Genomic DNA, 143635 nt, shown 5'->3' with positions numbered 1-143635 from the left:
GGTCTTCTGCTGCCATGCTTCAGAAAAGCCCCTTGGAGGTGGAAGGGAGAGAAATGATCCACTGGCTCCTTCCTGACTCTTGTCTCTCATTGGTGTGTCCCTCGACAGATGAATGGATAAAGAAGATGTGGCACATATACACAGTGGAATATTACTCCACCATAAAAAGAAACGAAATTGCATTATTTGTAGTGAGGTGGATGGACCTAGAAATCTGTCATACAGAGTGAAGTAAGTCAGAAAGAGAAAAACAAATACCGTATGCTAACACATATATATGGAATCTAAAAAAAAAAAAAAAAAAAGGTTCTGAAGAACCCAGGGGCAGGACAGGAATAAAGACACAGACGTAGAGAATGGACTTGAGGACACGCGGAGGGGGAAAGGTAAGCTGGGATGACGTGAGAGAGTGGCATGGACATATATACACTACCAAATGTAAAATAGATAGCTAGTGGGAAGCAGCTGCATAGCACAGGGAGATCAGCTCGGTGCTTTGTGACCACCTATAGGGGTGGGATAGGGAGGGTGGGAAGGAGATGCAAGAGGGAGGAGATATGGGGATATATGTATACATATAGCTGATTCACTTTGTTATACAGCAGAAACTAACACAACAATGTAAAGCAATTATACTCAAATAAAGATGTTAAAAAAAAAAGTGGTGGTATTGATTGCTCTGGACTTCTGGGTTGTGGCCTTTCTGGGCAGTCAAGTCTCACACCTCACAGCACCAAGCTCCATATAAATCTGAAAGTGGTGGGAGGAGTCAGAGGCTTTGTGAGTTTGACTGAGTTGGCCGTGTTCTCAGTGCTGTGTTGTCACTGTGGAGGCTATCCCAGAGCCAGACCCCTACTGAAAGCTAGTGGGTCCCCAGGGAAAGGGAACCAGTCATGGCCTTCTTGACATAAGAGAAGCCATTTTTGGCCTAAGCCATTTTGTGATCTAAGCCTGGCCACCATGCTTGCCCTCGAACAGGTCTCAGTAATTAATGGTCTAAGGGAAGTGAGGGAATACATGAACAAAGGAAAAGCGGTCAAGAAACAATAGTTCAGGGGAAAGAAAACAGAGTTCTACTTCCTCCTCAAGTGATTTACATAACAATCTGATGCATATCTTTGAGTTCTGCAGGAACTAAGGCGCCCCACCCAGGTGGAGAATGGAATGACCTTTTCTGATCCTCGTGACCTCAGTCAACTAAAGCTTAGACTCTGGCAACCTGTGCCCCAGTTCTATGCTGCATTCTCCTCTGCTCAGCCCCTTTGTGAATTTGCGTGTTCCCTTAGCTTAAAGCTTCCCCAGTTTTGCCGTTGGGGAGACACTGATTTGGGAAAGGTCCCTGGTGCTCCCCTTACTTGCTGCGAGTAGTAAGTCCTTCCATCTTCCCATCTTTGGCTTGGTTGTGTCCTTTGGCTTAACAGCCACCAAGAGGTGAACTCAATCTTTTGGGTAACATCCTGGAGACTGCGATAGTGATGGTGCCAGGGAACAAGGCTATGGCATCAGTGGCCAGTGTTCTCCACAGAGCCAGTAGCCCAAACCTGGGAGGTGAATGAACTGGGCTCAGTGTAATTTTATGGTTCCTTCTCTTCTTTTATTTAAACATTTAATCTATTTGGAATTTGTCCTGGTCTTATGCTGTTGTGTGGCATGACTCCTATTTAATTATTTTTTCCACATGACTACCTAGTTTTCCCTACTCCATTTATTGAATAGTTCATCTTCTCTCCCATCGACTGAGGGCCTTTTTGTTATATACAAAATTCCTATATTTGGGGACCCGTTAAAAATGTTCACTTCTGTTCCATTGGTCTGTCTGAGTTGTTTTAAGTACTGAAGTTTTACAATATGTTTTAATATCTGGGAGGCCTCATCACCCGTCACTGCTTTTTTCTCCTCAGTATTTTCCTAGATATTCCTGTTCCTTTTTTCATATAAACTTTACAATTAGCTTGTCTGGTTAAAAAAAATAGTATTTTTTGGTATTTTTAATGGATGGCCTCAAATTTGTAAATTAAATTTTGGAGAATTGATATTTTTTACTATGAGTCTTCTTATCCAAAAAATGGCATAATGTTCCATTGGTAATGAAACAGAGGGAAAGGGGCAGGGCACAACCCTGAAAAGAATGACATAGCTGTTGAAGATACAACATAAACTGATTAGAACCAACTAGGTCCAAGATGGCGGAAGAATAGACTTCCACTAGACCTTGAGCCTCATTATATGCTCATTGTAATATCAGTATATCAGCATGCTAAGTGACACACCCACAGGCACCATGAAAGTTCCTAGGCTGACCATTAAATGCAAAAAAGTGGGTGGTGGCCCAATTCCTGGAAATCTCCACCCCTTCCCCCAAATAGTTGGAGTAATCCTCCTACTTGTTAGCCTATGAAATTGCCCAGCCCGTAAAAACATAACCACGCCACATTTCAGGGCCTCTTGCCTTCTGAGATGGCCCAAACTCCGTCTGTGGAGTGTGTTTCTCCCAGGGCCATTCTCGCCTTTTGAGATGGACCACATTCTGTCTACGGAATGTATGTATGTATGTATGTCTCTAAATAAATCCACTTCTTACCTATCACTTTGTTTCTCACTGAATTCTTTCTGTGATGAGCTTCATTAAGTCCTGAGACCAGGTGTGTGATCTCAATTAAAAGACAGTGGGTTCAAGTCCCAATCTGAGTTGTGCAGTTTCAGTTTCAGCCTTCCTTTGTGTCCTTCCATTTGTTTTAAGGTCTTGCCCAATTCTATTCATTTCTAGTTGTTAGCAGGTAGTAGGACTTTTTCCTACATTTTTTTTTGCCTGAATTTGAAAAAAAAAAAGTTGAACATGCTAATTTCTAATTAAAAGAAGAAATCATTAACCTGTAAAAAGAAAAGGAAAGGAGGGAAAAAGAAGAATACATTTTAAAAACCAAAAACCAAAACTGGAGTCTCAGGCAGGCTAAGTTCTGGTGACTAAAAGTGCTGATGAGATCGCCCCTCACTCCCCTCACAGTGGGCTTGGCCCCAGGGCTATGGGGCCCTGGTGAGTGCTCAGCCTGGAAGGGAAGGGTGGCAAGAGGGTTGCAGCTTCCTTCCACTCAGCTACTTTGGAGTCTATACTTGCCTGAGGCTATTCCCAGGGCAGAGAATCCACTTCAGCCAAACTCCTAATCTAAACAGCCTCTCCTCCCAGTTGAATAAACACACTTGCTTTCTCTCTCACTTGTTGAGAACCTCCTCCTTGCTCAGCCAGACTCCTCTCCCTTGATGGTGGGAAGGCTCAGGCAGGGGCTCACATAAGACTTTGCCCTGGAATCCATTTTTACTATCCATCAGAGTGTGAACCAATAGCTTTGCCTGCTCTGTACCAATCACAAAGAAGCTGTTTTTGCCAGCCAGCGTGTTAGGGTTGGTGATCTGCGGGGAGATGGCAGGAAGCAGGGAGAAGAAAGCTTGGGAGGTAGCCTATCCTGGGGTTAGTCCTGCCCTCTGGGACCACACAGCAAGTCAGCGCTCACTCTACAAGACCACTGTTGCCGTGTCCTCTCTCAGTGTCTTCTCTTCTCCAGGCCAAACGTCATGGGTAGAATCAGGGGAAGCTCTCTGACTGCATGTCATGTAAAGTCTCTCAATGTTTTTATGAAATGGAAGTTTCTTCCCATAATTGGCTTACATACATTGTCGAGTCAGCTTTGTTTTACCTTGTACATTTTTTTTTTTTTTTCCGGCTGTGCCACGAGGCTTGTGGGATCTTAGTTCCCCGACCAGCCATCGAATCCACGCCCCCTGCAGTGGAAGCAAAGAATCCTAACCACTGGACCTCCAGGGAAGTCCTACCTTGTCTGTCCTTCATTACAATATTTTGATTTATAAAAATATTTATATATTAAATTTTATTTAAAGGTAATTTGGTGAATATTCATATCCAATGATTTTGTTGCAGGAAGGAAGACCTCTTCCAGGGCTCGAGAGTGGGCTCTTGTGTAACATTCAGAAATGAATTGTCCGAGGAGACACATGGCTGATAAAGCAAAAGACTTTACTGGGGAGGGGCGCCAGGGCGGAGATCAGCAGGCTAAGGGACCGCAGGAGAACTGCTCTGCCACGTGGCTCTCAATCTCTGGTTTTATGGTGACGAGGTTAGTTTCCGGGTTGTCTCTGGCCAATCATCTTGCTCGGTCCATATTTGGTCTGACTCAGGGTCCTTCCTGGTGGCACACGCATCTCTCAGCCAAAATGGATTCCAGCAAAAAGGATTCCGAGGGACTTCTCTGGTGGCACAGTGGTTAAGAATCAGCCTGCCAATGCAGGGAACATGGGTTCGAGCCCTGGTCTGGGAAGATCCCACGTGCTGCAGAGCAACTAAGCCCGTGCGCCACAACTATTGAGCCTGTGCTCTAGAGCCCGCGAGCCACAACTACTGAGCCCACATGCCACAACTACTGAAGCCCGCGCACCTAGAGCCCGTGCTTGGCAACAAGAGAAGCCACCAGCCCCTGCTCACTGCAACTAGAGAAAGCCTGTGTGCAACGAAGACCCAACGCAGCCAAAAATAAAAAGATAAATAAATAAATACATTAAAAAAAAAAAAAAAGAAGGATTCTGATTCTGAGAGGTTGGTAGGACATATTATGGGCTGGCGTCTTCTGCCTCCTTTTGGACCCTCCCGAATTCTCCCGATTCCTTCACCATGTTCCTTAGAGGGACCTCCCGTTGTGAGGCAAGTCAGGCAAGCGGTTATCATCATTCCTGGCCAAGATGGTGGTTTTGGTCAAAGGTTCCCTAACAACTTCGTGCTTTAAAGAAAGGTTGAAGCAGTCTTATCTGGCAAGGGTGAGGCAGGAATCGGGAGATGGAGAGGTGAGGCTCTGGGGGCCTTGGGGCTGTCTTTGGACAGCTTTTTAGAATAATGTTACTCTTACTTCCTCCCTCCCCTGTGCTCATCCCATCTCCCAGTGGGCAGCAGAATCCCAGCCCAGGCCTGGAGAAGACCTACCCACGCCACAGGCTCCCTGAACCTTTCATTTGATAAACTGTTCTTTGTAAAACTCTCAGACCCTCCTCTGCCCCAGTCATATTACCTCACCTTTTCCTCCTTTCTCTTTCTCTTGGGTTTGGACAAGCTTTAAGAGTAGGAGTAAATAAAGCATGTGAGTTAACTAATTAGGGATCTGGTGGGGGTCGGGGGGTGGGGTCATTGATCCACCTACACTGGTTCAGAGTCTAATCAAATAACTTTTAAAGGAAATGAGTTTACGGTGCTCTGCCCCAGGATACCAAACAAACATGCCTGTCTTTCCAGATAATCCTCAAACGAGAGAATGTTTCAGCTAGGTTGCCTATGGCCACAGGTAATAAAAGACATAGCTCAACTCACTTCAACAATAAGGACGGCTATTGTCTTGCATACTCAAGCCCTAGTGCGGGGTGGGGGTGGGGTGGGGTGGGGTGGGGTGGCAATGTCAGGGTGGACACCTTCCAGAGCCTCTGGCTCTGTTTCTCTGTGAGCCTCTCACTCAGCCCTCCTCTGGGTGACGGATTCTTCTTCAGGCTGGTGCAAGATGGCAGCCCAAATTCAGCCTCGCGGTCAAATAGGAGAATTTTCACAGGAGGAACGTGAGGCTAACTTCCCAGAAGCCGTCACCTCATTGGCTTAAATTAGGTCACGTGCCCTTGCTGGACCCACTCACTTCAAGGGAGATGTGAGTACCCGGAGACTCATCAGACCAGCTCCTAAAGCTGGCGATAGTTTAACTTCCCCTGAAGCTCGTGGGCTGCAAGGGATGAGCATGATACTGGAACTCAGGACTCAGAACTTGGAGTTCTTTTAGGAGGGAGGGGTGGGCAACCAGAGATGGTTCTAGATCCTTCCCATTCTTGGTTACCTTCTTCTGAGTCTTTTGTTGAAATTGACCTTGAATGAGGAGAACAGCTTGAATACACAGAGAGGAAGGGGGAGAAGGGAACTGTTATGTGAACATGGAAGGATTTCTTAGGAAGTCAGTAGCTCTGTCCATTGGAGGGGGTGGGCTGATCTGTGGAAATGACCCTCTGACAACTGGACAAGAATGAGTCATCTGGTTGTTCCACCCTGCGAAACATAAACAACGTGACTATCCAAGACCATTAGTCTCATTTCGTATTTACCCAATGGCCTCCTTAATTCAGTTTCTCAAGTAGATTTTCTTACCAAGAAGACAATGTTCAGAGCGGACAGCGTAGGTTCTCCGATCTTGTCAATTAAATGTTAAATGTCATGTTTCTCATTCTAAATTAATAAATAGTCATTCTGGGTCCTCAAGTCATTTCTTTGGAACTTCAGTTAAATCAATTTGCTAAGGCCTGATCACCCCTGGTGAATTGAGGACATTTGAGCCTCCTGAACTGAATAACCAGACCATATGTTAAAATACCTAGAAAAGTGTAGGTGTGGAATATATCATGATCGCGATGGTGTCTGCTGGTATTAGGTTCTGGGTGATCATAAAAGAGAGACAACGAGATGAGCGGACCCATCCTAATAATAATTTCTTGTTTTTAATCTGATTACACAGACCTGGTTGGCCAAGATGGCAAATGATAAGTTTATAGGTAATAAGACTGTCCAGGAGACATTTGGACATTTTCTGTACACGTTTCAAAAGAGCAGGATGGAAGCTTTGGTAACCTAGAGTCCATGGAACTCTGTCCTGTGTCCTGGCCCCATAGAGATTAGCTTAGCTGCCTTGGAGGGCAACCATGGTTGTAGAAAAACTTTAGCTATTGTATACACCCTTAATTAGTAAGTCAGTGAACACTTATAAATGTTATGTGGACACCATGAGGAGGTATGAAAATAATAGCATGAATATATAACCGTTACATTATCAGAAATACTGGGTTTGACAGAAAAAACAAACTTTCTTGAAAATAGAAATTCTATTTGCTGATATAACAGGGTTGCTGTCACTTTAGGCACAAGTAGATCCAGTTGCTCAAACAAAGTTCTCGGGGACACTCTCTCTTTCCATCTGGCCTAGCTTACCCCTGCTTGTGCTACTTCATTGCAGGCACCATGACTGCTGGTTCCCCTGGACTCATGTCCTCCTGGCTTGGCGACTCCAGATGAAGGAGAGTCTCTCCCAGTGTTCATAAATTCATCTCAGGGAAGCCTATGTTTCGCTCTAATTGGGTCAGATGTCCCTTTCCAAACCAATTGCTATGGCAGGAGGATAAGGTACAATGATTGGCCCATTCTGGGTCAGCTCTACCAGTCCATATGGGCTTCTGGTAGGGGACAAGTTTTGCCATTACCATCCAAAATCCTTTTGCATCCCTGTGCAGTTGTTTGCAGGGGATATCATGCTAGGGATGTAGGAAGCCTGACAGTGTAGGAGACTGCATTCCAGATGTTTACAAGCTCTGTCCTTGGCTGCGGGGAGGGGAGAACTGACTAGCATCCGGATTCATTTCCCACTCATTGAGGAGCTTGCTGGGAAGGGGCAGCTTGAGAAGAACTAATGGGACTGACCTTAGAATTTTGGTTCTGTGCTAAGGGAGACTAAAGCCCATTTGTGTAGAGTGTATGAATTATGACTCAGTACCAGCTCATGAGGGCTGCAGGCCATCTTATCCTATCTACATTAATATATTTGGTTGCCTAATTCGCAGGTACATAAAACCTACAACCAGCTTGGGGTAGGGGATGACCCGCCGTCCCAGACACCCACCTAGAAGTTAAGGTACGTGTGGCCTTTTACCCCAACTCCAAAGAAAGGTGTGTGTTTTACATAAAAAGAGTTTAGATAATTTTATACTGGGTAATCTTTGTTGAGTTGAATAATCCTGTAACAAATATAAGTAATTTGAAAAGCTGCCTCTGGTTGGTTTCCACTAATGACATCAAAGCTGGTGACTGTAACGGGGTTCCTGTAGGTTGGCCTACGCCAGGCTCACCCCATTTTGCCTCAGGTTGGGGCCCACATTACAACCACTTGGCCCCTTGAGGGAGTGCAGAGGAGGAGAAAGGTCCCCTCGGCAGGGCTGGAGTTCATCCCCAGCACTGCTGGTGCCCACGCTCCCCTCCCAGGAGGGCCAGCTGCACAAAGGCCAGGATTGTCTCTCTGGTTTTCCTGGAGGCTGAGGGCAAAGCTCCTCCCACACCTGCTTCCATACAACTGGCTGAGGACAGTCTGTAATTCCAACAGTTTTTTATTACTCTGCAATTGTTGCTCAGAAGAGTGGGAGGCATTTAGAACACCTGCCCCGTTTGGCTTCAAGGCAGTCCTTAAAGGAGGGTGGAAGGGCTGTCATTTCAGATCTGAGACACTGAGGGCGGGGACAGAGCCACCGTCCCACAGGCAAGTCTGGGCTGTGGCTGCACTGGATCCCTGAGCCATCCCAGGCTCATTACCGCCCAACCACCAGGGCGGGAGAAGTCCCACCTGCAGCAGACAGCCTTTTGCAGAAGGATCTTAGCTGAGAGAAGTTTTTGAAAAGTAGAAAGTAGCCTCCGGGCCTTGGCTTTGGCTGCGCACCGCTCAGCATAGGGGCCCAGGCAGGGGGTCTCCTTGAGATTACTAGGATCACTTCTGGCGCTGGACCCCATTAGCTCGTCCTAAAGAGTGCGAATAGCAGCTGGTGAATTGCAGAGGGCCAGAGACATTTCAGCTCCGAGAATCCCTTTTTCTGTTTTCAGTACTGTTAGGACTTCCAGAAGAGGGCAGCACACTTTAGGGCTTATTGCATCAACTATTTTTGCTTCTCCCTTGCTAGCTTTTAGGGCTGCAGAGCATTTACCTTAATAATAGTCATAATAATCCTAATACCGGCAGTTTGCCTGTGCGAGGGGCCTGTGTTTTTCGAGCAGGCTCACATCCATCATCTTGTTTGAACAATCCTGGTAATCCTCTCTGAAGAGTCTCCAGGGCATCTGGAGCCAGCACTTCTGAGGCCCTTTGAGGCCCAGAAACCTGGGGGTGAGGTGGGGAGCGGGTGTGTAATTTGATGAGGGTAGAATCTTCCCTGGAACTCTCAACCCCAGCCCCCAGTGCAGGGCCTTCTGGCTGACTGATGGCAGCTTAACAGGCCAAGATGTAACTTTCTTCTTAGGCCCTGCAATCCTTCAGAGCAAGGGTTGTGCGGTTTCTGCTCCACATTTTGTTAGATGATGTATCTGCTCTGGGGGCTGGGTGCTATCAGCATGGAAGGCTGGCTGTGCAGCGCCTACTGGGACAGTGTTGGTAAGGACTCCGGGCTGGTGGGGAAGAGAAGGCGAGGGGTCAGGGCTGCCCACCCACCTGCCTACTGTCACTCTGCACTGCAGACTGGGCAACACTGGAGATGGGTGGAATACTCTTTTTTGGGGGCTGTGCCACGTGGCTTGTAGGATCTCAGTTCCCCAACCAGAGATTGAACCCAAGGCCAGGGCAGTGAAAGTGCGGAATCCTAACCACTAGGCCGCCAGGGAGCTCCCAAATTGGAATACTGTTGAGCCAGGCCTGGGCCAGGCCCTGACTCTGGGGCCACCAGGCTCTTAAAGATAAGTCAAATAAACAAGTTCAATTAGAAGGAGTAGAGGAAATTGGTGGAGAAATTCTTTAAGTGCATTTTTAAAAAGCAGGTGAGTGTAGGTGGTTAGGCGGGCGAGTGAGCAGGAAACAGTGACAGGTTCCAATAAGGTGGCACTCCCCCCAGTGACAGTTGGAATTCGTGCTTAGCAATCACAAAAGGAGGCTGTCAGGCAGTGGGGACAAAGGCATGCTTTCCCTGGGAGGGGAAGGGCAAGATTCCACGGTGGGTGGGGATGAAATACAAGTGATTCTCAAAGCCTGTGCAGAGATGCCCCCGTTGTATGTATCCGGTGCAAATGAACTTGAGACCTTGTTTCCCACCTGTCCTGGACCCTATGGAAAGTCCTGGAGGTAATCAGGAGCTTCTTTGGAGCAGAGCCTGGCTGGGAGGGGGAATAACTTTTAAGGAGTGTGTGTCGGGGTAACCCTGTGTCTGTCCAGGGGCCGGTAGCAGCTCATGCAACCTGTCAGTGCAAACTGAGCAGCCAGCTGGGCTGAGAAGTTTCCCCACAGAATTCCTCTGCTGGGTCAGCCAGGGCCCCATCCAGGTTCTGTTCTGGTTTCCCATTTGACAGAACAGCCCCCGCAGGTAGAGAGGCAGATGACCATAGGCTTGGTTTACTAACAGTTACACCCCTGTATCTCCCTGCAGCTCTGGTGCCCCCCTCATCAGCTCATCAGGTGCAGCTGAATGGCGCCAGGAGCGCTCACTTAGGAGTCCAACTAGGTGGGCTGAAGCCTCAGCCCCACCACTCCCGAGGCTGGTCCCTCCTCTCTGGACCTTGGCGGTCCAGGCAGAGCTAGAGAGCAGTGAGTCATCCCTCCCTCTCTCTGCAGCACCTTTAAGGGAGACGGACTAAAAATGTCTCCCTGTCCAACTCCCTTTCCCGGCATTAGAGCTTTGGGAAAGGTGTAAAATACCTGAAGTTTCTTGGACAAGCTGTTATTACATTTCCTTCATCAAGTTCAGGCCTGTAAAGCATGTGAAATTAAAGACAGCAGTAACAACGTGCACTGAGAGAGGTTTTTTGCTTTCAGGGCACCCCTATTATTTCATTTGAAACAGTCACGTGATTCCACAGGTATTTATGGGGGAGGGAGTAGGCGGCTCTGGAGCTTTACTTGGTCCCAGGCAATTGTGCTGGTGCCTCACCTGTGTTCTCGTTGCATCTTTGCAGCCTCACACCTGGTCACCTGGACACCTGGACCCTTGGCATCAGGAGCCCAATCTGTTAGATGAAGAAAATGAGATTCAGGGAGATTAAATGTACTTGCTTACTTCACCTCTGGTCCTTTTTTCTGGTGCTCTTGTTGCAAAGAGGCAGATAGAAATGAATCAATGCTAAATTAAGGCCATCTGCCCATGGCAACCCTGTAGACTCCTTGACCTCTGCGATTCTGACCTGAAGCTGCGGCACGTGCGAAGAATCACAACAGGCTGTAAATAATTTAAGAGGATTGCACCCTGTACTCAAATCTCCTGAAGGGCATTGAGGAGGGGCCAATTTGTAATTCCCAGCTGTACCTCTAGTGATTCCTTTCTTGGTTCCCTAATTCCATCCCGGGTTCTCCTGGGCTCCACCTTCAACACCCGCTCCCGGCCCTCTACTCTCACCCAGCCCAGTGAGAGTAGCCCAGTGGCTTTTTCTCCCCTCTTCTCTTCTCTGTTTTGTACTCTTCTTATCACTTAGACTTTTAAATTTTATACTCGCTGAAAGAGGTCTTTCGGATTTAAATTTATGGCCTGTGTAACTGTGCATATATAAAAAGGAAAATATAAGTGAAAAAAATGTATTAAGGTATGTTCCAGGCATTGGGACTCCCCTGGCGGTCCAGTGGTTAAGACTCTGTGCTTCCACTGCAAGGGGCACGGGTTCGATCCCTGGTCGGAGAACTGAGATCCCCATGCTGCACGGCACAGCTGAAAAATTAAAATTTGAAAAAGAATAAAGGTATGTTCCAGGCAACGACAGCTATGTCATCATTGCCATCTGCTGACAGCAATTGTAAGACATTCTCATGTCAGAGTTACACCCCTGTGACCCACCACCTTGCTGAAGAAACAGAATCATTGCCAACACTATTGGAGGCCTCTGGGCCCACCTCCGTGACCACGCCTCAGTCCTTTCCACCCCAGAGGCAGCCATTCTCCTGGATTTTGTGTTTATCATCCCCTTGTTTTCCCTCCCTACAGTTTTACCAAATATGTAACCTACACAATACATTGTTTGGTCTTGTTTTTGATGTGCTTCATAAATGGAATCATATTATATATATTCTTCTGTGACTTGCTTTTTCATTTTATTTTATTTTTAAAATATTTGTTTGTTTTGGCTGTGCCGGGTCTTAGTTGCGGCACGCGGGATCTTCCTTGTGGCATGCAGGATCTTTAGTTGTGGCATGCGGAGGTCTTTTAGTTGCGGCATGTTGACTTCTTAGTTGCGGCATGCAGACTCTTAGTTGCAGCATGCGTGTGGGATCTAGTTCCCTGACCAGGGATTGAACCCAGGCCCCCTGCATTGGGAGCGTGGAGTCTTACCCACAGTACCACCAGGGAAGTCCCTTCATTTTATTTATGACAGCCATATTGAGATATAATTCACATACCATATACACAATTCACCCATTTAAAGTATACATTTTAATGGTTTTAGTATATTCACAGATATATGCATCCATCACCACAGTCAATTTTAGAGCATTTTCATCACCCCAAAAATAAACTCTAGTTATCACTCTCCTTTCTCCCCAGCCCCAGCCCCAGTCTCAGTTCTAAGCAACCACTAATCTACTTCCTGTCTCTAGGACAGAAAAAATAGGACTTGCCTATTCTGGCCTTTCATAATATGTGGTCTTTTGTGACTGGCTTCTTTCCCTTAGTGTGATGTTTTCAAGATTCAGCCATATCACAGCATGTATCAGTACTTCATTCCTTTTTATCACGAAATAATATTTCATGGTATCGATATGCCACATTTTGTTTATCTATTTGTCCGTTGATGGAGACTTGCTTTTTTTTTTTTAATAAATTTATTTATTTTTACTTTTGGCTGTGTTGGGTCTTCATTGCTGCACACAGGCTTTCTCTAGTTGCGGTGAGCGGAGGCTTCTCTTCATTGCAGTGCACGGGCTTTAGGTGCGTGGGCTCAGTAGTTGTGGCGCACGGGCTTTGTTGCTCCGTGGCATGTGGGATCATCCTGGACCAGGGCTCGAACCTGTGTCCCCTGCATTGGCAGGCGGATTCTTAATCACTGCGCCACCAGGGAAGGCTGACTTGCTCTTTTATTTTATTATTTATTTATTTATTTATTTTATAAGTTTATTTATTTTTGGCTGCGTCGTTGGGTCTTTGTTCCTGCGCACGGGCTTTCTCTAGTTGCGGCGAGCAGGGGCTACTCTTCGCTGCGGTGCGCGGGCTTCTCATCGCGGTGGCTTCTCTTTTTTTGCGGAGCACAGGCTCTAGGCACGCAGGCTTCAGGAGTTGTGGCACACGGGCTTAGTCGTTCCATGGCATGTGGAATCTTCCCGGCCCAGGGATCGAACCCGTGTCCCCTGCATCGGCAGGCGGACTCTCAACCACTGCGCCACCAGGGAAGCCCCCTGACTTGCTCTTTTAAATTGAACATTATGTGAGATTTATCCACACAGATGTGTAACGATGTTATTAATTTCCATTGTAGTCCATATAGTCTGTGCATAAGATGAACATTGAAGCTGTTTCTAATGTTTTGCTGTTATAGATTATTTTGCTATAAAGATTCTCGTGGTTTCTCCTGGAACACATATGTGAAGGTTTCTCTAGGGTATAACACTAGGAGTGGAACTGCTGGCTGATAGAACCTTCTATGATGATGGAAATGTTCAATTCTGTGTTCCACACTGTCCGGCTCAGTGACTAGTAGCCACATGTGGCTCCTTGAACACTTGAAATGTGGCTCATGTAGCTGAGGGGTTGAAATTTAAACTTTTTAAACTCATTTAAATTTAAATAGCCATTTATGGCTCGTGACTGCTGTATTGGAGGAGCAGCTGTCTAGATAGACTTTCTTATTCTATTGCCAGCAAAGGCTGCTGGTCTTTCCTTCCTACCCTGAATATACTGAGGGAATGAACATGAGTTTTGTTCTTGCTAATCTGTGGACTGGACTGAATATCTAGGTTCAGGGACATTCAAGGGGAAGGAAAGGAGGAGGAGGGAGAGGAGGGGTCGTGGTGGCAGTCCCTAACCTTCAGACTGCGACTTCAGCCCTAGCCCTGGGGAGCCAAAGCCAGAAAGCAGTTGAGGCCGGGGACACTCACGTGGTTCTGCCGAGCAGGGGTGTGAGGTGGGCTCCGCTTCACTGGACATTGGGGTCTCAGACACGGCTGACGTCACAGAATCCACTCCAAGGTCATACTAGGCTGTGGAGCATGGGATTTCAAACATCCCACTCTGAGACTGCAGGCTTCTCTTGTTATTTAGTTAAGCTGGGATGACAGAGCTGGAAAGTGTTCTTTAGGGACAAATGCTTGAGACCTGATACCCTTTGCAGCTTCCTGTTCTGGCACCAGAGGTCACTGTGTCCTTGGTCTCAGATGTCACAGTACCGAGATCTCCAGCCCTCGTCACTGTGTCTCCCTGACTGTATCTGGGTTGCTCTTTCCACCACCTTAGACATGATGTCACCTCTGTATCACGTGCTGGGGACACTGTTTGGCTTTGAAGTTCCTAAGAAAGAGCCAACCCTGATGGATCTCTCTTTTTATTTTATTTTTATTATTATTTTTTGGATCTCTCCTTTTAAAAAAAATTTTATTGGAGTGTAGTTGATTTACAATGTTGTGTTAGTTTCTTCTGTACAGCACAGTAAATCAGTTATACACATACATATATCCACTCTTCTTTAGATTCTTTTCCCATACAGGTCATTACAGAGTATTGAGTAGACTTCCCTGTTGGTGGGAGTGTAAATTGGTGCAGTCACTATGGAGAACAGTAAGGAAATTCCTTAAAAAACTAAAAATAGAGCTACAATATGGTCCAGCAATTCCACTCCTGGGCATATATCCTGAGAAAACCATAATTCGAAAGGGTACGTGCACCCCAATGTTCATTAAAGCACTATTTACAATAGCCAGGACGTGCAAGCAACCTGATGGATCTCTTTCTTGCAGAACTTGAGCGAACTGTAGACAGTCTCCTTGTGATTGTGTAACGTCCCAGATGCCTCTGTGGAAGGACCACGGTGGCTGCTTTCTTGAGGGGGTGGCTGTGTTCTCTGTCTCCTGTGCTGCTCCAGCCTTTTTTCTTTTTGTTACCTTGAGTGGGTCCACCCCACTGGCTAAGGGCTGGAGGGAAGATGATTTGGGGGTTGACTTGTCCCTCTCCTACTCCCTCTTTTTCTCTATCTATCTGTTTATTTATATTGAATTATAGTTGATTTACAATGTTGTGTTAGTTTCAGGTGTACAGAAAAGTGACTCAGTTACATATATATATATATTTTTTCCTTTTTCGTATTCTTTTCTATTATGGTTTATTACAGGATACCGAATATAGTTCCCTGTGCTGAACTCCCCTTCTCCCTTTCACATCATCTGCCCTGTCCTGGGGATGGCAGATGCGCCTCCTCCTGGGGGTTCTGTCCTTCCCGCTTCTTTCCCTTCTTTCCTTCCAAGCCTGTGGCTGTGAGGAGTGGCCTGTGGTCGCCATCCAGACACGGTTATCCACATGTCACATCAACTTAGAGTGGCCCTCAAACACAGGTGTCCTTGATAGTCGCCCTCTGACATTGTGGTCGCTGCATCTTCCTGGACATACTGGTCACGCCCACTGCACGACCGCGTTCATCCTCTGTGGCCCTCGGAGACCTGCTGTGATACACATCCCTTATCCCTCAGCCCCCAACAGCTGCTGTCCAGGGCAGGGTAAGGATCCCCCCCACAAGGCCTCCACTGCAGGGAACAGGCCAACCCTTGGAGGGCAAATGGGTATTTTTCCTTCTCTTTCTGCAGGTTGACTTGATCTCTCTCTTCCCATCTGCCCCATCTCCCAGGGCCTCTCTGGGCTGTCTTTCTGGTCCCTTCTCAGATTTCTTCTGCAGCACAGAAAGCCTAGGAGTCAGTCTCGAGTCAGACCCTTCATAGAGGATGATGATTTCAATTAGCAACCCCAAGGCTCTCTCTGGGGCTTGGGGAGAGTCTCTGTGAAGACTCCCATCAATTTCAGTGGAAATTTATTCACAACCAGGTGACTCTGACCTAAAACTGAAGGTCTCCCCATTGCTCTCACTGTCCCTGTACTTATGGAGCCCTGCAGTATGCTCAGGGCCAGGCTGAGAGGGAAGAAAGGGAGAGGGAGCTTGAGGGAAAAAAAGATCGTTTCTGATCTTGAGAACTTTCCATGCAGCTGGGGACCCTAGACTAACACACAGTAAAAGAATATGAATAAGAATAACCTCCTCTGTTTGCTAGCGCTTAGTGGTTTGCTGAGTGTATTCACACGATTCAGCTCGTCTCAGCCATTCCCCAGGACGTGCCCCTAACGGCCCAAGCGCAGGATGGCAGAAGGTGGTGGTTTGTTCTCAGGGGTCTGTGGTGTAGCCCCGTGTGGCTTGTGTGCAGCTTTAAAATCTGAAGTCTGGTGCCCTCTTAAATCATCATGAGGACTTCTCATTCTACTCCATACTAAGTCTGTGTTGACACAGATGTAAAAACAACACGCTAAATGATGTTCTCGGAGTAAAACAGAGGCACCTGTTGATCCTGCAGTCAGAGAGACAGGGACGCCTCCAACTAACCTCAGCCCAGCCCGGGGGGGATGCTTACTACTGTTGAGATGCCAGGGAGATAGTGCAAGTGATCCCTAGGGGCTCCCTGGGTGAAGTACGATCCCTCTCCTGTGAACAGTGAGGAGGGACCAGCCTAGTTCCCTGGCTCCGGAGTGGTAGGGCTGCCGCTTCATTCCAGCTCTTTGGACTCTCCTGATCCAAGGCTTGTGCAACTGGCCTGACCAGCAGCGAGCCATGGGTACGAAACAGGAACACTCTTCCTCTTTCTGCCCAGCCTTGGGAGTACAGCAGGGAGGTTTTTTTGCCGAGAGATGGGCAGTAAGTGGCTTTTTCTTCCATGGTTAGAGCAAGTTGCAAAGACAAAGAACAAACCCTCAGTAATTTAGTTTTGATCATCTTGGGAGTTGCCAGTGGACTTCTGGAGGCCTGAGTGACAGCTGCAGAAGGGCACCCTGCCCCACTTCCCTCCCACCAGCTCTGGTCTTCTGATTTTATCCATTTTAGTTAACCCCCAGCCTCCAAAACACCTTGGGAGAGCCTTCTGTGGGGCCTGCAGGCCCTGATGCCCCAGCTACACTGGCTTGGACCCAGGACTTCTTTGGGTATGCTCTCATGCCAAGGATCTGTAGAGGCCCTCTTACCATCCTCTGCTTAGCCCACTCACCTAACTCACCTTCACTCCCCATGCCCTCCATAAAACATTTTTGACCAGGGATCGAACCTGCACCCCCTGCAGTGGTCTTAACCACTGGCCCTCCAGGGAAGTCTCATGCCCTCTGTAAAGTGTAACCACCCAGAACCCACCAGAACCCTGCACACTTTTGCCTCCATACTTGACATGTTTTTTTAAAAATATTTATTTATTTATTTGGCTGCATCAGGTCTTAGCTGCGCACGCAGGACCTTCGTTGCGGCATGCGGGATCTTTCGTTGTGGTGCGTGGGCTTCTCTCCAGTTGTGGCATGTGGGCTCAGTAGTTGTGACACGTGGGCTCTAGATAGAGCGCGCAGGCTTAGCTGCCCCACGGCATGTGGGATCTTAGTTCCCCGACCAGGGATCAAACCCTTGTCCCCTGCATTGGAAGGAGGATTCTTAACCACTGGACCACCAGGGAAGTCCCGACCTGTATTTCTTACCCAGAATCAGTTGTTCCCAAACCTGATTGTGATTTGTTATTGCACTTAACGTAATTTAATTAATATCATGTAAACTGGTAAAATCTGAGTGCAAAAGGTTTTTTTGGAAAATTAACCTAAATGCTTTGGAAAGATTTAATAAAGGCAAATCATACAAAAAAATTTTTAGATGTAGATGAGAGGAAAAGATAGGGGGAAAGATACTGAAGAGCCAGGATTCTGAACTCAGATTGCCTCACAAGCGTCTTTACCACTTCCCCTCACTTTAAAGAAATGGAGACTGGAAATCCTCAGGGATAAATTACGGACATGCTTCCTGTGAGAAGAGGACTCATAACTCCCAATGGCAGATCTACAAGCACAGCCTTGACTCCACAGTAAAGGAATGGAGGAATATTTATGTGATTTACATAAAAATAAAATGTTTAAGGGACACTTCATTTTAAGTAATTTCGCTCTTTGTTTTGATTAACACAACGGCTTCCAGGTTTGAAAGTGTTGGATAAGAGGGCTCTGACACACTGCATTATGGGAGGATGGCAGAGTGCTGCCTTGCCAGACCGCTGGAATTCAGAGAATGAGGCCCATGGGAGCCTGTGGAGTCAGTGGTACTTGGACTAAGTCTTAAAGGAAGGTCAGCTCTGGGGGCCACCATTTTCATAGAGCCACGTTCCTTTTCTTACTGGTCCTCATTGTGCAGGGTCTACTCCTCCCATTCAGGCATGAGCAACATCAAAGCAGGGACTAGATGTGGTTTTGCCCCCCATTGTGTCTCCATAGCGCCTGGCACACAGGCTCTCAGCTAACATCGGCCCATGAATGAATAAATGAAAGGGTCTCATGAACACCAGAGAGGTTCCTAGGTCACCTGTGTGTGTTTTAAGAGGGACTTGATTTTTTTTTAGAGCAGTCTTAGGTTCACAGCAAAATTGAGAGGAAGATACGGAGAGTTCCCACATACACCTGCCACCACACAGGCTTGGCCTCCCCATTACCTACATCCCCAGCACAGTGATGCATGTGTCACAACTGATGAACCTCTATCGACACATCATCATCACCCAAAGTCCATAGTTTACATCAGGGTTCATTCCTGATGTTGTATATTCTATGGGTTTGGACAAATGTATAATGACATGTATCCATCTGTAGAGTACCATACAGAGTGTTTTCACTGCCTTAAAAATTCTCTGTGCTCTGCCTATTTATCCCTCCTTCCCCCAACTCCTGACCACCAGTGATCTTTTTACTGTCTCCATAGTTTTGCCTTTCCCAGCACGTCATAGAGTTCGAATCACACAGTATGCAGCCTCTTCAGATTGTCTCTTTAACTTAGTAATAGACAGTTAAGATTCCTCCCTGTCCTTTCATAGCTTGATAGCTCCTTTTTTTTAAGCATTGAATAATATTCCATTGTCTAGATGTACTACAGTTTAGTTATCCATTCACCTACTGAAGTTTTGTTGCTTCCAAGTTTTGACAATTATAAATAAACAGCTTTACAGTGCTATAAACAGTGTACAGGTTTTTGTGTGGACGTAAGTTTTCAACTCATTTGTGTAAATACCAAGGAGTGTGATTGGCAAGCTGTCTTCCAAAGTGGCTGTACCACTTTGCGTTCCCACCAGCAGTGAATGAGAGAGTTCCTGTTATTTTTACATTCTCGCCAGCATTTGATGTTGTCAGTGTTCCAGGTATTGGCCATTCTAACAGGTATGTAGTACTGTCTCATTATTGCTTTAATTTACACTTCCCTGATGGCATGTGATGTAGAGCATCTTTTCACATGCCCGTTTGCCATCTGAATATCTTCTTTGGTGAGGTGTGGTTACCTGTGTTTTAATGAGTCCAAATCTTAATCTTCTGATGGTAGAACAAGAAGGAATGTTCTGAGAACTCTCCCTTGGAGCTACCTGGAAACTGCCTGATGAAGTGGCATCGTCACTGATGTTTACTTTACCTGTCCTGTTTCACTTATCACATCGGGCACCCACACTGCCCCCGACTTAGCATGTAGAGCATAGGAGCTAATATAGACCAAAGTCTCTTTGTCAATATGAAGTGTTAAACAAAAAGGTAGAACAGATATTAGGTATTAGTATATTACAGTACCAGTGGAGTCCCTGATTTTAAAAAAACCTCATTAAAAAGTCAGCGTTAAGGTACAGCTAGACTAGGGAGCAGTTATTTGCATTATAAGAACGTCTTCTCTTTGCAAATAAAACCTAAAGAGGTGGATTAAAAAGTAGTCTTCTCTAGCAACTTTAAAAATGCAGTGTAATTTACAGTTAAAAAAATATTTTCTGAATTTAGGAGTAATTATTGTAAGGCCAAATCTGTCGGATCAATCTATGTTTGTGTGTGCTTGTATGTGTGTGGTGAGTGCGGGGTTGTTCCTGAACAGGCTTTTGGTTCCTCTGATAGGGGTCATAGACTTGACCATACACATCCAGAGCTCAGATCATGTCCCTCAGAGCTGGGTATATCTGTAAAATAGGCATAATAAAACTGTGAGCAGCGTTGGGAAGATATATGTGAAGTGGGCTGAATAATGGCCTCCAAAGATATTAGACCATAATCCCTGGAACCTGTAAATTTTAAATTATTTGGGAAAAGGATCTTTGCAGTTATGATTAAGTAAAAGATCTTGAGCTGGGGAGACTATTTTGAATTACCTGAGCGAGCTCTAACTATGATCACATATGTCCTTATTAGGGGGAGACAGAGGGAGATTTGATCACACACAAAGGAGAAGGTGATGTGAAGATGGAGGAAAGAGATTCGAAGATGCTGGCCTTGAAGATTGGAATGATGTGGCCACAAGCCAAGGAATGTTGACTTGTGGATTCTCTCCTAGAGCCTCTGGAAGGAGCGTGGCCCTGCTGACACCTTGATTTTGGCCCAGGGACACTGATTTCAGATGTCTGTTCTCCAGAACCCTGAGAGAATACATTTCTGTTGATTTAAGCCACCAAGTTTGTGTCGTTTTTGATAGTAGCCATAGGAAACTTTATACAATATATAAATCAAATAGCACAGTGCCTGGATGCAGAAAGTGTTTAGGAATCCAACAGATCTTGGTTTGAATTATCTCCTCATCCACTTGCTATGTAACTTTGGAGAAATTATTTAATCTCCGTCTAAACCTTAGTTTTTTCACCTGTAAAATGGGAATAACAGCAACTGTTTCACAGGATTATTATGATGATTAAAGCAAAAAATGTACAGTGTTTAGGATAGAGCAGAATTTCCCAGCCTTGGCACTATTTTGGGCTGGATAATTCTGTGTTGTGCTGGGCATTGTAGGATGTTTAGCAGCATCCCTGTCCTTGACACACTCAGTGCCACGGTACACCTCACCACAGTGGTGATACGCAAAAATGTTCCCAGACATCGCCACATATTCCCTGGGGGGAAAAATTGCCCTAGTTGAGAGCCACTGGTGTGGAGCCTGACTCATAGAAAGTGCTCAACAGACAGTAAATATTATTATTTGCTGAATGAGTGGGTCTTTTAGGAGGGAAGTGGAGCATGGTGCTTAAGAGCATGGGCTCTGGTCTCAGACTGTCCGGGTTCTGATCCCAGCTGTTCCACTTACCAGCTCTGTGACCTCAGGCACATTACTTAACATCTCTATGCCTCTGTTTCTCATCTGTAAAAAGGGAAAAGAATATCTACTTCATAGGGCTACTGTAAGGATTCGATGAGATGATCCAGATCCAGCATTTAGAATGGAGTCTGTCATGTTGTAAACGTCAATAATAATAATAATAACAATTGCTACCGTTATTTGCTATCTCTGAACAAGCAGTTGGGAATCAGAATGTGAGCACAGCTTGGGTTGGTCTTGCCCAAGAATGTGGCAGCCCTTCCTAACTTTACCCTCAATCCCAGCTCTGCAGTAAGTCTGTGCAGCTTGCCTCCTGTCCCAGCAGCTTCTTGGGGGCCTGGTCATAGCAATTAATTGATCACTGCATTTAGAAGGAGTCCGTGTCATGGGTAGAATTTGCCCATACTACTGTTTTCATACTGGCCTGGTCAGCCCTCTGCAGAGGTAGTGCATGGGCAGAGGGCAGTCCTGTCCTCCAGGCTTCTCATATAGAGGTGGCTCTGAGGATGCTTGAGGCCAGACATATGGCCAAGGGGGCCAGGATTCCATGTTTAATAGTAAAGATAGGGACACTAACGTTCCTTGCGGGGTACTGACCCAGGCACTATATGTGTGCTGGGAACTTAAATTCCTGCTGTCTTGTACCTCAGAGCCAAATAGGAATACAGACAAAAAAACATGTACAAGTGCTCGCAGGACCGTGATCTAAATATGCTGATGGCGGAGGCACAGGTGCCTGGCATGCATCTAGGGCAGTAGGTAACCCCATTCTGGGGTGCTGGATTAATCAGGGTCTGGTTCAGCTGCATAAAACAATAATATACAAAATAACAGAGGCTAAGAAAATTTATTTCTCTCTTACTACAAAAGCAGTCTTGAGTTAGGCAGCCCAGGGTGACAGGATGCACCGTCAGCTGTTAAGCCCTAGTCCACACCTTAATGTTCCTTAACCCCAGGCATTGTTTAAAAACTAAACATTGTTTTTAATTGGTAGCTATATTCTTTTTTTGTTGTTATTTTCTTTTTTTTTTGAATTTTATTTATTTTATACAGCAGGTTCTTATTAGTTATCAATTTTATACATATTGGTGTATATATGTCCATCCCAATCTCCCAATTCATCCTAAAAACTAAACTTAATTTTAACTGACTTGATCCCTATCCTAAACTTAACCCTAACTCTAACCCTAACTTCAACCCAACCCTAATCCTAACCCTACTCTAACCTGATTCCTAACCTTACCCTTCATGCTAACCCTACCCCTACCTCAAACTCAACCTGAATGCCAACTCTAGCCCCGATCTCCCTCTAATATTAATCCTAACTGTAACCCTGCCCTAATGTTAACCTTAACTTTAACCCTAAATCCAGTCACAACTCCAACCTTGTATTAGTCAGGTTCTCCAGAGAAACAGAACCAATTAGATGTATATATATAAAGAAAGATGTATTTTCAGGAATTGGCTTACATAATTATGGAGGATGGCAAGTCCAACATCTGCAGGAAGAGCTGGTGCTGCAGCTCAAGTCCAAAGGTTGTCTGCTGGCAGAATTCCCTCTTGCTCAGGAAAGGTCAGTCTTATTCTATTCAGACTGTCAACTGATTGGATGAGGCCCACCCACAGTATGGAGTGCAATCTGTTTCACTCAAAGTCACTGCTTTAAACATTAATCTCATGCAAAAACACCCTCACTGGGACTTCCCTGGTAGCACAGTGGTTAAGAATCTGCCTGCCAATGCAGGGGGCATGGGTTGCATTCCTGGTCCAGGAAGATCCCACATGCCACAGAGCAACTAAGCCTGTGCACCACAACTACTGAGTCTGTGCTCTAGAGCCCACGAGCCACAACAACTGAGCCCACATGCTGCAACTACTGAAGACCACATGCTCTAAGGCCCATGTGCTGCAACTGTTGAAGCCTGCACTCCTAGAGCCTGTGCTCCACAACAGGAGAAGCCACCACAATGAGAAGTCCATGCACCACAACGAAGAGTATCCCCTGCTCGATGCAACTAGAGAAAGCCTGCATGCAGCAACGAAGACCCAATGCAGCCAAAAATAAATAAATAAAACAAATAAAAAATTATATAAAAAAACAAAACCAGAAACACCCTTACAGACGCAGACACATTCAGAGTAATGTTTAATCACATATCTGGCCCACCATGGCCCAGCCAAGTTGACACATAAAATTAACCTTCACAAACCTCAACCCAAATCCCAGCCCTAATCCTAATCTTCTCCACAAAGAGTCCATTCTCCCTACCAAGCTGATACCTCTGCAGATAGGCTGGTTGACATGACGAAAGAGGTCCACTTGGTGGGTGAAGTGAGTGTGGATACAATGGGTCTCATGAAGCCAGCCTGCCTTGGCACAGGGGGTTAACAGCCAGCGGGGAGGGGAGTGCAGAACCACAGCAGGAATGTTATGTTCTCAGACCCAGGCCCACCAGGCAGCATGAACACTGGTGGTATTGCTGTATAAAGTGGTGTAACTTCAGAATGCTATGTTACCATTTGGCCTTCATGTTGAGTTTAAGTACAATCGTAGCAAACTCTGCTGATTTTTATTTCACAGGCTTAGATTTAATGGCTTTTGAATTCATCTTCTCAACCTATGTAAATTATCTACTGTGGCCTCAAATCCAGCAATTTTTATAAGAGGACTGTGGTGTTTTTTGTTTTTTTTTTTCTTTTGAGGACTGTAATTTTTGTAGGAGGATTTTATACCAGCTTCTGTTAGCACTGGCTCACTGGGCATGGACCCAATAGAAGATTCAAATGAAGAATGAAAGAGCATTAGTGAAATTCATAGGAACAAGGAACACTTTTTAGAGAGCAGAAGAAAAGCAATAGATGGCCCTGTTTTGGTACAATTCAACAAATGCTTTTTTGGATACATGCAAAGAACTGGGATTGGCACTGCTAGAAATCAAATACAAGAGAAATGGTTACCAGGCATGGGGATGGGGAAACTGGAGAGGAGGTGGCAGGATCAACACACGAATCACTTCCCACACCCTCATTCTGTGCTTCAGTGTTACAGTATCAGAAAGGCCTTCCTGTGCACTCTACGGAAAAAGACAACCCTCCTGTATGAGTCCGGGTCCCACGGGAAACAGAAGGTACATTCCACAAGGATTTTGAAGAACATTAATGAAGAGCTGGGAGTAGGGAAAAGAAACTAGGGATAGTGAGGCACCCAGGGACCAGCTTCACTGAGAAGCTGTTCCCAATCCCAGGCCTGAAGAGGTAGGAGGAGGGAATGGGAGTCTCAGCATCTCGTTGGAGCTGGAGTGGCCTGAGAGGCACTGTTGTCTAGAGCTGCAGTCCTGAAGGGATGCAGCCCCTACCAGGACCGAGGACAAGAGGAAGCTGAGAAGACATTCCCTCTCCTCTCACCAATGGTGTGTTGAAACTGGCTTATCCTGATTCATCAGGGCCCACGGTAAGCATCTCTTTCCAACTCCGACATCAAGATGGCTGTTTGAAATCTCTCAAGGTGGAGTATTTACACCACAGAAATGGGCAAATGCTACAAATCAGGTTGCTTTTCCTTGGACAGCTGGTTGATAAACATTTACTACCACACCACTGCCCCCCACTCTCACATCTCCTCTTTCTGCCTAAGCCAATAGGAAGGCAGAGGGCGAGGGAGCTTGGGTGAAAGAAGCCTTGTAGGCCAGTCCCTGGGGCATGACACAGGGCTGAGAGGGAGGACGATGGGTGAATTGTATGGGAGGGAGGGACAGTAAGCAGAGAATAACCGGCACAGCCCACTGTCACTTTTGATCCCTTTACCCTGCTCTAATTGTTTTAAGGAACTCATCACCGCCAGCCATATTGCAGGTTCATGGTTGACCACCTGGCTCTCTCCCTAGAAGGGAAGCTCTTGGAGAAAAGGGACTTTGTTTTCTTTTCTAACATGTCTTTAGTACTTCCAACAGCAGCAGATTCTCAGTAACTTTTTTTTTTTTAAGTTTCAGATTATTTATTAATCAGTGTAAACCCCAACACAATACACCAGCATGATCACGCATTGAGAGGGGAACTATTTCCTGGTCAAGTGCAAAACTGTGCAGATGGCTTCTGGAAGGCCTTCATTCTAAGCAGCTTTATAGTGAAACATTTCATTTAGAAGTCTGGACCTTCTTTCTTCACTTTGCTGTAATCTACATTCACTGGGTAGAACTTGTATTAATCATCGGGGCCCACTTTGTTCCAGGGTCCTGGGTTATTCTTTCTGTCCCAACTGACATCTGGGTTGAACAATGCCAGGCTCCAGACATACAGTGCTCCTCCAGTACCTCCTGCTCCAATAAATACGAAGAGGGGGATCAAGCTAGGCTGATTCTTGGCCTGACCAATGATCTGGCGGAGCACGGTTGTGACACAGGCCTCGAGTAAATAATTTTGTTGAATGAAAGAGTATAAGGCAGAATTTAAGTGGCTTAAGAGAAGTGCTGGGTTATGCAGAGGAGAGACTCCATCTAGCATGGAGTGTGAGGCACCCGTCCAACACCCAGGGAGAAAGGTCTAGCAGGCAGGTGGAGAAACAGAGGTTAGGGTTGAAGATACAACCTGATTGAGGGTTGTGTCAGATTGAGGGCCTGATCATGGAGGATACCAGTCTGCTGGATATCACTGGAAGAACGTCAAAGGAGGGGACAAAGGCCAAAGACAAGCCAAAGGAGAGGGGAAGGGAGAACCAAGGAAGCAGACAGAGAAGGTCCAGACAGAGAAACAGGCAAATAAGCATGAGGTGTGGAATTTAAGGAAGGAGCGTGTCAGAGAGAAGGAAGTGAGTGATGCCAGTAAAAATTGGCATTTAGTGAACACTCAACCCATATTTGTACTGAATGAGGTTGAAATGAAGCCTGAGATATGTCCACTGGACTGTATAATGAGGAAATTACTTGTGACCTACATGAGTCATTTTAATAAAGAGGTGGATTCAGAAGTCAGATTCCTCTGAGTTGAGAAGTGAATGGATCACTTTAAAAATTAAGTATAATGCTACAACACAGATGAAACTTGAAAACACGCTAAGTAAGAAAAGCCAGTCACAAAAGACCATGTATTGTGTGATTGTGCAACTCTGTGAATATACTAAAAACCATTGAATTGTATAATTTAAATGGGTGAATGTATCGTATGTGAATTACATGTCAATAGAACTGTTATTTTAAAATCTGTTATGCTCACACAACTCAATATCAAAACCCAAACAACCCAATCAAAAAATGGGCAGAAGACCTAAATAGACATTTCTCCAAAGAAGACATACAGATGGTCAGTAGGCATATGAAAAGATGCTCAACGTCACTATTAGAGAAATGCAAATCAAAACTACAATGAGGTATCACTCACACTGGTCGGAACGGCCATCATCAAAATGCCTACAAATAATAAATGCTGGAGAGGGTGTGGAGAAAAGGGGAAAACTAGAGAAAGCCTGCGCGCAGCAACGAAGACCCAGTGCACCCAAAAAAAAGAAAAAAGAAACAATGCCAAATGCAGCAACATGGACGGACCTAGAGATTATGATACTAAGTGAAGTCAGACAGAAAAACACAAATATCATCTGATATCACTTACACGTAGAATTTAAAATATGATATAAATGATGAATCTATTTACAAAACAGAAACATACTCACAGAGATTGGCTTATGGTTACCAGAGGGGAAAGGGGGCAGGGAGTGATAAATTAGGAGTTTGGGATTAGCAGATACAAACTACTATATATAAAATAAACAACAAGGTCCTACTGTATAGTATACGGAACTATACTCAGTATCTTGTAATAAACTATAATGGAAAAGAATATGAAAAAGAATCACTGAATCACTTTGTTGTACACCTGAAACTAACACAACATTGTAAATCAACTATACTTCAATAAAAATAAATAAAAATTTATTATGAAATATTTTTACTTACAAATACATACCCTGTATTTCATCTGCTCTTAGACACCATCGTCAGAAGCATCTTTTTTTTTTTTTTTGGCATGCTGCTTGGCATGCAGGATCTTAGTTCCCTGACCAGGGATCGAACCCACGGAGTCTTAACCACTGGACACTTCCCTTAACTACAGGGAAGTCCCAGAAGCAGCATTGTTTTATGTACCACAGAGAAAGATAATAGCCTACCACCTAAACTATGGCACAAGGCTATTCTTACCACATTGGTTGTGAGATGCATCCCAGTTTCAGAGAGATTACATTTTTAACACGTGAGCTTTAGAATCCATGAAATTAGGTACATAGCATACATGTGTGGTTGCAGAGGGGGCAGGTGTGGCTGGATGTAGGCAATGTACTAAACAAGTATAAGAGTCTGAGTACCCGAAGACTCACCCTCAGTACAGTTATAGCCCTTTCTTTTTCCCCCTCCCTCCCACTTCAGTGACCACCATCTTGATTTTTTGGTTTTGTTTTTTTAATGTGGTACAATATATGTAACAGAAAACTTGCCATTCTAATAATTTTTAAGTGTACAATTCAGTGGCATTAAGAACATTTACATTGCTGTGCAACTACTACCAGTGTCCACCTCCAGAACTTTTTCATCATCCCAGACTAAAGTTAAATAAACTGAGTTAAACAATACCTCCTCATTCCTCCCTTCCCCAGACCTCGTAACCACTGTTTTTACCTTCTTCCTCTATGAATTTGGCTGCTCTGGGTACTTCATGGAAGTAGATAAGGGCAATATTCGTCCTTTGGTGATTGGCTTATTTTACTCACCATAATGTTTTCCAGGTCCATTCATGTTGTAGCCTGTGTCCGAATTTTCTTCCTTTTAAAGGCTGAATAATATTCTACTGTAGGTATGTATATACCACATCTTACTGATCCATTCATCTGTTGATGGACATTTGGGTTGTTTCCACCTTTTGGCTACCGTGAATAGGGCTACTGCGAACACTGGTGCACAAATAGCTGTGTCCCAGCTTTCTTTTGTGTATATACCCAGAAGTGGGAATTGCTGGGTCAAATGTAATTCTATGTTGAATATTTTGAGGAATTGCCAGATTGTTTTCCACAGTGGCTGCACCATTTTACATTTTCACCAGCAATGTACAAGGGTCTCAATTTCTCCACAGCCAGCATTTGTTTTTCTCTCTCTGCGTGTGTGTGTGTGTGTGTGTGTGTGTGTGTGTGTGTGTGTTTAAATAGCCATCCTAATGGGTATGACTTCCATGCTTATCTTGAGTATGTAATTCTTTTGCTTTTCTTTATAGTGTTACTGAATATATGTACCTCTAAATAATACATTGTTCACTCTTGCAAGTATAAAAACCTTATTTCAAGAAATCACGTATTCACTGAGCATTTGTTGGGCGCAGGCACTGTGCTGGGTGCTGCAGAAACCACAGCGATGGACTGGGGAAGCCCTGCCACGTGGTGCTGGCAGCCTAATGGGCATGATGTTTTCCAACAGGGAATCACAGGTAGGATGCGCGCTCCCAAGGGCACTCATTGGAGAGGATTGTTAGGGAGGTCAACCTAGTTCCTTCTGAAGGCTGAATCATATTCTACTGTATGTATATACATACAGTTCCAGGGAGTGGGGAGGTCTTCGGAGGAGATAACTTAGGAAGTTTGGTAACGTGAAGGGGAAGCAGAATCAAGAGAAGGATTTTGATTTGGGTAAAGGAAGTCTGCCCCAAAGAAGGTGCAAGGAGAGAGGGGCAGATTGAAGATGCCAGGCCCGGACCATGCAAAGTCCCAGAAGAGGCAGGTGGGGTGAGATGTAAATCATTGAACACAGGCCCCAGCTACAGTGATTCCCGCCCTTCTGCAGGGCACTTGGAGACGTGGTGTCCGGAAACACGAGGGAGGAGCTTGCTCTCGGGATTCGCAGGTGCGGCCCTGAGGCCCTGGTGCTCATCCGCCCGTCGGCCTCGCTCCCAGAGGCCTTTGCAGGATCTCCGGGAACCCGGAAAAGGCGGATTGTGACGGAAGAAGCTCAGCTGCAGGGGGCTGAAGGGATGGAGGAGAAGGGAAGTGCCGGTGCCCGCAGTCGGGAATCTCTCACCACCACGGAACACGACAGAGGAGCCGCTCCACCCACCCGTGCCATCTGCCGCGTGGTCACCCTTCTGCCTCGTTCTATTGATAGGCTCGGGGAGCGTGTTCCACCTCAGCTCAAAACAAGTTGACTCCAGTAAAAATCTTCTTCTGCAAACAGGAGGGGGGGGGGTGCTGTGGGCAGAAGGGGTTCAGGCCTTCAGGTGCTCGGGCCCCTTTCTTTTGACCTCCTCCCCTCCACGGGCAATGTGCCCAGAGTGTCACGGTCGCGGGAGGAAGTGGGACCAAGGCGGCCGGGCCGGTCCGCTGTGCTCCCGGGCCCGTGGGGTGGAGCTAGGAGGGAAGGTCAAAGGCATCCCGCTGCTGAGCAGCCCGGGACACCTGGGATGGCCAGGTGCTCAGAGGGAAAACTGCACAGGCAGTATAGCTCAGTGCAGGGAGACAAATTCATATCCTGAATGTTACACTTCCCTGCTGTGTGACCTGTGGGAAGTTTTCTTAACTTCTCTGAGCCTTGCTTGCCTCAACTGTAAAGTGGAGATTACTGTTCTTATCTGCGGATCAGTTTGAGGACTGAAAACGATAATGTATGTGAACACACTAGTAGGGTTCCTGGCATATAGGAAGTACTTAATATAAAGTAATTATATATATATATATAAGTAATTATGCTCATATAATGGAATGCCACTCAGTAACAGAGAGGAATGAACTACTGATACAAGCAGCAACGCAGCAACGTGGATGGATCTCAGAACAGTTATGCCGAGTGAAAGAAGCCAGACAGAAAAAGAATACATACTGTAAGATTCCATTTATGTAAAACTCCAGAAAACGCAAACTAATCTCTGGTGACAGAAAGATCAGTGGTTGCCTGTGGATGAAGGGAGGGGAAGGGAGGGATGACAAAGGACACCAAGGAAACTTTGGGGTATGTTCACTATCTTGATTGTGTTGAACGTTTCATGGGTGTGTACATGTGTCAAAACTTACCAAACTGAATATTTTAACTATGGATTGTATGTCAGTAATACCTCAATAAAGTTGTTAAAAGCAACAAAAATGTAACTACGATGATGATGGTATTGAGTTGTTTCCCATCCCCACCCTTCCCATTCCTAGATGATCACCTTTCTCAAAAACAGGAGAAATTCTGCAAAGAGGGGCTGACGGGATATCCCCTTACATGAAAGCATCAATAGAACTCCTCCAGGGTCTTGCAGAGAAGAGCTTTGGAGGGAAAAGACCCCAGAGAAGGTTCTAGAGGCTGCTCTGATGCACCCCCTCTCGCTGAGAACTATGGACAAAGGGAGCTGAGGGAAAGGACAACCACAGCTCCTGGGAGACGGTCCCCCCCAGCCCACCCACAGTTCAGGGACAGGCTACCCGGCACCACAGGGCATCACTCCACCCTTTTGGTTTGGCGGTTACGGGCAGACCACAGCTTTGGGAGTCCTCTGGTCTTCTTTACAGCCGTGCTTCGCTTTCTTTGTTTATGCTCTGACATATCTGTTGTGACAGCGGGCACCCCACATTCATAGTGGCAGCCACTGCAGTCACAACTCTAAGGCAGGAGGGCATCAGAGAAGGTGGGCAGCAGAAGGGACCTAATCCAGCTCAAGCCCATTTTTGCTCAGGGGAGGTGTTCTCAGCGCCCAGGAAGCAGGGAGCCTCTCATGGTCCATGGCTGGTTCCTTCTGCTCCCTCAGCCAAGCAGAGGCTGAGCTGCCCAGTGCTGTGGGCTGTGCAGGGACCCTGGGCTTCTTCCTTGAAGAGGGCTGCGTGAGCCCTTCTCTTCCCGGCTGGCCACCGTTCTCCCTTCGCCGCTCTCCTTGCCAGGCTGGAAGTGCAGCTGGCTCCTTGTCAGGCTCAAGGGCTCAGCTGGGGATGCCACGTCCCTGGAGTGCTTCTGGTGTGTGTGTGTGTGTGTGTGTGTGTGTGTGTGTGTGTGTAGGGGTGTGGGACACAAGGAGGCTTGGAAGACTGTCACGGCCACGTCCCTAATCCCCAGAGATTGTGGGATCCTGGGCACAGAGCTTCTGCCGCAGGCTCCAGGACTGAGCATACAGGCCTGAGGGTGGCCCACAGGCTGATTTCGTCTGGTCCACACAGGCACTGTTTTTTGTTCTAATTGCATTAGTTGCCAAATGGAAAAATGGAGAGATTTTAAACAAAAATCCAGATTCCCAGCTTCTTTGACATATTGGGAAATCTGGCATCACTACATCCACCTTGCTGAAGGACAATAGTTGTGTCTGGGGTTGAGTCACAGCTGCTTCTCTAATCATAGTGATATAATGATGATGATGATGATAATAACAACTGATAATAACAATGAACACTTAGGGAGTTCTGACATGTGCCAGGCATACTTTACATGCAATTCATTTATCACTTCCCCCAGGACCAACTTCCCCTATTTAGGGTCTTGGCCTGGTGGCTGCAGGCTTCAGTTTGCAAGCCCTGCTCCAGAAAAGAAGGAAGAGCTTGTAGGGAGGACCTTGGCCCCAGTGCATCTTTCAGGCTGCTGCCCCAGACTGATGGAAGGCCACGTCTCCTCACCGCTGCGCCAGCCACTTTTCGAATCCATTTTAATCTCACTTCTGCCACTTGGCAGCCGCTGTCACACTTCACCCTCTACTTCCTCCCACTGCCCGCTATCACTTCCAAACACCACCAGTCTTTTTGATCTTGCTTTCAGGAGGTCAGAGGAGCGCCTTGATCAGGGCCAGGCCAGATATAACAGCACAGAAAGACTTGGGGAGGGTTGGGGGAGCTTGTTGGGTGCTGGGTTATTACTTCAGGGAGCCTTGGGAGGGAGGTAAAGTCTTGATGAAATTTCATGTTGGAATGTAGACTTGATTTCAGCAAATGGTTTGATGAAATGCCTCAAGTCCTTGCAGCCAAGCTGAAGAAATGTGGGCCCGTTGTTGGTGGATTAAGTGGATTTTTTTTTTTTTTTTTTTTTTTTTTTTTTTTTCCGTACGCGGGCCTCTCACTGTTGTGGCCTCTCCCGTTGCGGAGCACAGGCTCCGGATGCGCAGGCTCAGCGGCCATGGCTCACGGGTACAGCCGCTCCACGGCATGTGGGATCTTCCCGGACCGGGACACGAACCCGTGTCTCCTGCATCGGCAGGCGGACTCTCAGTCACTGCGCCACCAGAGAAGCCCTAAGTGGATTTTTAAAAAAATTTTATTGGAGTATAGTTGATTTACACATTGTGTTAGTTTCAGGTGTACAGCAAAGTGAATCAGTTATGCATATACATATATCCACTCTTTTTAGATTCTTTTCCCATACAGGTCATTACAGAGTATTGAGTTCCCTGTGCTATATGGTAGGTCCTTATTAGTTATCTATTTTATATATAGTGGTGTGTATATGTCAGTCCCAATCTCCCAATTTATCCCTTTCCCCCTGGTAACCATAGGTTTGTTTTCTGGATTAAGTGGATTTTTAACTAATGGAAAACTGCACCCACACAGTCATGATTATTGGGTTGATGTCCGTGTGGGTCGTTGATGAAGCCATTGCTCACTAGAAAGGAAACAGAAAATACGTTTGCCACATGTGTAGAGGATGAAGCCCACAACACTGAGATTAAGAGCCTTGGTTCTGGAAACAAGCAGATGCAGGTTTAGATACCGGCTCTGCCACTTTTAGCTGTGTGACCGCAGGCAGATTAGTTACATCTCCCAGAGATGTAACTAATTTTGTTCCCTCATTTACAAAGCAGGGATCATAGCAATACCGTCTTGTGCAGTTGCTGTGAGGATGAAATGGTCTGATGCCCAGGAGACTGCTCAGTAACTGTCACTCTGTTGGAGATCAAGTTCATCACAGTGCATTGCTATGGGAAATGAGGCATGAAGGCGTAATTTTCTCCCCCAGTTAAAACAGGTGTGTACCCACCTCACTGGGAAAATGCTAGACTCTGTTGTCCACTGGGTCAAAGGGAGATGGCAGGGGTAGGGTCACAGGGTCTCGGCCCCCCTTGGACACTGAGGGACACAGCTGAAGCCAAGGATAATCAGTAGGGGAGGAGAAGAAAAGGAGAAGCAATTGTAAGGAAGGAAAACAAATTGGAGTTACAAGAGGAAGGGGGCAGAGAAAGATGTGGGGGAGGGAAGGAGGGAGACACAGAGGGTCTCTCTAGTCCTGCCCTTTTATGGGGGAGAGTCTTACAATGTGACAAATGGGGACCTCAAGGGGGCTGGCAGTGTTCCAAAAGCTGCTGCTGGGGCTGCAGAGGAAGGAGTGGATGACTGCAATAAGGGAAGCTGCCCCTCAGATCCACTGGAGAGCAGAACTTTAACACCAAACAATTCCCAAGCTCCCCACCTTGGAGGTAGCCACTGCTTGTGCAATTCCTGCACCCTGGAGGGGGCTCTGGCTCCAGCTGAGGCCGCTGGAAGCCCATTTCTCTCCTGAGAGCCCAGGAGAGCTGTGTGCATGTTTGCTCTCATATATTACAAGGGATATTACAAAGTAGAATCTTTGGCCTGAAGTGAGAAGTATAATTTTTCTCTGAAGCTCCAGTCTCCAAGTTCCTGACACACAGCAGATGCCCAATAAATGCTGAGAAAGGAGAAGAATAAAGCCTGAGTGGGAGTGGGCGGCTAGCAGCTCAGAGGAGCTTGGAAGCCTGTTCTGATGGTGGCGAGGATGAGAGAGGTTCCCCATGTAGCCAGCCTCACCCCCTGAACAGATCACACAGCCCTCTTACAATTATCAAAGTAATATGTGTGCATGGTTAAAAAAAAAATCAAGTGGTGCACAAGGCTTATAATGAAAGCAGTAGATCCTGCCCTTTCCCGTCCCACTCCCCAGAGGCAACACTATTAGTAAAATAATCTCCCCTCAGAGATACTTATTGAAGCGTTAGAAATATCTAACTTCACAATAGAAAAGGGTTGGAAATGACCTAACTGTCCATCAAATGGTCAATGAATGCTAGACCACGGCAGAAAAACAGTGAAGAATCTCTTTATGTACCAATTTTAAATCATCTCAGGATATATGAAGTGCAAATAGTGAGATGCATATGTGTTTACATAACATGGTACCAGTTATGCACAAAAGGGGAAAAATATGTATGTATCATCATTGTTATAGAGGGCTCAGTTAAGGCCTGGCACATTTGAGCAGAGAGCTAAGGGAGTGAGGAGTAACATGTGTATGTCCACATGTATTATATACACAGAATCATTTGTTAAGTTACGAGAGAAACTGGTTATATTTGTTGCCTCCCAGGGAAGAGAACGTGTTGGCTAGGAAATGGGTGGGAGGGATCCATTAATACTCTTTTATGTATTTTGCATGATTTCTTTATGAAAAAACATTTAAGAACCTCTTTGTGGTGGATAGAATTTAGGGTGATCTCAGTGGTCCCAGCCTCTTGGCGTTCACATCTCCCATCTCCCCTCCCACGGCAAGGTGATGGGATATTACTGCCATGATTATGCTGTGTTATATAAGACTTCCTTTGTAGCAAACTGGAGCCAGAGGCTCTCCCTGTGGGCTTGATAAAGTCAGTGGCCATGTTGGAGAAGCTCCCATGGCAAGGAACCGTGAGTGGCTTCTAGGAACTTCAGGAGGCCTATAGGCCTGAGGGTGGCCGCCAGCTAACAGCCAGTAAAAAGCTGGGGCTTTCAGTCATACAACCACAAGGAAATTAATCCTGCCAGTGACCTGAATGCGTTTGGAAGATGATTTTTTTCTCAGTTAAGCTTTCAGATGAGAACACAGTCCCAGCTGATGCCTTGATTTCAACCCTCTGTAGAAGATCCATGCCCAGACTCCTGACCCAGGGAAACCATGAGAAAATAAATGTGTTGTTTTAAACTGTTAAGTTTATGGTGATGCAACAATAGAAAACAAGCACACTCTTTGAGCTGTTTCTTCTAGTATTTATCTCTATATTTCTAAGTAATGTGCTTATATTTCTTTCCTTGATTTACCAAATTTAGAATTTATCTCTTGAGGTCCTGATATGGCAGACAAGGATTTGTCCTCTTCCCATTCCCTTCCTTTCTCTTACCCTCCCAGGATAATGGCTCCGATACTTTTAGTTAATATAAGCAGTTGGTGTATAATTATTATACTTCTGTGAATATTATTTATGGTAGAGCAAGTAATATGCAGTGATTATATTTCCTACCTTCCTTTGTTTATACTGGGATTAATAATTATCTCATTTAAAAATTCACCTAGTGCTTTTTTTTGTTTTTTGTTTTTCTGCGGTATGTGGGCCTCTCACGGTTGTGACCTCTCCCGTTGCGGGGCACAGTCTCCAGACGCGCAGGCTCAGCGGCCATGGCTCACGGGCCCAGCCGCTCCGCGGCACGTGGGATCCTCCCCGACCGGGGCACGAACCCGTGTCCCCTGCATCGGCAGGCAGACTCTCAACTACTGCACCACCAGGGAAGACCACACCTAGTGCTGTTTTGATGGTGTGCCTGCTCTGAGCACTACAGCCAGAAGTGTCTTGGCTCGGCTGCCTTAGGTGCCCAGGGCTGTGGCCCTGACTGCTCTGTGGGCTGCTTGGAGGCAAGAAACTACTTTTAATCAATGCTCATTCATCATGGCTTAGAAAGATGGGATGTTTTCAGGCCATTCTTATTGGAAAATGGCAGTGAAACTTCAGAGTCAACAGGATAAGACAACAGTTTCAGGAGGTACTGCAGCTCTCTTTTTTTCCTAAATGTGATTTGACAAAGCAAGGTTGCTAAAGAAATTTAAAAGTATGTTTTAAAACAGAAGAACAGCAAAAATGTGTAACCCTAACTCAAGAAAACCCTGTCTCCTGTCACTGGCCTGCCCTGCTGCATTTGGCTATAGTTAGTCCCCGAATATAGCTGCATCCTGCCAGCCCAACTGCTGCCATTGGGATCAATTGAGATTTATCTCTGGGACGCTAGGATCGTTTAACATACATAAATTAACCAATGTGACACACCATGTTAACAAATTGAAGAATAAAAATCTTATGAACATATCAAGAGATGTATGATAAGCTTTTGATAAAATCAACGTCTATTTATGATAAAAATTCTCAACAAAATGCATTAGATGGAACATACTTCAACATAATAAAGCCCATATAAGACAAGCCCACATCAACCATCATACTCAATGGTGAACAGCTGAAAGCATTTTCTCTAAGATCAGGAACAAGAAAGGCACAGATGCCTGGGCTCACCACTTTTATTTAACATAGTATTGGAAGTCCTAGCCATAGCAATCAGACAAGAAAAAGAAATAAAAGGAATCCAAAGTGGAAGGGAAGAAGTAGAACTGTCACTGTTTGTAGGTGGCATGATACTATAAAAAGAAAATCCTAAAGACACCACCAAAAAACTACTAGGACTCCTCAATGAATTTGGTAAAGTTGCAGGATACAAAATTAATATACAGAAATGTGTCATAGTTTTATACACTAACAATGAACTATCAGAAAGAGAAATTAAGAAAACAATCCCATTTATAATCATAAAGTACCATACTTTTAAAATTACTTTATTTTTATAATATATTTTGAAATCAAGGAGTGTGATGCCTCCTGCTATCTTCTTCTTTCTGAATATCACATTGTCTATTCTGGGTCTTTTGTGGTCTCAAATGAATTTTAGCATTCATTTTTAAATTTCTGTAAAAAATGCCAGTGGGATTTTGATGGAGATAGCATTGAATCACTTTGAGGAGTATGGACATTTTAACAACATGGAGTTTTTCAATCCATGAACACAGAATGTCTTTCCATTTATTTCTGTCTCTTTACATTGCAGGGGAGGTTGAAGCTGTAATTCTAAGGAAAAAAATCTGGACTTTGAGGTGACATAAGTCTTACTTCAATCCCCACTCCACCAACTAGCATTTGTCAGAGCTTGGGCAATTACTTCTCCTCTTAGCCTCAATTCTCTATTTGTAAAATGAGGATAATGATAATAAGGATTTTGAGGAGTAAATTGAGATAATGCATGCAAAACAGTATAGTGCTTGGCATACAGTAGGCACTAGATAAATGGCAAATGTTATTATCATAGCTCAACAGATGTTTTCATTGCCATTTATCTCTGTATAAATACTTGCTACTCAAAGTATGACACACAGACCAGCAGCATCCACCTGGGGACTTGTTTGTAATGCAGTATCTTAGGTCCCACTCCAGAACTACTGAATCAGAGGCTACATCTTATGCTGTGTTTCATAGGCATATTAAACTTTGATAAGCGCTAGTCTAAACAATCTTAGATTACAAACGGGGTTCATGTTTGTACGTTTATCTTTTACTTAAAAAAAAGTGTCCATTTACATTACTTCTTCCTCCCATTCTGGAAATGTAAATGGTTAGGACAATATTATTGGGTAAAAATGTTCATTTTGGTGAAGAAGCATTTGCCATGGCTATGAAGAAACTTGAACCAGTGGAATGAAATTGGATGGAAAATGTATAAAATGTATAAATGAATAATTGAGTGCAAATTAGCTGCCTGCCCCTATTTTTGGCTTTATTGCCAAAAAGAAAAAAAAGAAAAAAGAAAAAAGAATTCACCTAGTTTTCTATGTAACTTGCTCCTTCGGTTCTGGCAAAGGCCTAACAGTATAATTTCTGAATGGTGAGACCTATCATTTGATGTATCAATCCCATTTTCCCCCAGTGGTCTCCCTCCTGGAGCAGCTCTCCCTCCTTCTCCTAACCATAAGCTTGCTCTCTAGGCCTGCTACACATCTGTCATCCAGGGACTTGCATTCACTGCTCTGTCCAATCCCAGCTCTGCTGTTTCCTCAGGCCCATATCTTCTTTCTTGATTTACAGCCTAGTTTTGGTGGAGCACATCCTTCAGCAGTTTTTTAAGACAGGGTACATGGTTGGTCAATTTGGTTGAGTCTGTTTACATGGAAAAACTGTCTTTTTTCTACCCTCACACTCACTGAGAGTGGCTGAATATAGAATCCAGTTTGAAAATAACATTTTCCCCCTGAGGATGCTGAAGGCATTGTTTCCTCATCTCCTGGCTTCCAGTGTTGCTGCTGAGAAATTGGTGCCATTTTGATTCCTGCTCCTCTTCTTGTGCCCTGTTTCAGCTTTCAGACCCAAGTTTTTTGGATCTTCTCTTTATCTTTGGTGTTCTGACATTTCAAAATTGGTGTAGGTATTTTTTTTTTCATCTCTAATGACAGACTCTCAATTGGCCCTTTCAATATGGAAATTCACACCCTTCTATTCCAGGAATATTTATATAAATATTTAAAAATTATTTCCTCCCACCTGTTTTCTCTTTGATTCTTGAAATTTTTAAAAAATTTCATCTGTCCTGTTTTCCCTCTTTGTGTTTTAATTTTCTTTTCTGGCAGGTTTCCCTTTATTGAATTTTAATTTCAACTGTTATGTATATTTTTTATCTCCAAGAGTTCTTTCTTGTTTTCTGATTATTTCCTTTCCCATAAAGGGCAATGTCTGCTCTTGATTCTCAGAATTTTCACTAGAATTCGTTTTGAAACTGTCCTCTGCTCCTTGCCCTGTCTCTGAGATGCTAGGTGCTCTGACACCTACTCCAGAGCTGCCTTTTTTTAGGTCTCTTTTTCACGTTGGAGTCTTTCCTCAAATATCTGTTAATCCTTGACTATCTGATCACATTTCCAAGAGGCTCTGTAAAGTGGATTGAAAGTTCTGAATGCTTGGGTGGAGCGTGAGGACAGGTGGGGCTTTTTACATTGGAAATTGTCAAATGCCAGTATTTAGAGATCTTTTTCTCTGGGGTAGTTCAGCTACTCAAGAGGAGAATCCCCTCTTGCTTGGGGGCAGGATGCCTGTAGCAGGACCAGAAAATGGGACTCAGAAACTCACTGTGCAGTTTTTTGTTTTATTTATTTATTTTTAATTTCCTTTTCTTTTTTTTTTTTGCGGTAAGCGGGCCTCTCACTGTTGTGGCCTCTCCCGTTGAGGAGCACAGGCTCCAGATGCACAGGCTCAGCGGCCATGGCTCACGGGCCCACCCGCTCCGTGTCATGTGGGATCCTCCCGGACCGGGGCACGAACCTGCGTCCCCTGCATCGGCAGGCGGACTCTCAACCACTGCGCCACCAGGGAAGCCCCACTGTGCAGTTTTTAGAATGCAGTCCTGAGCCTTACCCCTCACTTTGCCTGGTATCCCCAAATTTGGAGCTTTCTCTCTGCTTCACCAGAGAACAAGCCTTGGGCATCTTGCCCAGGTGGGGGTGGAGGAAGCATGTGAGCAACCCAGTTGTGCAGGGCAAAGGGGGGATCTGGGGGGTGGGGTGTCACTCAGTGTAGATGCCCGCACAAACCTCCTTTTCCCAGCCCCACTCCTGCCCACAACTTTCTGTACCTGTTGCTTCTACGTCCTGAGCATCCCATTTTTTCTGCCGGGCAAATGGGTTCGCTTCTCATCTGGAACCTCCTTTGCAGGCATTTCAGCTTATATCTTCCTCTGCTAATTTTCCTCCTCCATCTGCTTTTCCTCTTCTAAACTTTGTCAAAATCTCTTATCTATAATTGTCTCCTCTCCTAGAGGAGAAATTCTCCTAGTCTTTGGGCTTATACTTTCAAAAATGCCTTTGCTTTCATTTCAGTGGGGTTTTTGGAGAAAGACAGGATAAAAACCTGTAGTAATGTTTGGGAGGGGAAGCGCATTTCTTGTCCTTCAGCCTGGGTACCAGGGTCTCTTCCCCATTTCCTGATGGCTCTGAGCAGCTGTCACAGGGAGGCGGAGGTCCCAGATAGCAGGCATTTGGCACTCAGAGTCAGGTACGTATGGTGGCAGGCGGAGCCAGTAGGCTGGGCTGACAGCCAGTTGTCCCCGGGGAGGTCCAGTCTCTGGGAGCTGGGTTTAGCTGGAGTACTGAGGTTAGATTTGGGGGAAGGTGGGATGCCTGCTCCCAGGGGATGGCTCAAGGCATGGATATTGAGGCAGATAGTGGTAATACAGGGGACAGTTCTTCAGGCTGAAGTATAGGAGGGGGAGGGACAAGGGGACAAGGCAAGTGTCCTGGAATCTGAGCCGAAATAACAGCAAGTAAGTCAGGCCTCCCGTGACAGCCTTGGGACAGATCATTCCCAAGCACGGGTCAGCCATGACCCGGGACGGGGGTGGGGGTGGGCGGATGACGTCAGGTGGGTACAAGGCGTGGAAGCCGGTAATTACAGAGGAGTCTTATACACCAGCAGGACCTGGGCGCAAGCGAATTTGCTCCTTGCAGAGGACTTTCCCCAGGTGGGATCTGACTTTGACCTCTCACTAGCTCTGCAGCAGAGTGAACAGGAGGGAGATGCACCGTCCTCTGCTGGGATCTGATATATTTGCTGGCAACTCTCCCAGTCTTGATCTGGAATAAGGGGAGAGAATGAGCTTCTGTTGAATAGGCACTTTACAGGCCTATTTAATCTTCTTATGAGCCCTTGGACATGGTCTTGTCACCCCATTATGCAGACGAGGAACCAAGGGTCAGAGAGGTCGAGCTGGCTGACTAGGATCACACAGCTAGTGAGTGGCAGACCCAGGACTCAACTCGGGTCTGCATGAAGCCAAACACAACGTCCCCCGACTCCCTTTGCTGCCTCCGGAGAGGTGATTCCTATTCCTTCAAGGCATGTGTGGAGTCGCAAGCTTTGATTTTAGGACCTCCCGTGGAAAGCCCCAAAGCTGCTGTTGAAATTGATCGAGGCCTGGAATCAGCTGATGGGGTTACTTCTCTGGTAATGCAGCAACCCTGAAACCCTGGTGTGTCCGAGCAGCTAAGCAGAAGCCCTGAGTCTGCCTTTCCCCGGCACACAGAGGGGTGTGTATGTGAAGGGAGCAGCTCCCTTTGGAGCCAATAACAGGATTTAATTTGCAAGCCTGTTCTGATCTCTCCTAAGTTGGCCAAGATAATTAGGTTGGGGGCATCTGTGGGCTGTGATGAAGCATCTATGTAATCTAGGAAGGGCTGGTCCTGCCGGTCTCGTTAGTATTTGTCCAAATATTCACAAACCCAAACCTCCTCCAGCTGCTGCTGGAGTGTCAGAGCTCAGAGCTCAGGCTCTGAGGGAGATTTAGAGGGAGGGAAACAATATGGAGGTAGAGACATTGGGATCTAGAGGTAGAAATAGAAATGGATGTAGTTATATAGTTGTAGGTAAGATAGATGGATGGATACATATAGATACATAGATATCACCAAAGACAGTCCAGGCAAAGGCACACATTTGGAAGAAAAAAGCTACCACTTCTTGAGTTCATTTAATCCTCATAGCAACCTGTGAGGCAGGAATTTTTATCCCCATTTTACGAATGAGAAACAAGGGCTCCCCGAGGTTGAGTGACTGCCTGGGTCTCAGTGATGGAGAACCGGACCACGTCTTGTTCCTGGGGCCTGAGTCCCATCACTGTGAGTGGCCCAGGCTGGGGGTCCCTGGATTTGGTCCTTCCTTGCTCCTGGCAGACTCCACACCCCTGGGACTGGAGTCCTGCTGGCTCCTGGAAGCCCTCCCTGCCCTGGCCTCCATCCCCTTACCTGCTCTGCCTTGTCTTGGAACCTTCCTAACACCTACAGGTAAGGTCTGACTCAAGTCCTTTATTTTTTAATGTTGTTGAGCCATTTCTACAGGCCAGACACTTCAACGGGCACTGGGGAGAAAGTGGAGAATAAAACGAGATGGCCCAGGCCCAGGGGGAGCTCATAGGCGGCAAGACAGAAAGATACTAACATAACATGGTAATGGTGGTCAGCGCCATGGAGACCCTAAGGGCTGTGGAGTGTTTCATAGGGGAGGCTGAGCCGGTCTGAAGGGGTCAGGGAGGGCTTCCCTGAGGAAGCGACGTGTGAAGGTTCTGAGGCAGGAAGATGCCTGGGGGAACCTCTGAGTGTTGAGCAGTGGATGAGAGGGAGAAGGGGCACAGAGAGGCTGGCAATGCGGGTAGGGGCTTTCTAAACCGGCGGCTGCCTGTCAGTCCCCTGAGCAGGCTCAATCAGGTCTCCCCTGGGGTGGGCCTGAGCCCTGCCCCTGCCCATTGCACCTTCCAGGAAGGTCCCATCCAGGTCCTGCCACCCGCCAGCTGCCCCAGTTACAGGGCCACGCCCAGCTGGGTTCCAAGATCTCACGCTTTGTCTCCCCCTCCTCATATAACCTTTCCTGTTGCCACATGAGTCCTGGAAACAGCCAAGACTACAGGACCCCAACAGAATTTATGATCCCTTTCAGCAGGGTTTGCTGCCCGTAGAACCTCAGAGCAAGAGAAAAGTGAAAGGATAATCCCCTTCAGCAATACTTTGATGCTGTGATGGAGGCCCTGGGTTTGATCTTTCCTGAGCTTGTGGTGGCCCTGAGAGCCTGGCCCTGGTCCCACCCACTGAGTCTCCTACCTGTAGGGGGTGGGTGACCTCTGAAGCCCCCTCATGGGCACAAGCTGGGGGAGGAAGCCTCAAAGGGAAAGTCTGAGAGAGGGACATCGTCACCAGGCCCTGCTGGGTGCTTCAGGACATCCTGCATTTCTAGAACCAGGCCAACTCTGTTATTTCCTTTGATTAAACTTCTGTTTTCCCTAAGCCCACTGGATCCATCCTTCAGTTATTTAATTCCAGCTGTAATAAAAAAAACCTATTGGACTGCACACAAACACAATATGAAGCTGTGAAGCAAACAGCAGGCCTGGGAGGGGGGAACTGAGCAGAGAGGAATCCACAGGGCTTTGTTGTTTTTATGTGCTCTGGTACATAAAGTCTGATCACATTTGGACTCAGAACGTGGGGATGGGAGACGCACTAAGTACAAGCTGGGGGCTTGGGGCGGGGGGCAGGAGGAGGGACCTGTGCTGTCCTTGTTGATAGCAAAATGTTGTCCTCTTCCTCAGTCACAGCTCCCCTTCTTACAGCTTTTCATGCGTTCAGGTCCTGGGCCTCCACCCAACCAGTCTTAAGAGACTGCAGTCCACGTACCAGCACCACGTGAAACAGGCCTCAAGCCGCCTTATGGTATTTGCATCTTTAGGCTGAAATCACATGCTCTGACCCACCTCCAAAGCCTCTAACCAAATTGTCCTTGCTCTTCCAGCTTCTGTCTTTGAGGCTTGTTTCTTTCTCTGGCTTTGCCCCACCCCACAGATCCACACTCACAGCTGATTATCCAGCTTTGACTTCCTGAGAATTTAGTCTCTTCTGGGCCACCGCAGACCCCCTCCCTGGACCATTCTTCCAGCCCTCCTGGCTCACCAGGGTCCCGCAATTGGTTCAGGCGTGCTTTGGAGTTGCCCATTCTGGTTATGGGGGGCTCTGAAGGAGAGATGGCTGCCCTGGCCAATTCCCTGCCTTGGGGACCACTCCTCTGTGCTGGCGGAGCCTGACCCACCAGATGCAGCTTCCCTAGGGGGTCGGGTAAGGAGGACTATTTCATCCCTGGGGCCCAGCGGCTGCTGGAGATGCCCTTTCAGACCAGCAGTTCCCATGAGAGGGTGGGACCCGAAGGAGAATTTCAAAATTATGAAAAAGTGGTCTGCACAGGAATGGACCCAGCGTTGACTAAGCCCCAGCCCTCCCCTGGAGCAGGGGCCTGGAGGTTCCATGCAGGGCCAGGCATTAACCCTCGAGGTATGGGATCAGGGGAAGCTCCAGGGTTCCTATGGGAGCTCCTGAGCCATCAGGGTGATGGGGTCCAGGAGGAAGACATTAGGACAGCAGCTGTTTGTCAACGTGCATGAACGTATTTCAAAGTTTTACCAACAGGTACAACTGTACCGGTGCACACCAACTGGTTAGCAGTCCCAGTGGCTCCGCTGAATGACAGTCGGGTAGAAAAACAAGCCTCAATTATAGGGTTCCTTTGTGGAGGCAGCTGCTTTGTCTGAAGGCTCCATTGAAGCCACATTCCCTCAAGGCTTCCCCAGGGGGTGGTCGGGTTACTGACCTCAGATTCCTGGTCCTGCCCTCATTTGCTTTTTCTGAGAGGAGGGGAGGGGAGGGGAGGGAATGGGAGAAGTACATAGTGGTCAAAAACACAGGCTCTGGGGTCAGACTATCCCGGGTTTGACAGCTATGTCATAAGCTGTGTGACCTTGGGAAAGTTGCTTAACCTCTCTGAGCCTCAGTTTTCTTATCTGAAACATGAGGCTCATAACACCTTTCTCCCTGGGAGGCCGTAAATGTTCATTATGTTAAAAGTCAGTAAAGTACCTGGCATAGAGTAAGCTTAATAAATGGTAACTAATATTGTTGTAATTAATTTGACTCTGATGGCTCAAGCTGACCATCTTCCCTTTGCCAACCTGACTAAGCCTATATTCCGCCCCAGCAACACCTGGGAGCTTGCCACATGCCACACACTCTGCTAGACCCTGGGCTTCAGAGACGAACACCACAAACTACATACTAAGTGCTATGTAGAGCTTCAATAAATGAATGAGGTACTGGCCGTTCACCACCTCCCTCCCCTTACACCAACCCCTCCGCTATCTTGCGTGGAGACACCCCTACCTATAATAGTCTATGGCCCTGAGTTCCCACAGAGAGGCCAAGAGGGAGGAGGATCCATGTCACACAGGGCCAGTGCCTACACAAAGGCAAGGGGCTGTTGACACAGAGGGGCCTTTGACCCTCCTTGAAACTGATCAGTCCTCGGGGAAGAGAGTTCTTCATGGCTGATGCAGCGGGTGGTATAGCAGGGTCCTGAGCACAGGCCAAGGGCAGGCCTCTAGTGTTCAGGGCAGGGTGGGGACCAGCCTGGGGAAGGGGGTGGGACAGGTTCTCTCCACCCTGAGGACAAGATGCTTGTGGCTCTTTCCGGGGGAGAACCAGACATTCACTGCCTGGAACGAGGTCTGTTTCAAATGGGCACTTAACATTAGAGTTGATGTGTTTCTTTTAAGAGTTTTTCAAATGTGTGTACTTAAATAGGCCATCTAATCTGTCTTCTCATCTACCTACCTATCTGGGGTTCAATTAGGGATCACAACTCAGATCTGATCTCCCTGCTAAAACTGAAAGGGTAAAATCTGCCATGCCTGGAAGAATAGAAACCATATTCCTGGCAGCATTGCACTTATAAACTCGAGGCTGCTGGTAATAATAGCTATGAGAAGAGTTCTCATACCTTTGAAATGGAGATAATTGCTTGATTTTCTAATATTGATAATTTGAAAACAATATTTGTACCCATTGCCTGCGGCAGATGCCACCAGTCGACCGCATCCTTTTAAAGATACCCTCATCATGGCCTGCACATCCACCTGTGCCCTTGGCATGACGTACCTACAGGAAGGCAAGCAAGATGGCCCAGATGTACACGGAGCCCATGTGCTTCTCACACGAGGAACGCAGAGGTGAGGCTGCATTTCCTACTTGTCAAGCACTAAAGCTTAATTGGGCCAGAAATACTCCCTGGTTCCTGCTTCTGGAAGACAGATCTCAGCTGTCACTAAGCATCTGTGGTACCCAGAAGGGACGAGTGGAGTTCTGTGGGTTGGAGGCTTTGAGAAGATTTTTTTCCCTCTGTGCCAATTACGTGCATGGTATTTGGTTTTTTTTGTCTAAGCCATCACGTCGGAACCTCTGGCCCTGGGGCTGACATTCTGAGCACGGCTTAGTCCCCAGCACTGCTTACTGCCGTGACCCTCAGGGAAGCCTGGTACTGTAGGCATTAGAGCAAAGGGGGCCTCAGAGCTGGAGAGGCTTCCAGAGGCAGGTGAGGGGAGACATGAGGTGGTGATGATCTTGGATCTTGGAGGGAGGTGGCGGGGAACAGCGGAGCTGTGGGCGCAAAGGCACGGAGTTATTTGTTGAGGACTCACCGTGTTGCAGCGATCATGGCGGATCCTGTTCCTGCCGTCGAGGAGGGGAGAAAGGCGACGAGCAAACTCATAGATTTGATGGTATCTGGTGGTGAAGTGGGCTTTGAAGAAAAATGAAACAAGGTAAAGGGAGAGAGAAGGAGTAGGGGGCTGGTTGGGAGGGGGCAGAAGGAGCAGAAGTTATGAAGGGCGCTGCCAGACCAGCAAGGTGTTTGGAGGACTGGGGAGGGGCGTGGCTAGGGTGGGTGGCACGCCACTGGGCATGTGATGTAGCCTGGAGAGTTTTGTTGGGCCTGACGGGCAGTGTGGGGTCCTTAGTGACGTTACCCACAGGGCCAGGGAGGGGGACTGCCAGGTGTTTGGGCTGAGCCCTCTACTCTGTGAAGGAAGTGTCACCTTATTCCACCCGAGCCTTCCAAACCAGCCCAGAGGTGTGCGTACGTGAGAGTATCCAATGAGCCCACCACCATTAATGGAGGAGGGAACTGAGCCCAGAGGAGGGAAGTGACTCACCCAAGGCCACTGGCCCACACAGCTGCCTCAGAAAGGCTGTGTTGGTCCGGCTCATCTTCTGAGGAAGGTGGAGAGTGAGGGGAACAGCTGTCCCGGGGCCTCGGGGCAGTTTTGGGGAAGTATGGCTAGGCATTGCTGCGGTGAGCTTCCCCCATTTGACCAGAGGACCTTCCCTGGTTCCCTACCCCCTGCCCTTTGCCTTCCTCAATTATTGCCCTTTCCTCTTCTCTCTAAAGCTCCTTCCTCCATTTCCCACCCAGGGGCTGTGGTGTGGTGTGTCCAAGACCCGACTGGATTCCTTTAGCACCTCTGTGCAGAAACCCCCAGATGCTGTGACTTCCAAGGGAGAATCTGCCTGCAAACGCCAGCCCCACCCTGGGCCAAGGAGGAGCCTGTGCCTGGCCAGTCTGCAGACCCTGTGCGCGTGGTGCAGAGCTCCAGGGCTGTGTATATTCCAGGCGGGTGCGGGATCTGACCTTTTCTGTTTATTAACTCCCACGGGGGCCGCTGAGCAAAGGACCGGCTCTGGTAGAAATTACCCGTGTCTTGAAGGGCCTGTTAATGCTGTCACGGGCCAAAGGCAGGCCGTCACTGGCATTCTAGCTGCCACGGGAGTGATCCTTCAATCCACATGAAGGTCTCAAAGCCTCTCCTTCGAGACATTCATTAGCCCCCAGTTAATGTAAGACAGAAGCTCACCCTGGAGAGAGAGCTGGATTCACTTCAGCTCCGGAGTCTGCCCCTCATTTGTCCGCAAATGGCCCAGCAAATCATGATGATTTAGTCCTTTCTTATCAAAACAGCTAAGTGAGAAAAGTAAAGGGCCTTTGGAGGTTCATTTATTTCTTGGGCCTGTCATTGAAGAGTCCCCCAGTGCGGGCCCAGCCATGCCTCCAGCTTTTTTTTTTTTTTTTTTTTTTTTTTTTGCAGTAAGCGGGCCTCTCACTCTTGTGGCCTCTCCCATTGCGGAGCACAGGTTCCGGACGCGCAGACTCAGCGGCCATGGCTCACAAGCCCAGCTGCTCCGCGGCATGTGGGATCTTCCCGGACGGGGGCATGAACCCGTGTCCCCTGCATCGGCAGGTGGACTCTCAACCACTGCGCCACCAGGGAAGCCCCATGCCTCCAGCTTTATCTCCCGCTTCTCACTGTGGCCTCAGCCCAGCGCACAGAGAACCCTTGGACGCAGCAGCTTGGGCCTTTAATTAGCAACTCTGGAACGAATTAGTATCTCCGTGGAATGGAAATGCCAGGGTTTCTCTAAGAATTATCCTTAGCGGGTTGCATAGGGGTTTCTGAGGTGAGTGGCGCTGTCACGGTGACCCCTCTGTCTCCAAGAAGAGGACTTTGCTGTCCAGTGCAGGCAGCTGGGGTGTGAGTCAGGGAAGAGAAACCAGGATGTGGTTCCTAAGTGGGCTTTTGTTCACACTCCAGGCAGCTCTCGGGCACCCACACTACTGCCTGAGCGCTTAGGGGAAAAAGCAATTAATAAAGTCGCAGCTGAGGAGGGCAGTCAGCCCTGCTCACAAAAAAAAAAAAACCACATAAGGGAAGGCGGAGCCCAATGGCAGAGGCTCAGGCCACATCTGCTCTGGGAGGACAGTTTGAAGTCGGCCAGCTCACTCAGTCCGTCTTTATCTCCCAGGACACCAGTCTCCCAGAGCGCAGGGAAGAGGGAGCAGGAGGCTGAGAGGCCGTCTTCATCGTGGGCGGAGGTGCACCTGACATTCTCTTTCCCACCCACTCCTGCCCAAGCAACCCAGACCCGGAAGAGGCTTTGGTGCGGGGACAGGGGCAGTGCCTCTTAATATATTGAAAGGCATGGAAGTGGGGATGGGAAAAAAGAAAAGGTCAGGACGTTGAATAGACAGGGTATGCATGAGACCAACATCCTTCCTCCCCCGACTCTCACCAGCATTCCACCACGTGCACGCACCCACCTGTGCATACACACGTGTGCACACACATACTCAGATGCAGGGGGGGGAAGGGAGGAGTGTGAGAAAAGAGAGAGAGACAGGAGGAGGATGGAAGGCTATATGATGCGATAAACCCCCATTCCTTAACCATCACTCAGGCTCTAATAACAAAGCGAATTGTGGCCCCTTTATCAGTGCCTCTGAAATATGACTGTAGTTGGCAAACATCAAGAGTCTTCTAGGCTGGCTGTTCTGCTAAGTGCTGGGCAAGAGAGAGCTGCCCGGAGGCTATTTGCAGTCTCTTTCCATGGAGAACTATATACAAGCCAGCCCATGGTGAACGCTGAACAAGTGAGGAGTTATACAACTAAGAACATGACTTGCATTGGGAAGTAGCTTGTCTATTTGTATTTTAATATTTTGGCATTTATTTTTGAAATAGAAGTTTATTTTCCAACGGAATTCTGAAGAAAGGTTTAGGTAGTTTTCTTGGGCTGGGAGGGCCTTGGTCATTTCCCTCATTATCATGACTCTACAGGTGCCCCAAGGCAAGGACCTGAGGGGGCTGGGCTGGGCATTCCCTGTCACCACCTTTAGGGTTCAGGTCATTGGCGGCCTCGGGATTTGAACAGGGAAGCGGAGCCACCTCATTTAAAATTACCTACACTTACAGCCAGGCGATCTAATTCCCCCAATTATTTTCTCTCTCAGAATATTGTCAGCACGGGAGGCAAGTCCAAAATAGCTTCTCATCTTACAGATCCAGGTCCCCCAACACTTAGGCGACGAGCCTGATTGCTCAGATGAGGGGTGCTGAGCCTCTTTTCCTGGCTGGCTGGAGGGCATTTCTACTGTTAAAAAATCTGACAGTATATAGTGATGCTACATGTGTGAGAAGCTATGCGAACAAATCGTAAGAGACAGCAGACTACAAATGTAATAGAAACTGTGGAATTAATTAAAGAAATCTCAGCTAAAACTAGAGTCGAGACAGGCCTGTAGGGGAGGCTCTCACGCCCCACCACGCATCCTCAGTTACTCTAAACAGGAAGAGATGTACACTCACATCTGAGACAGGAAGGTGCTGCCTACTTTACTTTCTAGCCGAAAGAAGAAAGCTTCTCTTCACTGGAGGACAGCCCAGCCAATCAAAGCAGCTCAACCAATGAGAAGCCTCTATACTTTGGGCTCCTGGCTCTTCCAATGGATTATTTGATTATTACGAGCTCTTCTAACCTCCCCCCCCCCCCCCCCCCCCCCCCCCGGCCGCACTTTCCCTATAAAAGCAAGTTCCCCTTCCTTGTTCTGTGGATTTGTCTGTGGCTCGCCGTATTTTGTTTATGGCAGTTGCGGTTCCTCTGGCTATTCCTGAATAAACTCACTTTTCCTGGTAAAATAACTGGCGATTGCATTATTAAAGGGGACAAAAGCAATACAACAAAATTATTCTAATATGTATTCAATCATATAAAGCAATGTGTGTGTGTATAATAGAAAACTTAACGTGACTAGTTCAGTACTTGAACCCTCACCCTATGGGTCGGTTAGTCTCCTTCACAGGCTCCTGCCATGCCCTGTCCTCTGGGGTTGGTCCATCTTGCCCTGGGTTGGGGGATATCCAGAGCTTAGCCCACGCGCCACAACTACTGAAGCTTGTGCGCCTAGAGCCCGTGCTCTGCAACGAAAAGCCACGGCAAGGAAAAGCCCGTGCACCGCAATGCAGAGTAGGCCCTGCTCGCCACAACTAGAGAAAGCCCGTTCACAGCATTGAAGACTCAACGCGGCCAAAAATAAATAAATAAAATTTAAAAAAAAATTGATTATTAGCACCTGGAAGGCCGCTTTATGGCTCCTCCCAGGCACTACCACTTCACAAAGAAAACTACTCTCCTAATCTCTAACATCCTAAGTTTTGCTTGGTTTTGAAGTTTGCATAATTGTGCTGTTTGTACTCTCATATTTTTTAAAGAGGAAACAATCCTGAGTTCATACTAATACTTCCAATTCAAATGTAAGATTACAGAGTTTTCACTTAACTTGGTTGAATTTACACTTTCTCTTTGCTGAAAAACTTGGTTTTTAACGACTTTAATAACACAATTGCTTGTTTGCCTGTTCCACAATACAAGTATAATAATTTCAAAATAGCTATATGCATATCGCTGCTGACAATGAGATGACTTAATGCAGTATAAGATATCTTTGTTTTTGTCCTTAGAATATTTCCCACTAGGACTGTATAATCAATTCTATATTTTAAAATTATTTGAAGCAATTATTTTGTGTGTGTGTTGTTATGCCACCGTCTTGATAGGCAGTTAGGTGCATTTCTCTCCGTTTGTTTTCAATTTTTAAGACTTGCTTTTTGGATTTTTAAAAAAAAAAATGGATTCAAAGTCAAAACTATATAACAAAATATATTCAGAGAAATCTAGCTTTCACCCCTATCTCCCCCATTCTGTTCTCTCTCTGCATGGGTAACTTTTATTAACATAAGTAATATGTATTAGCATTTGGTTTAATCCACTCATCAATTAAAAAAAATATAAACAGATACGTACGTATTCACATTATCCCCTCCCATTTTGTGGTGGATTAGTGAGGTAACCTATTCTTTGTTACTCTCCCTGCTGAGGGATGAAGTTTCTCCCCCCTTCCCTTGAACCTGGGTTGGTCCTGGGACTGCCTTAACCAATAGAATGCGGAGGAAGTGACCCCTCTGCTACTTCTAGGCCTATGAGGATGGGCAGCTTTCATTTCCTCCTCGGTACATTCACCCTTGGGATTTAGGATTCAGCTGCCAAATATAAAAGCCCCAGCTAGCCATGGGGAGATAGAGACGTCCTAGCCTCTCATCCATCCCGCCAACACACAAGACACGTGAGTGAGTCATCCTGGACCATCAGCCCAGCAGCCATCTGATTGCAGCAGCATGAGAACCACCTCCCAAAAAAAACCTCCAGAAGAATCGCTCAGTGAACTTACAGATTCATGAGAGATAAGTTAATGTTTGTTGATGTGTTAAGCCATTAAGTTTTGGGATGTTTTTTTATGCAGTGGTAGATAACCAAAACATAGATATATATATTTTTTTATACAGAAGGAAGCATTCTAGCTATGCCACTCTTCACCTTGATTTAACCACTTAATGAATGCTGGAGAGCACTACGTATCGCATATGTTGATTCGTAACCTTTGTGATGACCCAGGTTATATATGGAGATCAGAGGTTCAGAAAGGTTGAGTGACTTGTCCAAGGCTGCACAGCTATTTTATTAGTTTGCTAGGGCTGCCATTACAAAATACCACAGACTGGGTAAGCTAAACAACAGCAATTTATTTTCTTACAGTTCCAGAGGCTGGAAGACCAAGACCGAGGTGTCAGCAAATTTGCTTTCTCCTGAGGACTCTCCCCTTGCCTTGCAGATGGCCACTTTCACCCATGGTCTTTCCTCTGTTTGGGTACATCCCTCGTGTCTCTGTGTGTGTCCAAATTTCCTCTCCTTATAAGGACGTGAGCCATATTGGATTAGGGCTCACCCTAATGACCTCATTTTACCTTAATCACCTCTTTAAAGCTCTGTCTTCAAAACAGTTACCTTCTAGGGAACTGGGGGTTAGGACTTCAACATGTGAATTTGGCGGGGGCGCGGGGACACAAAAATTTGCCCAAGAATTTGTGACCATCTTCAATCTGCCACATTGGGTTTAGACTTGTACATATGCATAAGATCTTCTGTTTCTGAGGCTGTTGGAGATATTGGAGAATAAATTTGTAATCTCTCAAAGTAACATGAATGTGATGGATAAGAATTCAAATAATAAATAAAGAACTGATTTGGAAAGCATGAGAAGAGAGAGTAAGAGACTCTCCCCACCACCACATTATAATACTTCAGGAGAATGATTTTTAGGGAAAACTTAGCTAGGAAGTTAAAGAGGACAGTTCTTTTACTAAGAATATCTCTGTTGTGAGATATCATTTTGTTTAATACCTATTTACCTCTATCTTCTTAAATTGGAAAAAAATTAAAAGGTGTTATGTGGGGCATAAGTGTTCCCCAAAATATTAATGTCGGTTGTCTCTGGGTAGTGGAACTATGGGTAAATTCTTTCTTTTTAAAACTTTCCTGTACTTTTCCATACTTCCTCTGGCTACTTCTTTTATAATGGAAAAAATAAACATCACAGAAGTGTTTTGAGACAGACAGGGCCATTCTCTTTCTCATTCTTTTGTCCTGATGAAAGCTGGTTAGTGACAAACAAACAGCGACTGGAAAGAAACAGAGGCCCGCAGGGTATCATAAAACTGGTGAGGGTAAGGGGTGGCTGGGGTGACGGGGAAAGTATCTGCCAGGGGCTGGGCAGGAAACCAGGGCCATGACAGATACTTCCATGGAGGGAGCTAGTCCAGCTCATCGAGCACAGAGCAGCCTCGGGGCTCCAGGTTTGGCCATCCCAGGGAGGGTGTACAGGGCTCATCTCTTCGTGGCAGCTCAGTGCAGCCCCCCGCCAGGGCATGGCGTTTCCACTGAGCTGCCAAAGGGTACTGGCATCAACCCTCACGGCCAGCTTGCCCTCCCACCCTCAGAGCTGCCTCGGTTACCTCCCACTACCCTGACTAATGAATCCACTTCCTGTGTTCATAGAAATTCAAGACGTGGGGTTTTATTTGCCTGAAGTTTTCTCCCACTTTCCCTCCCTTTCCTCCTTCTTTCCTTCCTCTCTCCCTCCCTCGCTCCTCCTTTCCTTCCTTCCTCCCTGTTCCTACTTTCCTTTCTCCCTTTCTTCTTTCCTTCTAGAGGGGAAGGAGGGAAAGGGTATAAGAGAATGGGCAAGGGGACAAAGCACAAACCCTTTGTCTTTAGGGAACTGGCCACCTTATCTTATGATCTCAGTGTTCAGAACCCCCTTAGGTCTTATGGAGAGGATGCCTTGTCTTTAATCCAGAGTAGAGCCTGGCTTGGCCTGTCCAGCAGAAGGGGCCTCCGTGACTTTCCACACAGGAGCCAGGAGGGGCCCCATGTGGTGATGATGTGGCCTGTCTGCAGCCAGAACACGAAAGGAGCAAAGGCAGGGATGCTGTGCTGGGAGACGCCAGGTGCAGGTGTTTCCTTCCTTTGGCACTTCACAGCTGGACCTCGCTCCGCCCTGAGGGGCTCCTGGAGCCCAGCTGCTTGCCGTGGGGTGTGGAGAGGATGAGCAAAGCATGCTGATGCAGGCGAGGCCCTGCCGGAGCCGAAAGCTGGCCCCGAGATGCTCCTGCTGGCGATGACAGTGATGCCTTGCTCCTGAGTGGCACTGCCTGGCCACGAAGTGCTCTCACATTGGGCTGCCTGCCCAGAAGCAGATCTAGAAAGTTCTGTTTGAAGGATAACATTAGTGTACTCGCCAAGAGTCCACAACCTAATGATGTCTTTGATGTAAAGTTACTTCTTTTCTGAGAAACTTGGGGGGCCTCCCGCGCTGTGCCCAAAGCACACGTCACGTACCAGCTGGCTCTTGGGTTTCTCGGGAGCCACGTCCAGGTGGTGAGGCGCTCTCGGGGTTGCACAGGTGTGCTGGAGGCACAGTGGCCGGTCGACTCCAAGGAATGACAGCAAGGGGGAGAGGTGCTGCGGAGTGGAGCCGGGAAAACCCATCCAGATATTTTTAGAGGGAACAAGACAGGTTTTAGCATCTACGCGTTGGTGAATATGATGTCAATCCACAAGAAATTGCTACAGAAAATTGTTAAGTTCGTTGGTTTTTTGAGTACTTAGGGGAAAAAACTAGTCCTCACTAGGTGCCATTGATTGCTAGTTGTTTTTTTAAAATAAATTAAAAAAAATATTTTTTTGGCCGCATTGGGTCTTCGTTGCTGCACGCGGGTTTTCTCTAGTTGCAGCGAGCAGGGACCACTCTTCGCTGCGGTGTGTGGGCCTCTCGTTGCGGTGGCTTCTCTTGTTGCAGAGTACGGGCTCTAGACGTGCAGGCTTCAGTAGTTGTGGCACGTGGGCTCAGTAGTTGTGGCTCGCAGGCTCTAGAGTGCAGGCTCAGCAGATATGGTGCACGGGCTTAGTTGCTCCACAGCATGTGAAATCTTCCTGGACCGGGGATCAAACCCGTGTCCCCTGCATTGGTAGGCGGACTCTAAACCACTGTGCCACCAGGGAAGTCCCTGATTGTTTATTAAAAATGAGCTTTCAAAGATTTCTGTGTAAAGATATTAAAGCCGGATTACAGCATCTTCCTCTCCCTGTACTGACACCAAAACCACAGATTTTATCAGAAAGGAAAATCATGGACCCATTTCACTCATGAATATAGATGCAAAAACACTAAACAAAATATTGGCAAATAAAATACCAACATGACATTAAAAAATATATATACCACATTTAATTGGGTATATCCCAGCTGTCTGGGATGCCCTAGTAATAGAAAACTGCAAATATAACATCATATTAACAGATTAAAAGAGAAAAACCATCTAACCATTTCAAGGGGGGCAGTAGATTTAACTTTGATAAATTTGAACACTTTCATGCTAAAAACTGTTTCTAAATTAAAGATTTTTTTTGAAAACGAGTATCCATAAAAAACCAAACAAATAAAATCCTAATAGGGGAAATATAAGAAGCATTTCCTTTAAAATCAAGGATGAGACAAGAATCCCTGCTGTCATATGTTCTATTGTATTGGAAGACCTGGGCAGTTCAGTAAGACAAGAAAAAGAAAAAGAGATTAGAGACATGAAACTGGAAAGGGGGTCATAAAACTCAGTACTTGCTGGTGACATGATTGCTACATAGGAAAGCCAAAAGAATTCATATGCTATTATTGACATGCATCATACCAGAGTTTAGCAAAATTGCTGGATATAAGATTCCGGTATATTTTTGTATACCAGCAGCAAATGATTAGGAATGTAATTACTATTGAAGACAGTGGAGAATATCAAGTGTCTAATAAAAGCATCAGAGAATATCAACAGTCTACAGGACCTCTATGGAGAATATTATAAAATTTTGTTAGCGATGCTAACAACCCAACTAAGTGGATACACCAAACTCCTGGACAGGAAGTTTCAAGATCGTGCAGATGCCAATTCTGCCCAATTTGATCTGTAGATTCAATGCAATTTCTATCAAAATCTGAACAATGTTTTTCATAGCACTTGATAAAATCATTTAAAAATTCATATGGAAGAAATAAAAGGCTAAGAATAGCAGAGTATTTCTGAAGAGGAATAGCAGGAAGGTGGGGAACGCCCCCCACACACCAGGACTTATGAACCTACGATAACTAAGGCAATGGGGGATTAGTGTAGGGACGGCAAATGGACCAATGCAGCAGAGCAGAGAGCCTCCTAAAAGACCTTACGCAGATGATGTAGTCAGCTCAGGCTGTCAACAAAATACCGTTGGTTGCGTGGCTTAGACAATATTTATTTCTCACAATCCTGAAGGCTGGGAAGTCCCAGGTCAAGGTGCAGAGTCAGTTCGTGACATGCAGAGAGCTACCTTCTTGCTGTGTTCTCACATAGCAGAGAGCGAGTGAGCTCTGGTCTCCCTGGCCGGCTGAGCTCGAGTTCTCTTCATTACACCATGCCACCTTCTGCAATCATCTGTCATGTTCTGCTGAGTCCAATTCTTTTATATATAATATATATATTTTATTGAAATATAGTTGATTTACAGCATTGTGTTAATTTCTGCTGTACAGCCAAGCCACTGAGTCTACTTCGTAAATATCTCTCAGGGCTGTCCTCCCCAGCTTCTTCTCATTGCCTCCTCCTTTTCAGGGCCTTATCATCTTTTACCTGGATTGTTGCATGATCCCTCACCAGGCTTCCTGGTTTCTAGTTTTTACCTTTACAATCTATTCCCTGCATTGCCATCTGAACTTTTTATTTTTTTATGTTTATTTATTTATTTGGCTGCGCCGGGTCTTAGTTGAGGCATGCGGGACCTTTAGCTGCAGCCTGCGGGATCTAGTTCCCTGACCAGGGATCGAACACAGGCCCCTTGCATTGGGAGTGCGGAGTCTTAACTGCTGGACCACCAGGGAAGTCCCACCATCTGAACTTTGTAAAAACGTGCATCTGGTTAAGGACCAGCTGCGTCTACAGAGTGAGGATGCATTGTCCTCAAAGGGGACAGGAAAACATGCTGGGAGAACACTTCGGTTCACAGCAGAAGGAAAGAGTCCTCAGTGTATGGGAGAGGACCCATACACATAAGTGTATAACACATATGACTGTAATATATAGAAGTATATTCAGGTAGCTGTTACTGGGATCACAGTTTAAGCGGTACGTACATTAATTTTTTTTTAAACGTACCATTTATTGATCACGTACTTTGCACCTGGTGTTTGGCCTATACTATTTTATTGCATTCTCCCAATAATTCTTTGAGGCAGGCGATTCTGATTCCATTTTACGGATGAGCACACCAAGGCTCAGAGAGGTTAGGGAGGTGCCTGAAGTCACACAGCTAGTGAACAGTGGAGTTAGGATTCCCTACTCCCACCCCACCATTGATCCAAAGCCTCCTACTCACAAATAAGTGTATCCAGAAGAACATGTTCATGGCACATAAGGACACGTCGGAGGAAATGGGTCTTCTGCACCTGGAAAACAAAGACATGACACTATAGAGAACAGACGACTGGCTTAAGAAGATACACACACACACACACACACAATGGAATATTACTCATCCGTAAAAAGAATGAAATAATACTATTTGCAGCAACATGGATGGACCTAGAGATTATCATACTAAGTGAAGTCAGACAGAGAAAGACAAATGTCATATGATGTCACTTATATGTGGAATCTAAAAAAATGATACAAATGAACTTATTTACAAAACAGAAACAGACTCACAGACATAGAAAACAAATTCATGGTAACCAAAGGGGAATGGTAGGGGGGAGGGATAAATTGGGAATATGGGGTTAGCGGACATACACTGTTATATATAAAGCAGATAAACTACAAGGACCTACTGTATAGCACATGGAACTACACTCAGTATCTTGTAATAACCTATAATAAAAAAAAAGACAGACAGAGACCAGCAATTGTGAGCTCCTGGACACTGGGAGACCCACGTGGAGGTGGCAAAGCCAAGGAGAAGGCTCCTGCCTTGCATGAGAAGTTTGGAGAATGACTTATGATTTCATAGCCCTTTCTTTTCCACCTCCCTCTTTGCTGTTTGCTTCTGAGTCAGTCAAATCTAGTTAGCCTTTCTGTTGAGTGGAGGGAGGGTAAGAAAAGGGTGGAAGAAAAAAATAGTTAACTTAATTAAGACCAGTTAACTAGGATAGCTGTCATCAGAGGGACAGAGTTGCTGAAGTGGCCATTGCTGGGCAAGGAGAGCTGGAGGGTTCCAGTCCCTGCTTTGCGGGGACTCTGTGGTCTTAGGAGGGTGCCCATCACTCCCATGTCACCTGTGGGACGTGGGGGTCCAGGTCAGAGACTCGGCACTTCCCTGCATCATCAGTGAGTCTGCGAGAAATGAGCATAAGAACATTCCTATGAGAATGTTCTTACAGGAAATGAACATTCTTCTCCTATAAAAATGTTTTCGAAGCTCTATTTTCAAAAGCAAAGCATTTGGAAAAAAAATTTGACTCATATTTTTTAGTAAAAATATGATAAAATGCCTGGGGCTGGGAATAGGATCAGAGAGCGACTGCAACTGCACATAGGGATCTTTTTGGGGTGACGAAAACGTCCTAAAATGCAACTGTGGTGATGGTTGCACAACTGTAAACTCACTCGAAACCACTGAATACTATGCAAATACCATGCAAATACTATGCAAATGACACTTCAATAAGGCAGTTAAAAATGATCACTGAACTCTGGGAAAATCGACAGCAGATAACCCCCAGTTGCCTTACAGATAGGTCACTCTGTGGCAGGCAGTGTGAGTAGGCTGTGCCCAGGTATTTGACAGAGCCCGTAAGTTATCCTGGGGAGGAAAGGCGCACAAATACAAATTGCTCTGGCCCATGAAAGCACGTGGTTAAATGGTACCAAAGAGGCAGAAAACAGAATCAGGAGGAGGGCCTTTAGGAGGTTCTGATGGGATCCAAGCCAGATAAGAATCCCAGGCAGGCTCTGTGAAGGGCGGAAAAAGGAAGACAGTGCAGGCCACGGAGAATCAGGAAAGGCAGGACTGGGGGACACGTGTGGGTAAGACAGTCCCTCTTCCTAGGCCCCTAGGGACCCAGCTGGACCAGACAGGCCCAGAGTGGCCGTGGGAGGGTCACACGGTCATTTGACTGTGCGGACTGCCTGCGAGGCTGGGCTTCAAAACTGGGGAGGATGAGGTCATCAGCTAGTAAATGGCAAAACTAGGATTTGGACTCCAGAAGTATGATTCTGACCCTTGGCCCTCAACGACAACCCCGTGTTGTTTGTCTCACTAGACAGGAAACCAAAGCTCAGAGAGGCTGATTGAGCTACCCAAGGTCACACAGCAGAAAGTGGTAGGGCTGGGATTCAAACGAAGGTCTTCTGGTGCCGAGGCTGAGGCCGATCCCACTAGTCTCCTCTTTCCGGTGCAAAGGAGGGCATGAGGACTCAGCTAGTCCTGCTTTTTTCCTTGTAGGACTCTAGCTGCCAGAAGGGGTTCGTGGCACTGAGGGGGGCGGCTTCTTCCAGATGCGGTCAGGGGGCTGGGGAGGGGATGAGTATACTCTTATCAACCTGGCTCTCGATAAAGAGGGGACTCGAATCTCCTTTAAACACTCCTTTTGGGGTGCTTGTTATTCACCCCAGCAGGAAATGGCTTGACAGGTGCCTGCTCAGCATCTGAAAAGGCTGCCAGCCCCCCATGGCCAAGGAGAGAACGCCAGGCTATTTTAACCTGGGAAAAGCCTTCAACTTACCTCCTTCAGGCTGTCCTTTTCTCTCTTATTTGCTTGAAGAATTCTCATTCCTTTATTTAATGTGATAACACGCATTGAATGCAGTCTAGAACCAAGGTTCAGTCGTGGCTCAATGTCCATACTTAGCCCGGAGCTGGCGAGGGTTCCGAGCCGGGTGTACCCGCGTGGCACAGAGCGCTCCACTCTCCCGAGTGATCTGGGGAAGTAAACGGGGCAGTGCGGGAAGAAGGAAGGGCACACTACGTGCCCAGCCTTGGACGCCCCAACAGGGATCCAGAGAGCAGTGTTATCACCCCTGCTTCACATGAGGGAACAGAGAGAGGGATCCAATTCCCTGAGTGGCTGGGCTGGGGCGTCCATCTTCTCCATCCCACGCCTGCCACCATCCCTTCCATCCCAGGAGATGGCAGTGTCTGTGGACACAGCCGGTCCTACAACAGGATGGAATGCCTGTACCTCTGCAACTCCCGTGGCTCTTCTCCACTCCTGGGTGCCATCCACTGGCAGGGCCCACCCTGGACCTGGCCTTTATGTCCACAGCTACTCCTCTGCTTAAATCTTTACTTCCAACCAATGTTTCACTCTCTGGCTGCAGCCTCTGCAACACACCTTCTTAGCTAAGCCCTGCTGGAGAAAAATCACATGGCCTGTACATTGGCCTGTGATCCAACCGTCCATCGCCACTTGACCTGGTCCCCTGATCTCCCTTAATGACTGTGCAAATCTTCACCACTTCCTTCCAGTCCTCCGTCTTCCCATTGCCCCTCTTTCACCTACTTTACTGAGCAAATCGCTCTGGGCTGCGTGCACGAGCCCCATGGGGTTGTAATGACTTATTTATGTATTTGTTTCCCCAACTCAGCTGTGCCCTTCCTTGGGTCAGGATTTGTCCCTTACTCATCTTCCTGTCCTCGGTACCTGACGCAGCACCTGGAACCTGTATGAGTAAAGCAGAGTGGCCAATGGCAGAGGCTGGCTCAAGGAGATGCCCTCGCTCCGTACACACGCCAGAGCAGCTCATCGGCTGCCTCCTGGGCTCCGTATGCTGCTCAGCTGGCATTGAAACAAGAGAAAACCCATCCCTGTCTCTGCCTTCTGCGTTCTACTGATAAACTCCTAGTTGATAAAATCCTATGTCGGGAGATGAAACTCAAAATGCAGGTCATTCAGTCCTTTACGGGGAGGTTTCCACGGTGACTGTGGTCCATGCCTGGTGGGGACAGCCTGCCTCGCTGGAGCAGGCCTGAGGCCCACCTGTGTGTGTATAACAAGGGCCACCTTGTCCTCTCTCCACCAGGCAGGTGTTCATATGTCTCCAAGTCTCTTGTCTCCTACTTCACACACTGAATAGCAGTTAAGCCCACGAACTTCCCTGCAGAGTTGAGAGCTTCGGGAAAGGGCGGCACTAACCCTGAAGGACGGGCCTGCACCCATGCACCCTAGACTCCTGGGCCCTCCCTCAAGCACCACCCTCCAGAGTCACCTGACCCGGGCAGAGCCAGGGATCTTTTGGCCTTTTTTTCTGCGATGGGGTCTCCGGGAGAGGTGTCGACCTAGTTTTCGCGTGTTTCTCACCTCTGTCCTTCCCCTTTGGGGTACAGATGAGCTTTGTGGTCAAGAACTGGCCCTTTGGGGTCTCAATTGTCTCACCTGAACAATGAAAGTGTCAGATGCAATGGTAGCCACTTCCAATTATACTGCATTTCCGTGTCTGCCAGCTCCCTCTCTACCTCCCTTCCCAGCCCACCCTCCTCTTCACTCTCCCCACACTCACCAACATCCCTTCCCGCGCCCCCCCTTCCCTGTCCCATTGGCTCCAGGTGGCCTAGACCTTCCAGCACTGTCCACTGACCTCCCGGTCTCTTGGGAACGAGGCCCTTGGAACCTCTTCGTATTTCTCTTGGGTGTTTGGACCCCTGTCCATCCTCGAATGAAGAAGAGGTTAAGGGAGGAAAGTGAACAGACCAGGCTGGTACACGGCAAGGTTGCTCACCGAAACTAGAAAGAGATCTCTCAAGGTGTCCGCCTCCCGGCCCCAACTCAACCATGTCTCTTTCTCTCGCCTTTCCCTGTCATTTCCTGTCACTACCTGCCCTTCATGCAGGCTTTCACGCTGGTCACTAACGCCACAGGAGTCGGCTCAGCACTGCTGTCTCAGAGATGTTTGTCCTGTGAGTCTGGTTGTTTTCAGTTCCCGCCTCTTGTGGGCTGAGAAGTTTAAATGAGATGATGCTTATCGCTGCCAGCTCAGGCCTAAGTGATTGAGCCCGGGGAAGACCAGGACAGTCACCAACCTGAAAATTCACGGTCTCCCTCTCATGTCATGACTGCTCCGCCGTCCTCTTGTCCGTGTCTTGTCCACTCTGTAATGCTTGGCTGCTCCAGCATCTCCCACTATTATATCCCATTTTACAGCTGAGGAAACTGAGGCACAGGGAAATGAAGTAACTTGCCCAAGGTTGCGTGGCTAGTAATTGGCAGAGCTGGGATTCAGCCGAGGCTGTCTGATTCTACAATTGATGATCTTAACCACTACGGTATTTTGCCTCTGCTTTAAAAAAAAAAAAAAGGATAAAAAGAAGTTCCCTTATCCCTGCTTCATCCTCAAGTCAACCTTCCATCTCTGACTTTCCTGCTGGGCTGGCTGACCCTTCCCACTGTAGTCTGGGGACAACTCGTGACTTTCCTGAGTCGATTCCCTTGAAGGATCTTCAGAGTCTGCAAACTGCCAGACTCGATGGTTTTGCTCGGTTCTCATCCTTCCCACAGAGGGGCCATCTTCTTTACATCACTCAGCATTGTGTAAAATAGCTTGTTTTGGACTCTGGGAAAATGCCCACAGGCTTTCTGGAATATTCTCGCTGCTCTCCCATCCCAAGAGCACCCCGCTGTCTTTGGCAGGACGTTTTCTCTGGGGGACCATATTCTAGGAAGCCCTGCCTGCTCCAGCCCACAGAGATCTCCCGCTGACCAGCGAGGTACAGAGAAATTGCGGTCCCCAGTTCCCCTGTGGAAAGCTGCTGCTTTTCCTGTTTCCATGACATCAGAGTCATTACAGGCTAAACTCCTTCCTCTTCTTCCTCCTCCTCCTTCTTCTTCTTTAGCATCTTGGGATATATTTACTCAGAACAGAGTGGTTTCTTTCTATCCTTGTCTCTTGCTTGAGTTTTTCCTTTTATTTGTCAGTTTGGAAGTAATGAAATAGTTTATTAGCGTCCTCAACTGATGATCAATTAGTTTCTGTTTTTCTTAAAACTATCATTACAGACTCACAGACTCAAATATATTTGACCTGTTTCAATCTCTTGAAGTTACTGTCCTCACTGATACATACTGTTGTCTCTCTTGCCAGGGAGAGCCTCTTCAGCCTGGCTTCTGAGTCCTTCGGCCCTGGCCCTAGCTGTCTTTTTTTTTTGCTTCTCACTTCCGTGGCCTCTCCCGCCGCGGAGCACAGGCTCCGGATGCGCAGGCCCAGCGGCCATGGCTCCCGGGCCCAGCCGCTCCGCGGCATGTGGGATCCTCCCGGACCGGGGCACGAACCCGCGTCCCCTGCATCGGCAGGCGGACTCCCAAACGCTGCGCCACCAGGGAAGCCCCCTAGCTGTCTTTGATTGCTTCCTCGCTGTCTGGTGTGACAAGTTGCTCTCGGCCCGCATCATTTTCAGGGGCCTCTTCTGTCAGTGTTGGTGGGAGACGTCTAATTGAGTTTTCAAAAGAGTTCCTTATAGCATCCTTTTCCCCATGGCAGGGAGAAAGGATAAAAAGGTGGGAGGTAAATCTCTTTTGTGTTTGAGGCCTCAGGAGACTCAAGCTGAATTCCTTTGGGTTGGAGGAGGGGCCAGGGCTGGTGCTGGGAGGGGCTGATCCAGAAGCAGGTGAAGAAGTTTCCCCAAGGAAGGTGAGGGGCTGCGTTTGGGGGTTTCTGAGGGTGGCAGGGAGCAAGCCCTGCTTCTCTTGGAGCCTGGGAGCTGTCAGACCTCTGCAGGGGTGGCCCATGGATGCAGGAGGCCATTTACAGTGAGCTGTGGACTTAGGCTCCTCCACGGGGATCCCTTTTCCCAGCCTTAGCTGGACAGAAACAAAGCTGCCCGTGGACCATGCCAGCCTGGCAATGGGCATCTCAGATACGATCCCGTGATGGAAGGCTAGAATCCTTTCCTGGTTTCTGCAAGTTCTGCTCTCTAATGTTGCGCAGCTCTCGGGAGGGGGAGGCTGAGTGGCACCACCTGGGAAAGGGGCTCAGAGACTCATTTAATTTAGTTTAGGAGAAGTCATGAGGGCAGTCATCTGTGACCAGGTGTCCAGTTTTGAGACACACTCTTCGACTTAGACACTTTGTTTCCTAGTCCTAAGTCTCTGGGGGAACAGGAAGTCATCCTTTCTCCAGATGTGGAGAAGAGGAAGAGGAGAACCACTTCTTAAAAACCCTTCCCCAGGGCCGGCAATTACGATTTCCCTCTGCACTGCATCATCCCAAGAACTCCAGTCTGCTTCCCTTTCCAGGCCCTGCCACCACGCCTTCTCCCATCACACACCATGATTGACTTCCAGCCACTTGGAACTACTTGCAGCGTGTGGAACACGCCATGTGCTCTCTTACCTCTGGACCTTGGCACGTGCAGTTGTATCTGTTAGGACCAGGCATGCTGCAACAACAACACAACTGATAAGTAGTTTGAATATGGTGTTTATTTCTCTTGTGTGGGAAAGTAGCTAGGTGGGAGGCTCTCCAGGGCTGGCCCAGCTGCTTCATTGTTGTCAGGGACCCAGGGTCCTTTTGACTTTCTGCTCTACCATTCTTAGCAGTTGGTTTTTATCCTCAAATTTGCTTCATGGTATAAAATGGCTGCTGGAATTCCAGCCATCAGGTACAGATTCTAGACATGTCCTAGGTGAGACAGAATTCCTTCCAAAGAATCTATATAAACTTTCATTTATATCTCATTATTCATTATTAGAAACAAGGGAGTGTTTTAGCTGGGTGTGTTGCACACCAGGCTAAGAAGATATTCTAATCGTAAGGAAGTGATGGATAGATATTGGGTAGGAACTAGTAATCTCTGCCATTCAACGTCCGTTCCCTTTGTTCAGCTGTTCTATTGACCCTTTGTTCTCAGCTTAGATACAGCTTCTTTAGGAGTCAGCCTTCTTCTGGGTGCTTCTCTAACCCCAAATTTACCCATTATCACACCACATTGCACCTGCTGGTTCACCTGTCAGTCTTTCCCCTTGAACGGTGAGCTCCGGGAAGGCAGGGATTGTAGGTGCTCAAATAACGCTTATGAAGTGAATGCGTGGAGTCTGGGGCAGCGTTCGTTCTAGAACATTTCACATTAATTCTCCCTATTCAGGATGTTGTTATAATCCCCAACAGATCTTGCTGTTTTTCCACTTGTAAGTCATTACCACACGTGTACCCAAATTGCTTTTTTTTTTTTTTTTTGGAAAGAAAAGGCATCTCTTCCCAAACCACTGGGGATGACACATGATTTGCGCCTTCACAGCTTTGGAAAGCAACTGGCATATCCAAACCAGCCTCCAAGTCTGTCTGGATGGCAGTTTGGAGGGTAATAAAATAAAAAGTAATTTATAAGTGGCAAAAAATTTGAACCAAAGCATAATTCCATTTTGTGCAGAAAGCCAAGCTGTTCTGCGTGATTTGTCATCCAGCCAGGGCTCTCCGACTCGCTCCAGCCAAAGGCTCCTACCTACCCCCCATCTCCTACTGGCTCCTTCTAATTTAATTCCAAGTGGCAGGGCTCCCAGTATCCCCAGTGAAGATGTTTGTTATCTCACAGCTGAGCCAGCTGGTCTATGCTCTTTGTAAATGTCTGACCTGGGATGAAAAGTCTTGGCTATACTAATCCCAGAAACTTGCTCCCAGGAAAATCCTATCAGTGGTTTTCGGTTATCTGTCACCGCATAACAACCACTGCAAGATGTAGTGGCTTAAAATAACCATTTATTATTTCTCACGATTCTGTGGGTTGGCTGAGCTCCCCGGGCAGTGCCGTTCCATGTGAATCTTTTAGGTCACTCATGTCAGGGCACGCGGCTGGGCGCCCACCTGTGGCTGGTACGTCTAAAATGGCCTGCCGTCCTCCAGAGCTTCTCTTCACACGGCCTTGTAGCATTCGATAGCCTAACTTGTGCTCCTTCAGTGTGGTAGCTGTCTCCTAAGAGGGGACTCTGTAAGAGGGCAAGCCCCAATTTGCAAGTGTTAATCCAGCCTCATGTGGCTAATATCTCAATTGGTCAAAGCAAGTCACATGGCCAATCCCAGAGTCAATGAGACAGGAGGATAGACAGATATATCTCCACGGATACTGGGAGGCGTGGTTCCTTGGGCCACCAATGTACCAGTCTACATAAGAGGCCTCTGAGGAGAGTGGCAAAGGGAAGGAGCAGACTGGCCTGGAGTGAGCCGTGTTCCTCTTAGTATAGGTTACATAACTTATTGTTTGAGCTCCAGAAGCAGGGCCAGTGGGGGAATGTTACAGGGAGACAGATTAGAGTTTTAATAGGGAGACACTACTTTGTGAGACAGTGAGTTCCCCGTCATGGACGGTGTCCAAAGAGAGCCTGGTGGGGATGTATAGGGAATGCTTCCCTGCCTTAGGAGATGGATTAAGTAACCATAAGCTTCCTTTCAACTCTGAGCCTATTTAAAGCTCTCCTAGGCAGGCCAGGAAGAACATTTGTCTCACAGGTGGCAAGTTCACGTCAGGGCATTTGAGAGGTGGGTCAGGGGACAGGGATCGTAGCCTTCCAGGTGGAAAATATCTTAGTGGCTGTATATTTAGGGACTCAGTATGGATTGGGAACATTCTTTTTTGCTCTCATTGATTGACAGCTGTGCTGGGGATGAGAGGGTGGGACTTCCTGTCCTGGCCAGCCCTGAGGGAGACAAACAGGAAGTCCTGACTGGGCCGTGGGCAGGAAGGTCTAAACATTCCAAGAAGCACTTCAGCTGAAGCCGGGGAGGGGGCAGGTAGGGGTCTGCTGGGTAGAGGCCACTCACCTCCCTCCACTCAGTCAGAGCAGCTCCACTTTTGTGTCCTTGCAGACTGAGTTTTCTTGTATGATTTTTGTGCGAAGAAAGGGTTCTAAGAAAATAAAAGTTAAGAAGTCACTCAGAGAGATTTTATCCATAAGAAACATGAAGTCAGCTCAAGGGCTGTGCTGCAGGTGGAGACACGGGATGGGGGATGTCACACACAGGGTCAGAGATGGGAAGCAGGCCCACAGGCCTTTGCCATGGAGGGAGGGAGGGAAGCAGCTGAGGTGCGCAGGGTCCAGCATCGGCTGCAGGACCAACGCTGAGGCTACAGTCTCGGCACGCTTGCCTACTTACCCAAGGGTGGCCCCGTGTCTAACTAAAGGTGGTGTGAGGTCTCAGGTGACAGAGTCAGGGCCAGGGATGCTCAGATGACCACTCCCTGGGAGCACAGAAAGAGAGGGAGGGCACTGGTCTTGGACCAGATCTGACTGGAGAACCTGGAGCTCCCCCTGAACTCCCAGCAGCCCCCTCCCTGGATGAGCCTGGGAGCCAGGGCCCTTTTGCTACAGAGCACTTGGCTTTCTCTCAGGGTAAGGGGTCTTGGCGGTGTGACTCAAGGGTGCCACTCTCCTCATAGCAGCTTCAGGCAAGGGTTCTTCGGGGAGCAGGACCCACAGACATGGCCCCTCTCCACCTCAGGACAAAAATAGAGTGGGACCAGCAAGGTGATCAGGGTTGAATATTTTGGCCCAAGCAGGTGCCTCCCGGAGACAGAAGCAGGCTAACGCGTTACAGTTGGAGGCTGTCTTCAGCTCCAGGACGTTTCCCTCCATAATATTAGTTTTCTGTCACCGTCACAGATCACACGTGTTTAGCAACATGAAGCAACACACTTCATTCTATCCCAGTGTTTGTGGCTCAGGAGTCTAGGCGTGGCCTAACCAGGTTCTCTGCTCTGGGGCTCACTGGGCTGCAACCCAGGTGTCGGCTGGCCTCCTTCTCCTGAGGAGGCTCGACTGGGGAAGAACCCACTTCCAAGTTCATTCGAGTTATTGGCAAGGTTTATTTCCTTGCACTGATATGACTGACGCTTCTGGCTTTTTGCTGTCTTTGGGCTGGATGGAAGCTGCCTTCAGGTATTAAGCTGTCAGCTCCCGCCTTGTGGGCTTCCTCAGTATGGCTGCTGACTTCACCCAGGCTGCAAGGAGAGCTGCTTACCGCAAGGGGGACCCAGTCCCATTTTAAGTGGTTTCACCTGATTAAGTCAGGTCCACCCAGAACAATTTCCTTTTAAATTAACTCAAAATCAACTGATTTGGGACCTTAGTTCCATCTGCAAAATCCCTTCACCTTTACGATATGCCATTGGCTAGAATAAGTCACAGTTCCCAGCCAGGCTCAAAGGGTGTGAACAGCAGGGGATAGGAATCATGGAGGCCACCCTGGGGTATGTCCCACACACCTCCTTTTAGAAACCCCAGGCTCCAGTGCCCTAATCTATGTGACCTTGCTTGCTGAGATCCATACTCTCCCCACCCTCACTCCCCCACAAACCTCATGCCCAACTCCAGACCGGCTCTTCTCAGCTGGTAATCAGAGACTCAGCCTTCCATCTTACCCCAACGCAACTTTTCTCTCTGTTGTCCAACAAGCCCGAAATGATCAGATCAAAGAAGTAAGTCTCCCAAAGAGGACTCAATGCATTTTTTTTGTCTGGGGCCTCTGCCTTATCCCAAATAAGTGACCAGAGGTGGACGTTTTAGGGATTCAGGACTCATTTGTGGTAAAGATGGTTAATTGAGATGCTGGGAAGGTCACTCTTAATTACTCTGCTTAGATAACCACGTAGTTTGCTACTTTATAGGGTCATCTCTTATAGGGTTCTAGGGTCAAGCCTCCCTCCTCTCACCACCCCAGAGGACAACTGGCCCAGTAAATCACCTGGACTTTGTGTGCTTGTGTCTGGCAAATGGGATGACTAGAGCTACCTGGTACCAAGGGAATTGTCTCGGTCTCCTCTAGGAAGTGTCAGTAATGATAATGGTAATGGAGCACTTGCCATGTGCCAGGCGTCGTGCTCAGCACTCTCTATGCAGCCCTCAGGGCAACGTTATGAGGTGGGCACTATTATTGGCCCCGTTTACAAGTGTGGGAACAGAGTCTCTGAGAGTCTGTCCCTTGCCCCAGCTTGCACAGTTGGTGAGTGACAGAAGTAGGATGGCACCCCCTGGAATGTCTGACTCCAGAGCCCATGCAACGGCCTCTCGAGAGCCTGAGTGTATACCCTTGTGTCCTGGGTACTGAGCACGCATGTGCACACCTCCCAGGGCGCGGCCCCCCTGGGGCTCTCTGAGGCTCCCCTGGGACCCTGGGCGAGTGGGGATGGGGACAGGGTGCAGGCCTGAGAGGCCTCCTTCAGCCCCTCTGAAGCCCCTCTGACATCTGTGCTGGGTGGTTACCAGAGAGACAAACCAACCTACGCCCAGGGACTAAGGGCCGACAGAACCCAGTGTGTGGTGCCTGCCAGAACGACAGAGCTTCGTGTCCGCATGCGTCATCACAGGAAGCAGGAGACCGGCACCTGTGCAAAAGCAGCCTGGGACCCAGGGCGGGCCCCCGGAAGGCGGAAGGAGGGGCCAGGAAGCAGGAGCCAGCCAGCCAGGCTGCTGGTGAGTGGCCGCAGGGCTAAGCCTCCCAGTTTAGGGCCAGAGGGAGTTCAGCTGACGGGCTAGGAACCAGGTCAGTAAGAAGACACTGGGTCTCAGCTCTGACCCACCTTCAGTGATTTGAGGGTGTCCAGGGCTGACAGCGCCTGCCTGCTAGGTTGGATGGGCTTTGTGGTTGCCTTTCTTTGTTTTGTTTTCTAGTCTGTTACTCTCTTAGTTAAATGCCAGGGTTGTGGGTGTATTGGCACACGATCCACCCTTGTGCCCTGGTTCAGATTACCTTTAAGGTGAAAGGCAAGCTCCCTCTGTCTCTGTCTCGCCTTTCCTCTCCCATACCCTCCTCTCTCTCTCCTTCTCTCTCATCTTCGCTATTTCTCTTTTGATTCCTCCTGGTTTCTCTCATCCTCTAGCGAGTCATCAGTTCTAGGACTCCCACTGTTTCCGAAAAGACATCAGCGAATTGGGGGATGTCTGGGACAGCCGGATAATAAAAATTGCATGTGGAGATATATGAATTGATTGGCACCTGAATGAGTAGGCGAACTCAATTCACATTGATCGAACACACGGGATGTGCCAGCCGCTGTGCTCAGGCCGGTGTGGGAGGGTATTGCAGGGAAGAGGAGTTGCCCGTGTGGGCGTGAAGGCTACAGAATCCCAAGCCGGACGGTAAGGAATCTCCATAGGAGGGCGGGAAGAAAGGTCAGCATCCCGGCCTGGATGGAGCACACTTGCTTCAACCCCACTTGGGTTCCTGGAGAGAAAGGAGAGGCAGGTTGATTTTCAGTTTCCAAGGCATCTTCCCCAGCTGTCCTTCTTAGCACCCCTGCCCCATCTTTGGTCCCCACAGTTTTCAGGGCATCTTCACCCTCTGGCCTTAGCACCCCTCTCCATCTTTGGTCCCCACCAAAGGCTCACTGCTGCCGGCCGTCCCCTTCTGTTTCTGTCAGAAACAGCCAAAGTCAAGTGCAGGGTTTCCAGACTACTTAGGGGACTGACACTTCTCAGAAAGTCCCACTCCCTCCCACTTCTGTACCCCAGTGGAGGGAGAGAAACCCCAGGAAACCAAAGGAGAAAGAAATTACCCAAGACCCAGAGGAGGAGGGGTATCTGTGAACAGGAGGGTGAGTGCTCTGGAAGATTCTTGCCTATCTTGGAGATCCCCTTTTTCTGTGACCTTCAGGATCTTGACCTCCAGCCTGAGGTCAGAGGTCTGGTCTGGCCCCCATATCCTCAGCATTGGGGACAGGTGGGGAGGGGCACAGCGGCGAGCCAGGTCATCTGTGGTCAGGCCCTGGCCGGACAGGCCACAGGAGAGAAGACATAAGGTGTCTGAGGTCACCCCATTTTTTTCTGTCAGTCATTTTGATTCATTGCTCAGCTCCTCAGCTGTAATTACAGGGAAATGCAAACCTAATCCCTACCAGGTTTTCTCAGGAGAGTTGATTTATAGGTTGATTACAACTTAATAAATTTATTAGAAGCTGAGTGGAAGCAGTGAGTAATCGGCTGAGTGAGGCCATGCCGTTACATTGGGAGACAGAAAAGAATAAAAGCCAAAAAACCGGGGGAGGAAGGGAGAGGGTTAGGATGTGAGGAGAGAGACAGGCAGTGGAGAGAATCCAAGGAGAAGGAGAGGCGGGCCTGGGCCGGGGAGAGAGGAAGAAACAGGTGGAATTTAGTGAGCGGGGGAGAAAGCTTTCGGGACCTAACTAGTCCGGCTCATCACTGAACTTTTCTGAGTCACACTGTCTTCATCTGTCAAATAGGCACAATTACTACCGCCCTCACTAGGTGGCTGTGATGGTAAAATGAGACTGTGTATGTGAAACTGGGGAGCGTGGGGCCTGCTGCATAGAAGGGGGTGCAGTGGGGAGTGGGGTAACAGGAAGAGGGAGGAAATAGGAAATTAGGAAGATAGAGGACAGAGAGAAAGGTTACAAGAGAGAAAACTTGGCAGAAATGGATTCCAGGGCTACCCACATAACTGCCATGGAAGAGATTGCGACATGCCCCCAACGTCCGTGCTCCCTTTCTCCCATAGGAATAAACTTTTTTTTAAAAAATTAATTAATTATTTATTTTTGGCTGCGTTGGGTCTTCGTTGCTGCACGCGGGCTTTCTCTAGTTGCGGTGAGCGGGGGCTACTCTTCGTTGTGGTGCACGGGCTTCTCATTGGGTGAATTCTCTTGTTGTGGAGCACGGGCTCTAGGCATGCAGGCTTCAGTAGTTGCAGCACATGGGCTCAGTAGTTGTGGCTCGTGGGCTCTAGAGTGCAGGCTCAGTAGTTGTGGCGCACGGGCTTAGTTGCTCCACGGCATGTGGGATCTTCCCGGACCAGGGATCGAACCCATGTCCCCTGCATTGGCAGGCAGCTTCTTAACCACTGCACCGCCAGGGAAATCCAGGAATAAAGTTTTAATTTTTCACCAGAATAAAGTTTCCCAGCTTCCCTTGTAGTTAGGTGAGGCCATGAGACAAAATGGGGCCAATGGATGAAGTGGAAGGGATTGATGCAGGTCTAGGTGGTGCCTTTAAAAGGAGCTGCGATGCTTCCTCTTTCCCTCTTCCCTCAGCTGGGGCACCGTTCTCAATCATGTGGACCAGGAAACACTCTCGCAGTGGCAGAGTGTCAAGATGGAAGGAACCTGGGTCCCTGACTCTGTGGACACCACATGAGCATAACTGGTCTTGATGACTTTGGGGAATTGAGGTACTTTACTGACGTGGAATTTTATAAAAGAGGGAAATAAACTAATACCTTGGTTAAGCCACTCGGTGTTGCATCTTTTTAACATGCAGCTCAATCCTATTCTAATTCAGTGCTGTCCAATCAAATTTTCTGCGATGAGGAAAATGTTCTCTAATTGCACCATCCAATATGGTAGCCACAAGCCACAGGTGGACATTGAGCACTTGAAATGTGGCTGGTGCAGGTGAACTGAAGTTTAAGTTTTGCTGAATTTTTTTGTTTGTTTGTTTTTGTTTTTTTTTCTGCGGTTTTTTGTTTGTTTGTTTTTGTTCTTTTTTCTGCGGATGATTGCCTCTCACTGTTGTGGCCTCTCCCGTTACGGAGCACAGGCTCCGGACGTGCAGGCTCAGTGACCATGGCTCACGGGCCCAGCCGCTCCGTGGCATGTGGGATCCTCCCGGACCGGGGCACGAACCCATGTCCTCTGCATCGGCAGGTGGACTCTCAACCACTGCGCCCCAACCAGGGAAGCCCCTGCCTGCTTTTAGATCAGAAAGGGCTTTGCTAGCTCTCCTGGTCTCCCTCTTAACAGCATTCCATATTTTTCTTAGTAATTGCAGCCTGACCAACTTTAGAAAACTGTAAAACTGTTTGCACAAGAAGTAGGACTTGGTCAGATAAAGCTCTGGCTGAGTGTCTGCTGAGGACTCTTAAAGAGATGGCAGTCTCCCCCCGAGGCCTTGCTCGTCACCTTAACGTGTTTTTCTCAGGTCATCAAGACTCTAAATTCAGTGTGATAATAATTCTTCCCTTGATCCTTAAATACTGTGCAGGGCAAGGAGCAATATTGTTTAACAGTAACTCTGGGTCTCAGGTCCTTCTTCCCCTGGGGTGGAGATGCTTTGTCCAAGCTCACCTTCCCACTTGGGGGATAGGTAACTTCTGCTAAGCTTCACCCTTCCCTGTGAGGGGTGACTTCCTATGAGCAATAGGTTTCCAAATTCTGTAAACAGTTAGTGTCCAAATCTAGACAGCCTGGTCTGATTATGGCCCAGGTTTCTACCATGCTTACCTATTAAATATAAAAAAGAATACCCACAAAGGGGAGTGTCCCTCCACTAGAACAGGGACCCACACTGAGTCCAGTAGAACACTCTGGCTCCGGCATGGGAAGATGGGAGAGTGGGGGGCGCAGGCCTCCACTTCTCTGTTTGATCTTGGCCTTATAAACATTCCTTTTCTCTCATTTTGTTCCTCTGCAAACCTCATACCATTATGGCTTTGGGGGAGGCGTAGGGAGGGCAAATGTCACTTTAGGAAGGAAGATGAGAAGTTCCATCCACAGAGGAAGCAGGGAAGTGATCCACCTGATCCCAAGACCTGAAATAATACTACTGTTCTAATTTATGATCTAAATCCACATCCCTGGTCTTTTAGTGTGAGAAGGCTGGGCATGAAAATTCCTATTCAACAAATGGATAAATGGAGACACAGAGAGATGGCTTGCTCTGACTGAGATCACACAGTTGGGTAGAAGTGCAGATGTGAAGAGAAGCCAGGTTGGGCTCTGTCTTTAAGACCACAATTCACATGAGTGTGTTGTGTCTGGGAAAGGCAACCACAAGATGTGTCAGTGGAAGTCAGCATGTGGACGGAAGTCGGAACACATGACTCGTGTAGATCAAGATCAGTGACTTAGAAGGCCCATCACCAAGAAGCCCACTAACAGTCTTTGCAGTAGACTGTGGTCACTACGCTATGTCTGTCTAGCATACATCCCCAGACACCTGTTCTGGTTACAGTAGCACCTCTTTTTTGGGGGGTGCTTCTACCCACTCCTTGAGGTTTGATGGGGGCTGTCAATCACAGAATCCCACTCATGACAAGCCTGGTCAAACTTAACATAGTATTCTGGCAAAAGTGATTGATCCAAAATGTGGACCAGTCAGAACCCCTTCTCTGTGGGAAAGAAAGAAGTCTCTTTCTGCTTGATTTGATTGGGAAGATGTGAACCTAGTGTTCAGAGGCCATCTCCCTCACCACATGGGGAGAACCAGTGTACAGAATGAAGCCACTACACAGAGAGGGAAGCAGAGCTGAGAGATGGAGAGAGAGAGAGAGAGAGAGAGAGAGAGAGAGAGAGAGGAAAAAAGAGAGAGAGAGAGAGAGAATTGATTAGATGACTCATTGTTATAATTTGAGCCCTTCTCTGGACTTCCCAGCCATGTGAGCCCATTGTATCAGTTGGGATTCAATCAGAGAAGTAGAGCCAGCAGAATCACAGATGATTGACAGATAGATAAGGATACAGATATGGATTTATTACAAGGGATTGGCTTGCACCGCTGTGGGGGTTGGCTAAGCAAATCTGAGGTCCAGGCAGATAGGGAGAGAAGATCACAAGCAAGTGGGAAGCCCCTGGTAAGATTTGAAACTTGACGTTCACAGGTTTGGGTCACAAAGGAAGATCTAGAAGGAAGGGAAAGCAACAGCTGACCTAACAGTCTCTTGGAGTTGCTCCCTCAGAGAAGGCCTAAGCCTGCTTTTAAAAGCACTTCTAACTGATTAAGTCAGGCCCAGCCAGGACACTCATAGATTAACTTAAGGTTGACTGATTAGGGACTCCAATCACATATGCAGAATTGCTTCGCCACAGCACCTAGATTAGTATTTGATTAAACGCCTCAGAGAAGGTGCACGTATGGTATAAAGTGGCCACCGCCTCCATCTGTCCTTCAGCTCTTGAGAGCCATCATCGTCTGCAGCCCACGCTAAATGGAAACAGATTAGAAAGGGAATTCTGGGAACTGAAATTCAGCTTTGCCACGTTCATACATCAAAAAGCCATCACATCCATAAATTCCTTTTTTCCCCTCTAAGCTAAATTGGAGTCGGGTTTTTCTATCACTTGGGGTGGAAAGGCTCCTGACTCAGTTGCCACTTATTGAGTATCTTGCACATGTTTTTCTCCCTTAAACCCGACACATACACAAATGAGATAAGTATTATTTACAGTTTTGGAAACTGAGGCTCAGAGAAGTTAAGAAATTGTTTAAACGCGGGGAACTCCAAATAAAGTCTGTCTTTCTACTGCCAAGGCTACGATGTAGTCTTTTCCAAAAGGAGCCATCCTGGTTGATATATGAATTCCGTGTACAATTTGGAAGCTGACTTAAGCAAAAAAAAAAATTTTCAGCTAAAAAGAGGTTCAAAGCTGAGGTACTTTATTCAGCCGACGACAGAACAAAGCCAAACAACAGATTTTATCTTCATGACCCAATGCATGGCCTAGATGTATTTGGCTGAGGTAATCAACTGTTTGCTCTGTTTCCTCTGCTGTATTTGTGTCTGATTTGGGGGGTGAGATTATTTTTTAAGGTTTCAACTTTTTTGGAGACCTCTTACTACCTGAAGTAGCTTAGATCTTAAACTCACCTTCAAACATGTCACGGTCACCATGTCAAATAGATATAAACCCCTTGCGAGAGGGATTAAGAAAAAAGAGAAAGCACAAATGACCAATATCAGGAATGAAAGAGGAGACATCACTACAGATTTCACAGACATTAAAAAGATAATAAAAGGATATTATGAATAATTTTATGCTAACACATTCAACAATTTAGGTGAAATGGGACAAATTTCTTGAAAATGGACACAGTAGGTGAGATTTTTGAGCTGGGATTCCAGTGAGCTGAACCTCCTAACAGCCAAATCTAATAGGCACTTTTGGGGTCTTACTTGACCTTTCTATGGCATTTGACACGGCTGACCGCTCCTCCTTAAAAATCTTCCTCTTTGGCTCCCATGAAACACTCTTAGTGTTTCTTCTTTAAAACCTCCTTCACCCTCCTCTCTTTCTGCTTGGTTTCAGTAGCCTTTGGTGAGTTTCCTGGAAACTCTAGTCTTCTTATTCCACATTTGCGTTACTCCACAGGGCTTTAAGTATTATTTGTATGCTGAGGGCTCCAAAGTCTGCAGCCCAAATAGCTTTACTGAGACTCACACTGACTGACAGTCAAGACAGCTGGTTATATAATCAACAAGTGCCCACCACCCCTTGGCTGTCCTCAGTCCCTCAAACTCAACTTTCCGCTTTGTCTGCTAATAATATCACTATTATTTGTTCATTGGGGAACTATCCCTTCCCTATTCCCCATCCATGGAGGTCAGGAAGAGTCCTTCCTCTCACGAGCCCTAATTTTACACTGTCAACTGAGGAACAAAAACAAACAAACAAACAAAAAACCCCACAAAAAATGCACAACCTAAAAGTTGTCGGTTATGTTTTATTAGGGGACCTTACTGGTGACTACAGCCTGGGAAATAGCCTCTCAGATAGCTCTGAAGGACTCTTTTAAAGAGGTAAGGGAGGAGCTGGGATGTATAGGAATTTTCGTTGAAAAACAAACAAACATGGAGTCCAGCATCAAAAGATTACTGCTACTCACAAGAAACAGACATCTCAAGTTAATAATTTTAGTGCTTTCCTATGTCTGGGAAGATGCAAGAGTCTGAGTTCATTGAAATTATACCTTTGATACGCATCTTAATGGGCCAGTATCCCGTTTCCCTCCATCCTGAATTCCCCTCAGGGCGCACCATCAGGGTGGCTACAGTAACAGATGACTTGATGGAGGGCAACATTCGTTGTTTACTGATAAAACGGAAACTTTTTTTTTGTCTACAACCCCCTCGAATCCATCCTCCACACTGTTGACTGAGTGGTCCTTCCCCCAAACCGTATCTCATTAGGGTAGTTTTAAAACCAGGGCTCAAATTCTTTGACATTACTCCATTGAGAGGTATGGTGTCCTCCATTTGAATCTAAGCAGGTTTGCGACTGCTTCGACCAACAGAGCCCACAGAACTGACACTGTGTGACTTCTGAGGTTAGGGCAGAAGGTCCACACAGCTTCCACTGGTCCTGCGATGCCCCTTCTGGGGAAGTTTCTCCCAGAACGCAGCCACCACATTGTGAAAAGGCCACGTTACGTGGAACGACCATGTGTAGATGCTCTACGGAATGGTCCCAGCTGAGCCATCTGTCAAGTTATCCCAGTCAAGGTATCAGAGTTGAGAATCCTTTAGGAAGTGGACCCTCTAGCCACAGCTGCCACCATTGGAGTCCTCTCAGCTCCAGACATAATAAAGCAAAGAAGACCTGTCTGAGCTGCACTCTGTCCAGTTTCCTGATCCACAGAATTTGTGATCATAACAAAATAGCTGTGTCTGTGGGTAGTTTGTTACATAGTAAATAGTGACTAGAATATTCAAGTCATGCCACATGCCTGCTTAAAATGTTGCAGTGATTCCATATAATCCAAATTCCTTTGCCAGTCCTCACCTGCCCACCCCACCAGAGCCATCTTTAGCCCCTGCCCATACCAGCCTTAGTTCTGCCACACTTGAATTCCTGAAATGTTCCTACTTTTCTAGGTTTCCATGCCTTCATATATGCTGTTGCTCTGCCTAGATGTCTTTCTGACATCCATTCTAGACATTAAGCAAATCATCTAGAAAACTGGAGGACGTAAATCCATTTCCTTCCCTGAAACCGTTTTAGTGGCCCTAAAACCATTCAGGTGCTTTGCAAAAGAATGTTCAAAGAATGTTTACTTAACCTCTCTGTGCTCCAATTTTCCCATTGGTAAAATGGGGTAATAAACAATACTTACTTCACAGAGTGTGGTAAGGATTAACTGAGTTAAAATATGTAAAGTGCTTAGTGCCCGGCAGACTGCTTGGATAAATAAATGTTTGTTTAAAATAAAATAAATCTCCTGCAAGTAGTTAACTGTAGTCTTTGCTCAAATCTCATCTACTATCACCTTCTTTGGGAAACCTCCTGACGCCTCTCCTCTGTAGCTGTTTTCACAGATGGTTCCATGTTTTCCCAGCACCTTCAGCTTACCCAGCTACAGCATTCATCGCCGTCTGTAATTCTGTCCCTTGTAGTTGTTAGTATCTATCAGTTACTCTATTAGACTCTTGAAGTCAGGGGCTGGGTTTTACCCCTTTCCCTCTCCCCAGAATCCAAGTCATATTAGGTCTTCAATAAGCAAGTATTAAACTGAATATTGCTTTGATTTTACAGTCACAAGCCCATAAGAGGTTAAATGAGTTCTTTTAAGTCATACAGGTAATTAGCGGCCGAATAGAGCGAACATTTCGGTCCTGTTCACTTCTGACTGCCAGGCCTAACTAGTTACTGTGTGTGTGCGCATATCACCACTACCCCCTGCTGACCATCTGCTTTTAAAATTATTTTATTCAGATACCCATAAAATAATACCCATGGTTCTTTTTAGCATCCTTCCTCAGAGTCCCTGGGGATTATTCAATCACCATTTTTCCTGGAGAAAGAGGGTTACTGAAAAGGAAGGGGATTTATGCAGACAATTTGCTGAATATCTGGATAATTCTGATGCCTTGAATCCCTCCCTAACATAAGAGGCAGTTGCTTTCGTTCACTTTTTCCAGGTGTGGAGGTGAAGGTGGCGTTATTCAGGAAATCTGATTAAATATGGGGCCTCCTGGTGCCGGCTTGGACACGGCCCGGCCACATCCTTCTGCTTCTACCAATTGCTGCATTATCAACACCAGGCGGCGCTGTGTCTTCGCTGGCTTTTTAAACACCAGGTCCAGCTCACAAAAGCCCCAGGTTTCTCCCAGAACTGTTCAGGGGATGGTCCCCAACACCACCACCCCCCCGCCAACCCCAGTTCCGAGCAACAGGCTCATTTCTTTTAGCTTTTCGCATCTGTGTGTGTGTGCGTGTGTGTGTGTGTGTGTGTGTGTGTATGTAAGGAAGGGTCCCATTTAAACTAGTCTCATGGACCTGTTTGAAAAGCTGCGTCTCCTGCTTTCAGCTCGATTATCGATCCTAAAATCGCTTTTATTCTGACTCAAGTCCATTTAAATCAGAACGAATTTAAAGCGTACTAGATACCAGGCGCGGCGCGTTCCTTGCCTCCATCTCCCTAGCGTTAAATGCATCCTCCGGAGTAAAGGACTCAACCTCGAAGCCTTTCCCCGCCGTGCCAGCCGAGCGCACACGCCCAATTCGCTGTGTCCTTGGCTGAGGTTCCCTCCTGGTTCACCTGTCTGGGGAGCGAGACGTGTGTCCATTCCTCCCAATACCTGGACACCAGCTCCCTCTGCGCTCCTCTTCTACTTTCTTCCCTCCTCCCTGATTTGTAAGTGGTATTTTGGGGGGTGGGGGCAGCGGAGGGGAGGGCGGGGAAGGGGCCCCGCGGGGAGGGGCGTCGGAGCGCTGTCACCGAGTGTCACGCCGCCCTCCCCGCCCCTCCGCCGGGGCTGTGGGAGCGCAGCGGAGCGCGCGGCAGAGGGCCGGGCGCTTGGGGACGCGGGAGTGCGGGGTTCTGGGCTAGCCGCGCGGCACACCGAGCACGCTGGACGCCTGAGCTCGGCGTGGAGCCCGGAGCCCGGAGCCCGGAGCCGGCCGCCACCCGCCTCCTGTGCACTGGGCGACAGTCCCGGCCGCGGCAGCCCGGCTCCCGGGGAGCGCGCCCCGCCATGGAGCCTTCGCACAAAGACTCCGAGACGGCGGCAGCGGCGGCAGCGGTGGCTGCGGTGGCGGCGGCGGACCGGGGGACGTCCTCGTCCAGCGGTGTGGTGGTGCAGGTCCGCGAGAAGAAGGGCCCCCTGCGCGCCGCCATCCCCTACATGCCCTTCCCCGTGGCCGTCATCTGTCTCTTCCTCAACACTTTCGTGCCTGGACTGGGTAAGACGCGGCGGCCGCGACCCCTGCGCCCCGGGCACCGGCGCGGGAGGGCGGCAGGGGAGGCGCCGGGGAGGGACCCTCGGGCGGCAACCACGGGCGGCGTGTGCTGCGCCGGCGCTCCCAGCGCCCTCTGGCAGGTGGCAGAAGCGCCTGGAGTGGGCGCCCGGAGGGAGGCGCGGCGAAGGGCTCCTGACACACCTTTCACCTTCTCCGACCTGGGAGCCAGGTGATACGGGCCCAAAGAGCCAGAAACTTTGCCGGGAATGTTGGATCACGCGGGCGGCGGCCCGGGCGGCTCTCTCGGCACTGGCTAGGTTCCCCTCCAGGCGCCCCCAAATCCTGTCTTTTCCCTCCGCCGCGCTCGCCCCCCTACGAGCTCCTGTCTCGGAGGGGCGCGGGCCCCCAGCCGGAAGAGCGTTGGGGCCGCGGGTGGGGGTGACCAAGGACTCGGGCATTCGAGAAGTCTGCCGAGCTATGGAAAAGCGGGGCGAGCCCGGATAGAAGGCTCCTCGCAGCCCCGCCTGCGTTCGCGCGGTGCTGGGCGTGTGTGGGCGAGAGCTCTTTAGCCAGAATCTCCCCCACCTCCTTCCCGAGTGCCCGCGATTCCGCCGGCAGCCCCGCAGGACGCCGAGGGGAAGGGGGATGATTTTGTTAGTTTAGATGCCTGTGGGTTTGAACCGCACTTGGCCAGAGGTGACCCCATAACTCCATCCCATCACTTCCGTTCCTGAGAAAGTGGAGAGAGCGCGGTTGTAATTCGGTGTCGGACTTTGGCTGCCTGAAGGGTCCTTGATGGCACCAGTGTCCCAAATTTTAAAACAGAGGCCCATCACAGAGATGGGAGTGCCGAAGAGGGCATAAAGGGAGGAAATGCTAGGTTTTCTTGACCCTCCCTCTCCTAAACCCACCCCCAAATCTGTCTGCACGCCCTCCCCCCACTCCCAGCTTGCCAGCTTGGCACCGGCTGTTCTTCCGTGCTAAGAGCACCCCACCCCCCCACCCCCAATTCCGTGCGGGACTGGAGAGGCAGGCACCTCTGTGCCCAGGAGAAAGCTTGCCACTGTAAGGCTCCAAGTTCCCAAGAACAGAGGTCAGCTAGGAGTGGTTTTCTGTTTTGCTTTGGCCTTTCTCACGGCCCCGCTCTCAGCCAGCTCTGCAGGGTCCTCTGCAGCGCTGATAGCGAAGATCACACCCACCCACGCAGGTCGCGTTCACTTTCCCCTTCGTGCTCACCTTTCTGCCCCCTGGGGGGAGGTGGGGGGCTGTGGCCAGAGCAGCGTATCTGTCTGAGCAGGAAGTTAGGTGGTCTTTAGTTGGGCGTCCGCCTTGTTGGTGCCTTCATCAGCCTGGTTGGTGTCATCAGGGCGGCTCTCTTAGTACATTTAGACACGGTGGGGACGCAAGCGACGTTAATTTAAGTTGTCAGAAATCCCCACCTGCTGGAGTAAAAACACACTGCCTGTCCATCTCTCCGGGGATGTGAAGATCACGAGCAGGGATGTGTCTCGATTCCACTTTTCTTGAAGTGGTGAAGCAAATGCCATCTTATGGTCTTTGAGGAAAGAAGCACATTGGGGCCTGGTGGGAGGAGCTACGTCAAGTCTCTGCTGGCTGAGGCCACAGCGCCTGTGCACCTGCGCCCGCCCTCCTGGGTCTGCCTCACTAGGTCCCTTTCCCACCCTTAGCCCTGCTGCCACGCCCCCTGCCCTTCTGCCCCCCTGCCCTGGGCATCCAGCTCTTCTCTCTTTACACTTCCCTTTGTTAGATCAGAATCCTATGGGATTTTTGTAAGAAACCTTTCTAAGAAGCCAGAAGAAAATAAAGAGGAAATAAAGCAAACTACAAAAGTAATAAAACAGGCTGAGATGAGCCATGGGTGTACAGACTTAGGAATTTTCAATGACGAAATCCAGGCCTTTTATCATTTTGTTTTGACTGTCATTGTACAGTGGACTGAGTGCACAGGCCCCTGCCCCCTCCACCCTGAAGGGGTTCCAGATCTTTGTTGGTGTTTCATATCTGTGAGTCAGGGATGCGTGTCTCTCCAGGTTGCTGGGAGGATGAAATGAGATTACGTAAAGCTCAGGGTCTGGCCGTTAGAGAGTGTTCCGGAGACCGTGGGTCCCTGTGGCTCTTTGCCCTTCTACAGAGCTGAGTGCTGCTCTCATCTCTGGACCTTTCTTCTGAGTACTTATTGATGTCTCTGTTCCCCTCGACCTGCAGTAGAGTCCTGGACAGCAAAGCAGCCCAGGCAAAACTTGCAGGCTTTTTTTTTTTGCACTGCCCCCTCCCCAGTGGTTTGAATGGTCCCAGCTCTCAGAAATTTTTCCCTCAACCCAGATCTACCTCTCCAGGTCCTCCTGGCTCATCTGATGCTCCTGCAAAAACTGATTATTCGTGTCTGGCTCTGCCCTTTGGGGAAGCGAAGCTTCTTTTAATGCATTCACTCATTCATTCGACAAACACAGAGCACCCACCACATGCCCGGCACTGGGGATGTGATGATGAATAAATCAGTCAAGATGTCATAGATAGTTGAGGGAAATTGATGCAAACTTTGTTTACATTTGGAAGTGCCATGATGGCAGCAGGAAGAGTATTTGAGCAGTAATTGATTCTTCCAGGGTTGGGGTGGGTGTTCAGTGAAAGCCTCCCAGGGGGAGTAGTATTGGGTTAGACTTTGCTGACCGTATCCATCACGAGGCCCCAAGCACTTGCCAGCCTCACTTTACTCCCACTCTCTGGAAACTGGTCACAGAATTGGCCCAAAGAGCTCTTCTTTTTTCTGGAAGCTTCCTTACCTGCAAGTCCTCTCCTCATTTGCAAAATTGGATGAGAGTGCCAGTGTTGGGCTAAACGAAGGCACGGTTTTTCTCTGGTAGAGTGTCTCAGGTCCATCCAGTCTGCAGGACCTGCCATGGAGAAGCCCAGTCCTTACAGTTCCCTGTTGCCTTCTCCACCCAAGCAACAGTGCTGTTGGGATAACATACATAAGAGGGATGTTTCCTTTCCTGGGAGTGGATGGGAAGGAGAAGTCATTTATGATCGCTCTGACACCTCATTGGAACAATGCAAAATAAATCTGAAAAATGGATGATGGTAATTTCCTATTCAGTGAAAGTCTACTAATAAAGACCATGGACCTTCATAGTCCAACTGGTAGGGCATTTATAAGTACACACAATTACTCATACATGTAATGGAAGTTCACCGTTATGCCCCCAAATGGCCAGAGGGTTTATCTATTGGTTAGGATCCAAATGATACTTTCATATTTGAAAACTGTTATTTATCTTGATTGACTTGGTGAAATGAAAATGTTGATAACTCAGATAGTGGCAGGGAAAGTTGGACAGAGGAGAACTTCCAGTGACTGTTGACCGTTCCATTAGATTAATGTTGGATATTAATCTACTGTTGAATATTCATAAATATTTAATCTGTCCCTAATATATTGCCTACTCCTTGACACTCAGCTAAGGTCTTGCTTCCCTGGTCAGAGCACCACAGCTTGGCTCAGCTTCTCTCTCTCTTTCCTTTAAGCCTGAGCCTTTAGTTGATGATGAACCATGCCCTACCCTGTGGCATCTTTTGTATTGTTGCCTTTTTATTATTGCTTCAAGAGTTTATTATTTGTCTATCTAGATAGACTGTAAGTTCCTTGAGAGCAGGAACCATTTAAAGTTTCTCCTTGATATACTATCAACATGCTATTTATAGAATGCATACTGACCAGAATTTTACTCCTTAAATAGGCATTAGAGATCATCTTGCCCAATGCCTTTATTTTATATAGAAGTGAGGCAGGCCGGAGCATGAAAGGACCAAGGAAGTTTACATCCTACTCAACCTTTTTAAGAAAGTCATTTGAGGGTGTATTTCAGCAAAACAACAGAGTAAACCAAGAAAGAAGATACGAGATCCAGGGAATAATGTATCCAATTCAGGGCAGACATGAAAAGCAATGCAGGATATAATTGTTCAGCAAGCCTGGAGAGCAGTCAGTCTTCATTAGAGTGGGAGGGTAGAAGGCTCCAGGAAAGAGGTTTCTGAGGATGATGTGAGGAGGTGACATTCCACAGAGTAGAGAATATTATTGGTATACTGCAAGAGATTAAAGTTGTGATACAAAACAGAAAGCAAGCAAGAAAAACAGAAGGCAATTAGTAACTGCAGCAAAGACAAAAAGCTATGCAAAAGCATTAATAGGCTCAAATGAAGCAACCTACCCAATTATATCAGGAGGCCAGTAGGCTTCAAAAAGAATAGAAGATTCCAAACAATAAATGAGAAAGAATTTGAGGATACTAGGGATATGATGTAGAAAGCACACGTTTCTTCTACCAACAATAAAAAAGAGAGGTAATAACAACTTCAGGAAAAACAACAACAAAAAATTATTAAAGGTACAGCTCAACTAGGAAGCAAATCAAAATGTGGCCTGATTTTAAGCAAGTGGTGGATTGTAAGGAAAGCTCTTTTAAGTGCATAGAATCTGTCATTGGAACAGTGGTGCACTCTATGGGCTCTTAGCTTCCCTTTGATTCTGTAGTGAAGAATATTTGCTTAGTCATAATGATATAAATGCTCCTCAGTTTTGTGGGGTTTTCCCCACATCTTTATTGGAGTATAAATGCTTTACAATGTTGTGTTGGTTTCTGCTGTACAACAAAGTGAATCAGCTATATGTATATATATATATCCCCATAACCCCTCCCTCTTGAGCCTCCCTCCCACCTTCCTTACCCCATCCCTCTAAGTGGGCACAAAGCACCTAGCTGATCTCCCTGTGCTATGCAGCAGCTTCCCACTAGCCATCCATTTCACATTTGGTAATGTTTATACGTCAATGCTACTCTCTCACTTTATCTCAGTTTCCCCTTCCCCCTTGTGCTTTCAAGTTTGCTCTCTACGTCTGCGTCTTTATTCCTGCCCTGCCACTAGGTTCATCGGTACTGCTTTTTAAAATTTCATATATATGCGTTAGCACATGGTATTTGTTTTTCTCTTTCTGACTTACTTCACTCTGTATGACAGATGCTAGGTCCATCACTACAAATAAATCAATTTCATTCCTTTTTATGGCTGAGTAATATTCCATTGTATATATGTGCCACGCTTCTTTATCCAGTCATCTGTTGATGGACATTTAGGTTGCTTCCATGTCCTGGCTATTGTAAATAGTGCTGCAGTGAACATTGGGGTGTATGTCTCTCTTTTTTTTTTTTTTTTTTTTGCGGTATACGGGCCCCTCACTGCTGTGGCCTCTCCCGCTGCAGAGCACAGGCTCTGGACGCGCAAGCTCAGCGGCCATGGCTCATGGGCCTAGCTGCTCCACAGCATGTGGGATCTTCCCAGACCGGGGCATGAACCCGTGTCCCCTGCATCGGCAGGCAGACTCTCAACCACTGCGCCACCAGGGAAGCCCCTGTTCGTAGATTTTTTGATGATGGCCATTCTGACTGCTGTGAGGTGATACCTCATTGTGGTGTTGATTTGCTTTTCTCTAATAATTAGTGATGCTGAGCATCTTTTCATGCATTTGTTGGCCATCTGTAGGTCTTCTTTGGAGAAATGTCTATTTAGGTCTTTTGCCCATTTTTGGACTGGGCTGTTTGCTTTTGTGATGTTGAGCTGCATGAGCTGCTTATATATTTTGGAGATTAATCATTTGTCAGCTGCTTCATTTGCAAATATTTTCTCCCATTCTGAGTGTTGTCTTTTCGTCTTGTTTATGGTTTCCCTTGCTGTGCAAAAGCTTTGAAGTTTCATTAGGTCCTATTTGTTTATTTTTGTTTTTATTCCCATTTCTCTAGGAGGTGGGTCAAAAAGGATCTTACTGTGACTTATGCCATAGAGTGTTCTGCCTATGGTTTCCTCTAAGAGTTTTATAGTGTCTAGCCTTACACTTAGGTCTTTAATCCATTTTGAGTTTATTTTTGTGTATGGTGTTAGGGTGTGTTCTAATTTCATTCTTTTACATGTAGCTGTCCATTTTTCCCAGCACCACCTTATTGAAGAGGCTGTCTTTTCTCCATTGTATATTCTTGCCTCCTTTATCAAAGATAAGGTGACCATATGTGCATGGGTTTATCTCTAGGCTTTCTATCTTGTTCCATTGATCTATATTTCTGTTTTTGTGCCAGTACCATATTGTCTTGATTACTGTAGTTTTGCAGTATAGTCTGAAGTCAGGGAGCCTGATTCCTCCAGCTTTGTTTCTTTCTCAAGATTGCTTTGGCTATTCGGGGTCTTTTGTGCTTTCATACAAATTGTAAAATTTCTTTTTTTTTAATTAATTAATTTTTATTTTAATTTATTTTTGGCTGCGTTGGGTCTTCATCGCCGTGTGCGGGCTTTCTCTAGATGCAGCGAGTGGGGACTACTCTTCATTGTGGTGCATGGCCTTCTCATCGTGGTGGCTTCTCTTGTGGAGCATGGGCTCTAGGCACACGGGCTTCAGTAGTTGTAGCATGTGGGCTCAGTAGTTGTGGCTCACAGGCTCTAGAGCACAGGCTCAGTAGTTGTGGTGCATGGGCTTAGTTGCTCCATGGCATGTGGGATCTTCCTGGACCAGGGCTTGAACCCGTGTCCCCTGTATTGGCAGGCAGATTCTTAATCACTGTGCCACCAGGGAAGCCCACAAATTGTAAAATTTCTTGTTCTAGTTCTGTGAAAAATGGCTTTGGTAATTTGATGGGGATTGCATTGAACTTGTAGATTGCTTTGGGTAGTATAGTCATTTTCACAATACTGATTCTTCCAATCCAGGAGCATGGTCTATCTCTCCCTCTGTTTATGTTATCTTTGAGTTCTTTCATCAGTGTTTTATAGTTTTCTGTGTACAGGTCTTTTGCCTCCTTGGGTAGGTTAATTCCTAGGTATTTTATTCTTTTGTTGTGATGGTAAATGGGATTGTTTCCTTAATTTCTCTTTCTGATCTTTCATTGTTAGTGTATAGGAATGCAAGAGATTTCTGTTCATTAATTTTGTATCCTGCAACCTTACCAAATTCATTGATTAGTTCTAGTAGTTTTCTGGTGGCATCTTCAGGACTTTCTGTATATAGTATCATGTCATTGGCAAACAGTGACAATTTTACTTCTTCTTTTCCAATTTGTATTCCTTTTATTTCTTTTTCTTCTCTGATTGCTGTGGCTAGGACTTCCAATACTATGTTGAATAACAGTGGCGAGAGTGGACATCCTTGTCTTGTTCCTGATCTTAGAGGAAATGCTTTCAGTTTTTCACAATTGAGAATGATGTTTGGTGTGGGTTTGTCATATATGGCTTTTATTATGTTGAGGTAGGTTCCCTCTATGCCCACTTTCTGGAGAGTTTTTACCATAAATGGGTGTTGAATTTTGTCAAAAGCTTTTTCTGCATCTGTTGAGATGACATATGGTGTTTATTCTTTAATTTGTTAATATGGTGTATCACATTGATTGTTTTGTGTATATTGAAGAATCCTTGAATCCCTGGGATAAATCCCACTTGGTCATGTTGTATCATCCTTTTAATGTGTTGTTGGATTCTGTTTGCTAGTATTTTGTTGAGGATTTTTGCATCTGTGTTCATCAGTGATATTGGTCTGTAATTTTCTTTTTTTGTGATATCTTTGTCTGGTTTTGGTATCAGGGTGATGGTAGCCTTGTAGAATGACTTTGGGAGTATTCCTTTCTCCACAATTTTTTGGAAGAGTTTGAGAAGGATAAGTGACACTCTTCTCTAAAAGTTTGATAGGAGTCACCTGTGAAGCCATCTGGTCCTGGACTTTTGTTTGTTGGAAGATTTTTAACTACAGTTTCAATTTCATTACCTGTGATTGTTCTGTTTATATTTTCTAATTCTTCCTGGTTCAGTTTTGGAAGGTTGTACTTTTCCAAGAATTTGTCCATTTCTTTCAGGTTGTCCATTTTATTGGCGTATAGTTGCTTGTAGTAGTCTCTTGTGATCTTCTGTATTTCTGTGGTGTCAGTTGTAATCTCTCCTTTTTCATTTCTAATTTTATTGATTTGTGTCCTCTCCCTCTTTTGTTTTAGATGATTCTGGCTAAAGGTTTATCAATTCTGTTTATCTTCTCAAAGAACCAGCTTTTAGTTTTATTGAGCTTTGCTATTTTCTTTGTTTCTTTTCCATTTATTTCTACTCTGATCTTTATGTTTTCTTTCCTTCCACTAATTTTGGGTTTTCTTTTTCTTCTTTTTCTAGTTGCTTTAGGTGTAAGGTTAGGTTGTTTATTTGAGATCTTTCTTGTTTCTTGAGGTGAGCTTGAATTGCTATGAACTTCCCTCTTAGAACTGCTTTTGTTGCATCCCATAGGTTTTGGATCATCGTGTTTTTGTTATCATTTGTTTCTAGGTATTTTTTGATTTCCTCTTTGATTTCTTGAGTGATCTCTTGGTTATTTAACAGTGCACTGTTTAGCCTCCATGTATTTGTGTTTTTTCCTGTTTTTTTCCTGTAACTGATTTCTAATCTCATAGCGTTGTGGTCGGAAAAGATGCCTGATACAATTTCAATTTTCTTAAATTTTCCAAGGTTTGATTTGTGACCCAAAATGTGATCTATTCTGGAGAACTTTCTGTGTGCACTTGAGAAGAAAGTGTATTCTTCCACTTTCGGGTGGAATGTCCTAAAAATATCAATTAAGTCTATCTGGTCCATTGTGTCATTTAAAGCTTGTGTTTCCTTATTTATTTTCTGTCTAGATGACCTGTCTATTGGTGTAAGTGGGGTGTTAAAGTCCCCTACTATTATTGTCTTACTGTTGATTTCTCCTTTTATGGCTGTTAGCATTTGCCTTATGTATTGAGGTGGTCCTATGTTGGGTGCATAAAAATTTATAATTGTTATGTTTTCTTCTTAGATGGATCCCTTGATCATTATTGTAGTGTCCTTCCTTATCTCTTGTAACAGTCTTTATTTTAAAGTCTATTTTATCTGATATGAGTATTGCTACTCCAGCTTTCTTGTGATTTTGATTTGCATGGATTTCTTTTTCCATCCCCTCACTTTCAGTCTGTATGCGTCCCTAGGTCTGAAGTGCGTCTCTTGTAGACAGCATATATAAGGGTCTTGTTTTTGTATCCATTCAGCCAGTCTATGTCTTTTGGTTGGAGCATTTAATCCATTGACATTCAAGGTGATTATCAATATGTATGTTCCTATTACCATTTTCTTAATTGATTTGGGTTTGTTTTTGTGGGTCCTTTTCTTCTCTGGTGTTTCTCACTTAGAGAAGTTCCTTTAGCATTTGCTGTAAAGATGGTTTGGTGGTGCTGAATTCTCATAGCTTTTGCTTGTCTGTAAAGCTTTTGATATCTCCACTGAATCTGAATGAGATCCTTGCTGGGTAGAGTAATCTTGGTTGTAGGTTTTTGCCCTTCATCACTTTAAATATGTCCTGCCACTCCCTTCTGGCTTGCAGAGTTTCTGCTGAAAGATCAGCTCTTAACCTTATGGGGATTCCCTTGTGTGTTGCTTGTTACTTTTCCCTTGCTACTTTTAATTTTTTTCCTTTGTATTTCATTTTTGATAGTTTGATTAATATGTGTCTCAGCATGTTTCTCTTTGGGTTTATCCTGTATGGGACTCTTTGAGCTTCCTGGATTTGATTGACTATTTCCTTTCCCATGTTAGGGAAGTTTTTGACTATAATCTCTTCAAATATTTTCTCAGTCCCTTTCTTTTTCTCTTCTTCTTCTGGGACCCCTATAATTTGAATGTTGGTGCATTTAGTGTTGTCCCAGCGTCTCTGAGACTGTCCTCAGTTCTTTTCATTCTTTTTTCTTTATTCTGCTCTGTAGCAGTTATTTCCACTATTTTATCTTCCAGCTCACTTATCCGTTCTTCTGCCTCGGTTTCTGCTATTCATTCCTTCCAGTGTATTTTTAATTTCAGTTATTGTGTTGTTCATCACTGTTTGCTCTTTAGTTCTTCTAGATTGGTGTTGAATGTTTCTGTTGTATTTTCTCCATTCTGTTTCTGAGATTTTGGATCATCTTTACCATCATTACTCTGAATTCTTTTTCAGGTAGGTTGCCTATTTCATCTTCATTTATTTGGTCTTGTAGGTTTTTACCTTACTTCTTCATCTGTAACATTTTTTTGTCGTTTCTATTTTTTTTTTTTTTTTTGATGGGTGTGGCTGTATTCTTGTTTTACTGGTTGTTTGGCCTGAGGCGTCCAGCACTGGAGTTTGCAGGCAGTTGGATAGCACTGGGTCTTGGTGCTGAGATGAGGACCTCCAGGAGGCCTCACTCTGATTAATATTCCCTGGGGTCCGAGGTTCTCTGTTAGTCCAGTGGTTTGGACTCAGAGCTCCCACCACAGGAATTCAGGCCTGACCTCTGGCCTGGGAACCAAGATCCCGCAAGCTGTGTGGCATGGCAAAAAAAAAAAAAAAAAAAAAAAGAGCAATAAAATAATAAAGAATAAAAAACAAAATAAAATTAGGAAGATAAAAAATATATTAGGAAAAATAAAAATATAATTGAAACAACTGCAACAAGGTAAAATAAAACCGCAACAGAAAAAAAAAGCCTTGGCTGTGGAGGTGGAGTTTAGGCAGGGGTGGAACTTAGGCAGGGGTGGGGTTTAGGGTGGCACAGGACCTGGGGGGGGGGGGGTGACGTTTGAGTGTGGGGCGGGGCATCTGCTTAGGACCTGCCCAGAAGGGCAGAGGCAGTATGTGGAAAGGAGGGCCTCTGGAGTGTGGAGCTCCGGATTTTGGAGGTAAGGCCCTGGGTAAGGGTGTGTGGGTGGGGTTTAGGCCCAGCGCGATGGATGGGGTCTCCGAGTGTAGAGGTGGGGCCCTGGGTGGGGGTGCAGGGGCGGGGCTTGGGCCCTGCACGGGAGGAGGGAGGCTCCGAGAGCAGAGGATTGGTCTCGGAACCCAACAGGCTCCCTGGTGCCCAAGTGGACAGGGAAAGCACTGGCTGCTTTCCCTTCTGTTCCTCCATGCCCCTCCACCCATGGTCTCCCCCAGGGCCTCCTCTGTCCCTGCTGGACCTCTAACGGTGGGTGGGTCCTGCTGGGTGTAGGAACTTCTCCCCTCCCCCAGCCACCCCTCAGGGGTGCCGGTCCTGTAGGTCCAGCCTGTACTTTTGCTCCCCCTTCCCTCCCTCCCACTCCCTCAAGACCCACATAGCTGGAGGGGGCCTAGGTGGGCAGAGGATCAGGCCCGGGATCTCAGCAGGTTCCTGGGGGTCCAAGTGGGCAGGGGAAACCTGGCCACCCTCCCTTTTGATCCTTCACCCTCCCAATGGTCCCCCAATGTTCCCTTCGGATGTGGGATCCCTTCTCCCCCAGCCATCCCTCAGGGGCGCCAGTTCCGTCTGGCTTCCACTACTCCTCCCCCTTCACTCCCGCCATGCCCCACGGCCTACCCGGTCACTGGGGGTTCCTCCCGTCCCCTTAGGTGTCTGTGGTCCCCCACAGGTGCCTGGTGTGTGCCTTAGTTGTGCAGAGACGCGAATTCCACGTGCTCCTAGTCCGCCATCTTGACTCCGCCCTCCTCAGTGGTTTTCAACTTTTAAAACCAACCACAGGCAAAGCACTGAAGAGTACTTAATAATAGCTATAAAGGAGTGTGAAAGATTTTTTTTTACCTTGGCAATATAAAATTAAAAAAAAAAAACAGCTTGTAGAAGTTGGCAGGTAGATTGTGACAGATTATTGTTCCCACTTATCCGCTGAAAGATGATGGCACATCTCCACTTAATGCCCTGTGGCTCGCCACTACTCCTGTGGGAGGGGACTACTTCGTTTCCTGCCCATTGATATCAGGATTGGCCATGTGACTTGCTTTGGCCAGTTGAGTGAGTGGAAGTGACATATGCCATGCCTGAGCAGACATTTTCGGAGGTATTGTGAGGCTCTGCCACTGTTCTTTTCCCTTTCTCACGAGAATGGCAGGTCTCAGATGGGGGCTGCTCTTTAACCTGGCCCCCAGAATAAAGAGGGTATCAGAAGCAGAGCATGACATGTCACATGAGTGAGTAATAAGCCTGAGTTACTGAGATTTTTCTGTTGTTGTGTTAGTGTTGTTATTGTCCCAGCACAGCCTACCAAAGCTGACTAATGTGTGGAGGGTAGAGTAGAGATGTGAATACCCTCCTCATGTGGAGTGAGTGATCAAGACATACTGTCTGTAGTTGCTAGACCAAGAAATAAAGACTACCAAGGAGATCAACAGATGCACTGAAATACAGAAGCGATGTTTTGGGACAATGGGATAATGTGGGAACAGGAGTAGAAGGGAGATGAGGAATGGCTAAGTAAGCTAACTCTTATGTATCATAGCAGAAAGTCAATAAATGATGTCTGAAGTTGATAAAACAGAAAAAGCAATATAAGCATACTCTGGAGATTAGGAAAACACCAGAAGAATTCCCGCTCTTTCAGACGTCATCAATTTTCCTTTGTCTAGTGACTCATTATTAGCACATATACATACTGAAATTGTCTCCCATCATTTTGAAATAGGATCTCTTGATCCCACACCCACCTCTGCCCATTGCCCATCTCTCTGTTCCCCTTTGTGGCTCAGTCCCCTGAAAGAGTTCTCGAGATTTGTTGTCATCAATCCCTCTTCCCTCATTTTCTCTTGAACCCACTCTAAGCGTGTTTTTACCTCCATCAGTCACCTCAATTGCACTTATCAGCGTCACCAGTCTCCTCCAGATTTTCTGAATCCAGTGGTCAATTCTGCTGTCAACTTCCCGGACCTCTCAGTCGCATTGGACACAATTGCTCACTCCCTCCTCCAAACACTGTCTTCACTCGGCTTCTGGAACACCACCCTCTCCTAGTTTTCTTTATACTCGTGACTCCTTCTCTGTTTCCTTTGCTCATCTCATCAACTTCTAAGCTTGGGAGTTCCCCAGGGCACTTGATCTCGATCTTCTCTTTGATCTTGATCTCTTTTCTGCCTACACCACCGCCCTCCCCCGATGTTCATGCTGAGTCTCTTGGCTTTACATTGCATCCTTGTGATGATGACTCCCAGACCCAGATCTCCAGCTCAGACCTCTCCCCTGACCTCCGGAGTTTTATATCCAACTGACTTCTCAATATCTCCCCTTGGAAAGCAAAAGGCATCATAGACTTAACTTATCCAAAACCAAATTTCTGATTTTCTTCTCCAAACTTACTTCTCCCTCGTCTTTCCCCATCGCAGCAAATGGCATCCTTCCAGTAGCTCAGGCCAAAAGCTGGGATTCATCCTTGACTCCTCTTTTTCTCACACCCCACGCCCAGTCTGTCAGGAAACACTTGGCTCTGCTTTCGTAATGTAGTCAGTATCTGACCACTTCTCACCACCTTGTGTCTACTTCACTGGTCCAAGCCTCCATCTTCTCCAGAGTGCAGTGGCCTCTTAACGCGCTGCTTGCCCATACTGACCTCCCTTATAGTCTGTCCTCAACATGGCAATAAGAGGGATCCTTTTAAAACACAAGTGAATCAGATAATGTTACTTTTGGGCTGGAAACCCTCCAATGGCTCACGTCACTCAAGTAGAAGCTCAAGTCCTCATGATGACCCATGTGGCCCTAGGCCAGAACTGTTAAAGAGAAATATAACATGAGCCACGGGTGTAATCTTAAAATTTCTGGTACCTATATTATAAAAAAAGTAAAAAGGAACAGGTGAAATTAACTTTATTAGTATATTGTACTTAACCCAGTATATCCAAAATTTCATCATTCAATGCATTTTTTTTTTTTTTTTTGCTGCGTTGGGTCTTCGTTGCTGCTCGCGGGCTTTCTCTACTTGCGGTGAGCGGAGGCTACTCTTGGTTGTGGTGCACGGGCTTCTCGTTGCAATGGCTTCTCTTGTTACAGAGCATAGGTTCTAGGCGCACGGGCTTCAGTAGTTGTGGTATGTGGGCTCAGTAGTTGTGGCTCGGGGGCTTAGTTGCTCCGCGGCATGTAGGATCTTCCCGGACCAGGGCTCAAACCCGTGTCCCCTGCATTGGCAGGTGGATTCTTAACCACTGCACCACCAGGAAAGCCCTCAATGCATTTCAGTATGAGAAATTTATTTTCTCACAGTTCTGGAGGCCGGAAGCCCAAGGTCAGGGTATTAGCAGGGTTGGTTTCTCCTGAGTTCTGTCTCCTTGGCTGGTAGACAACCACTTTCGCCCATGTGTCTTTACATGGTCTTCTGTTCGTGTGTCTCTGTGTCCAGGTGTCCTCTTCTTATAAGGACAACAGTCATATGGGGTTAGGGCCCATCCTCAAGACCTCATTTTAAGTTATTTACCTCTTTAAAGACCTTATCTCCAAACACAGTCGCATTCTGAGGCACTGGGAGTTAGGACTTCAACATAGGAGTTTTGAGGGGACACAGCTCAGCCCATAACACCTTCCAGACGATCTTACTTAAAATTGTGGCTCTCCTCCTCCTCCCCAGACTCCCTATCTTTCCCTAGTTCATTTTCCTTAAGAGCGCTCTCACTATCAAACACACGGTCTACTGCAGGGACCCTGTCCCCTTTGACCTTGCATCTCAGCAGGAGCACGGTGCACATCTGGGGAGTGATGTGCTCTGTGGTAGGCACTGAGTCAACTGTCCTCTGATCAGCACGCCCCTGGGTCTACACTTGACCTCAGCACAGACTTCCTTAGTATCACCTGCTCATTGACCACGCCCACTCGCCACAGCAGCTCCGTTTCTTGCGACATCTGGGAAGAAATGTGGATGCTATTTACATTATTGAACCGGACCTGGTCACCTCTCAAAGTATCGCTGCCCAGGCTGTGACCCAACTCACTACGGGATACGTCCCATGGGAGACTCACTGAGCGAGTGTCGCTTGGCACGGTGACATTTATACATTGGCTTTTAAGTGATGCTGCAATATATAGGTAGGCAGGTAGGGTAAATACAGTGGGGTGACCTGGAGGGCACTGGACTAAATCACATCTCCAGTTGCGCATCAGATTCATGAAGCCACGAGGTGTTGTGGAAAGGGGGTGAACTAGAAGTTAGGAGGCCCCAGGGCTAGTTCTGATATTTCAGATGCGTGCAGCCCTGAGCCCCTTCACCTCTCTGAGCCCATTTCCCCATCCGTGAAACGGAAATAATCCCCGCTCTGCCACCTCGCAGGGTCGTTTATGTTCTGTTTAACCGCAAAGCACTCCATGGTCAGAAAGGGGGTTATCACTACCAGTTAACGTTAACAAAATGTCCTTTGTTCCCAAGCTCACCCTGGGCTTTTCCTCACAGTGGCACGAGGGCGAGCGGGAGAGCTGTAAGCAGGGCAGCTTTTTCAGCATCTGGTCCCATGTGGCTCAGAGCCGAGACCTGGGACCTCCTGCTGGGCACTGCTGGGACCTCCCATACCCAACACACTGGGGGCAAGGGGGCAACAGCGCACATTCTCTAGGGCTTGGTTTACCATTTACCAGAAAGTTCTGCCATTATAACCCCCAAACCCTGGGCCTCTGAGAGGGACATGTCTCTGAGGCCGATTCTACCGTTTGGTAAAAGGCTGTGGGAGCATCAAACTGGAGAATGAATGTGTGCCTGTGTATCTGGACACGCAGACACATGCGCAAATGCCCCGCAAGCTTTACCTGTAGTTATCTTACTGTAAAAGTTAGACAGGTCCTAGATTTGTGTTTGAACTTCCCAGCTCATGATTCCAGGGAAACCGTTTATTCATCCTGGAGGCCATGTAGGTGGTTTGTAGCCCTGAAGCCCTATCACCTGGGCAAGGGGCAGAGGTCGGCCTTGGGAGGATGTATTTTTATTGAAGTTTAGTAGATTTACAACATTACATTAGTTTCAGGTGTACAACATAGTAATTCAGTGTTTTTATAGATTTAAAGTTATTACAAAGTTTTGACTATATTCCCTGTGCTGTATAATATATCCTTGTTGCTTATTGATTCTATACATAGTTTGTATCTCTAACAGACTTGCCCCTAACTTGCCCCTCCGCCTTTGCCTCTCTCCAGTGGTAACCACTAGTTTGTTCTCTCTGTGTTTCTGCTTTGTTATATTCATTCATTTGTTTCATTTTTTTTAGATTCCACATATAAGTGATATCGTACAGTATTTGTCTTTGTCTGATGTATTTCACTAAGCATAATACCCTCCAGGTCCACCCACGTTGTTGCAAATAGCAGAATTTCATTTTTAAAAATTTATTTTATGGAAGTATAGTTGATTTACAGTGTTGTGTTAATTTCTGCTGTACAGCGAAGTGATTCAGTTATGCATAAATATATATTCTTTTTCATATTCTTTTCCATTATGGTTTATCACAGGATATTGAATGTAGCTCCCTGTGCTATACAGTTAAGACCTTGTTGTTTATCTATCCTATATATAGTAGTTTGCCTCTGCTAATCCCAAACTCGCAATCCTTCCCTCTCCCCCCTTCCCCCTCCTTGGCAACCACAATGCTGTTCTCTATTTCTGTGAGCCTATTTTTGTTCTGTAGATAGGTTCATTTGTATCGTATTTTAGATTCATATAAGTGATATCATGTGATATTAGCCTTTCTCTTTCTGACTTACTTCACGTAGTATGATAATCTGTAGGTCCACCCATGTTGCTGCAAATGGCATTATTTCATTCTTTCTTATGGCTGAGTAATATTCCATTGTGTATATATACCACATCATCCATTTGTCTATTGATGGATACTTATAAGCATTTATTTTATGAAAGGTCTTAAATTCATTGAAGAAGTCATTTTTCTTGAAAAGAAAAAAATGACATGAGACCAGGGCTGTTCTGGAACCTGGACTGTGTAGGGGCCACGGCCAGGTCTTCTGTAGGCTTTGGTCTTCACTGACTGAGAAGTTTGACCCCAAAGACAAGAATAATTTGGTGTTTGTGGACAAGAGCCTGTCAGCTGTCCTAAAATCTCAACAAAGAAAATGGTCCCCTTTTCCCAGGGCCAGGCAGCTTTAGGGCTGTCCAACCCCTTCACTTTACAGAGAAGAGGTCTCCTCCCGGACCGAAGGCTCTTACCCACAATCTCACGTCATTTACCCCAGCCCAAGGTCTTCCTGCCCACTCCAGTGCCTGGCTCGTACTGGAGGGTTAATTACTATTTGTCGAATTAAATGAGTGTGTGGCTATTATAAAGACCTGATGAGGGCTGCAGGAGACAATACATGACTTGTCAGTGAACACATCCGATCCCACCACCTGAACCTTCTTTTTCTCCCTGCCCCAGCCTTTTTCCCTTCATAACAACTTCATTGAGATATAGCTACATAAAATAAACGTCACTCTTTCAATGTGTACAACTCAGTGGTTTGTAGTCTATTCAGAGCCTTTTGTTCCTTCCCCTGTCCTGCTTTCCAATTCCACCATTTGGCCCGTCTCCTTTGAGAACCTCGGAAGCTTAATGTGACAAGAACACCTTCAAGCAGGTGGTTTTGAGGAAGAGTGATTGTCTGGGCACCTTTTTCTCAGAGTTCTGCTAGTCAGCAATCCGCATCTCAGAAGGCGAGGCCCAGATGGGCGAGACGCGAGCCGCTTGGAGGCATTCGGAAGAAACATTTTTTGGGAGGTTGTCATGTTTTATTTTCTGTTTTGTTTTAAAAAGAAGCGTCTCACCAACAGGGAAAACTTTCTCAATGAAAAACGTAAAAGCATGGCACCAGTGGCATAAGTTGAAACGTGGGCCATTTCCGAGGTGGAGTGAGCCCCTCCCTCTGGAGACAGATGGTCTCTGGCCCTGGTTGTGGGTGTTGCATTGGCCCGAGAAGAGTCCCCCTTAGTCCAGGCGGCAGAAGGGAGTGCCCACAGCACCTCAGGTGGACGTGGGTCTTCCTGGGCAACAGCTCAGTGCACCTATGGTTTTAGTAGAATTTCTATGCTAGCAGATTAAGCCCGTGTCTGCCCATGGCTCAGCTCTGCCCATTTCATTCTTCTGCTCTGAAACCTTCAATAGCTCCCTCTTGTCCACAGACTAAGTTCACATTCCACGTTAGACCCACCAGGATTCAATGAACTTCACCTATTCTTTCCCTCCCTTTTACTGAATCAAACCGGACGACTTGCTTTTATGGTTCTGCCCACGCCTTTGTGCTCCTCTGTACCCCCGCCTGGAACACCCTTCTCCACCATCGTGTCCAAATCCTGCCCAGCTTCCAGGCCCACCTCCAGCGCCCTGCCACTCCAAGCTTTTCTTGACCGTTTCCGTGTGGGGAGCTCCTCCTTCCTGGGGCTGTCAGGCCACTTAGGACATTTCTCTTGCTCCCCTTAAATTCTGTTCTGCTGTTAGTGTCTTAATCTTCTCATATGAATCATCTCCTTGAGGGGAGGGGCCGTGCTTTATCACTTCAACCTCCCACAGCACCTAGCACGGCCCAGTAGGCATTTGTTGAAGGAAAAATGTGTGTGCAGACTGACTTCTGGTTGTGAAGGTAGAGTCAAGAGCGTGTCCTGGCCCCGTTAACCTAGTGAGTGTGTCTCTTACCCAAGGGACATAGGCTCTCGTGTCACTTCTCAGCCTTCCCGGCTCAGAGGGAAGGATGGGATCCAGTTCTCAGGGCTGAGGCAGGACTGGAGGACTGTGGTACACGCTGTACCACAACATGTGTGTCTCTGGTGGGTCCTTGGTGTTCCAGCCACTCAGGGGAGGGACGTGGGGCAGGGGAGGGATGTTGGCCGCCCCCGTCGCTGGACCAGAGGGCTTGCTCTGTGGGGAATTCACTGAGGACGGCCACCATGTGACTGGGAAGAGCTGGGTCAGAACCCATCCTTTCAAGTTGCTCAGCCAACAACTGATAAGCGTGGGCGGGGAGGGGGAGGGGGAGGGCGGAGCAGCGGAGGCGATCAAGCTTCGTAAGCCATTTTAATAAAGATTGCTTTGGGCGATAGCCATCAAATTAAACCTAAGGGGACATTTTGATGAGAAGCAGGATATCTGCATGATCTTCAAGTGTCTCTCCACAGAATGCTCATTGCTTGCGAGGGGAAAAAAAATCATAGAGCAGAGAAAGCAGACTGCATCTTGACTGGGTGAACAAAATAACATTACCTGGACCTTGAGAACGTCATGCTAGGTGAAAGAAGCCAGTCACAAAGGACCCTATATTGTATGATTCCATTTATGTGAAATGTCCAGAATGGGCCAATCCGCAGAGACAGAGAATAGCTGTCGGGGGAGGAGTGGCATGGCTGGGAGGACGTGGGGAATGATTGCTAATGAGTATGGGGTTTCTCTTTCAGGTGATAAAAAATGTTCTGAAATTGATTGTGGTGATAGTGGCACCACCTGAATATACTAAAAGCCACTGAATGATTAAATGGGTGAATGCTATGGTATATGAATTATATCTCAATAAAGCCGTTAAAAAAATTAGCATCACCAAGGAGGATCGCATGCCTCCTGATGTGACATCCTGAGAGGGACACATCACTACTTTTAGCCAGGGGTGCATAATCTGAATCCATTCGTGAGGAAATATCAGAAAAGCCCCAAATCAAGGGGCATTCTACAAAATACCTGGGATGTATTCTTCAAAAATATCATCGTTATGAAAGATTAAAGGAGACAGAAAACCATGACCACTAAATACAAAGCATAATCTTCGGGGTATTGGATTCTGTACTGGAGGGAAAAAGAATACCAATAAGGACATTACTGAGACAGTTGATAAAATCGAAATATGGACTGTAGATTAGAAAGAATATTGTATCCACGTTATGTTTCCTAAAATCAGTAACTGTGCTGGGGATACATAAGAGAATACCTTTGTCTTTGGAAACACGCTGAAGTATTAAGGGATAAAAAGCCAAGATGTATGCAGCCTTGTTTACAAATAGTTCAGAAAAAAAGATAACACTATGTAAAGAGAAAGGGAGAGAAAAACAAAACAAATATAGTCAAGTGTTAAAATCTGGTAATCTGGGCAAAGGGTAGACACGATTTTTCTATATTATTCTTGAAACTTTTCTGTAAGTTTGAAAGTATTTTCTAATAGGTTAAAAATTATATGGTTAAAAGCCGAACGTTCTGAACTCACGTAGTTCAGATATAGCAATTGCACCTAAATTTAAACTACTGTACCCTATGTAAGTGCTTTCCTATCACTTCAAGTCTACCAGCTCTAATTCACTCAGGGGCTGCCTGGGGCCATGGGAACAAAGTCATGGTACAAGGTGGCATTGGCTTGCAGGGTCCAGATGCCCAAAAGAGATTCTCTCAGGGATGCCAACCATTAAAATCCCAAGGAGGCACAGAAGCTTCTTGCAGACATTTGGGAGCGTGAACCGTTCCTCTGTTCCATCAGCACATCAATCAAGTACAACAGGCTTGATCATAACTAAAGTGAGTTTCCGGGGAGGCTGGGGCCCGTGGGCAGTGCACACAGCTAGCCCGCCTTGCAGTGGCTGGTTGGGACTGACCCGGCTACATTCCCAGCCTTCCTTTGGGGCCGGTCAGGCATCTGAATGCTTCAGCCAGAGCTGGAGCAGGTCCCGATGCTGCAGAGCTATTTTGGAGAAGTCTTTCTTGTCTTGGTAATTCCTCTTTTTGACATCTCAGTGTGGAGTCCAAGTATCATTTGTGGACCTCAAAGAAACCAGCCTCAAGCCGACAACCAATGACCACACCATGCCGGGAGGGCATGGGAGAGCCTACCCTTGGCCTCGGCCACTCTGAGGGGTCATGTGGATAGAATACACAAGTGGAATCTTTTCAGGGATCATCTGTGGCCTGACTCAGGAAGGAGAAAAATAAACATAACCATCTTAGGCCCTAAAGTTGGGGTTCTGAGGCTTAAGGCAGAAGGGGGGCGGGTAGTGGCTGATGCACCAAAGCTCACAAGTTGGGCGTGGCCAGGTTTCCGAAGTCTAGGACCTCAGTGTCTGTGGCTGGACTCTGAGTCCATCCTGAAGAGAGGGGCCTCACTCTGGGGCTTAGGAATTGATTTGGGCTAAAGGAAAGCAGAGAAAGCAATGGCCTGGACAAGATCCCCAATTGCTTGGGCCCACAGTTGGGTAGGATGGCTGTGTGTCTTGTTTTTGGTTTTCTTGTACATTTTTTTTTTTTTTGGCCACGCAGCTTGTGGGAACTTAGTTCGCCGACCAGGGCTGGAACTCGTGCCCCCTGCATGGGAAGCGTGAAGTCTTAACCACTGGACCACCAGGGAACTCCCATGGCTGTGTGTTTTATTTTCCCCGCTGGCGTCTCTGAGCCCAATGTAGAACCTGCCACAGGGTGCCGTCAATGATCCTGTGCGGGTTCCCCTGAGGACAAGAGCTGGTCTACCCTGTGTCAGGATGTAGGTACTTGGAGATGGACCCACGCATTCCTTAAAGGTAGACCTGGGAAGGAAGGAGTGAGCAGTTATGTCTCCCCTGTGCTGTTTGCGTCCCATCATTTCATATTCTGCATGGGATTCCTCACCCACCACCCCCAGGCATGAGGGGATCGGCCATGGGAGAAATGCATGTGGTTCTTAGCATAAGTCTGAAGACAATGAAAACTGACTGGTGGTAGGGGATAGGGTGATGGGTAGAATATGCCTTAAAACTGAGCATTTATTTACTCTTTTGGATTACCTGGCCTACCTGCTGCTCTAACTTGGGGTTTTCTAATCTATCACATGGGTTCGACTTGTCTCTTCAGCTACACCTCTTTTGTGTCGTCCCCTAGAGTGTGGTCCAGCGCAGAGCACAGAGCAGGATCCCAGCCACACTTGCTGACTGATAATAAGCTGGGAAGGAGTGTGGCCCCCCCTGGGCTGAGATCTGGCATCCCAGCTTCTCATTCCAGATCTGTCGCTAACAGTATGCTCGGCCCGTTGGCGCTCACCTCCCTGATGGGCCCTGCTCTGTACTCCTCCCAAGCAAGAGTGATTATTATTCTTGCCTCCTTGCTTGCGCTGAGATAGTTAACGACATAAGATCAAGGTCACATGCACCCTGCCCCTTTAAGTCAGGAAGTGAATGGGGGCTCTGCTCCAGCAGCTTGTCTGGCTCGTCCCACCCACGCAGTCCGGCTGATCTGCTTTCATGCTCTGAGGGCACGAGGCTTGCCCTTGCAGAGGTGGGCAGGAGCGGAGGCTTCCACAGCCTTCCTCCTGTCCCCCATCCATTCTCAACTCATCCCTGGCCTTGAGGCTGACCTCTCCGTGACCTCACCTGCTCCAGGCGCGTTGGCCAATGGGAGGCACCGGCAGGGGATGGAGCAAAGGAACAGAGAGGTGGGATGTTGCCTCTCGGGCTCCCTTCGGCTTGTGTATTGACCGTGGTTTCTATCCTGCACCCCCCTTCCTCCACCCAGCCCTCGGGAGACTCAGACAGCACCCCGTTCCTGCCCCTTCTGCTGCTAAACATCGGCATTTCACTGGTTGGTTCTCCTGGTCCTGCCCAGACCTCCGTCAACAGTCACTGCCTTAAGACCCTGACCCCCACTGGCAGAGACACCTGTGTTTCTAGCGCCCCCAGCTGGACTGTGGGATCCTGAACCACCGGCTTGGCACTATTACCGCCGCCCGGCCGCCAACCCGGCAGTCACACCCCTCCCCGACCCAGCCCGGTTTTCCTAAAGAAGTTGGTTTCCAACAGTCTTCCTCCTGGAAGCTCTGGAACAGCCAGTACACAGAGCCAGAAAAGCGTGGGCGTCCACCTTCCAAATGGCTCTCGTGCTCGTGAGATGCCACATTCCCAAGAGTGCCCGGGGGAGGGGGCGGCGCAGGGAGGGGGGGCCTGACACAGTGCTGAGCGGCGCCCCCGGGCCCCAGGGATCTTCTTCCTGTGTTTTCCTTTATGGTTTTTCACGTTCTTGTTTAACGGCAGGCGCCAGCCCCAGCTCCTCCCTGGGCAGTTCTGGCCCCTGGCGCCTGGCTCAGAGATCTGTGCGCCGCCCCTCTTTCCCCAGCGGCAGAAGCCAGGTTCTGCCCTCCCACCCCGTCCGCTCTGCAGATTTGGGTCGCCGGAAGCGTGGCTGCCCCAGGAGGCGCTGCTCTCTCATCCTGGAGCCCTCGTCTTTACTTGCCCATTGGCCGCTCGGCCCCCTCTCCCCCTCTTCCCCTGACATGAATCCGAACACCGTCCACCTTTTCAGAACTAACTCACCATTCACAAGCAACTTTTTGCTTGTGATCTTTATGATCATTTTGCAAGATGCGGCATCAGCCCAGGCTGTTGTACTTGTAACAGCTATTCCTCTTCACGCTTCCTGCTATAAATGGAAGACACTGAAAGCAAATCACCACCTCCATCCAGCGTGTGTTCCTCTCTGGAGGACCTATCATTTTGCATTTTGCCCCCCATTTCCTTTGGTTGTACCCACCACCAGCCCTCCCCGTTGTGGAGACTGAGACCAGTTAGAGAACGAAGTCGTCAGGTGCACGGTTTGATTTTTCTCCCTCCACTCTCAAAAAGAACCCCCACCGTTTGAGTTGTTAAAACCCTCAAAGGTTCCTTGTTATGAGAAGAGTCATCAAAATACGCCTATTACGTTTAAAGTCTTTACAAAAAACACCAAAAATGAGTGCATCAGCTACTTAAAAGGATCCCCTTTGATAGCCATACCAATTAACATTTTTAGAAAGCAAAAAGATTCCGGTTGGGTACCTCTGATCTGTTTTTTTCCTCCTCCTGTGTGATTTGTGTGCAGACTTCTGAGAAGCAGATTTTATAATAGAGATTCAGCCAGGCTAAATCACAGCGGCAGAAGCTTATGCAACTGTTAAAAACCTATGAGTTAAAAATGGAATAGTCTTACAGAGTGGGGAAGGTAATAATATCAGTGATGTGAAAATAGAAAGTAAGAAATTAGTATTTCAGCAATTCAGGTCTCTTATCCACATTTTTCTGCACTAGGAGATCTTGGTGTCATTTTCCAGAATAAATCCAAGGTGCAACCTCTTATTAGAAAAAGGAGACTTTGCTTTCACAAATTCAGCCCTCTGTCCCCAGTTAATCTAGGGTCAGGAGCCCTTTTTACTGACTTTCGGGCATCATGTCATGAAACGTATTTTGTATTTGTTCGAATCTGTGTGTTCACTAATGCCCATAAAGGAACAGATTTTAGATTTTTATAAGTGGGTTTTGTTAATTTGCTATTTTAAAAATACTTGTGAGACCTTTACCGTTGCCATGGTGATATAATTTCCATAAACATGCTTTTTGTCGGGATTTTTGCACATTGAAGGCTGAGGTTGATGTGGTTGGGGGAAAGTAGGGAAAGTAGGAAATTTGTCAGCCACCAATTGCTGCTCCCTCAAGTGCCAGAAATCTGATTCCAAGAATCCATGTTATGACAGAGACCTGGATCTCTAAACAATGCAATCGACACGAGAGGCTTCTGGGAAGTGGAGCTGGTCAGGGGAGAAGGAGTCCAGCCTGCTCTCCGGATGAGACCAATGGGGTGGTGGACTGTGGGCGTGGTCTCAGCTAATCAATGATCCTCTCCAGGTTTCAGTGACCTGCAGTCTCTTTAAACCTGGCTTTCAGAAAGCCTTTGAGGACCAGACACCCTGGAGCTACCCAAGGTGTGGTGAAGAGCCTGAGGGCTCTTTTATTCCTTTTAACCAGATTTGTCAAAAATAAAAAAAAAATCCCATTTAATGCACAATACTGCTAAAATGCTGAAATCTATAATGGAAAATAACAGGAAATCAAAATGTAACAATATTAACTGCTAAACAAAACAAGAAGACATTGAATCAGAAAGAGTTTTATAGTCATCTTCAATGCCAGCAGTTAAGGAAAAGCAGATTTAATTATAAGAAGAGGTAGATGGTCCCAGTGGCACCAGATTTTTTATCAATGATGCTAGATATTTCTTTGGCTCATAAACAGAGGGGCTTCACAGTGAAACTTCATTTCCCAGAAAATGGAATATACAAAGCCATCGAGGGAGAAGCAGAACGCATAAGAGAGAGGATTTTCTAGTAACTAAAAATGTTTTGGAAAAGAAATGACCAGTAAAAGGAGTTAAAAGAGGAAGTGTGTCAGCATGAGATAAATTCCACCGAGGGCTCTTCAGTGAGCAGGGCAGGCATTCAGTGCCAGGAGTTGCTAATTGAGCACCTGGGCCCAGCCGAGGGGTTTGAAATCATACAGAATTATGAATCATAAGGAATTATGAATTACTAGAAAGCCATTGTGTTGACTGTTATTATTTATGTAGTGCTGGAAATTTGAACAGGACCACCCAGAGGATGTGCCAGACTCCCTGTCTGGCGGAGTGCTGATCTCTGTTCCTTGAAAGCCAAACTGCGATGCCCGGGAGAGGCTGTATGTGCACACCCGGTGTGTGCACGTGTGAGCCTGCACACTGGTGCCCCCGGTGTGCACAGGACAAGGGCATGTTCAGAGTTTGCACAAGTTAGAAAGGTGCAGAGCCCCAGCCCTACTACCCACAGTCTCACCTTCACACAGTGGGCTATCCAGTCTACAGACTCGAGACAGCAGCTGCTACTGACTTGTTATTTGTTAAGTGAGTTTATTGAAAAAGAAAAAGAGTGTGAAAGAGAGGCGTGAGGCTCCCTTCTAGAGTAGGTGAAGCTTGGGGCAAGGCTCATTGTGGGGGTGACCTGGGCTGGGTCCCACTGTGGATGCCCGGTGGAGAGCTGGCAGGGCTGGGTCCCACTGTGGATGCCCGGTGGAGAGCTGGCACCTTTGCTGCTGGGGCTTCCCTGCCTGGGGCATGGGATGTTCCTGGCTGTCAACGCTGGGTGGAGTGACTTGATTATGACCTGGTGACTAGTTTGTAGTGATGCCTTCCAGGGCTGCTCAGAGGGCTTCCCAGGCATTTTTATTTGCCCTGAAATAGCCCAGAGGAATTTGGCATAGAGGGCTGCTGGAAAGTGGCTCACTGCCCCGTCCAGAGTGGGAATCAGAACCAGAACAGTGCCTGGAGCACTGCTCCAGCCTCTTCCCTGAATACATATTTAATTTAGAGTTTTTTTTAAATAATGCACCAGTAGCAGGCAGCACGGCTGCGGCCGTTGGGCAGCTGGGAGAGGGAAGGAGCCTGGAACCTTTTTTCCTGTTGCCCACTCTGGCGGCCACTGCAGGGTGGAGGCCCAGGTGTGCACTGCAGTGGAGAGCTTTGCCCTGGGGTGTTGCCTTCTGAGATGCTTCTCAATGCTCAGGGTGCAGGAAGGCCAGGCTGGCCCTTGCTCCCCCTGCCAGGAATGGGAAGCTTTCATTCTCAGGGTGGGAAAAATAAGTAGAAGCAGAACCACCTGCTACACTGCCCAGAGATGTGGGCGTGGGAGGGAGAGGTCCCCTGTGGGGTCGGGAGCAAAAGGGCATTTGATGTGGGGAGTCAGGGATCCCCAATTTTCTGTGTGTGCTTCAATGAATCCTGGTGATCCTTTTCTGGGTATAACTTCTTTATTTTGCTGAGGACCTGGATTCTACTCTACCATGTGATAGCTGTGTGACTTGGGCAAGTTACTTAACCTCTTGTGCCTCAGTTTCTTCATCTGCAAAATGGGGATAATAATAGTACCCACTTCACAGGACTCTTTTGAAGACGAAATGAGCTATTTACACATAAAGTGTTAAATTGTGCTTTGAACACAGTGAAGACTACATTTTTTCCCAAGCTCTAAAGGAATTTATTTTTTTACCTCTTCTTTTCCCTTACACCCCAGCCTTTGCTAACCACCATTCTACTCTCTGTTACTAGGAATTTGGCTTTTTTTTTTAAAGATTCCACTCGTAAGTGAGATCATGCAATATTTACCGTTCTGTGTCTGGCTTATTTCATTTAGTATAATGCCTTTAAGTCCCATCCATGCTGTCACAAATGGCAGGATTTCCTTCTTTTTTAAAGGCTGAATAACATTTGTGTGTGTGTGTGTATGTGTGTATATATATATACACGGCAGTTTTTTCATCTGTTCATCCATTGACAGACATTTAGTCTGTTTCCATATCTTGAAGTTAATGCTGTGATGAATATGAAAGTGCAAATATCTCATCAAGATAATGATTTTATTTCCTTCAGATAAATACCCAGAAGTGGAATTGCTGGGTCATATGGTAGCTCTATTTTTAATGTTTTGAGGAACCTCCATACCATTTTCCACAGTGGCTGCACCAATGTACATTCCCACCAAGAGTTCTCGAAGGTTTCCTTTTCTCCACACCCTCTCCAACACTAGTTAGCTCTTGTCTTTTTGATAATAGACATTCTGACAGGTGTGAGGTGATAGCTCATTGATTTGCATTTTCCTGATGATTAAGGATGTAGAGCATTTTTTCCTGTACCTGTTGGCCATTTGTCTTCTTTGGAAAAATGTCTATTCAGGTTTTTTGCCTATCTTTAAACTGCTTTTTTGAAAAATTAAATATTATTCTTATCGTCCTTGGAATTTGTATGGGGGTGAAGCTAGCCCTCCCATTCCAGCGCTGAGAGCACGGATGCTGTATAAACCAGCAGGGCCTCTAGACTATGGGCCAGTTGAGCACAGGACCGGTCCTCACACTCAGCTCTGCCCCTCCGAGGCTGGTACAATGCCTGGCTCATAGCAGATCCTCAGTAATTTGGGATCACAATAGCCATTTGGGGACATGGCTGATGTGTGGTCCTACACCGTGGTTCTTCAGCCTCAGGGTGTATTAGAATCCCCTGGGAAGCTTGTTAAATGTCAAATCCCAGCTTTCGTCCCCTGAGAGTTTGGTTTAGTATTAGTAGGAGTGGGGGGCGGGCACAGCCTCAGCCTGTGGCACTCTGTGGTGTCCCCAGAGCCAGGCCTGGAGGAGAAGGGAACCAGGGGCGACTGCTACCTGCAGGGCCTGCCCCAGGAGTTTCTCAAATGGGGTTCTTTTTTAAAAATGCAAGTTCCTCAGCCCCACCTCACTCCTACTAATAGGAGTAAGCGTGGGGTAGGGCTGCGAGGGGAAGGTGGTGTCCCTCACAGGAGCCCTTGCTCTGTGCTGTCTGGTGGACACACCGAGGAAGACTGGAGCCTTCCGGGGAGAGAGGTTGTGGTTGAATTCGGTCTAAAGCATGATTAACTTGGAACCGCTCTACAGGGAATGGTGAGGTCAGTGGTTCCTAGAAACCCTCAAAGGAGCCCCCAGGATGGGGTGGGGGGTCCCTTGAGGCATCTCTGCACATCAGGGCCCTGCTCGTCCCCTCAGCCTGCGCTGGTCCCTCCTAGGAGGCCCTCCTTCACCAGCCACCTGCTCAGAGCCTGCAGGCAACTTTGGCCAGGGTGGTGCCCTTCTTTCTGTCCAAGGCCACCACCCCAAGCTCTGAAAGTAGCTCCCCTGTTTGCATCATTGGAGCAGTTAATTGGATTTTCCTCCAGGCTCAAACTGAGGCCTTTGCAAAACAGCTATTAGTTTAACCTAAGCAGCCAGAGAAAAGACACGCTGGAGTTGAGTGAGGAGGAATGTGCTTTTATGGAGCTGTGTGTTTAAAGATACCTCTGGGATTCGTTTCTTAGCAACAGGGCTCATCCAGAGCACGCTGGCAGTGTCAGAACATCCAATGATGCCCGCAGGCACCATCGCAAATACAATAAAAATCTGTAGAGTACGAGAGAAAAGTCTGAGCGTAGTGCCTCCAACAGGCAGAAAAACTCAGAACCCCGAACAGATGCAGCAGCTGTGGGTTTAGATGAGAGAGCTCCGCGGGAGAAAAATTCCTATCCAGGGACGCCAAGCCACTTCCCTCCACGAGGCTTCCCTCTGGCCGGTGGAAAAAGCATCACTTGGGGGGCTTTCCTCTCCTCATGGCTCCCTCCTTCCCCGGCACCTGGAGACCCAGCGTCCAATTAAATGGCCTTCCATGGTTTGTAATTGAAGAGTGGCAGGTTTGAGCCCTCGAGGAGATATTAGACCCAAATCCAGGGGTTCTGAAACTTGTTTGGTGCCATTGGACCCTTTAACAGTCTAGTAAAGCCTTGGATCCCCTTTCAAAATAATTTTAATGCATTTTTAATGTATTTACTACATAGACTTATAAAGAAAATGAATGATTTTAAAAAACAGTTATCAAGGGGGCTTCCCTGGTGGTGCAGTGGTTGAGAGTCCGCCTGCCGATGCAGGGGACACGGGTTCGTGCCCCAGTCCGGGAAGATCCCACATGCCGCGGAGCGGCTGGGCCCGTGAGCCATGGCCGCTGAGCCTGCGCGTCCGGAGCCTGTGCTCCGCAACAGGAGAGGCCACAACAGTGAGAGGCCCGTGTACCGCAAAAAAAAAAAAAAACCCCAAAACAAACAAAAGAAACAGTTATCAAAATATTAAAAACAAATTTGTATATAGAAACACCAGGCTCCTGTATTAATATACTAAATAAGAAGATCCAGCTGTGAGTCTTAATAAGTACCATAACTTTGAAACAGTAATAAGTGTCAATGGTATTTTGAGAAATCTACTTCTCAGCTTCATTGTGGTATGGAAATATGTTATTGGTGATGAAGACCAGGTTCTGCTAATATTATGGTGGCTGTTGCCTACATCTATAATGAAAGGAAATGCTGAAATTGAGTTAAAGGTTAGTGAAAATAAAGAAGTAAATTTTTTCCAGTCCTAGTTCGTGGATCCCCAGGGGGTTTGTGGCCCCCCGTTTACCCCTTAGAACCTCTTCCCTTCCTAATCCTCCTACTTCACACTTCTGTGTACCCAGCCCTGTTAACCAAAGTTGCTTAAAAACCTACGTTGTCAGAGCTGCTCCACGGGCATGGACAGACAGACAGACAGACGGAGAGGCAGCAAGACACTGTGGAACAAACATAGCGAATACGTGTTGACGGGCGTGGCGGCGCTGGGGCTGCCATGAGAACCCGTGACCTGTGTCGTCAAGGAGGCCTCTGCCCTCACCCTCCTCCACAGAGAGGGGCATTCTCAACACAGGCGTCCCGGACCAAGGTCACTGAGATGTGATTTGACCTCGGAAACCTCGGAAACATGAGAGCTTCTGACTATGAGGGACAGCTACGGGGCTTGTTTTCAGTCTGTTTCTCTAATATTTACTACATCCATGTAACAGCTCTCAACAAGTATGTATCAAGTGCCTAAAATTTAGTCACTCGACTAGATCCTGGGTCTGCAGTGCTGTTCTCATGAAGCCGGGCTTCAGTGGAAACCAGGAAAACCCAGGTGGGGAGGTTGACAGCCCTGCGCGGCCAGGTGCCCGCGGGAGACAGAAAGCGAAGCCGATCAGGTGGCACCGGGAGCAGACCCTGCCTCACTGCAGAGCACCCGAGACCTCTGGGTCAGAGGAGGGGATGCCCTGCACGAGCCGCACCCACCGGGCAGGCCTGCAGGGGGGTTAGGTGGGCAGGGAAACCTCCACGTGTTCCCAGAGTCCCGGAGTCAGCTACTGGGCAGGGTTCCTGGGGCCCGGGAGTTCTCTGCCTGCCACAAGGCAAGCCTACGTGTAGGGGGCCCCACCAGCCTCTGAGCAAATGCTCAAATCCTCCCTCCCCCGCCCACCACTGATTCTGCTCCATCACCGAGCAGGAAAGTTGTGGGTCCCATGGTGCTGGTTCTGCCAGAATGTCTTTCTTCTGTTTCACAGGACCAGGGCCACAAAGAGTGAGACCTGGAAGGGTCCTTGGGGAACATGCCATCCAAGCCTCTCAATTTACAGACTTGGACACCAGGGGGTCAGAGTAAGAGGGACTCTCCCAGGTCGTGGGGCAGTGGCAAGAGGCAGGGAGAGAGCCCTGGTCCCCTGGTCCCCTGACCACGAGTCCTGAGCAGTGTGCTGTGACCACACCTTCCTCCTCTCGCCCCAGGCAGGATGGAGGTCGCTCCTGAGTCCAGGGCCTGTTGCAGTTTATGGAGTTTGGCTTGTTGTTTTAATACAACTATCCGAGAGTCAGTTCAGCACGCACAGCGTGTTACCTGGGCAATTCTGATAAGGTGATGTGGATCCCCACCTTGGTTAGTTACCACATACTAAGGTTTTCCAAAGTGGTACATCAGCCCTGCCATCCCTGGCTCTACTTTTTCTAACCTTGGGCAGGTCAATGAAGCTCTTTGTGCCTGTGTTCAAACAACCTGATGTTACTAGTACCTACTTCACAGGCTTGTTGTCATATGAGTTCATACACATAGAGCTCTTGGAACACATGGTGATGGGTTACTGTCTTTAAGTTAGAAGTGTCAGGAAACCAATTCAACTGGCTTAAACAAAAGAGAGAATGTATTGCCTTACAGAACTGTGGAATCTAGTGGCACAGTGGATTTCAGGTTTTGCTGGATCCAGGTGCTCAAATATGTCCTCAGGACTCAGTTTCTCTTCCCAGCTGTTGGCCCTAATTCCATTCCTCTACGTTTGATTCTTAGATGGGCTCTTTCTACACAATAGCTCCCAGGTGCTTCATGTTGACAATGTCGTTTAAACGAGCAATTCCAGTGTAAAGAGGGCTTTTTCTCCCAATTGGTCCAGCAAACTCCTGGAACTGAATCTCAAGGGCCTGCCTTGAGTCATGTGCCCATCTCTGAGCCAGTCACTGTGGCCTGGGGAGTGGAATGTCTGGATCGTCCAGGTCTGTATCATTCATCTGCCTTGGGAGTTGGGGGCCAAGGTCATTCCCACCCAAACTTCATGGCCTGAGCATGGGAGAGAGGGAGTCCCCAAAGGAAGCTATGGGCACTGTTTCCAGAAGAAGGGGAACTGATATGAAGTAGGTAAAAATTACAGGTGAGCAGACAGGTGAGGGATGTGGTCACCTCACAGAAACCTGTGCATCTAGGGGAGCTGACGGTGGGGATGTTACCACTGCCAACTCTCAGAATGGAGAGAGCTGCGTGGAGGAAGGGGCCATGGTGGCTACAACTGGTTTGCAGCACAAGCAAATGGACAAAGTATTAGAGAAATTGTCCCTGATATAAACCCGAGGCAGGATTGAGGATTAATATTGGTTAATAGATTTGGGTCAATAAGTCTGGTTCCTGTCTACCAGTCTTTGCCCTGTGTGGACAGAAAGCACCTTTCTGAAGGAGCTATGGGGCGGGCTTCAGAAATCTGTTACAGAGTCCAGAATCTAAACATCTCCAGGAGTCCACCTGAACTGGGGCTGTGAGAGGACTCCTGAAGCCCAGAAGAGGATAGGAGCCAGGTTCTGGCAGTGAATGAACTGGAGAGATGGAAGGGGGCACCAGGCTGGGTGTCAGGGGACCCCAGGGATGCAGACCTCATAACCCTCCAGGGAGAGTCCTGCCTAGCACTCACAGGGGACAAGCAACCAGAGCAGGTGTGGATTGTCACCCCCATCCTGTGTTATGAGCAGGGTGGAGAGTGTCACAGCGTCAGGGTGAAGAGTACAAGTCTGGGTCACGCACCTAGACTCTCCCTGTAGGTGTGACCATGTGCCTGGCTGTGTTGCAGGAGGTCTGTGTGTACTCACTTATTCATCACACCAGGCCTGTTGCTGTGGACTGAATTGTGTCTGCCCCACAGCCACCCCATTCCTATGCCGAAGCTCTAATCCTCAGTGTGTCTGTATGTGGGAGGGCTTTTAGGAGGTAACTGAGGTTAAATAGGGTCATAAGGGTGGGGCCTTCTTGGTGCAATTAGTGTCCTTATAAGAGGAGACCCCAGAGGCTAACTCTCTCTCGCTCCCTCTGCCACCTGAGAACACAGTGAGACGGCAGCCACCTGAAGAGCTGGAAGAGAGCTCTCACCAGAAACTGAAGTCAGTCGGTACCTTAATCTCAGACTTCCCAGCCTCCAGAGCTGTGAGAAATAAATTTCCGTTAAGCCACCCAGACTGTGGCACTTTGTTATGGCGGCCCAAGCTGCCTGAAACACCTGTGCAGCAGGTACAGTTAACATCAGCCCTGTGGGGCAGAAGGAGGCCGGAGGCACAGAGAGCCTACCTGACCTGCCCAAGGTTGGAAGGAGGCAGAGCCAGGTTGACGTGGGCACCCTGGCACCATCAGCAGCCCGTGACCAACGTCCCACCCCCTCCCTTGCCAGGAGCGCCCACCTCAGGGCTTTTGTGGGGACGGAAGGAGTCTTTGCAGGCGGAGCACTTGAACAGGCCTGGCACAGAGCGAGCCCCAGGTGAAGCTGAGCGCTGTCGCCCTGCCCCATTGCAGACACAGGATGGGGAGCAGAAACTTAGGAAGCACCCCAGCTGGGAGCTGAAGGTTCCCAGAGAGATAGGTTGGCCTGGCCTAGTTCTCCGGCAGGCCACTCTCTGGCCCCCACCCCAGCAGAGCACCCAGGGTGGGTAGCCAGGGAAAGAGGCCGGACGGAAGCGGCTGGTCGCTGAACTGGGCAGCCAGGCCTGGCTGGCCCCTGGGTCGCGGGGAGCAGCAGAGCGGGGGCTGGCTAAGTGGCAACAGGGAAGTCTGGGGCAGGGGCAATGGGCCAGTCTCCACCTACGCTGTCCCTGCTGGGGAGATCGGGGCGGGGATTTCTGGGAGTCCATCAGAGGGCAAGATTTTCCAAAGTGCCATTTCCGAGAGGAAAGAAACAACCAACTGTTTCTACAGAAAGGCATGCCTTACTCACTTGCCCAGTTTCCAGCCCCCTTTTAGGCGATTGGGACCTATAGTGACGAGTCTGAACTTCTAAAATATTGAAGGGAACTACACTCTGATCACAAATTCTGCTTTTCACATCTGCAGAGCCTTCTTGCAATGTCTGGTGGTGAGCTGCTCCCCAGAGCCTGCCTGGGCGTCTGGACTGGGGCCAAGTCCCACCTCCCAGCTCCCGGGCTGCCACCTTCGTTATTTTCCTGCTTGTTTAGATCTCTGTAAAGAGAACATCCTACCGAGGTCGCAAAGCCCCAGATAAGTCTCCTTCTACCTAATGAGTTCTGCTCCAAGAAGTCTATCAGCTGCGGAAGCGGCTCTATCTGACTCTGTGCTTCTCCCCTTGGCTCGGTAGTCAGATCACAGGAAGGAACACGACTCGTCTCCCGGCCGCTCCCTGGCAGGTGGATTGATGGTCTGTCCTTACTCCAGGTCTCAGAAGCTCCTCATTAAAGTGAGTGACACACAGTCTCCTGGAGCTGCTGACCAGGGTGGCTGCAGGAGCAGAGTTAGAGGGACTGAGCTATACTAGGGGCAGGGGATGGGGTGGCAGGCTGTGTCTTCTGGGGTCCCCAGCTGTGAGTGCCCCTGGGGGGGGGGGGTCAGTGGCCCTGATTTTGGCGTTCACACACTGCCTCCCTATAGGTTGGACCTCTTTAATCAAAATGGCATTCAAGGGGGCTTCCCTGGTGGTGCAGTGGTTGGGAGTCCGCCTGCCGATGCAGGGGACACGGGTTCGTGCCCCGGTCCGGGAAGATCCCACGTGCCGCGGATCGGCTGGGCCCGTGAGCCATGGCCGCTGAGCCTGCGCGTCCGGAGCCTGTGCTCTGCAATGGGAGAGGCCGCAACAGGCCCGCGTACCGCCAAAAAAAGGCATTCAAGTCAGAGAAGAAAAAAAAAATTCTTTCCATATGCCAGAAGCCATGATGAAATTAAATTGAGACATGGCGAGATTACACAGCATCAAGGCTCCCGAGTGGCTGCCGTGTGGGGTGTGTACGTCCCTGGTAAAGGCTCACCTCTCACTGAGGCTGCCGACTAGTAGAGATCCAAAAGTGACTTTTGTTATTGTGGTAAAATATACATCACATAGAATTGACCATATTAACTATTTTTAAGTGTACAATTCCGTGGCATTAAGTATATTCACATTGTTGTGTACCCATCACCACTCTCCAGAACTTTATCATCTGAAACAGAAACCCTGTATCCATTAAACGGTAACTCCTCACTGCCCCTCCCTTAGCCGCTGGTAACCTCAATTCTACTTTCTGTCTCTATGTGGAATCCCGTATTTGTCCTTTTTTGACTGGCTTATTCAACTTAGCATAATGTCTTCAAGTTCTCTCCATGTCGTATCACTTGTCAGAATTTCCTTCCTTGTTAAGACTGAATAATATTCCATTGTATGTATTCCACATTTTGTGTATCCATTCATCAGTGACGCATACTTGGGTAGGGCATTTCTGAAATGCAGTGATTGTTCTGAGGGTCTCTAGATGTCTAGCTGTGACATCTCACCGTAGTAGTCTCTGGGATTGATTTGTTTGCCTGGGAAGAGGTGTGCCCAGGAGGAGAAAGGAGAGAGGCCAACTGCTCCCAGGTAAAGGCTGTGTGTGGTGGGCGGGAGGTTGACTCCCAGCATCCTTTCCACCAAGATGACTAGTCCAAGCCAGTCTTATAATTCCAACTCTCTTATGGGTAACCGGCTCAGGAACTGACAGGCGACTCAATGATCATTAATTAGGGAAATGTTTCCTCGAGCGTGAAAGAGGGCCACGGGAAGAGGTTATCTTTATTCTTGCAGACAGTGTTATGTCTGGATTGAGATCTGTGGAACTGCCACAGCCATCTGTGTACAGCCTGAGGTTGAAGCCAGCTCTCAGAGTGGCCGTGCAAGTACGGAAAGAGCCTGGGCCCTTGGGGACACAATCGAGCTGCTTTAGACTTCCTATCATTTGAGATGATACACACTTCACATCACTCAAGCTCGTTTGAGTTGGCTTTGTGTCACATTCAGTCCAAAGCATACCAAGAGATACCATCTCCAAGCACCTATGTTCCTCGATTAGACCCTCGAAGTGCTTTGGAGAAAAAGCATAACAACAGGGCAATTTACCAGCCTCAAGAATGACATGAGCCTGCCATTAACTGTAAATATAGATATAATGTCACAAATCCAGTTGCACTATCCATGCGCCCTGACTAGCCCCAGGACCTTGGCTGGTGTACCTGCCTTTCCACCAGGGTGTCTGCATAAGTGCCGATGCCTCTCTCCATCTGCACCTACTTCTTCCAGCCCTGTGGAGGTGGCGTGCAACACTGCAGCAGGTGATGTGCTGAGTCTAGGAGTGCAGGGTAGGCCTGACTCTGCTCTAATCTCACCTCTAGAGATGAGGTTGGTGATGCTGAAGGTGGCAACTGCCCTCCAGCATCCAAACCTCCCGTTGCCCGTCCCCACTGGTGAAGCACTGGAAAGGGACATAAGGGAACGGGCTTTTGTGTTTAACCAACGCTGTGTGCTCTGCCTTTGGACGCCATCGCCTTTGAGGGGGTGACTGGGACATGAAATAAGTCCTCACCTACAAGACGCACATTTATGGGCGATCCTCTTGTCCTGCGTGTCACCGGTCTTAGCAGGGCTGCCGCTGCTCAGAAAAAGCTCATGCCCTGGGGATCTGCTCTCAAGGTCGGCAGCACATTTTTTGGAAAATTCTAAATCATTCCCAGAAAGCGCACCCAAGGAGGGTGAAATTAATTTCTGGAAAGAGCCAATTTGCAGCCAAGCGAGGTGAACAAAGTGAGCGATTGAACCAAGTATTCTGACTTCCATCAGGGTGAACTGTGACCAAGACCCCTGAGTCTGAATCCTGGTGTGGGTTCTGAGGGTCTGCTGCAGTGTTCCTGTCCTGACGGTGTGGGTGCAAAACAGTCACAGCGTCTCAGGGAATGAAGCGTGTACTTTGGGGCGACTATCTGTGTGGAATAATGGTTCACATATCTTGAAATGTTCCTGCCATTTCATTGCGGGGGAGGGGGCTATGGTCCCCAAAACTCTTTAAGGACATGTTCCTTGATGTGCGCTTGGGTCTGTTTGTGTCCACTTTTAGGGTGTGGGACGCTCTGGGACATAAAGTCCTTATGCTGTTCATGTAGCTCCTTCTCAACAGGGCTTTGGTCTCTTGTTGTCAGGCTGTCCCCCGAGGGCTTCTGTCCCTTTCCTGTCTCCTTCTCGGACCCTGCCAGGCCTGCAGGGAGGGTGGGGAGCTACTTCCTGGACTGCAGAGCCCCCAAGAAGCTACGTCATTTCCATTTCAGAAGGCGAAGTGGTGCCCAGATCGAACATCCTGGGGACTGAATACTGCTGGGTGCCGATAATAATAACATCAGTAGGGCTTCCCTGGTGGCGCAGTGGTTGAGAGTCCGCCTGCCGACGCAGGGGACACGGGTTTGTGCCCCGGTCCGGGAGGATCCCACATGCTGCAGAGCGGCTGGGCCTGTGAGCCGTGGCCGCTGAGCCTGCGCACCCGGAGCCTGTGCTCCGCAACGGGAGAGGCCACAGCAGTGAGAGGCCCGTGTACTGCAAATAATAATAATAATAATAACATCAGTAATAATAACCATCCCGGGAGTAGGAGGATGCTGAGAGAGGGGAAGTGATGGCCGAGGTCCTGCAGTGAGCGATGAGTGTCCAAGTAGGGCTGGAGGCCGCGATGTGACTCTGCTCTCCTTTACCATGCAGCCTTTCCTAAACAGCCCAAGGGTTTGGAGCATGTGCAGGCAGTCGGTTTGTCTTCCCAGGACCTCAGGCCATCTCTCATCTGTAGGGACCAGAAAGAGTGGATCTGGCTCCTTGGCTTGCGTAACCTTCAGCTTCTCAGCGAAGATGGTCCCGCGAGGGCACTGCTCTAATGTGAGCTGTGTGCCGAACACAGAAGCGGGTCAGGGTGTGGGATGGGAACCCAGTGGAGACGTAGAAACTCACAAACACATCTTGCCCAGTTCTGTAGACACACAGATCTTCAGGCCTTAGCTGATGCCTCTGTGGAGATCCATTCATTTAATAAACCCTTACTAAAGGTCTGCCACGTGCCAGGCATTGCACCAGTGCCTGGAAGATAAAGGGGAGTAAAATGCAAACCCTATTTCTAGTGTCCTAATAGTTAAAGCACACACTTCCATCACACTTATTGGGTGCCCTGTACTGTTCTAAGCACCAAACACCTCCTATAATGTTGATGACAGCACAGAGCAGTAGAGATTATTGCTCTCATCCTCAGATGAGGAAACTGAGGCCCAGAGGGGTTAAGTGACCTGTCCAAGGTCACCCAGGTGGTAAGGGGCAGAGCCAGGGCTCAGACCCAAGTAGGCTGGGTTCAGAGTCAGCTTCCTTACCTTTTGGCTGCACCCCTCGAAGGGCTCGTAGCTTGTGTGGGGGGCAGAGTGTAACTTCTTGGGACCACTCTCCAGCCAGGGGTTGTCCTCACTGTACTCCATTCAGATTCATTAGACACTTGAGTACCTTCTATGTGCCAATTATGCTTCTAGGCAATGTAGGGGCCTCAAAGGTGGACCAGACAAGGCCAGGGCCCTCGAAAGCCTTGCACCGTGGTGAGCGATCTACCTGCCAATAGTACAAAGCGGTGATCGGAGGTCCGTGGTGCCCGGGTGGAGCGTGGGCTGCTCGTGGCACCACCTGGGCTCCGAGCTGGAGCGTTCAGGTGGGTTGTACAGCGGGAGGGAGTGTAAGCGGAGAAGATGGTGGGGGCGGATGGACGGACAGCCAGCTTGTGGGCGGGGAGAAGAATAGGAAACTAGCAAAATCGGCTGAGAAGAGTTGGCTGGTGGGTAGGACCCCGGGCGATCGGGGAGGAGCTGGTGCTGGGAGACTTACCACCCGTTAGCGAGTTCCCTCCTGAGCCTAGCCTGGCGCCCTCGGGTCACCGAGAAGCTGCAATGGCTCGGGCAGAGCCATTCTCTGGACTGACCGTGGCCAGTCACCTTGGGTAGTAATGTAGATGTCCCCTTCGCAACTGGGATTCCACTGAAATCTTCTTTTTTTCCATTTCCAACTGCAGACTGCCCAGCTTCTGCCCTCCCCTCCCTCCCCACTCATGTATCTGCCCCGTTGAGCATCACAGCTTCCGTGTCCCTCCCATGTGGGCCCCTCGGCTGAGTCACCCTGCAGCCACAGTGGAAGTTCCCAGCCTCCTCTTGGAAGCTCTCGTCCCAGGGGTGCTGCCCCAACTCCACCAATACTGAGGCTGGAGCTGGGAGAGCTGTGTGGCCCCTGTCCTATAGAGATCAGGTCCCAGCCTCCCGGACCTGAGGGAAGGCCTCCATCAGGACAGCTGGCTTAATTCTTGGTCCTTTCCTGAAATAAGTAAGTTTATCAAATCCATTCTCCTCTTGGCCCCTGTAAGAAATCAGCAAGTAGGTGCTGCCGCAGAGGTGGTCCCTCTAGAGGGCAACCCACGGGGAACCAGACCAATTTTGTTTGGCTATTTTCTGGAAAGGCTTTCTCGGGTCCCAGGATAGGTTCTGCAGCCAAAGCCTGAGTGCACCCCTCCCTCCTGTTCTCTTGATGGAGCTGAGCGCCTCCAGTCTTCTGGCCTCTCGTTCCCCTTTCCTGGCGTCTGCTGAGTTCTGAAAACAGGCACAGTTGGTGTTTAGTTAGCTTTTGCTGCATAGCAAGCCTCCCCAAGATGTAGTGGCTTAAAACAGCGGCTGTTTACTTAGTCCATGGGTTGCGCTGTGGGCTTGGCTCAGGAGGGCTAGGCGTGGTTGTTCTCAGCCACGATGGCCGGGTGGCTGGAGTCTCCTCCATGTGGCCTCATCCCCCAGCGGACAGGCTGGACTTGTTCACATGGCGGCTGGCCGGAGCTCCACGAGAGCAGGTGAAGGAACGCGTTGCCCTGTGGCCTCGGCCCAGAACTGCCACGATGCCACTTCTAGCACATGTATTGGCCCATGAAAGTCACAAGGCCAGTCTGGATTCAAAGGGTGGGGAAACATTCTTTTCATGGGAGGAGGTGCAGAGTCACATGGCGAAGGACATGGGTACAGGGAATAGAGAATTGGAGCCACTTCTGCAATCGACTACAGTTGGTTAATGCACCTTTTATTCCAGGTCTTGTCTGTTAAATGAGGATAAAGACGTGGCTTGCTGTGGGAACCGGGTGAGGTAATATAATAAAATGTTAACCTCTAACGAATGCTCGATACATTATAGATCCATAACCAGAATCATAATAACGGTTATACACGTGGCCGTTGGAAGGTCGGGAAAGGACCTTTCTGTAGACATCAAGCACACGTATCTGGCAGAAAGGGCAGTGGAAGCAGTTCTCCTTCCTTCTCAGTGAATTATTAGTCTGTCCCTGTCCACCTGGCACGGTCCTCAGGGACCCCCTCCTCATTGGCCCCTTCCTCTCTCTTTCCCCATAGCCCCGGGGTCCACTGTACTGCTCCTCGATGGAGTGGGGGGTTGGAGGGGGAGGCGAGGGCATCAGTTCACTGTCCAGGAGACACAGAAGTCAGGGTGGCCCAGCTACAGGGCAGATGAGCCTCTCTTTTCCCCGGCTGCCGCCTCCAGTTGTGTGGGTCAAAGGTCATACCATACGTGGCCGGCAGCCCTATGTTTTGACAGTATTGAGTACTTCTAGTAACATTGCTCCAGTGTGGTATTGTCCTAACTGAATCCCTGACTGTCGGCAGCTGTCCTAGCTCGGTGTGGAGGATGGGACTAGGCACCCAGTGCCCAGGGGGCAAGCAGAACTGGCCCTCTAGGATTGGAGTCAGGTGGTAAATGAGCGCTGTAAGAACCAAACAGCCTGGCCCACTTCCTGCTACCCTTCCTTCCCCACCACTGACATGTTGCTCAGTGACACCCCTGTTCCAACGATCTGTTGCTGTCCAGCAAAACCTCCCAAAATTTAGTGGTGTGAGAAAAGCCTTGTAGGAGGCTCATCAATTCTGTGGGTCAGGAATTTGGACAGGACACACGGGATATTTCATCTTTGCTCCATGATGTCTGGAGCTTCAGCTGCGAAGACTCAAAGACCAAGGTGACTTGATGGCTGGCGACTGGACTTATCTGGAAGCATCTTCACTCACATGTCTGGTGGCTGATACTGGCCATCAGCTGAGATCTCACCTGGGCTGTTGGCTGGGCACCTACACACCTCTCCACGTGGCTTCTTCAGGAGGCTAGTTTGGGCTTCCTTACAGCATGCCCGCTGGGTTTAAGAGTGGGAAGGTAGAGATTCAGGAAGTGGAAGTACCAGTTGGTTACGGCCTGACCTGGGAAACTAGCACAGTGTTACTTCTCTTATATCCTGTGGCCAGCCGCAGAGCACAGTTTAAGAGGAAGGAATTTAGACCCCACCTCTTGATGGAAGAGTGTCAAAGAATTTGGGGTGATCTTTTAAAATCACCACACCTCCATTTAGAAAATGATGGTCCAATGTGTCATTTCTCTGCTGGACTTTGTAACACATTTCTGTTAGCAAACATCAAAGACCACTTACCAGCCTCATTTCACCCTCTTCTCACTTCCCCCCCAAACTAAGATTTCCACTCAGAAATCGACACCTCCTTCGCGCAATCTGGGCGTTGTAGGGAAATCTGACCCTATTTCTAGCTCCAGGGGTGGGCCCAATTGCTTAAGCCAGTAAGTACCTTCCACTTTCTTTGCCAAATCGTTGGTTCAAGGGTCGGTATGTGACCTACACGGTCTGATCTAGGTAGATCTCAGGACTCCTGCTTGGAACACTGGGACAGAAATGTTCTGTCTTCTCTGGACAAGTGGTATGTAGATGTGAAAACTGGAGTTGCTGCAATCATTTTGTCACCATGAGGGAAGTTGGTCTTGCGATACAGTTGATACCATGGAAGACAAAGCAGAGATGGAAGATGTTGGGTCCCTGCTGAATCACCGAGTCATGGAATCAAACCAATCCTGAATTCTTATTAATAATAAGACAGCATACAGCGGTTAAGGACTTAGTATGTGCCAAGCACTTTAAATGCGTAATCTCTTTTAAGCCTTACAAAGAGCCCTGGATAAGGGTATTATTATAACTCCTACTTTACAGATGAGGCAATAGGTGTACAAATGTTTGATGAGGGGACAGGCCTCCAGAGGCAGAGTAATTTGCCCACGTTCCCACAGTATCCCAGTAAATGATAGTCAGGAGTCACACTCAGCAGTCTACATGCCTAACCACTGCCCCACACCGCCTTCCTGGACTTTTCCAATTATGTGAACCAACAAATCCCTGTGTCGTTTGAGCCTGTTTGAGTTGCTTACTTCCAAAATAAAGACCACAACTGACAACCCCTCTCCGCCAGCGTGGCATGCTTCTGTGCCATGAGCTGCAACGTCAGCCCTGCTTGGAGAGAGCCAACAGGAGCCTAGTCCCAGGAGCCCCGGCAGGAAGTTGTCCCTGTCACGGAAGCACACACACACGGGCCACCCTGCAGGGCACGGCTCCAGGAAGGAGCAGGTGTGCCTGCTGGGCCAGCAGGGAGTCCCAGGCCAGACAGGGAGCATCTGAGCACGAGCCCCACACAGGCCTCCTGCCGCCCTCCCTCCTTCCTCCCCAGTCCTCCGGGAGGCTGGGGTACCCGCTCAGCCCAGCCCCCTCCTTTCCTGCTCTTGCAGTCGTGTGGCCTCCTAAATGAACCCACCGTGGCTCCTCCAGGTCTCTTGGGACTGGAGTCCTTTCCTGGCTTCCAGACAGGAACCTGGAGCATCCTCCCTCTCATCCCACCTCCAGCAGGTGAGCCCAAGCCTCCCATTTAGCTTGATAGCCTAGCTTTCCCTGCTTAAGTGGGAAAGACGCCATAGGATTGGGGGCTGCATTCCAGAGGTGTTCCTGGAAGTTCCGGGGATTTTGTCACGGCCCTTACGTGGTCACATGACATCATTTGTTTTCTGTGTCAGGTGTCTGCATGCCACCTGTCCCCTAGCTGGCTCGACTGCCACACGGTTTTCTCTGTAAGAGGCTGTTTGGCGGACAGCAGAGTTGGATCTTGACAGGTGTCTGAAACTTTTTTAACTGGAAAGAGAATTTGTTTCTGAAAAAAGAGAAAAAGCTACCTCTAATTCTGCCATGGCAAAACAATTCTCATTTTGCTTTAATACACTCCAATCCTGTCCACAGCGTAAATATTTTTTAAATGGTCCTCTGCACAGTATACATACTATTTTTGTAATTTCACTTAAAGCACTGGCCTGGCTTGCTGTGTAGTTATCATAACTATAACTTTTACTGGCTGCATGGTACCGTGGCATATGGATGCGTGCCGAGCCTCTGGCTCCACGAGGCTGACATAGTGAACTCGGCAATTGTAGTAAACTTTGTTTTAAGGTAGAGTGAAGAGTAGTACCATTGGCTACAAGCCGCTAGGAGAGCAGGATTTATGGAGATCTTCAGTTTCACTCATGTTCACTGAGAATAACTCCTTTGTCTTCAGGGTTCTGCTCCAAGATTGCCTCCTGGGGAAGACTCTGGGTCTCCCTGGTCGGGGTGAGGGCCCTCCCCTTGCTCCCACGAGGGTGTTCCAAGTACTTTACATGCATGAATTGAGTCCTTACATCCCTATGAGGCAGGCTACTATCATTACCTTAACTTCATAGATGGGGAAACTGAGGTCTAGAGAGGTTAGGTCACGTGTCTAGGCTTCTGAGGGGGGCAGCCGGAATTCTGACGCCAGAGCCCCCATTTGTAACATGGGGTCACCCTGCCTCTGCCCTGTCCCCCAGGACTGACCACACAGGTTGTGTTCCGTGGCTTCCTCTCTCTCCCCATCCTGTGAGATTCTTGAGGGCCGGGACACTCCTAGCCCTGGTCATTACATAGCCGCCCTCCTGGTCCTATCCCCACTTCCTCAGTTTACCCTCTGCCGTTTAAGCCAGAATCTGTCCTGACAAGGCTCAGCACTGGGGAACTGAGAAATTCCACGTGGTTGCATTTCTGCTCAGACTTAAGATCCCGGGGAGATCTTGGGGCCTCTCTGGGGCCCCCGAGAGACCTAAGGTGTCCAGTTCTGTCCTGCAACTCGTCTAGGGCTGGGGGCACATCTTGAAGCACATCAAGGATGTGGCAGGGGAGGCTGAGGGCAGAGGAGATGTGCTAACAACCACAGGGAGGCTGATGCAATGCCCAGCGCCATTAAAATTAATTATCTGCTCCAGTCAACCTGCCCCTCTGCGGGATAATCAGCCTGATGATGGTGGAGGCAGTAAGAGGGATGGAGGAGGGAGCTGGTCTCATTTTCTCTGCCCTCCAAGGAAAGATGACAGATTTATTAGTGGCAGCCAGAGGGGCTCCTGTCCTCCTTCCTTTAAGCCACAGAGGCTTTTCAGTTGGAAAATCTAAGGCCCCTCCATGGCTGTGGTGTCGACCCAGGACTGTTACCGGCCGAGGTCTCCCTTGCAAGCCCCCTTATCCATCTGAAGGCCTCTTCCTGGCTGCCTTTCTCCAAGTTCCTCGATCCTAGGGTCCCCATGTGACTCCTCAGCATTTGCCTGAGGGCCAGGGAGGAATACAGAGAGGATACCCGAGCTGGTACTTTCTGACTAAGGAGAGTGGAGAGGAGAGGGGGCACCGGGTGTGGGGTAGCAGCTGGGGCTAATGGTGAAGTGGTCCTGGGTACCATACACCTTCTCTTTACTGGGAGCACAGAAGGCCCATCTGTCCACCCTTCATTATTTTTCTTCCATGAAATTGATGCTTGGAAAGGTTTAAGTCGTAATAAATTCACTTTCTTGCCTCTAATTGATCAGAGGTGGATAGAACAGCCCCTAGGAGATGCTAACAGCAGGAGAGAACCCCAGTTACTGCACTGAAATGATGAGCTTCCAACCAAACACTTCTAAGCCGCCTTCTGATGGGCTGCTGCGACCTCATTAGGGATCTTTGTGCTGTTTGGAATGGAGAGAACAGTTCACAAACCCTTTTGCCACTGGTCCGGGATCTATGGGGCAAAGACACTAGCAGATTTTTTTAATATATTTTTATTCCAGTTTTATTGAGATATAATTGGCATACAGTACTATATAAGTTTAAGGTATACAGCATAATGGTTTGACTTATACACATCATAAAATGATCGCCTTGGTAGGTTTGGTGAACATCCGTCATCTCATGTAGGTACAAAATGAAAGAAATAGAAAAAACTGTTTCCCTTGTGATGAGAACTCTTAGGATTTACTCTCTCAACAGCTTTCATATATAACATAGAGCAGTGTTTATCATATTTATCATGTTGTACATTACATTACATAAGTAGTACTTATTTAGCTTACAACTAACCTCAAGTTGGTACATTTTGACCCCCTTCATCCAGTTGCCCTTCCCCGTAGCCCCTGACTCTGGTAACCACAAATCTGATCACTTTTTCTGCAACTGTGTTTGTTTTTGAAGTATAATAGTCCTGTGACACTATTTTAGTTACTGTTACACCATGTAGTGATTCGATATTTCTGTACCTTTCAAAACGATCATCCTGATAAGTCTAGTTACCATCTGTCACCGTACAAAGATATTACATAATTATCGACTGTATTACCCACACTGTACATTTCATACCCATGACTCATGTATTTTGTAACTGGAAGTTTGTCACTCTTAATCTCCCTCACCTATTTCTTTCCTCTCCCACCCCTTCCCCTCTGGCAACCACCAGACTCTGTTTTATGTGTTTATGACTCTGTTTCTGTTTTGTTATGTTTTTTCATTTGTTTTGGGTTTTTTTTAGATTCTACATATTACTGAAATCATACGGTATTTGTCTTTCTCTGTCTGACTTATTTCACTTAGCATAATTCCCTCTAGGTTTATCCATGTTGTTGCAAATGGCATACTTCATTCTTTTTTTGAGTACCATTCCACTGTGTGTGTGTGTGTGTGTGTGTTATATATATATATATACACACACACACACACACACACACACATACCACATCTTCTTTATCCTTTTATCTATTGATGGACACAGGTTGCTTCTCTACCTTGGCTCCTGAAAATAATGCTGCAATGAACATAGCATATACCTTTTCAAGTTACTGTTTTCATTTTCTTCAGATAAATACCCAGAAGTGGGATTGCTGGATCGTATGGTAGTTCTGTTTGTAATTTTTTGAGGAACCTCCATAGTGTTTTTCACAGTAGCTGCATTTACATTCCCATCAATAGCGCGGGAGGGTTTCCTTTTCTCCACATCCTCGCCCACACTTGTTATTTGTTGCCTTTTACTGACGGCCACTCTGACAGGTGTGAGGTGATACCTCACTGTGGTTTTGATTTGCGTTTCCCTGATGACTGTTGATGTTGAGCATCTTTGCATGTGTCATCTGTATGTCTTCTCTGGAAAATTGTCATCTGTGTATCTTCTTTGGAAAAATGTCTATTCAGCTCCTCTGTGCATTTTAAATCGGGTCGTTGTGTTCTTGTTTTTGTTTTGATGTAGAATTGTATGAGTTCTTTGTATATTTTGGATATTAACCCCTTGTTGGATGTATCATTTGCAAATATCTTCTCCCATTAAGTATGTGGCCTTTTTGTTTTGTTCTTGAGGGATGCAGTTAGCTTTGTTTTGAAGAAACAAGGCAGATTTGTTTTGAAGACGTTGAGGGTGGTCAGGATGACAAAAATACTAGAACTGTCCATGTTTTGCCTACACTGTTCTCTCTTGCTTTTATAATTTGTCTCCTCTGCAAGTTCCTTGCTGGCCAGGACATGAGAAGCACGGTGTTGGGTCTATGAAACACTTTCTGGACAAGGACACAGTTGTCCTCACAGACCTCCACAGCCTTGGACCTTGGGCTGACTGTCCCTCGGCTCACAGCAATACCCTTCGTCCTCTGAGATGCACGAGGTCCCGCTTGTACTGGTCTGGCATGCATTCCTTGCCCGCCTAGCACAGCCTTCTCAGACTCTGTTCGAGTTATCAAGCTGAAAAAACAGACCGTGCCTTCCCACAAGCACATGTGAACACACAGTGTCCAAAAGCCTCTCCCCTTTCTGCCCCGTCTGTTAAGAAATCAGAACCAGAGGAGCCGGGATGACAGAAGGAACATGCAGGACCCTATCCAGGACCAAGACCTTATCTTCTGCAGACCGACCCTGGCTTACTTAGGCCACGGACACTTTTATTTTATGTTTAATTAATTTTTACTGGAGTATAAAAATTTTGACTGGAGCATAATTTTTATTGGAGTATTGCTTTGCAATTGTGTGTTAGTTTCCACTGTACAGCAAAGTGCATCAGCTATAGGTATACATATATCCCCTATCTTTTGGATTTCCTTCCCATTTAGGTACCACAGAGCACTGAGTAGAGTTCCCCAAGCTATACAGTAGGTTCTCATTGGTTATCTATTTTATACGTGGTGTCAGTAGTGTATATATGTCAATCCCAATTCATCCCACCCCCTCCCCTTTCACCTGTTGGTGTCCATGTTTGTTCTCTACGTCTGTGTCTCTATTTCTGCTTTGCAAATAAGATCATCTATACCATTTATTCTAGATTCCGCATATATGTGTTAATATACAACATCTGTTTTTCTCTTTCTGATTTACTTCACTCTGTATGACAGTCTCTAGGTCCATCCACGTCTCTACAAATGACCCAATTTCATTCCTTTTTATGGCTGAGTAATATTCCATTGTATATATGTACCACATCTTCTTTATCCGTTTGTCTGTTGATGGACATTTAGGTTGCTTCCATGTCCTGGCCATTGTAAATAGTGTTGCAATGAACATTGGGGTGCATGTGTCTTTTAGAATTAATGATTTTCTCTGGGTATACGCCCAGTAGTGGGATTGCTGGGTCAAATGTTAGTTCTATTTTTATTTTTTTAAGTAACTTCCATACTGTTCTCCATAGTGGCTGTCACAGGCACTTTTAAACCCTCCTGATTCTGTCTTCCTAGGGCTTTTGTCCAGAATCATTTGTGAACTTGTCGTCATTTCTTTTTCCTTTCCTTTTCCATTTCCCATTGAAATGATTGCACAATGATGAAAAGATGATGACCGAACCCACTGAATTACAATCTTAGGTTGGTGTAGCCCAGGAAGGTGTAATTTTAGCACAATCTCCACTGCTTCTTATGCCCCCACCTCCAGGTTTGAGAAATGAAATCTCAGAGGGCTGAGTTTGACCCTGAATGTGGTCTCCCATTTATCTTATTCTGGCTGTGAACTGGAACACGCAGGCAGCAGTGGGACGTGTTTTGTACGGTGTGGCTTGTCCTTCCAAATCGGCTGTGAAGTCCGGGCCAAGCCTTCCCTTACATTTCCTTCCCGTCCCCCGAAGCTCACGTTCAAGGTTGTGCTGGTAAGAGAGCTGTGCTCAACCAGCCCTCCCTGGAGGAATGATGGAGGGGGTCCAGGTGTAAGTCTCGGCCACTGACGAGTAGCACATCTTAATGACCACAGAGCCAGCTGCAGGTGATGGCTTGGATCCAGCTGGACTTACTGGTCTCTGTCCCAGGGGAGCACATTTTCTGGGGAGCAGCTTCTTCAGAGGACAGCTCTGCCCTTCTCCCCCTGAGTTCAAGAGGCCTTGAGAGCCCCCCTTGAGCCCAGAATCTTCTACTTCTCTCACGTGAGTCATTTGACAAGCTGAACCTGACGGGGCTCATGAAGGACGATTTCAGCCCCCAGGCTCCATGTTATAGAGCAGAGCCAGCCCCTCTGCTGATGGGAAACTGTCAGCCCACTTCTGGCACCTGACAGAAGGGTGGCGGGGGAGCAGGGGAACCAGGAGCCCTCCCCCAGGACGCTTTGGGATATCCAGGATGGAAGTGGAGGGATGCTTTCCCCTCCCCACTGCCTGCGCCTGGGGCCTGAGCCCTGAGCTCCTCGGGGAAGCCAGTGACCTCGGCAGATCCATGGTGGCCAGAGAGGGCTATGGCTGCAAAGTCCTTGGGGGTCTTTGCTGTAAATCTCTGTGCGGTAAGGGTGGGGTCCTCCTCAGTCTTCTCCCACCCTCCTCTCTCCCTCAGGATCCTGTAGGACACGCAAAGCACATGTCCATGCCTAAGTTGCAGGTGTCTTAGAGCATACTGATTTTGGGGGTTGACAGTTCAGTTCATTACCATCCTTTTCCTTTGTGCCAATTAGTGTTGGCCGGGCCTTGACACCCCCAGAAACATTATGGCCAGGCCCCTGCCTCTGCTGCAGAGGGTAACCTCCACTGACTCAGCGCCGGGTCACGTGGCGGATGCTGTGGGATAGAGTGAAAGGTCGGAATCACGGGACTAATTTCCCACAAGGTTCTGTTTTCCGGTTCTGTATCCAGGAAGCCAGTCTCTCCGCCCCTCGGAGAAGGATTCTCAAACCTGATTGTGAGTTAGAATCAGCTGGGGGACTGTTTCTTTCGTCCTTTCAAACAAGCAATCTCTGGACCCATCCCTGGATGTGTCACTGTGCCCTTGGCGGTCTGGAGGTGCAGCTCTGCGACCTGCATTTGCACGAACGTCAGTTGGAGAATTCTAATGCACAAACCGGTTCGGGAAATCTGCTGTAGACTCCCGCCCTCACCCCTCACCTTCTCACCTTATCGAGAACCTCGCCACCCACTTACCCTCTATCTGGTTATGTCCTCATCCTCTCCCCTCTCTGGCGGCTTCTCAGCAGACAGACAAGCTGAAGTTTCTCCCAAGTACTTCTGAGATAGTGGTCCTCGCCTGTGTTCTGAAACCCTCACCTCATTCTCCCCTCAAACCTCTGACATTCTCTTCTCTCCTCATCATCCTCTCAGCCCCCCTCTGAGGCTGCTCGTGACCTAATCAGACCCGGGACCCCGCTGTCCCTTCTCCATCTCTGCGGTAAGTGACCCTGTCCACCAGCTTCTCTTCCCTGAGACTCTGTTTCTGGGACACTCTCCCTCACCTCTCGGATCGGCCCCGCTCTGTCCCCTTTGTGGTCTTAATGTCCCCCTGGGTCTTTTCATGACCCCCGGGTGACATCATTCGCTTTGGTGACTTGTGCTACCCTCAGCCTCTGTCTCCAGCTCGGCTCTGCTCAGCCCATGGACACAACACTCGCTGGGCTCCATACCTGGTTCGTGGCTCCAACCTCATCACATAGTGTGGGAAACCAGACACCCAGACCCACCTGTGCCCCGTTCTCCCTTCCCTGACATGGAGCAGGTCCCCCAGTCCCCATCCTGGACACCATCCCCTCCTGGGGTTCCTTCTCTGCTTCCCCTCCCCGCTGCCATGCCTCCCTGCCCACCTCACCTCATCTCATCTCCTAGCCTCTGCCTCACCCCTTCTGCCCCATCCTCCCCTTGGGAGTCAAAACCCTGGTCTGTGATTCCCCACTGAAACCCTTCCCGGGGCCGCGTGTTGACTAGAAGAGGAAATCGGGCCCCACAGCAAGTCCCTCAGGGCCCTCTGCAGTCTGACCCCTGCCCGCCTCCAGCCCCGTTTTTCATCCCTGCCCCCAATGCCGCACCCTATGCTCAGCTCCCTGTGCCCTCAAAGTCCCCTGCCACCCTCTGAGCTTCCGGATGGGCACACTGGGTCATCTCTGGGATGCGCTTCCCCTCTTCCTCCCCTTGAATGTTTCCCGTCAGCTTTCCAGACCTCTCCCCACTTCAGGTTCTCTTCTGTGAAGCCTTTTCTGATAAACCAAATAAGATTCGTCACTGTTCCTTCTGTGACCCAGTGTCCCCACCAGAATGTGAGCTCCCGGAGTAGGACCCGGCCGAGCCCCATCTCCTGCTGCACTCTGTATTCCCAGGGCCCAGCACGGGCTCGTGGTTGGTGCTCATGCAATAAGTTAGAACTAACCCGTCGCTGTTGGAGAGGGTCCGTTCTTTAGCGGGTAAGACTCATTTAAAGTAATTAACACCTCTTCATATGAAAGGGTGCTAAAATCATTTTTAAAAACTTCTGGTTGAATAGGTTAAAATGATGTTTTTATATTATAAATCCATTCACGGGACTTCCACAGGGTGCAGTGGTTAAGAATCCGCCTGTCAATGCAGGGGACACGAGTTCGAGCCCTGGTCCGGGAAGATCCCACATGCCGCGGAGCAACTAAACCCGTGCGCCACAACTACTGAGCCTGTGCTCTAGAGCCCGCGAGCCACAACTACTGAGCCTGCACGCCTAGAGCCCGAGCTCTGCAACAAGAGAAGCCCCCACACCACAGCGAAGAGTAGCCCCCGCTCTCCGCAACTAGAGAAAGCCTGTGTGCAGCAACAAAGACCCAACACAGCCAAAAATAAATAAATAAAATACATAAATTTTAAAAAACAAAACGAAAAAAAGTGTACAGTTCAGTGGCATTAAGCACAGTCACATTGTTATACAACCATCACTACCATCCATCTCCAGAACTCTTTCATCTTGCAAAACTGAAACTCTGTGCCCATTAAATAATAACTCCTCATCTCTTCCTCCCCCAGCCCCTGGCAACCACCATTCTATTTTCTCTTCCTGTGATCTGACTACTCTAGGTACCTCATACAAGTGAAATCAGACAACATTTGTCTTTTTGTGACTCGCTTATTTCACTTAGCATAATATCTTCAAAGTTCATCCATGTTGTAGCCTGTGTCAGAACTTCCTTCCTTTTTAAAGATGAATAATATTCCAGTGTATGTATATATCACATTTTGCTTGTCTGTTCATCCATCTGTAGACACTTGGGTTGCCTCCACGTTTCAGCTATTGTGGATAATGCTGCACTGAACATGGGTGTACAAATATCTCTTTGAGACTCTGCTTTCAGCTCTTTTGGGTATATACCCAGAAGTGGAATTGCTGGGTTATATGGTGACTCTAGTTTTAATTTTTTGAGGAAGGGCCATACTGTTTTCCATAATTTTCCTTAATTTTTAATGTAAGGATGCAACCTCCTAGACTGAAAAGAGCTCAGGCTTCCACACTAGACAGATGTGGGTTTCAATCTGCACTCTGCTATGTGGGCAAGTTACTTAGCCTTTCTGAGCTTTGGTTTCCCCTTCTATAAGGTGGGAACCGCTATCCACCTGTCGTAAGGATTAGAGGTAGTGTGGTTAGGAGGAGGTAGCATGCTACAGCACACGGTAGGTGTGCGGTAGATGATATCTGTGTTAATTTTACTTAATATTTCCCCCACGTGCTTGTGTTCACCTTCCACCATCTTTCTACTTCAGTGGTGTTCTCTTTTTTAATGGTGTCAGCTTGTGTTCATCTCATATCCCACAGCATGATACACGAGCAGAGGCGAAGGATGGTGGCACACACTTTCTCATGGTCCCTGTGTCCTGTTTCCTCCTGTGCCCGCTACCAAGCCCTGAATTCGTGTCTCCATCATTTTTCAGCTCTGCTTTCTTCGTCTGTCTTAGTCATCTCAGACACTTTCAGTCTCCGCAACGCCCTGCTGACAAAACGGACTGTCCGTCTTCCCTGGTGGTGTAGTGGTTGGGAGTCTGCCTGCCGATGCAGGGGACAGGGGTTAGATCCCTGGTCCGGGAAGATGCCACATGCCATGGAGCAACTAAGCCCGCGTGCCACAGCTACTGAAGCCCGCGCGCCTAGACCCCGTGCCCCGCAACAAGAGAAGCCACCCAATGAGAAGCCTGTACACCACAACGAAGAGTACCCCCCGCTCGCCGCGGCTAGAGAAAGCCCGTGCACAGCAACGAAGACCCAACACAGCCAAAAATAAATAAATAAATAAATTTTTAGAAACCAAAAAAAACCGGACTGTCCGTTTGGTGAGAGTGGGAGAACAGCATTTGCCTCCCCAAATCTCCCAGAGGGCCACCCCGGCGCTGCGTCAGGAACACAGAGGGGCTGTTTAGACTTGAATCCTGATCTTGAATCTGTCTGGTTGACCTTGAACCCTTGGTAATTACACTTCAGTGAGCATTATCATTATTTGAGTGGAAGGAGAAACTTGCTTAGAAATGCAGATTCCTGGGCCGCCCCTTAGACCTCCAGCTCTCAGACGGACACCCAGGCATCTGCATTTTTTTTTTTTTTTTTTTTTTTTTTATGCGTTACGCGGGCCTCTCACTGTTGTGGCCTCTCCCGTTGCGGAGGACAGGCTCCGGACGCACAGGCCCAGCGGCCATGGCTCACGGGCCCAGCCGCTCCGCGGCACGCGGGATCCTCCCAGACCGGGGCACGAACCCGCGTCCCCTGCATCGGCAGGCGGACTCCCAACCACTGCGCCACCAGGGAAGCCCCAGGCATCTGCATTTTAAACAAATACTGCAGGCGATGATACAGGTGGTCTGAGGATGAACTTCACACTGGCTGCATTTCTTTGGGTCCCCGTATCCCACCTGCTGTTCACCAGGCGCTGTGCTGAGCTGGGGGCAGAAAGGTGGATGGGATGCCACCTGGGACCTCAGAGGAGTTCTCAGTAACTCAGGAGGCAGAAATACTCACAAACAGTGGCAGTTGTTCGGATGAAGAGGAGGACGGGGCAGGGTTGGGATCAGAAATCAGCCTGGTGGACTCAGGGGTCGGCCTTGGATCTGAGGCACGAGTGTGTGGGCTGAGGGAAAGGCCACATTAAGAAGCCAGTAGGAGCCACCAAGTTGGAGCAAAGAAGGGCCAGCAGCCAGGGTGCAGAGAGGGAGGGGAATCAAAGCTCCCCCAACTCCGTCCACCCCAATCCCCACCTGCAGAGCAGCTTCCTCAAGGAGCAGGAAGTATGAGACGTAGGAACGTGAGAGTCATGGGGTGATTTCCCAAGTGGCTTGCATTCTCGTCTGGACCTGCTCTCTCAGGTCACTCCACCTGTGAGGTCAGGGTGACAGAGCATGGCCATCCACGTCAGACAGCGGTGGGGTCAATGCCCACCTGTGAGTGTGACCTTGGACAAGATACTTAACTCTTGATTGTGTGTGTGCGTGCGTGCTTTAAAATGTAGATTTTATTATTAGTTAGATATGGTGAGGCCAACAGATCAGGAAATCATGGCCACTGAAAAGATGGGTTTTTTTCTCTTTAACATTCCTCTTTTAAAAAAAGTTTTATTGAAGTATAATTGATTTACAGTGTTGTATTAATTTCTGGTGTACAGCAAAGTGATTCAGTTATACATATATATGTTCTTTTTCATAGTCTTTTCCATTATAGTTTATCACAGGGTACTGAATACAGTTTTCTGTGCTATACAGTAGGACCTTGTTGTTTATCCATTCTATATATAATAGTTTGCAGGAAAGATAGTTTGTTACTCACAGTTCCTAAGAGGAGGGGGCACACCGCACTTTGGGGGTGGCAAATAAGAAAGCACAGTTAGGAGGCAGAGGGAGTGAGGGGAAAATGTGGGGAGGAGCCTTTACTGTGGTTTCCATGGGAAGGAACAGCAAGACAGGGTAAGCAGGTTTAGGATTGACTAGTTTGAATCATTTCAGTGGTCTCTGGGGTGTAGGGGCTGCCCTAGTGGTCTGGTACCTGGCTCTGGGTGATTAGGGTAGCGGGGAGTGACCCAGAGTGTGAGAGTCTATAAAGGAGGAGTTTGGGTGTGGGCTGTGGATTGGTTGGCTTGTGTAAGAAAGTCATTTATTATCTCTAGGACTTGGCTAGCTCTGGGAGGGGTTCTCTCCAGGGTCAGCAAGGCCCCAGATATCAAAGCATCAGAAACACCTGGTTAATACAATATGTAAGCTAGTGTGGTGGGCAGAAGGATGCCCCCCCCCAAAGATGTCCATACCCTGGTCCCCAGAACCTGCAAATATGGTACCTTACATGGTAAAAAGGACCTTGCAGATGTAACTAAGTTAAGGATCTTAAAATGTGGGAATTACCCTGGATTATCCAGTGGGCCCAATGGAATCACAAGGGTCCTTATAAGAGGGAGACAGGAGGATCAGAGTCAGAGAGAGAAGATGTAAGGATGGAAGCTGAGGTCAGAGAGGAGAGAAGTGCAGCTCCTGGCTTTGATGACACAGCCACGAGCCAAGGAATGCAGGCAGCCTCAAGAAGCTGGAAAAGGCCAGGGAACCACCGGTCCCCCAGAGCCTCCAGAAAGACCCCAGCCCTGACGACCCACTTCAGACTTCTCGTATCCAGAATTGCGTTGTTTTAAGCCACTAAGTTTGTGGTAACTTGTTACAACAGCCATAGGAAACTCATACAAATAGAAGGAAGGCCAGCTGCCTTGCAGGGTCATTGAGGGGCTCCGAGCCCGTGTAGAAAAAAGCCTGGCTGGAGAGAAATGTCAGTAAATGCAGCAATAGTACCCGCAGGGCTCTGGGAAGTTTGGGACGAGGTAAAGACCATGGACACACCCACCACGTTGCTCTGTGCTTTGTGTCTGCTCAGTAAATCTCGGGCTCTCTGTCCTTCCCCTTTCAGGTCTGGGGTGCTTGGGGGAGCCCCCTCAGGATATGCCCTGGCCTGTGTTCTCTCCCCTCTGCTGGCACCTGCAATCAGCCTGTGTGCTGGGGGTCATTTCCTGAATTTACCCTGTGGGTGGCTTCTGTGTCACCTCAGCGGCACCAGCTCCTACCTCTGAACTGCTAGGCCCTAAGGATCTTTGCCACACGAGGTCGGTGCCCTTTCCACCCGCTGTCTGTTGTCCTTGCAAGTGGCTGCACCATTGTTCTTTAATGGCAGGGGCCAATTGTCATGTGACCTCTGTGTTTCCCCCAGAGGCCTCAGGACTGTGCTGGGTCCTTGGCATCCCCAGGCCATGCCTCCTCCAGGCTGGGACATTGGCATCTCTAGTATGGGCAGCAGAGGTGGCCTGAGCTGGAAGGTGCCACACAGGCCGCTCTCTCGGAGCTCCCGGAGGGCGAACCGCTGGGCCCCAGGCTAGTGATGAGCCCACGTGCCGCTGTGTCTCCCAGCGCCCTCAGAAGGCTGTCCCCTCCGGCCTCTCACAGGGACGTTCGTCTCGGCCTTCACCGTGCTGTGTGGCGCCCGCACTGACCTCCCGGACAGGCACGTGTGCTGCGTCTTCTGGCTGAACATCGCTGCGGCCCTCATCCAGATGCTCACGGCCATCGTCATGGTGGGCTGGATTATGAGCATCTTCTGGGGCATGGACATGGTCATCCTCGCCAGTGAGTAACCGCTGGCACCACACCTCCCCGAGGGGCTGGAGCGGGGCCGGCATGCGGGGAGCAGGCCTGGGCCAGGGTGGTCTGGGTGTTTGCGATGCTTCGGGGCATGGGGGCTTCGCAGGGCAATCTGCCTCCGGGACCCTCCCCGCACGCCCAGCCCCGAGGCCTGCAGGGAATCTGAGGGACCTGAGCCGGAGGGGAAGGGCGTGAATAAGGGAGGGAGGGAGCCCCCGTTCAGCTCAGAAACAGTCCTGCTGACGACCGCGGTAGCAGGGGTGTGGCCCGCGTCAGCTCAGGTCCCCTGTGCCTCCATCGTGCCGTTTCCAGAAAGAAGGAAAAGCCCACTGGGTATGTTTGCCCTCAGGAAACACTGTAACTTTTTCTACAACTAGAACAGCATAATTTCAACTTCTTTTAAACTAAGCTCTTTGTTCCTTGATGCTAAAGCCTTACTCTTCCTAATTTGTATGCAGTGGACCTTCACCAGTCACTTACAAACTTGATCCCGACACAAAACTACCAGAGAAGACTTGATTAACATTTTAAAAATAACCTAGTGAGATCTTAAAACAGACACATATTTTAAGCAGCCGTACTTGTCACCCTGTGCCCCTGTGCATGTCCCTGTATTGTCACACGTTCCGTCTACCTCATTAGGCCTCATGTCCTAACAAGGACCACGTCTCCTCAGGCACTTCGCCCTTCTCCCCACACCCCACACTCCTACTGTGTCCTACACCTGACAAAACCATTGACAGGTGGAATGTCAATGCCAGATGTGAGCTGTGCCAGGTAAGGACAGCAGAAGCAGGAGGGGAAGCCCAGGGGCCAGGGGCTCTAGAACGATCTAGAATGATTCCTAGTTGACCCAGTCTGAGTTCAGGATCCTGTGAGGACCCAAGATTCAGGACACACACAGATGCCGGGTCAGTGACCAATTAAGCCACCAGGCCGGAGAAAATGCAGGCCCCTGAGCATGAGTGAGCTCGGCAGAGCCCGTAGATCGGTCAGACAGGCTGCTTGGAAGCAGCTCCTCCCCTGCCTGGGATGCTGGACTGCCAGGGCATCCCAAAGTTAGAGCTGGGAGACAGCCAGAGAAGAGGGAGGGGGACACTGGGCAGGGAGAAGCTGAGGAGCCGTCAGAAGACAGTCCTTCCTTGCTGCGCGGAGAGCTGCTCTCAGGGCAGGGGCTGCTGTCAGGGAGGACGTCGGAGAGTGGGCAGAGCAGGCAGAGACCAAGGCAGGCCCCTCATGGGAGCCCCGCCCCATGGGCCTGTCCACGGGCCACTTGCATTTGTGGGGAGGGGTGCAGAACATCGCTAATTGGACAGAAGTGCTGCCTGTCATCCTGTGAGTCCTGAGAAGCCAAGTCTGACAATTTCCCAGGGAGAGTTGGGTGCTTCCCGAGAGGCCTGTGTAAGCTCCTGACCTTGGTCCCAGTTGGAAACTGGAAGGGGCCTCTGCTCTCAGAGTCTTCCTCAGCGGCAGATGGAAAGCCTGTGACGGCTGCCCCATCTCCACCCAATAGGAGCCCCGACCCCTCTTACTATATCATCTCCTCATCACACAACTGTCTGGCCAGGCACTGGGGCATGTTAGTAAGGAAATTTCCTGTTCCAGCGGCGCAGGCCTGTGTCACAGGGTGGGTCTCAATAAATGTGTTGATGCCTAATCTGATCCCGAGAGCTTTCTGGTTTTCTTTTTTTGGTCATGCTTGATACCAGGACCCACAGGGGTCTGGATCTTAGAGACAGCTTCAAGAACTCCCCTTATCACCTCCTAAAGGAGGAAACAGAGACCCGAGAAGGGCAGATGGGGGTCTGTCACTTCCTCACCTTCCACCACCCTAGCTGTTTTCTCAGCAGAAATCCCTCTTCTGTGGCTGGTGTCAGGGCCGTATTTGGCGCCAGGTTAACCAAGTGCTGGAACCCACCTCCCCACCCTTCCTACCCTCTCCCCCCCCTTTCCTACCCTCTCCCCCCCCCCACCGCCCCAATCCGAGCTTTCACTGTGGGTCACCTCCTTGGTTCCAGGGATGCTGTCTTTGTGTCAGACTTTTTAGAACACTGTTTGGGGAATGGACTTGAGGGCTGCACCAGAAAACCCAACACGCCTCACCGCTACCCACTTACCCCGCCTGTCCACCAGACTTGCTCACCCATCTCAGCAAGGGGTGCCTTTGCCCTTACTCCAAAAAGTAAGCCCACCCTCAAAGGATGAGTAATTGCCACTGTTGAGATGGTGCTGTGGGCTGGAACTGCCCCGAGCAACAATGCAGTGTGAGTATCCCAGGATGACTACGTAGAAGAGAATAGCCACAATTGACTTATTTGTCCTGGTAGATAGTTGGATAAGGGGCTGTTCTTTCCGGTGTCACTCCAGCCCCGTCCTGTGAAAATGAAGGGAACTTTTCAATGATAACAATACAGGGTGATTTTTTTTAATGTGGCATTGTCTGGGGTGTCATCAAGAAATGTACCATCAAGAAAAACCTCCTAAGAGGGGAAACAGAGAAATATAGATCAAAGTAGAAGTTAAAATCAGGAACGTATAAGGCCGCTGCTCTATTTATATGAATAATAACAAATAACACTCAACAACAGCCTGTATTGGTTGTGGGTCAATAAATATTTGGTAGTTGTACGAGAGCCTCTCTCTACTGCCATACCCATGACACACATTGCTAATCAATCATTACACTTTCTGCTGAATAGTCTTACATGTTCTTAACACAGGACTTCAGGCAGTCACTATCAATGGATCCAAGATGTCTGCAAGATAAAGTCTGTTTGCCATCCCCCACCTGGGTCTTTCCCAAAGCAATAGGTTTTATATATGTGGCTCCTGTCCACATAAAAGGAGAACCCCGTGGCTCAGACAGAGCTGGGCTGGAGCCAGGATGGGTCACTTCAACATCTTTAGGTTGTCACAGTTAAACCTGTCCTGTACCCATCCCTCCTGGGGTCCATCCAGAATTCCATCTCAGGACAAACATGGGTTGGGGGTGGGAGAAGAGTGAGGGGCAGGAGATGAGCAGAAGAGCGGCCTTGGCTGATATACGGAGGGAACGGGAGAGAGCTTCTTGGCAGTGTCTCACCGAGTGTGACCCCCAGGGAGGGGAGGATGCTCTCTGTGCGCTCCTGCAGCCAAGTCCACACGCCTGCTGGGGCTGGCCACTGGCCGCAGGGGCTGGTCACTGTGAATACTGGCCACAGCCCGCTTCCATCTCCTGGGCCGCACTGTGCATCCTCCCTCTTTTTATATTTCAGGCAGTCCCTCCGGCCTCTGTTTTCAGACTGTTTTCTCTTTCTCTTTTTCTTCTCTTCCTTATGCTGCCTCATAACCCTGTGTTGCTCCAAAGTTTCCCAAGGTGAGTCTGTTGGGGGATGACAGGCCACATGCCTGGGCTGCCTTGGGCCTCCCCTTCACTGTACTGCCCTGCACCCCCAATGCACACAAACACCCCCTCTCCCAATTGGTCAACAAGCTTCTATTTTCAGAAGCTTCTTTTTTTTTTATTTTGGAAAATGTTTAAACATAGACACAAGTAGAAGGCCTAGTACAATGAGTCCCTAAACGCACATATTGGCTTTAACCATCACCCACTCATGGCCACTCTGGTTTCATCGGTTACTCCCTACACCTTCCTCTACTCCGAACAACTAAATTTGATGAATATCTGGTAAATAAAGAGAAGAACTACATGTAAGTCCACTGATGCTTCTCTGTGGGCTGAGTTACCAGCTAATAGGGGTAACCACTCAGCAAATTCCAGACTTATAATTTCACCCTTAAATATTTCAGTAGATGTCTTTTTTTTTTTTTTGTGGTACGCGGGCCTCTCACCGTTGTGGCCTCTCCCGCTGCGGAGCACAGGCTCCGGACGCTCAGGCTCAGCGGCCGTGGCTCACGGGCCCAGCTGCTCCACGGCATGCGCGATCCTCCCGGACCGGGGCACGAACCCATGTCCCCCGCAATGGCAGGTGGACTCTCAACCACTGTGCCACCAGGGAAGCCCAGTAGATGTCTTAAAAAAAAAAAAACCCACAATACCCTTTCATGCTCAAATAAACCAGCATCAGTTCCTTAATATCAACAGTGGTCAATTTCTTCCCATGTCCTAGTAATCATCACCAAGGCTTTAAAGGCTCGAAGCCATCAGTCGCCTTGGCCTGTGTCCGAGGCGTCCAGCTGATGGAGCACGCACGCTCGGCTTCTGCCTTGTGTACGCTGTCTTCCTTTTTAATTCTTTCCTCCTCTCGGTCCACATGAACCAGATGCCCATCACTTGGGGAAGCCTGCCCGGTACCTTCTCCCAAGGCTCCGCGTTGGGAAATCACAGCAGGCCAGTCTGCTGGGGCCACTTTTGTGCAGTAGCTTCAGGGGTGGGGATTCAGGAGCACAGTGATAACCTTCCAAGCCCCACCAGATCTGCAGCAGACACCCTCCTCTCATATATCCCCCACTAAACCCAAAGATCCACTGTTCCCCGTTCATCCCTTTGTTTCCCATTAAAAGCCAATGAAAAAAAAAAAAAGCCAATGACCTTGGCAGTCATTTACACCTCTGTGTGAATAAGTTCTAGCATATTCTAGTCTGGGGGCACCGCCTGGAGAAGTGCTGCGGGAACCGGGTGTCTGACCATCTCTCCTCTGCTTCTTCCTTACAGGCTACAAGGAGCAGGGCATCCCACAGCAGCTGTGAGCCCGGGCGAGCCACTGAGAAGCCCGGTGTCCCGGAGGGCCACGTCAGGCAGAGGCGGGCACGGGGTCTTCACATGTTGTCTTCTGCCGCTTCCCGGGTTTGGAGTGGAAAGAGGGGACTTAAAAATATTATTTATTTTGAAAACGCATCTGCTTCTCTCAGCAGGCTCTAAGGGCTACCAGCTCCTCCCGCTGCTCCAGAAAGCCCTGTAGTGCAGACACGCAGAGCATCTGGGTTGGGTGGGGAGTGGGATGGAGATGGGAATGCCTAGAGAGAGGCAGGAGCGCCCCGGCTCGGCCCGCTTCGCGTCACCCACCGCCCACTGCGAGGGCGCGAGGGGCCGCCAGTCCAGGCAGCAGTGGCCCTGTCCAGACGAGCAGGGCTCGTCAAGGGGCAGGACTGCAGTGGACACCTCCTCCAGGTCCCCAGCCCCTGCCAGATTGGTCTCCTGGGGGCAGCGGGAGTGAGGATGGACAGACTCCAGCCCAGTGTGGAAAGGCCTGCTGTGCCCTCAGCTGTCAGGGGGACAGATCTCCGCAGGTGTCTGCTGAACCTAATCGCAGCCCTCACCTCCTTGCCCCTGAAATCTCCAGGCCTGGGTGTGTTTGACCTTTGTTTCCCTGGGAAGGAGGGCAGTGGCTCCATTCCCGGGGCGAAACTGCTGGAATTGCCCGATGTTCATACACTAATTTACCAACCCAGGTTTGCATGGGCAGCCTTTCCCGTTATACTTAACACCATTTGGGGTCCACACTCCTTTTTCTGAAATCCTTGGGGCCGAATGGGTCTCTGACATGACAAATTTTGGATCTGAGGAGGAGAATAAGAGATATTTGCCATACATTTCCTTACAGCCCGGCAGAGTCTGGAACAGCTCACCACCATCAAACACGTGACCATTTCTGCAAAGAAACATGTGAATAGTCAGACTAATTAGGATCAATAAAACTGTAAAGAGTCTTACCTCAGTACAGGTCAGATTTTGCCACTAAATAAGCTATGGGAGAAAAGTCACCATTTGAGAGCTTTGGCGGTTTTAGGATTGCAAAAAACAGAAAGAAAAAACAAAATTGTATGGGGTGCTGGCCCTCTCTCTGAAAATCCTTCTTGCGAACAGATGCATTCAGGTGATACTGTTGGTGTTACACAGGGATTTCTCCTGTTGCAAAGGGACGGTCAGGCCCTTTAAGACACCTCTGTAAGTGATTGTTACAGAGCGGGGAGCCAACAGAAGCTGTCTGATTCAAGATCCATCAGAGATTAAGAGAAGGGAGACCTTCGTGACAGTGACAAGATGGACATTTACATGTCTGTTTTCTTTGCATTTTCATTCTAATGTAGGAATCGCTAAAATGTGGGACTGGCCCAAAGCCAAGTTTTTGGCCTGACTGGACTTTGTGCCATTGGGCGTGTTTCTCTCCAAGGGGCATTTCCTATCCATCAGGGGCTCAGTCAGAATTTGGCCAGAGCTGGACGAGTGGCCTGTCTGGCCTTTTTCCCCAAAGGCTTGGGGAGCCGGCCACAGGACAGGTCCCTCGCTCCACCGTGAGCCCCTTTGCGAGCCGCTGCTTGCATAGTCTCTGTTCCTACGACCCTCCACCTGGGGCAGTGGCCCGCCTACCCCATCCGCTGGGCTTTCTAATTACAGTCCTGCTGGGAAGTGGACCTCAGGGTCCCTGTGGCCCGGAGAGCAAACCGGCATCCTGGGAGAGACAGAATTCCTTCCAGCTACTTGCTTCCCTAGCCCACCCTGGCCCTGACTCAGGGGTGGGTTCTCTCCTTGGCCTGATCCTACCCTGCTGTCCACTCCTTAGCTCTGATGAGCTGCCTGGGGCTGGGTTGCACTTTCTGGACACCTGGCAGTGTCTATCTCTTCCCCCTCCTTCTTCCTGGCCCCAACCTGGGCCTTTGCTGCTCCTTTCACGTTTGGCAGCCTCTGTGTTTTCAAGGTGTGGGCTCAGATCTGGTTTTATCCAGAAAGTCAGAACCTTCTGCTGTGTGAAGACAGCATCCTCCAGGCCAAGAGGAGAACAGGCTGGTGGCTGGCTGCTCTCGAGGAAGCGGCATCAGAGCACGGAGCCTCCCCTAGAATCAGATAAAAACAGCTCCAGCTGAGGGAAGTAACTCCAGCCCACGGCCCGTCACCCCAAACAGCTCCCCCGAGTTTGCTTGACTCCCCGGAGAGATGACAGGTGTCAGGAGGGGACTGCCCCCACAGGGAGAGGGGGGATCTTATTTTCCTGGCGTGGCCGGGGGTGGCTGCTAAGGAGGTAGAGAAGAGAGAGCAATTTCTGTCTCGTGTTTAGTGACACATTCAGACACGGGTGGAGTTTTCTTGAGTGACAAGTGTCACCATGTGTCCCAGTGTGGGATGGCTTCATGCCAGGGTTTGTGTGCTTGGAAGGACATCTCCCCTCCTATCCCCCGGTCCCCGGACCCTCCCCTCCCCTGCGGCTGCTTCTCCAAACTTGAGAAGGCACCAGCCTCAAGAGGCAGCCCCTTTCCAGGTAACTGACGTGCAGAAGAAACCAAGAGGACCCCAGCCCGTCTTCTGAACAATGAGTCTATGAGGATTGCCAGGCGGGTGGAACAGCTCAAAATAGCTTCTCTCTGAGTGAGACCATGGTCTCAGCATCGTCTTCATCGTTAGAGAAGGAACAGTGGCTGGTGTACTGTTAGTCCCCTGAGCTGGCCGCTCAGGCTTTTAGATGGCCAAAGTTAATTTCTGAAACACCAGCCGGCTGAAAAGCATGGTTCTCTGGCCAGCAAGAGCTTGGTTGACACACAGCCCTTTGCTGACAGATCTGGGCTTACCTCGGTGGTACAGCACAAGGGTAATGGTCCAGAAACCCCAGGGTGCATTTCAGGTCCAGCCATTTATCAGTCAGAATTCCGTAGGACATTCCTAGGCCACGGGTGTTCAGGGCAGGGATCACAGGCACACAGAGAACTGCACAGTGAATGAGATACTCCCAGAGCCCAATTATGACACTTGGAACACAGTGGCAATTCCCTTGGGCCAGAGCAGGATCCCGGAGCAAGAATCAGCCACATGGCGGCCTGGGAGTGTCTTGCGGACAGTGGACACAGCTGACCTGGATCTTAAGATCTGAGCCTAAACCAAGACTTCGGGCCGGGAAGGCCGGGGTCCTCGTGGGGAGCAAAGGGGAGCAAAGGGGCTGGAGTTACTTCCCTCAGCTGGAGCTCCCGGCTCCAGTCCGGCACCCCTCCCGCCTGCCGTGGCGCTGAGGCTGCAAGCAGGAGCCCTCCCGCGGCCCCTGCCTGACGAGCAGCAGGCCTGGCCTTGGAGCCAGCCTCGGGCTGCGCTTGAGGGAATGTAAGGAAGGGACACGAGGCCCTCTCTCTGCTGCCTCGGACCCACGTGTCAGCCCCAACGACAAAGGCAGACTCTAGATGCTGAGCCCTTGCCAGGCACTGTGAGGTGCATTTCATCTCCTGTGACCCTTACTGATAGCCTGCCGGGGAATCGGAGGGGGGGATATCAGTGTGCAGGGATGGGAGGGGGTGGGGTGTTTTTCAGATGTCAGAACTGAGGCGACAAGAGAGGGTCCTCTCGGGGGGCAGTGCCCGGCCCACTCAGAAGTAATAGGGTGCCACCCTGCTGCCACCATCCTGGGCGGCCCTCAAACCTGCGCTCCCTTGATGAAGGAAGGCAGACCTGCCTGGTCCCAACATGCAGGACCCCGCCCAGGGGCTCCAGTCCCTGACCCACCGTGTCTCAGAGGCACAGCAGTGATTTCAGCCTCCTCTGGGCGCCACCAGGGCTGAGGAGCTGTAGGGGGCACGCAAACGGGAAGGACAGAAAGAAAGAAAGCCACACGGCAACGTTTCCCCCTGGAGGAATGGGGACCCAGATCTCAGAAAGAAAAACCAAGCACCAAGCCCTGAGGCCAGCGAAAGGAGGGACCGAATCCACAGGACCAGGAGGATGGCTTCCAGAGGCCTGGGGCTCCTGAGGAGGGAAGCAAGGGGCTGGCTGACAGGGGTCTTTCTGGGCCATCTTGGCTCTCTAAAATTCAAAAAAAACAAAGACCTGACATGTTTTCTTTAGTGAGCCCCCATCCCTGCCCAGACAGGTGAGTTTGTGAGGGTTACTTCAGTTCTGCCTGGATCC

The 143635-nt window shown here is 48.3% G+C and overlaps 1 protein-coding gene and 1 pseudogene across 1 annotated transcript; one reads left to right on the top strand and one right to left on the bottom strand.

Annotated features, from left to right (window-relative positions):
• Positions 1 to 25164: 25164 nt before the first annotated feature.
• LOC116741802 lies at positions 25165 to 25558 on the bottom strand (annotated as a pseudogene).
• Positions 25559 to 78838: 53280 nt separating this feature from the next.
• On the top strand, positions 78839 to 139852 carry STUM (stum, mechanosensory transduction mediator homolog). The gene is made up of 4 exons (XM_032611573.1): positions 78839 to 79308; positions 134617 to 134796; positions 138158 to 138166; positions 139466 to 139852. Exons 1-4 carry the CDS (start codon positions 79101 to 79103, stop codon positions 139498 to 139500), a joined length of 432 nt encoding a protein of 143 aa, XP_032467464.1. The 5' UTR covers positions 78839 to 79100; the 3' UTR covers positions 139501 to 139852.
• The last annotated feature ends 3783 nt before the right edge of the window (positions 139853 to 143635 follow it).

The sequence above is a fragment of the Phocoena sinus genome, chromosome 1 (genome assembly GCF_008692025.1).
Source record: "Phocoena sinus isolate mPhoSin1 chromosome 1, mPhoSin1.pri, whole genome shotgun sequence".
NCBI lineage: Eukaryota > Metazoa > Chordata > Mammalia > Artiodactyla > Phocoenidae > Phocoena > Phocoena sinus.
This window is presented reverse-complemented; position numbering and strand designations above follow the sequence as displayed.

Bases quoted from the DNA above. Each gene is read 5' to 3' on its own strand.
- STUM (XM_032611573.1), top strand. From the start codon at position 79,101: ATGGAGCCTTCGCACAAAGACTCCGAGACGGCGGCAGCGGCGGCAGCG. The intron at 79,309-134,616 runs GTAAGACGCGGC...GGCCTCTCACAG, and splicing joins CACTTTCGTGCCTGGACTGG to GGACGTTCGTCTCGGCCTTC.